Here is a 144179-nt window from a genome sequence, read left to right on the forward strand (position 1 = left end):
CACACACACACACACACACCACATACAGACACACAGACAGACAGTATTTTTCTTTACTTTTATGGGAAAGTACTTCTCAGACCCAAAGTGTGTCTTCCACACAAACATACACAAAACGATTACAGTCACTCACATCTTAATTCCACTGGATGCCGCAGAAGGGAGCAGCGGAGAGTATCCCTTGTGCCATAACCGCACACATTACAGAAAAGTGAACCAGAAACCTCAGGTTGCCATTTATGTGTGGCAGAAATCAGACACAGAATCATGTTTAGTGGACTGCCCCGGTCTTTTATTACGTTTGGGAGCGGTGTCTTATTGGAACAAGCTGAAACTCTCCAATAATAAACTTGATCAAAGCCTTGATTAGCCCCGCTTAGATCAATAGTACCATTTTTAGGACATGATTTATTTTGTGTTTACCATACAAATTTTGTTGCAAATCTGGATGAATGTTAGCTGTCTATAAGTGGCTTTCTAGCTAGCTGTTACTGCTGATCAAGAGTACACATTTATTAACATTAAAAGACAATTGTGTTATTCTGATATATGTGTAACAGGGTTGTATGAGGTTGAGTGAGACAGTGCAGCGTATCAGGTAATTCACTGCTTTCCTCTTCTCCTAACATGCTAAAAATGGTACGATAACAGAGTTGCATGCATGTTGCACACAGAAAAATACAAAATTAATGTAAAAATAATTATGATTTAAAGTATATGAATAAAAACAAATGTTCCCATGGTTACAGGAGGCAGCAAAGAACATGCTCTACACACACACACACACACACACACACACACACACACATATATATAATAATAATAAGACATATTATTTATAAGCGCCTTTCAAGCGCTATATATATACATACATATATATATATATAGACAAGAGGAAAATGGCGTTTTTGTCAGGGGCACCCCAGACTCTTTATTTTCAAAGCTATTTTCAAGCATTCTTTTCTCAAACATTGTATTTATTTATTTGTTTATTTATTTATTTATTTATTTAGTATTTTGTTTGTGAAATGTGAATTTTGAAATGGGCATTCAATTCTTCTAGTCGCAGCGTATGAATCCCCGCAGGGGCCTGGCCACAGTATGCCTGTATTGTGTGTCTTCTGAAGAAAAAAAAATAATTCTCAAATGTGCACAGTATCTTGTTTGTAATAATATAAAGGATCGTCTTGTGACCAGATCAGCATTATTCGTTTGGAAGGACCAGAGCGTCACCATGTGGTGAGGGGCTTTCACTACACATTTGTATTTGTTAACAGTAACCAATTTGATTTAGACCGCTCATCCTTTGCAGTGTCACGGTCCGGTCTGGAGCCTAACAAAATTTGAATCGGTGCGAACGGCAAACTACACTCTTGACTATTGTGAACCACAAAAATGCTCTGATATCTGTCGTTCCTGAGCATCCACCCAGTGTGATCACAAATAAATGAAGACGACAGTTTCAAATGGTACCTCTAGATGTCTCTCTTCGCCCTTGTTTAACTCAGAAGCTGATTTTTATAAGCCTTTCCATGTGATAAATTGCACCATAACTGTAAGAATCTGTCCGTGTTAATTGTGCTGATTATATGATAAGAAAGTGGAGAGATAAACATTGGGGTCATCGTATACAAAGCTCTCTGTGCAGAAACTGCATATATGCAAATTTGAGCTGCAGTTACTTCTTTTTCGCAAAAAATTCTACCTCAAAGGATAGTATGAAGACATTCATTCATTCAATCCTTTTCCGAACCCTTTATCCTCACTAGGGTCGCGGGGGTTGCTGGAGCCTATCCCAGCTGTCTTCGCAAAATCGCACCTTTCTCGTTTCTCTTCCCTGAAAAAAATTAATAAATAAAGCTAGAGGATCAACCTTAACTTGCAGAATAACAAAAAGTATACCCCTTTCGGCTTCTGCGCTTCCATTTGTGATAAAATCATGTAAGAAACAAATGGGATTTCTCATTGCTCTATATCTCTCTAACCGTAGAACTACATTCCTCAGATTGTGACATGGTAAAAAGAACCTTGCACAGGACAGGAATCGGAATCACATCTCATTGTAGCCTCATATGCCAGTGATGCAATAATGTTCCTTTACCAACTGAACTAGAAACAGCACAGAATGATCCTGAAGTGAGTGGTCAGCATTCATCACAGACATCTCCAAGCAAACATTCCAACAAACAATCACTGACGAGACTGCCAGTGTTCTATGAAGCACGCACTAATTATGTCCGAAGTGGCCTCCCAACATCTGACTACTTAACAGCATACATCGTGTTGCAACATTTAGAAAAGATCCCTGAATCATTTGCTGGATGATTTTGTTCTTTGTCTTCTGGGGTTCAGTGACAAGCTCTGCTCGCCAAAGTGCATGGATGCATTCAAGAGGCCGGAAACATTTTTTGTGTGCCAGGCTGCCTTCCTCTCTTTGCTGCTGACCCACAAACAAAGCCAAGTCCAGCTCAGCCGAAGGCTTGCGCAGGAAGATAACACACCAGATCAACAATAAACAGGTTAGGGTTTATCATTTCATTCAACTTCTCATGTGCAAGTCAAAAACCACCCAAAGTCAACAAAAACCCAACCATAAAAACAGACAAAGTGACTATAAGGCAAAAAAAAGAAACCAAGTATGACTCATGAAAGCTAATTACTGACAAGAGTACATTTTAAGTGAGGACCACAGAGTTCAAATTTGAATTCCTAAAAAATCTGCTGTTTCCTTTCAGGCTCTGAAACAGGAAGTAGAACTGTGGTTGTCTTCCATTCCCTTGTTTATTGGAACCCGGCCTTCCTGTTTTTAGATTCTCAGTGATAAAGGCTGAAAGTCCCCAGCTGAAGCTCCCTTGCAATCATACTCATTTTTTTTTTACCTGTGGTTGCCATTGGGATGTTATTTTGTTTTGTTTGACTTTCAAAACTTTGATATTTTCCACACTCATGTTACTTGGTACATCTTATATACATACGGAATACGTGTGTGTGCGTGTGTGTGTGTGTGTGTGTGTGTCTGTGTGTGTGTGTGTGTGTGCGTGTCTGTGTGTGTGTGTGTGTGTGTGTCTGTGTGTGTGTGCGTGTGTGTGTGTGTGTGTGTGTGTGTGTGTGTGTGTGTGTGTGTGTGTGTCTGTGTGTGTGTGTGTGTGTGTGTGTGTGTGTGTGTGTGTGTGTGTGTGTGTGTGTGTGTGTGTGTGTGTGTGTGTGTGTGTGTGTGAGTGTCAATAATAGTGCCATGCGCAGGCTGGCCAGGGTAGAATGCAGGTCAGCACAGAGGGAATGTCTGGAATGTCAGGATTCAAACTCTTTTTGTTGACCATGAGAGAAAACTGCTACCTGAGCCGGCTTAATGTAAAAAGTCCAGGGCAAAAAAAAGACCATTAGTGCTTCATCATTTGACACAAAAATTCCAAACACATTGGAGGTGCATTGAATTCACACACACAGGAGTTGTCAGGCACAGCTTTAACCCTTTCAGGGACAGCGTTTACTACAGTGGACAGCTTCTCGTGTTATTAGGTTACAGGGTGCATGAAAGGGTTATAGTGGGTTCCCCAACACCTGTCCTGAAAATTATTAGGAATACCCAGCCGTTTTCAAAAAAGACACACATCTCTTAAATCCGGTTCCCATGCTTTGATATCACAACATATCTACTGCCATACACCCACCCCCACTGACCCAGTCTAGCGAACGGCTTTAAAGGCAGCCTGTTATCACTCAACAGCTTTGACAAAGACTGGTGAAATAATTACAGCTGGGCTGAAACTCAGTGAGTGTTTGTGTATCGTAATCTCCACCAGTGAGGACTGTGTCATAGGAAGGGGAGGAAGAGGTTGATTGTTCTGACAATGAGAAATCAATGACATCATTTCAAAAAGCTCTGTTGAGAGTGTTCAACACTTGAGATAAATAGGCAATTGGCGATAATGTACACAGCTCAAACATCAACAAAAGTTATCATGTTAGACACAGGACACATCTCTAATCTTTCTCTCCGTTTGTCACCCGCATTCACTTTGCCTCAAAATACATTCACACTCAATAAAACGTCTCACTTCATTTTATATTATGTCTACATATGAAAGGAATTTCAGAACTGTTTCATGTGTGCCTGAGCCAGAGTATCGCCGCACAGTTTGGGGCGGAATGTCTTGTGATGGGAGGGAGCAACAGGAAGATGGCTTGGGGTCCTGAGGAAGTGACTGAGTATGTGGAGGGAGGGAACTGGGGGAATGGACGAGAGTCATGAGGGAAATCTGACAGCAGAAAGACAAAAAAACACCAAACATGAAGACAGTGTGCAGGTACTGCATGAGAAGTGAAGGCTTAGCTGAAATATGTGGACATAAATGTTGCTAGGATTCCTTGCGACTTTTGTTGGGTGACTTATGGCCGGGTATAAAATGTAAATCATCACGTAGCAAAGTGCCTAAAGCAGTTCCAAGACCAGGGAGCAAAATGTGGCTCCATGCGCAACAAGGGAAGCATGGACACATCGAGATATTTACATACAGTCAGACAGACTTCCTGGCATTGTCAGCCTGAGAGCATTGATGTCAGATCCACTCCTTCCTGTGCAGAAGGGAGAACGCCATGCAATGACAATGGGCCCAAAACAGGACAGAGAGGAAATGTTTAAATTTAGGTCCCTTCTTCCACCATCTCCTCTTTCTATCGGCTGTGGGGCTCCGGAGCTGTTTAGGTTTTGTGAATTCCTTCAGTTCCCCGACCCCCCGAACTCCCTCTCCCCATTGTGTCCTTTCAATGGGAGGATTTTCACATTCAAGGCAAATCCCAAAGGAGGATCAGCCAGTGAGACCAGAGTGCAGTCAATTAGTTGTTTTCACTGACGAATGCGCTTGAGCGTAAATCTGTCTCACAAATAGGCACACAGACAATCTTGGTTTCGGAGTTGATTGACTTTTGTTTTTCAGATGAAAGTAATACATAAAGTGCTTTAAACTGAGATATAGTTTGTTTGTAGCTGAAACCATTTATTGTACAAACATTTGGTCTAACATATAGTACAGTACATACTTGCAAAATGTTCAATAGCTTACCAAAACGTCTACTTTATTGAAGTTAATGCATTTCTTTTGAAAGGTAATAATATAGTGTGTTTAACATTGAGACTCTCCTTGTTGTAGTTTTAGTTTAGTATTCTTATGCGATTGTCCATAGCGAACACCTTGTTCAAACATAAGGGTGTCCACATGTGCACTTGGCACCAGGACACCCTAGGCCGTAGTTCGATGATCGACTTTGTAGTTGTATCATCGGATTTGCGGCCGCATGTTCTGGACACTCGGGTGAAGAGAGGGGCGGAGCTGTCAACTGATCCCCATCTGGTGGTAAGTAGGCTCCGATGGTGGGGGAAGATGCCGGTCCGTCCTGGCAGACCCAAACGTATTGTGAGGGTTTGTTGGGAGCGTCTGGCAGAATCCCCTGTCAGAAGGAGTTTCAACTCCCACCTCCGACAGAGCTTTTCCCATGTTCCGGGGGAGACGGGGGACATTGAGTCCGAGTGGACCATGTTCCGTGCCTCTATTGTTGAGGCGGCCAATCTGAGTTGTGGCCGTAAGGTGGTTGGTGCCTGTCGTGGCGGCAACCCTCGTACTCGCTGGTGGACACCAGCAGTAAGGGATGCCGTCAAGCTGAAGAAGGAGTCATATCAAGCCTTTATGGCCTGTGGGACCCCAGAGGCAGTTGACGGGTACCGACTGGCCAAGCGGAACGCAGCTTCGGTGGTCGCCGAGGCAAAAACCCGAGCATGGGAAGAGTTCGGTGAGGCCATGGAAGCCGACTTCCGGACGGCTTCGAGGAAATTCTTGTCCACCATCCGACGTCTCAGGAGGGGGAAGCAGTGCACCACGAACACTGTGTAAAGTGGGGATGGGGCGCTGCTGACTTCGACTCGGGACGTTGTGAACCGGTGGGCAGAGTACTTCGAAGACCTCCTCAACTCCACCAACATGCCTTCCTTGGAGGAAGCAGAGCCTGGGGACTCTGAGGTGGGCTCTCCTATCTCTGTGGTTGAAGTCACCGATGTGGTTAAAAAGCTCCTCGGTGGCAAGGCCCCAGGGTTGGATGAGATCCGCCCAGAGTTCCTCAAGGTTTTGGATGTTGTGGGGCTGTCCTGGTTGACACGCCTCTGCAACATCGTGTGGTCAACGGGGAGAGTGCCTCTGGATTGGCAGACCGGGGTGGTAGTCCCTCTTTTTAAAAAGGGGGACCGGAGGGTGTGTTCCAACTACAGAGGGATCACACTCCTCAGCCTCCCTGGTAAGGTCTAATCAGGGGTGCTGGAGAGGAGGGTCCGTCAGGAAGTCGAGCCTCAGATTGAGGAGGAGCAGTGTGGTTTTCGTCCCGGCCGTGGAACAGTGGACCAGCTCTACACCCTTAGCAGGGTTCTCGAGGGTATGTGGGAATTCGCCCAACCAGTCTACATGTGTTTTGTGGACTTGGAGAAGGCGTTTGACCGTGTCCCTCGGGGAGTTCTGTGGGGGGTGCTTCGTGGGTATGGAGTACCGAACCCCCTGATACGGGCTGTTCGGTCACTATACCACCGATGTCAGAGTTTGGTCCGCATTGCCGGCAGTAAGTCGGAATCGTTTCCAGTGAGGGTAGGACTCCGCCAAGGCTGCCCTTTGTCACCGATTCTGTTCATAACCTTCATGGACAGAATCTCTAGGCACAGCCGAAGCGTTGAGGGGGTCCGTTTTGGTGGCCTCAGTATTGCATCCCTGCTTTTTGCAGATGATGTGGTGCTGTTGGCTCCTTCAAACGGGGCTCTCCAACTCTCACTGGAGCGTTTCGCAGCCGAGTGTGAAGCGGTTGGGATGAAAATCAGCACCTCCAAATCTGAAACCATGGTCCTCAGTCGGAAAAGGGTGGAGTGCCCCCTCCAGGTCGGGGGGGAGATCTTGCCCCAAGTGGAGGAGTTTAAGTATCTTGGGGTCTTGTTCACGAGTGAGGGCAGGAGGGAGCGAGAGATCGACAGGCGGATCGGTGCAGCGTCTGCTGTGATGCGGACGTTGTATCGGTCTGTCGTAGTGAAGAAGGAGCTGAGCCAAAGGGCGAAGCTCTCAATTTACCGGTCGATCTACGTTCCAACCCTCATCTATGGTCACGAGCTATGGGTCGTGACCGAAAGAACGAGATCCCGGATACAAGCGGCCGAAATGAGTTTTCTCCGCAGGGTGTCCGGGCTCTCCCTTAGAGATAAGGTGAGAAGCTCGGTCATCCGGGAGGGGCTCCGAGTCGAGCCGCTTCTCCTCCACATCAAGAGGAGCCAGATGAGGTGGCTTGTGCATCTGATTCGGATGCCTCCTGAACGCCTCCCTGGTGAGGTGTTCCGGGCATGTCCCACCGGGAGGAGACCCCGAGGAAGACCCAGGACACGCTGGAGAGACTATGTCACCCAGCTGGCCTGGGAACGCCTCGGGATCCCCCGGGGAGAGCTGGAAGAAGTAGCTAGGGAGAGGGAAGTCTGGGCTTCCCTGCTAAAGCTGTTGCCCCCGCGACCCGGCCCCGGATAAGCAGTAGAAGATGGATGGATGGATGGATAGTTTAGTATTCTTGTTTTTACATCATTTTTGTATGCTATACATAGAGGATAATAGTATTGTCTTCTTGGTGTATTTGCATTATATACTTCAGAGACATTACAACCACGCATGCCCATATTGTGTTATGGTAATGCGTCAATGTTACACGTATTACAATTCGTAGCAGTCAGAGTACTTCATTTTCTCAGTCCTCTGTATGTATCACATTTAGATAAAACATAATTGTATTTGACTGACGTAATATTATAGTAATTATTTGACTAAAATAAGTCTATGATAATGAAAATGTAGTTTTGCGGTGGTGTATAACAGCAACTGTTGCTACTGCTGAAGCAATCAACTGCATTACATTGGCGTGCACTACCAAGAAGTCAATCTATTGCATAGGTATCAAACTCAAGCCCGAGCGGCCAGATCCGGCCCGCCAGGTCATTTTATGTGGCACGCGAAAGCAAATCACGTATGTCAACTTGCTAAAATCTGTACCAAAATATCAACTTGTCATGTATGATACATATCGTTGAGATTTTGCAATAATTTTGTGACCCTGTTGGTACTCACTTGAACAATAATTGAACACACTATTATAATTGACTTGACATATTTCAAAACTAGTAATCTATTAATTTGTTGTGTACGAGTGATAATTTTGTGGTTTCACTGTCATAACGGCCCTCCGGGGGAAGGTGTAACTCCAAATTGGTGACTAAAATGAGTTTGACACCCCTGATCTATAGAGTGAATTGTTCCATCCGCCCTAGCCCCAATCTGTATATGAGACAACTGCAGTATTTAACAGGTTTATCAGACCAGCAAGATTTGTACCAGAGTCCACAAATGACCAGAATTAACAGCGCTGGTTACGCTTGTGTTTCTTTCTATTAATTTTTCACACACTAGTACTGGTATGTAAATATCGAATTAATATGAAGATATGTCTGTAGTATGGGTGAATTTTCAAATTTACTGCCCCCCCCCCCACTCTCCAGCCGCCGATAATTGAGAACAATAAAGCACATAATTAACTTCTCAATTATATAGGGTTTATAGTCGCATTCTTGACAGAAAGGGAATGCTGTATTTACATTGTTGAAAATTATGTTTGATGACTTTAGAACTTTTCGTAGGAAAACATGAACTCAATTTGACGTTCCTTGTTTTTTTCAAAATGTTGAGGCGAACACACTGAACGCTGGCTTTCTAATACGCTTGTTTCGGGTTAGTTTGTTTACAATCACTTCATACTTCTATATTCCCCACAGGCATGAACTAAAACGAATTTCTCTTCACGAATAACTAAGTCACTTATATCACTATTTCTGTAGTTTTCAAACTATTTTCTTTAGACAGTGTTGAAACTATGCAAGTTGTCGAGTGGCGGCCGGGTTTTATTTACCGGTACAGCGTGCGTATGCGCTCTCGTGTGCGCGTGCACAAATCTGAAATCACCGCGCAGACCGGTGCGCGCGCTCGCAGGCCAAAAGTTCACCGGTGTGTGGCTTAACTCACACTGTTGCTTCGGTCAGCCTGACGCGGGCGAGGTTTTGTTGTGTAAACCGAGGAGGAGAGGATCTTGTCGTCGCTGTCTGCTCTGGAACTGCTGCTTCGCTCATGGATGTCAGCTCAATTGCTCTCAGACAGCCGTATAAAGTTTAGCGTTTGTATGAAGCTCGGAGATTTGAATGGATTTAAGGACTCGAGCGACAATGCCATCTTCACCAACGACTGGGAAGTAAGGAAACCATTTTATCTGGTACTCGCAAACCTCAATGTGGTTCGTGTTATGTTTAAAGTGACTGTGTTGAAGAACCTGCGTTTTTTGAAGTGGCCTCGCAGTGTCACTCTACATCTGGGGAGTGTTGCAAAGTGTGCGACAAGTCGCTGGTCTTTCATAAACGGCTTCATATTTTGAATGTTGGGTAGTGTACATACGTTGAGTAATAATTGTTTTCAAGAACTGACAACTCGCCAGAAATTATTCATAATTCTAAATATCATTTTTTATGTACTAAATGCTATTTTTACGCTTGGGATTCTAATGTACATTAGTAACCACGTTCATTCAAACAGTCATTAAAAACCATTTCGAAACATTCACAGGCTTGTTTTGCACATGATGGTGCCATCCGTTAAATACAGTACATTATTAGTGGAATTATAATACATATACATTAACTATTGCAGTTTAGTTTCTTAGCATCCGTTTTCTGAAGTAAGTGATTTGATGTCACCTCCTGCGTCGAATAACAAAACAGCTGACGTGTGGGTTTACCTGGCAACAGTACGTCCTGGTTTAAATGAACGAGATGGTCCACGATGAGCGGATGCAAGAGGTAGATGATTATGGTTGTAGACAAAAAGTATTTTTTTCTTTTATTTTTGTCAATTCTTTTAGGTGTTGGTGAGAGGGAGAAAACGAAGACATGATGGTCATTGGAGTTAATAGCTGACGTTGTGGAAGGAGAGATGATGGAGCAACTAGACAATCCTACCCCTGAGAGTAACAACCCAAATGGTTTTGTGAATCGAGTATTTAACGTTTCTCTGGATGTGGAAAATGAGACTGGCAGTGTTTATATTAAAGAGACTGGGTCAGGGTCTGAAGAGATGCAGGGTGAGGCCCAGGCCCCTGTCAAGGACAGACAGGAGGTCAACCGGCGACCCCGTGCCACTGGGGGCATTTGGAAGATCTTGAATCGGAAGAGAGGTGTCTCAGAGCTGGAGCGAAGACCCCACTCTATGATCCTCCTTGGGGAATCTTCTATCCCTAAACTCTCATTTGCTGATAAAGTTCGCTCCTTCAAGAAACTAAAATCCCCTTCTGTTTTCCGGGGGAAGTCTGGGAAATTGTCTAGTGCCAAGCTTAGCAGCTCATTGGTGGATGAGGACTCTTTCTGCAAAGACATTGGCACTCCGCAGCAATCCAGCAGGGGCACCCTGAGGCACCGCGGAAAGAGGCATTCGTATGCTGGCTACACAGCAGAATTTGACTGCTCTTTTGAAGACATTGACCTCCCAGCTCCGATCGATGACCATCAGCCCACTACGGTGCCAGAAACAACAGTTCAGAACGGTTGTAAACCATCGGAACGAGTTTCCTACTCTAAAAGAAATCACACCAATTCAACTAACTGTAACAAAGCTACATGCTGTGAGGATGAGCTAGCAAAAGCTAGCAAAAGTACTACGCAAGGTGCAGGGAGGCGACACAAAGATGTGTGGAGTTACCTGAGGAGGATCTCTCTTTTGGGAAAGACAAATCCAGTCTATTCAGAGAGGAGCTTTGATTCTGAGCTTCACTCTCTCGACAAGACTATTGACTCTGACTATGGTTCTGTTGACCTTGAGAATGCCAAAGACTTCCAAGCATTGCCTCCAAAAAATCCAGATGTGAAAGGACACTTTGGTGGACTGTTTAAATTTTTCAATAATGTAGCAGAAACAGCCAGAAAATGGCGGACAACGTCCCGCTCCTTCTCCCCTCCTGAGGAAGAGAAGACCCCAATCCGCTTGCCTCATGCTCCTCGGTGCACAAAAGACAAAGTTCATGGTGTGCCCCATAAACTCCGCGGTGAAGGACTTCTGCAGTGTCAGAATTCCCAATCCTCACCATTGACCACTAAATCCTCAAAATCCAGTAGCCTTACCTGTGAGGTCCCAGCACCTGTGACAGGTGAGGGATCTCCTAATGTTGTTTTCAAAGCTTTTCGGCCATCAGTGTCTGGAAGTGTGAATGGCCTTCAAAGCTCGAAGAGTACAGACAATAATACAGACATGGCAACAAACCACAGGTCCACCATTGTAGAGAATCATATTCCTCACTCAGTTACAAACACTGAGACTCTTGCTGAGCATGAAATGAATCCATTAAACTGTCTGCACCTAGGAGAAACGGTAAAGGAAGACACAGGAAATGATGAGGATTCCAAGGATGCTCCACCTGACTCACAACAGATACAGGAATTGAATATTCCATTACAGATATGTGCTAAAGAGAGCACGACCAATAGCATACCCTCATCTGATTCCACAGAGGAGATATTTAAGGTAATGTACGTTATTTATTTAAATGCAGCTGTCGTATAAATAGTCGTACAGCATTGGAGTAGACTATGTTTTCACTGAAGTCAGTATTATTGTGTTTAACAGTGATGCCATAACCACATTCCAACGCAGACTTTTCCTAATCATTAACATTGCCGGAGGCATGCAATTACTGTCCATGTTCAAAATGTGGTTCATGTAACAATTTTAACCAGATACATTCATTTTCCTGTCATAGCAAGAGAGTTGGGAAAAAAACTTTGCCATTGCCCCATGATTTCAGTCCTCCGATGTGTGGTACAAATATCGGGCAGAATAAAAGCTTTCCATTCAACACCCTGGAGCTGACATAAATATGGCTCCTATTGTAGTGTTATCATGTAGCACCATCTGTTGGCAAAAGGCGGTAGTAATTGTGATGTCTTTTGCCGTTCGAACCAGTGGTGTTTGCTCTTCCTGGCCCTGTCCGCCTCTTGTGGCATTTTTCCCCAAGACGCTTGCTGTGAAACTCCCCTAGAGCGCGGTTATGTCTATGCTTCATGATGGCAATCCTTCATTTTGATGTCCTCTCGTGAAGGTATTCGTCATGTCTCTGCCAGTTACACTGAGTCAGGACATGCTAGCCCGAATCCAGTGAGAAATGTCATCACAATACTCAGCACAAAATCTTAAAGGTTTGTTTCACAAGAGCACATGCTGCGAATTTTGTTGTTCTTGTCCCGCCAAAATAGTCACGTTGCTATCTTGTCAAATCTGCGCATGTGTTTTCGCTTGTCTGATTTGTTTTAAGGGCCATTTCAAAAATTGTGTTCGCTATTCTCCATTCTTTGGTAAAACTGGAGCTTGTGCAAAATATAAACATTTTAATTTATTGGGAATTTTCCCACATCCTCAAAAGGTAACACAGAATTGTCCATTCATCAGTCACAACATGAGGTACAGCTGTGATTCTTTTCAAAATAAAATAAAGATAAATCACTTTTATCGCAATCAATGTTTTCCAACCTTTTACACCAAATATCACCTAAAATACATTTAGTTCTTCAATTACCACCAAGATGACCTAAAATACAGTACCGTAGTATATTTAATATTATAAGCCTCTCCAACATTAGGCACAGTTTGACAACACATTAACACTATGAGAGAAAAAAAGACTACTCAAATAACAGTTAAAACATATTGCACATTGCACATTAAGTATCATTAAAATGATATACCGGAATAAAATTTAAAACCAGACTGTTATTAAAGATTAAATGCAAATATGTTGTGGGGAAGAATTAAATGTAACTGAACTGTGATAGTGAGTTCTTTGGCATCTCACTGAAAGGTGCGCTCGTTGAGTGATTAGTACAACCCTTTGGGAATCACAGATCAAGATCAGCACCAGAATTTAATCAGTTCTTTGTTGGTCCAAGCACCACCCATCCTCAGAGTTTCGTTGAATACTTTTTGCGTAATCCTGAAACTTCAATTAGTGCTATTTACTCTGACTATTGTTCTGTATTAAGTTAGTTGTGGTCTACTCTGCGAAGGATAAATAATGAGGCTATTGATCATAGCACAGTTTTGATTGCCATGCATTCAAGGGCCATCCATTTTCGAGCGCCTCGCCGGTTTAATGTTGCAGATGAGCCTGAGTCTATCCCAGCTGCGTGTGAGCATTCGACAAACCCCCTGAATCGTTGCCCGTTGAAGGCACACGGGGAAAGAGAACAACATATACTCAAATTTATACCTCTAGTCACCTAGTGGGAATCAATCCCACGCTGACTGCACAAAAGTCACTCGTGTGTGCCTCTACGCCGCCAGTGCAGTCACCAGAAATAAATAGATCTATATTTGGTAAAACACACTTTCCGCAGTGGTTTCTGGCATTAATATACATATGACAGCTGCTAAGGTGCAGACCCTCAAAACATGATTCAAATCAAAGGTGTCTGACTTTCAATCAAAGGGGCTCGTTTGATTTCAGCGGTACACCCAATGTCGTGTCCTGTAAGCGTTTATTGTTGCACCTTGTGTCTGGGCCAATCCTCTGAGAATCTTTGCCAATCCCAGCTGTGTGAGCAGATTGCAAGCCAGACAGGCTGCAGTGTAAGACTGCCAGTCCCAGCCTTGTGCCACTCTAACACAGAGAAGACCTCTGTACCTCAGAAGCCGCTGCGCCCTCGTCCTCGCCCGGCATCAGCTGTATTGGATCTGTGGAGGCCTAACCCAGACCGAGATCTCTACAACAATGATAGTGAGTTTGGCTCACTATGCCGACGGAGGCACAGATCTAATCCCAACATGCAACACTCACTGGGGCTTAGATGGATGGCTGCTCGTCCCAGGCCCTGCTCTGTCATTGACGCCAGTGTTACTAGCACGATGCAGTCCACGGAGTTGCACGACAGAGTAAGATATTAAATTACCACACAGGCATTTGTGCACCTTTTAACTAAATGTGGCAACAATATGCAAAAGTATTATAGATGATTCTCCCCTAAGCACAGCATAAATGAAATGCATCCCCCTTCCTTTAGTTTGAAAAGATGCAAAAAGAGGTCTGAGTCCTACTTATTGTCTCTCCCACCTCCCTGATAAATAGAGCACAAGGCCATAATGAATGAACACACGACAGATGCAGAAGGTCAGCCTGTTCCTAACCCAGTATTTACAGTATACACTCCTTCCTCACTTTTAGCTGCAACATGCAAGCATGGTCTGTCCCATTTATAAAGGAAAGCCTTTATTTCTGGATGCTGCTTTTCCACCAGCTCACATGCCACTCTCACTCTTCTGTCTTCCCCTTTGTTGCCTCTCTCATTTTTCCTCTACGTCCAATTTTCTGCCTCATTGCTCCCATAAGTTCTCCTTCTCGTTAACCTAACTCAAAGTCCGTTCGTTTGAACCTTACAGGCTCCCTGGCTTGATGGACTGTGTAGTCTGACAGTTTGCAGCCAGCACCACTAACACACATGGCATGCTGGATGTGAAATACTTTGAATTCACTGAACACAAGCAGAGAGGCAGGATTTTTGGGAGCGATGTTGAGTATGTTCAGCTTGAGTATATATCAAAGCACACCTGCGGGGAATATAGGAATTGTCCTAACTCCTGAGTACCCTTTAGGCCTTGTCTCGCCCTCCTGGGGTGTCTCCATTAGAACCGCCCCTGAAGGCTTCTCTGCAGCGCTGCCGCTCCCTACCTCTGCCCCCCGGTACTTTAACGACCTTGGCGCTTCTCCTGCCTCATTCAGGTACTGCACTACGCCTTGATTTGCTTTTCCATATACGAAGATGTTTGTTTCATGAAATGGGATCTTCTTTTGCCCAAGTTTCACTTCTCACTTATGTCTGTCCAACAGATGTGGGTCAGTCATCAGCATCATCATCAGTACGTCTTCGGTCTGAAGGCAATAGCTGCAGGAGGAAGAGGCTGCTCCGACCTGGGTCTGAACCACTGCAAGTCAACGTAGTAAGTCGAGCACAACCAGCAATAACACTGAGGATTTGAAGCGCAGTCGATAGATGCAACAGTCTACAATGAAACCCCAAAAGCATAGACACCTTCCAGTTTGTTTCAAATTGTGCACATTTCTTTCCATAAAATATTTGAAATGAATTGAAAACTGATAGTTTTGCTGTTCCATCCCCGTGGTTACCTGTGGCTTACTGCTGGATCAACAACACATAATCTCCAATTCACACTCCATTAGGACACGCTTCTAATGTGCATCGTGTAGATTCCGTTGTATAGCCTGGTCCATATTTTGGATTAATTAGCAAAATAATAATTATGATTTATACAAAACTGTTATTATTATTAATAAAGAAAAAGATACGCACACTCCTATGATGCTGGTTGACTGACCTCGAGCTTTCACGGGTGATACGTTCCAAACAGTCCCGCCACCCCACCCACAATAGGTGAATTTCTGAAAAGTAAGAGTTTGACTTCTTTATAGCGCAGGGAGTAACACCTCTATTAAGCCATTCCGAAGGCACTCACGATGAGAGGAATGGAATGTTGGGGGTGACGGGATTTAGGGAGCATTCGAAAATACGCTTTGAGTAGGCACTGCTTCACTTCAACCGTTCGGAAACCGTTCGGAAACATTTGAACGTTCGAACGGAAACGTTCAAATGTGCCATTCAGTTATCCATAGAGCACCAGAAACGGAGTGCCGGTACCGGCGTGTTCTAGGCACTCCAATAAGAAACATGGTGCGCTTGTGCGGCAGGCAGTACAGATGGGAAACAGTTCAAGCACCAGATGCTGATTGGATTAGAATGTAGGCTGCGTTCAAAAAAGAATGAGAAGGAAGCGCGCTCTGCCGCTCCGAACACGTGCAGTCTCAGAGCAGTACATAGGCATCAGAGTGAATTTCCGAATGTGTCCCTAATTTCATGGTCTCTGTTTTTGTGAAACAAAAACATTCACATTTCTTGACTGGTCTGACTGAGAAGGAAGAAACACAGTCATCAACCCACAAAAATAGTGAAGTAAAACTACAATAGATGAAGTCAGCGTCATAGAATGAAGCCCCAATAATTGAATTGCAAAGTTGCGAGGGAACAATGTTGCGTATACTGAGAGGAGAGATCTTGTGTAATGTAGTGACATGCCACATGACATCATGCATAATGACTGTGCGTGGCTTTGATGCATATTGTTTTCCCTCTAATTCTTTGTTTTAAGTAGAAACATGATCACTTTTGGAGCATTTTGACTGACCACCGTACTGTACATCTCCAGGAGATATAGGAACCAACTGTGAGTGTGCATTGCAGTCATTTTGATAAATGATCCCTTCTCTACATGTTGTAATATGGGCATCACACAGGTCAAGCCACTTGCTTCATCAACAATGTGGGAAATGATGCATGAATGTGATGAGCGTGCAAATTGATTTTATCCAATCTTCTCAAGCCATTACGCATCTTAAACTAGGCAAGTCGGGTGAAAGCACGGCCTAACACAAATGCACAGGCACAGGTTATTCTCATCATAATCTTTTCTTTTTTCTTTCAATAATCTGATTAAGATATCCTTTATTTGTCCCACACTGGGGAAATTTACAGTCTACAGCAGCAAGATTGTGGGTAGAAAGAAGAAAGAAGGGGAAAAAAAACAACATTCAATTAAGTGCAATATGAATACAAATATGGATAAGATCGCAGTGCTATTTACAATTGTTTTTCACATCATTCATTCATTCATTCATTCATTTATTTATTTATTTATTTATTTATTTATTTATTTATTTATTTATTTATTTTTCCCAGCAGTCTGACAGCAGTCGGTAGGAACGAGCGTCGGTAGCTCTCCTTCTTGCAGCGGGGGTGGAACAGTCTTTTTATATACAATACTATACAATACTACACATTACATTTATTTATTTATTTTCTTATTTTAGATACTTGATTGATCCTGAAGGAAATTCACGAACAATGGTAACTTTACTTATTACTGACATGAAGTGTGTAAGACTTAATATCGGTTTTATTATTGACTTGAAATGAACGTCATCTCATGTTGAAGATAGTTTCCATCTTTCTGTTACTCTGCTCAAGTCTTTGATATTTAAATAGAATTCGCTTCTGGGAAATTAAAAAAATATTTAAAAAAAATATCAGGCAGCAGAATAGGTGCTTTGATGTCTGAGTGGCCCTGGGGGAATTCTTGGTTAGTGGATACAAAGTGGGTATACAAGTAGGTGTGTGGCTGTATGGTGGTGGATGAAGGTGATGGGTGCGAAGAGGCAAGCACAATGTGATCGAAAAAAAAATTGGATTTAAATTGGAAAGAAGTGCAATGTAATCTAAATTATCCCCATCCTAAAATGGGTAATGAATATTTATTTGTTAATTACCATTGATATTGCTATTTCGTGACCTCAATCTAGAATTGGATTTCTCAAATCTCAAAAACGAATTAAGGATTAGGAGGACTTGATGTGAAATGGTGTTTGCAAACCTCTGCACAACGTTGCCATGACACTAGCTGTCTCGAGCTCATCTACTTGCTTCTATCTTTAGGGAGCCTTTTTCAGAAAGGCCTAAAAGAGGACCGTGTGTGGGTGAGAGAGAGAGAGAGAGAGAGAGAAATGGGGACGGGAGAGAAAAAGAGAGGGAGAGGGAATGAGAGATAGTTCCTTTATTGTGTGTATGTTTGTGTCGTAGCATGCCCGAGGGTAGGGGCATGCACCACTGGAAAGGTCGTTGAATGGTGAGAGACATTAACGTGAAGCATCCGCATATGTTACATGTTTTCCAAGTCTTCTATCAGCATACATGGATTTAGGCTTTGGTGAAAATCTTTTAGGTACAAGACGGTGTGTCTTACTGTTCCTGTAAGGATGGCTACTTGCGCCTGGAGGCCGCAGGCAGAAGGAACGCATTATCACTGCAGTGGATTAACTGCTAATGCTGACGCCTCTCTTCTTCATTTCATTTAAATGGATTTCTCCCCACTGCCCCCTGTCCTTCTTCTTCTTTCTCCTGTCCTCGCCTGCTCTAATTCAGATTGAGGGGAGGTTTGCTGTGGTTTGGTACTGACGCTGTGATAGCATCCATACTGACGAGTTGTGAGAGAGGCAAATTTATTAAAGGCTTCACGCTGATTAAAACTTAAAGCCAAAATTTTACATGATTAAGTGTAAGACCAAGTCGGGTATGTTGGGTCATAATCATATTATGCAACGCTGTCTATTAATTATGAACGCATGAGTCAGCAGGCAGTGGTGAGTTGGGCAAAGAGGAGGCCAGTGATGGAAGGCGCTACTTGCGCACGCAACGGTAGGCACATGCTGGGTAACCAGTTCTCATTTATTGACTTTGCTCTTTCAGTATACAATATTTTAATTGCTGTGGGTACAAGAAACAATGACATCCTTAGCACAACACCCTCCGATTTTTTTATCCTGATGTACCATATTCCAAATGCATTCTTTAGGATGGATAATGCATGACACCATCAATGTTTTAAGAAGAATACATAGCACCAGGTTATGATGTCTTTGTCAAAACACGGTGGTTCTTAACCTTCTTAGAGGTACCGAACCCAGCCAGTTTTTATATATATATATATATATATATATATATATATGCGAATGGTTGTTCGTCTCTGTGTGCCCTGCGATTGGCTGGCAACCGATTCAGGGTGTCCCCCGCCTACTGCCCGGAGACAGCTGGATAGGCTCCAGCACCCGCCACGACCCTAGTGAGGATCAAGCGGTTAGGAAGATGAATGAATGAATGAATGAATATATATATATATATATATATATATATATATATATATATACACACAGTACATGTATACAAATTCAAGATATTTTTAAAAATACATTTATTAAAAATGAAATAGAATTTCAAGAGATAATTATACTTTTTTAAAAATTGCATGACGTACTATCACGACAGTCACACGTTGACTACTAAGCGAACTAAATTTCCCACAGCACTGATTGGTCAAGAAATGTTATGTGATCATCTGCAGCCAGCTATGACCAAGCATAACTAATTGACATGTTGAGTCGCGTGTGTCTCACCCTCCGTAGCAGAGGTTCCGTCAAACCCCTGAGACCGATTCACCGAATCCCAGGGGTTCGATCGAACCCAGGTTAAGAACCACTGGTCTAACACTATGAAAGTATATCGATGGAGAACTGCAAACATCTGCACCCCAAGCCACATGCGCTCTCGAACCTGTCACTGGTGTTTATTCAGCACCACTGCTCTACCAAGGTGCAAACCCATATGCACTGTGACTTCCTGCAGCCACCAGCTGTAACACTTCTGATAACGTGCTACTGATAGAATCTAACCAGGTAGTTGTGTCACTGCCTCCCGAGGTTGTTTCTCCTTCTGACTGGGTTCATGCCTGTCAGGGGTGTTCATGTGTGTTACTGTTGGTGCATGCACAAAATGTGTTTATGTTGTATATTCATGGGTGCGTGTCTGTGTGTTTGGCAGACGCAGAAGCTCAGGGCCTTATTCTTATATAATTAATAAAAGCCATTCCCACATTTATTTAATACAGCTGCATGTTCCCAGAGACTATGTGGTAACTCTTTGATCTGACTCACGGGAGTAGACTGCTTAACTGTAACTGTATTTTAATAATTCTCAATTTTTTTCCACATCTTTTCCTTGTAGCGCAAATTAGTCTTTGTGCTTTGTTGTTGCACATCGTATCATATACTTCCAGAGGGCTATTTGTTTGGTTTTATTCAGCATCATCTCTGAAGCGATCATATGTTGATGTCATATTAGGACAGTGAGGACATTCGGTTGATGGTGTGACAAATGTGTTATGTAATCTTTCTTTTGGGACAGCTTTAGACCATGCAGTACTTCTTATCCAACATCAACTGCATCTCCGTCCTCATTTTTCCCGTTTGATTAGGTAACCCTGATCAAAATTGACGCTGATAAGCTACGTAATGACTGACTTATTTGCTATTGTGCTCCCCCCGTACTCCTTCATCTGATTCAGACTGTGTGAGAACAGATTTAAGAGGACCCTTTTCTGGAGCAGCATGATTATGCCTCGGAGCACAAGGCAACATTCATAAAGCCATGGAGGGATGTATTTCATGTGAAATTGTGGGATTAGATGACAGAGTCTTGACCTTCACCTCATCCATCCTTTAGGAGGGAGCGCAAAATCGATTGCGTGAAATGGAGATTCATATTGACCCATTCCAAAATATTATACAATACAATACAATACATGCTGATTTATATAGCGCTTTCACAACAGCGGCAGCTGTAACAAAGCGCTTTACAAAACAGTTAACATAAGGTAAAATAATAAACACAACACATAACATAAAACACAGACAGTCGTGCAGTCCTAACCACTTTTCCGTCACACGCTTTGTTGTTTGAAGCGGTTTGAGATGAAAGAGGAGAGAATCAAAGTGTCCTTTAACCAGTGGATCAGAGACGTCATGCTCAAAATGTGCACACGTCGGCTACAAGCTAAGTTTCAAGGTCAACAAGAAGCTGTAGCATCCATTGACGAAAAAAGAGATTGGTTCACTTCTCCTGTCCCATGGAAATCCATTTCAATTCCAAGCGGCAACTCACGGTTCCAAATACGCATCGGCGCTCTTCGCCAACGCTCCTCGCTCCTCATCCTCAACTTCAGCGGCCATCCATCCAGCCGCACCAACGCCAACTGTCCAACAGCGCTGACATAGCCACTGAACAAATCGGGGTTGTGAAAAATGCTGCCCATTACTGGCGCAAAAAACACAAGCGCCCCAGGTCTGTCCAGCACCGACAGTCAATGGCGACGACATTCCTCCCAATCAAAATCTGTGCTGGTACAGGCGTGCTGCCGAGAAGGCGCAACCACCAAGCACAGATACTTCTCCTTTGACGAATGTCGTGGCCAAAAAGCGCTGAAAACAGTCCATATCAGGTCCACACAATGAAACAACAAACAACATGTGACAAAACAAAAGACAAAAACAGCAAAAAAGAACAAAAAAGCAAGGCTCTTGAAGAGCACTTGCCGAAGGCTGCCTACTCGGGCGCCATCTTGGAAAAAAAAAAAATATATATTGTTGCAAACCTTCTCAGAAGACTGAGATAATAGTTCCTGAGTACCCATATTTTTTTCCGTGTACAGGTAGTACATTTTCCAAGGTAATTAAAGAGTAATTGTTGAGGGGGTATTGTAGCACAGGGGTTGCCAATGATAGATACGCAAACGGCATCAATAATGTTGTCTTCAGCTGAAAAGTTGTCATTTTATTGACGGTGCACAAAGTACTTGGTACTTGACATTTAGCATGCTCCCTCAGCTTTCTCTCTGGTCACCCTTAGGCCAAAATCCTCCACACTGGAATTTTATGTTATTGGCAGAATGCCATGTGAGCTTAAAATGTGCAGTAAGCTAATTGCGGGACATAATTAGCAATTAATAAAATGTACAAGTGGCTGATTTTTAAAAAAATATTCTAGGAACTAAGACTGGAAGCATATTTAGTCTTTGTTTTGCGCGTCATTTACAATTAGTTGAAATGATCAGCAAACGACAGTGACCCAGCTTTTTAGATTAGATTAGTTTTAATCACTTCTAGGACCCCCGTTGTTTCCAGATATGTTCATCTGCTTGATTATGGTATACACAAATATACACTGCAAGTGCATTTCATTCTTGCAGTGATCTCATTAAGGCATGGCAGTTTATGCTTATTTATTTTTTCAACCACCCACACTCAAGATTGCTTAAGTAGGGTAGATAAATATGACAAACTCTTGTGTAACAGACAAGGTGCTTGGACCTATCAGAAGCAGTTGGTTCACCTTGTCACTGATCAGCTGCTCCAGTGATGTTTGTTCTGAGGGGTCTGTGCTCTAGGTTTCTGAAAATGGCTTAAATTTACTTATGCAGATCGTGTTCGACAAACATACATGGAAAAAAATCTTTACAGAGTAGAAGCTCACATGGTTGGAAGTTTGGCACTGACCCTTCAATGGATTGGTGCACATGCGATAGTGGCGACCCTCTTCTAAAAGAATAAAACAAATATAGTTGGCGGTAAGGTGTTCTAGTTGTAGTTGTGTCCGGTAGGCCCGTGTGAAAAGTGTGATGGATTTTCCTGGCAGCTGACACTTCCTGTGTATATTATTTTGATGTCCTTTCTGCCTCTGACCTCTCAGGCTGCCTGCTACACCAGTGGGGCATCAAAGAAAGTGCTCCATCACACACACGTACCGTATTATGCAACCACTTCAGTCCTAGTATTTCTTCTTCACCCTGCCACCCCCTTTAAGTTCTGAGTTGAGAGCTAGAGCTCACCACAGGCATCTCTTCTTTCTCCCCCTCCTCACATGAATTTGTTTTTAACTTCCCAAAGTTTATTTTTCACCAGCTCACCTCACTTGCATTCTCCACAAGTGGTCATAATTTACTTTGCTTTTTATGATTTTGGAACCTCAAGTTATGAACGTCCCTTTTTAACAAACAATTTGGGTTATGCACTTTATTTTCATTTTTTAAAATCCTCTATTTACCTACTAATTCTGGTCAGCGAACAGTCTTGTAATGGACAGTTTCTTTTCGCTCTGCGTAACTAACCATCATCGGCAACGTGCACAACACACCGCTGACTGTTTGGGTCAAGTGTGTAAGAAGACTGTTTATTATTGACTGTAACAAACAAATAACTTCAAATGGAATAAACATGGGGGATGTAACTATACTGCTATGAAGAAGACATTTTTCAAAATTCTAACAGACGTTGCATGCAAAAAGGAAACCAGAAAACACAGCCAGGATTCCAACGTTTAAGGCCTCAGGTGGCTGCCAGTGCTCTGATGAGTTGTGACACTAGTAAACACACTCATAACTGGCACAATGTAAGTGCAGTAGTGCAGCGCTCGCCCGCCACAAATCAACGCTGAAACAGGTCATGTCATTTTCCTCCTTTTCCCTCATAAATGTCTATTTTTGCAGTTATTGTACAACCAAACAAATACACACGCTAACCAGTCGACTACTGTACTGCACTAATGGAAACATAACATACTCTATTTGGACGTTTGTCCAAAAAGTTAACTTTGTGAAATTGTTGAGAGGGTCTAAATTGGAATGCTGATTAGATTAAACATAGGATTTGGCAGTCCAAAGGGAGGTAAAGTCCCCATTGGAGAAAAAACAAAAAAACTAAATACATCTTGATTAACAACTGAACGTTTTTCAACCTTGTTGCAAGCAAAATATGGAACAAAAAAAAAAAAAGAATCCCACACAGATGCATACTTTCATACCTTTAGTTTAATGTGTGGACAATAATGAAAGAGGTGCATATTTGAGGCATTCTGGGGCACAGAGGCCCTGGGAGAAAGCAGGAAATCAGTGTGGTTGCCAGGGGCATAGGAGAGGAACAAAAGAACAGGATCAGACTGGAGTGGAAATGGGTGTGGTGGCCATTGCCTCAATAAACCAAATGCCCTGCGGCCACAAACAAATTTGATCACACAGAAATCCTTATTCAGGGAGGAACTTTCTAAAAGTGTTTGTGGTCTCACACAGACTGACTTCAGAACAAAACTCTCGGGTTACAAATATGCATTAACTCTTAATCCATTCTGGGCCACCTCTTGAAGTACTACAAAAGGCACCCCAAGATAAAGTCTTTTTTCCTTTTTTTTCTTCTTTTTGGCTTCTTAATTTTATTGAGTCCGGTCTGAACCAAAGTATAAGTTGTAATGCTATCCACATATTAGGTACTGCGGTGTCGGACTGTTCAAATAAATAACAGAGCAATGAATATATAATGACCTGACATGGCTGTCTGCCTTAACAAAGGTCTGCGCTTTATGGATGCGGTTGTTGAAATGAAATGCCTCTTCGTGAGGCGTGTGGCATCATTTTGGCCATCCACTTTAGCCTCCAAGTATGGTTTGATTCCTAATAGAGGGCTTCAGACCTCACTCCACAAGATGAACGATATATACGTGCATCTGTCCTTGTATTGCTCCCAGAGTAGGTCATGGAGGTGGTGATGGGTAATATCAATATCATTTATGAATATGCAGAATATTTATCTATGTTTCTCTGAGAAATATAGTGTGAGCTGGTGCTTGTCAGCACTCAGCAGCAATATAATTAAACGAGTGAATCTGCATCATAGTGACAGTCCGTGTAAAGATGTTGAGTCTAATTTGATGTCAACTCGTTAGCTTCTTTTTTCTTCTTTTCTTTTTTATTCCCGTTCCAAAATCACGTTGACACTGTTTTTGAACAGTGCCGACCTTTGTGCCCTGAAGATAAGCCATAATGAATGAATTTGGTCAATTCCAGTGTTGTCTGATCAGATACGTAGTACTTGGAAAAAGGGTTCAGGGTAATTTTAACAAAAGTAGACAGTAAAGAGGATCAGCTTACCAAACAGAAGTCAACATATTTGGTATAATTCTTTTGGTTCCTGGTTACAAACTCATTGATTGCATATGCTTTTTAAATGCAATGTAATGTTGATGGACCTCACAGTTTCCATTGATTGCTGCTTAAAAAGGTGAGAACAATGAATGCACCATGCTAGACACATCATGTACAAACAAATCGTGTTTGCTGCAAGGGCCCTTTTCATGAAGCTATTCATTTTCACAACAAATTTGTGGATATAAAGTACCATACTGATGGCGATTCAATTTAGTTTACAGCCCAGCACCAGCACCCACAGCTTGGAAAATAGCTAAGCAATAAATACTCTTTTGCAAGTTTTCCGATCAACTAAAGTATATTAAATAAATGATAAACCGGTCTATCCAGTTTTATGTGGGATGAAAATGTGTCTAAACAAGATGAGGGCTCGGTCAGTCAACGAGAAGAACATGTAGGGTCAGGTTTCAATGCTTGTTGTTTACGTAAAATAAGTTAAAGCATTTTATCGGATCTAATACCGTGGGTAATTATATTGTTTTAACAAATGAACGCTTCTGTATATGCATGAGTACATTAGCATTGGTGTCTGTGCAGATTTAGACTTTTAGATGTGACCTTTGTTGTCTAAATGTCAGAGAGATTGGAGAGTGAGCCCACAGTGGAAAGGCAGGCTTATGTAATATGCTCCCTCTGCCTTTCACACACATGCACACACATACATATGCAAGCACAGAGCAGGATCTTGTTTGAGAAGGGTTGTCATATCTTAGCTGTGATGCTCCGGACAGCCCTGTACAATTCGCTGAAAGCCTCACTTTCACGAGCCTTTGCTTTTATCTGAATGTATGTGCAGAAAGTGCCCTGGAAATTATTTATGGCTTTAAAAATATTGATGCACTCCTTCTGGTGTTATTTTTTTTCAAAACATATTCTGAGGTATTTGATCCAAATCTGAAGTACTTTGTGAAGATCTGTTGAGTGGTTGACTTGATAACTGGTTTGGGAATGAAAGCCTATGAAATTATTTATCACAGGCTGCACACGTCGTAATCTTCGCAACAATGAGGGCACAAATATTCAGACAATACCTACTCTCGCTATTGAGTATCGTAAGTTACAGTAGATTCTAAACTTCTGTTATGTCTCTGTATAACTATGTACGTGTTCTGTTACTCAATTGCCCATGGCTTCAGTTTTTGTTTGTGGTTTATGAATGCTATGTGGGACTATTTGGAACACCTGTGTAACTTATGTAATGGAAGGTAATGTGTGACTTCAACTGTCAAATGGAAAAAAAAACCACTCGCCAATTTTTTTGTTAATTTATCTTTTTCTGACCAATGTGTTTAATGTTGTGTCGCCCGTGGAGATTTTCCTTCAAATGTTATTTATAGAGGTGAGTATAGTTGTCAAAACTGTACTCACGTAACAGTACTACTTTCGCAGAACATTACTCACTCAATTTTTTAAAATTGAAATACAATTTAATTTGGTAGGTTCGTTTATCGCGGATTCGGTGCATCGCAGATTTTTTCAAACATATTCATAAAAAATATATAAAAAATTAATCGTATACATGGGGTACAGTACTGTATATGTTGCTCTATGTGACTCGTTGTTGTTTTGCAGCTTCTCGCGGACTGTTTGCGGACTTAATTTTATTTTTTTAATCTGTATATGTTAATTGGTCGCTACTTGGCGAATTTTCGTTTATCGCGGGTGGTTTTGGTCCCCATTAACCGCGATAAACGAGGGATTACTGTAGGTCCAAAGTATTTAGTCATATCTATTGAAACGAAATAAGTATGTCCGCGAGTGTGAGGATTTGATTGCTGTACAAAAACGATTTCACATCGAAATACGGCTTTGAATTATTGTTGTTGTCTCCCCTATATGGGATCGATTAGCCAGACTAGCTTCAGACGGAAGGGTAGAAAATGCTGACATCATGTCAAATTAGAAAGTGTTCAACGCTTTAAAGAAAATGCCTCGGTTGTCATGAACCCCCCTCCCCCCCGACCCCCCTTATGGTGTGACTGATAAATGTTACAATCGCTTTGCATAGCACGTACGGTGGTATTGTTCGAAGGGGTGACGGTTGTGAATTTAGCTTTGGTGGTCAATGAAATCAGCGAGGGGGCTGGCCGTGCCCCTCCCCGCCTGGTGTGATGTCTGATGCCGGTAGTCTCGCAGTGGAGGCTGATGAGTATTAATTCAAGACCGCCTCTCCAACGCTGAGCCCTTCTCTCCCTGGTCCCCGCTCACCGGAAGGCAGCCCCGCAGCTGCGAACAGCCTGCACACCGTCTCTCCTCCCGCCTGCTTTTAATCTGCAGCCCGGAGAGTCGCTCGTTTGTCGGCAAGAGCAAAACACCGTCAAGGTGTTGACCAGCAGCGAGAAATCGCGGTGCAGACTGATGACGATGATGATGGTGAGGATGATGCATCCCTTCCTCTGCCACTATGAAATACAAGACGCAGTGTGAGGAGGCGTATCGGCATTTTTTCGTCACGTTTTGCCCAACCGTAAAGGTGGATTACAGGCTTGCCTTGGGTCTTCACAGCTGAATACCGCCGAACTGAGAACGCCTCTCACGGCCCGCATTGCTGCGCCATGGCCTTGGATGTCCAGACTTGCGTGGTGTTTACGGTGATCGCGTTGCTGGTGCTTGTGAACGTGCTGTTGATGTTCATCCTCGGTACTCGTTAATGGATCTGCGGTCGGGGCCCGGTTTGCAGCGCACTTCACTGTCACGCAGGAGAGGAGAGACAGGCGGTGCGCGGTGGTTGAGAGTGGGGACACCCGGCGCTCCATCACGGCTACGCGTTGAAATGAATGACGTTGGTACAACATAATGTATTTGTGTTATCCACCCTCCCCGCGATCCTTCGTTGTGTAGTGTGTCCTCTCACCGTTCGTTTGTGATAGATTGTTTGGTGGTGGTGCGGACACACGAGACCTGTGATGCTGTAACCTCTTTCTGTGGTCACTCGAGTTCCTCCCGCATATAAACACGTCCCTTTCGCCGACATCCTCTCTTTTTCTTTCCTCCATGTTGTATTCCATGGCTTATGAGTATCAGAGTAATTGGATTCTCTTGGTATGTTAGGAGGCTGGGTGATAGATATTCTTTCATGCTTCTGTATGATTTTTATTGTTTATTATTGACAACATGGCAGCAAATATGTGATCTCCTTACTGAAGGCAACGTGTTATTCTGAGCAAAGATGCCTGCAAGTGAGATGTGTGCTGCAGATGCTGCAGGATCGTGGTACTTGAACAGTAATCGGTTGTGTGGACAAGGCTAGGCCTAATAAAGGAGGGCCTCCACATTAGGTTTTCCCCATCTTAGATGCAGTTAAACTCTGCTCCCATTTCCAGTCCTGGAATATTCACACTTCAACGATGCACTGGTTTCTGAGGCTCACGGCCCTTTTTTTATATTTTTATTTTTTATTTTTATCCGCCAAGTGAAAAGGCATGTTGGAGGGAAAATGCTTGTTTCATTTCTTCCGCATGCAGTAGCATGAGCAAATAAAGGATGGGAGGCAGGTGTCATAAATGTTTCATGAATTTTATAAATAGATATGCTAAAAGCCCATCTCAGAATTGTTCATGACATTCCTATTATTAGTGATGGCGGGTAGGCAAGTTTGCTTTCAGTTTTTTGTTTTTGTTTTTTATAATAGATATAAGTGCCCCCTCACCTTGTAGCCTCAGTCATATGTGTTTGTTCAGTGAAGCTGGAAAGGTTTCACTGCATGTGTAGACAAATTCTTGGCAGCCATTTGTAATACAAGGGAAGGGAGCTCTTTCACTTGTCATGGCATGTGGGCTGATGTTCTTTTCACTGTAGAACAAAGCTTGAGTTTCCTTCCATGTATGGGCCCACACAGGACTGTAAGCAGAGCAAGCATGATGTCGTGTACTCCTGCTTCATGACACCATTTTAAACTAAGTGGCACATTAGCAAGTCCGTGTCTGCGGTGGTTTATTTTTGTGCAACTTATATGTATCGACGCTGTCGTGTTTTATTCAATCGGAAGGCATTCATATATTTCCAGTCCCTCCCGTTCAGGTGCCTTCTTAGAGAGTTCTCTAAAGGAGGTATAAATGTGTGTATAGTGTGCGTGAGTGACAAAACCATGTGTATGAGAGAGGTGCTGCTATTTCTCACTGATTTTAGGAAGAGCTCTTTCTGATTGGCTCCCAGACTCAGGGTATATGTGTATTACATAACAAGTTTGGCAGACGCAGGGAGGACGGACCACGAGACTCACTCTGTGCGTCAGAAAGAGAAACCTCTTTCTGGAATATAGCACCCTGTTAAACGAGACACCTTGGGATTTGCTTTCGCGAACAACTATAATTTTTAGCTCTATTGAAAGGGATTTGTGATCCTATGATCCGGACTTCTCCATGCAGGCGCTCTCCTTACAGTTACATGCTACGAACATGGTAAGGCTTGTTGAAACATATGTATTTGCTTAGGAATGCTGCCGGTGCTTCAGTGCAACTATGCAACAACTTCAAAGAGAGGAAGAATGCAGTGGGGCTATCAGTCCAGCAAATGCTCATGCTTTGTGATGCAAACACAGAAGGGCTCAAGCCATTATATATATATATATTTTTTTACTTGGTGTTAATTTATATCGCTTCTACATGGCACACAAGTCCACTCTACAACATTCCTCTGCATTGATTTGCTTTGACCTAAATACAGATCTTGCAATTTGAGTGGGGTCCTGATTTATATTGGTGCAACTTGACATAATGTGTCGGTCATTACAGCTGTCAGATCACAGGTCGGGAGTGTTTGTGTGGAAGAGCTTTCCGATGTTATTTGCTTAAGCTACGGTATGGCTGAATTTAGCTAAGGCAGGGGCAATTGTTGCACTTGACTATATGGTGATTTTAATTTGTTCAGAAATGTCTGGAAACAAATGCACTATATTGGAGAGTGCTGATCTCATTAAGGAGATGGAAAGAGGCAGAGGAGAGAACTGAATAGGAAGGAACATTGCTATAGTGCAGGGGTGCCCATTACGTCGATCCTGATCTCCCGGTAGATCTAAGACAGGTCCGAAGTAGATCCGAGGAGTGTCGAGGAGAAAAAAAACAAACAACCATTTGTTTGTCTTTGTACATGTTAGTAATATATTTTTTGTGTTAATTTATGCTGGACCCTAATCATCCTATCAGTCTCATTTTCACAAAATAAATGTTTAAAAAATACAGTAAATCAGGTAAATCTTGAATTTATGGTGGCGTGTGATGACGTCACAGGAAGTTGTTTGCGCTCAGCAGTCTGCAATTGCAGCTTGTAATCAGAGCTGTTGCGCTCTATCTTTTATCGTCATTATTCTCATTCAGAGTTTGCTTCGTGTACAATTCACAGAGGGCACGGGAAAAGAATAGGAACCTAGGAGGGCCCAGGGAAGCATTTTAAAACGGTACATGTGAGCTACGCTAGTTAACAGGCTGCAAAAGTGCATCGCATGCCTCAGTTTCAGGCTGTTTCTCATCATAGCGTGTGTGCGTGTGTGTGTGTGTGTGTGTGTGTGTGTGTGCGAGCGTGCATGCGCGCGCATGCCGGTAAGGGTAGATCCCGGGAGGTTAGTTGATCGAAAAGTAGATCTTCGGTCCAAAAAATTTGGCCACCCCTGCTATAGTGACTTACTGGATTGCTATCTTCCCCTTTTCCTGATGTCTGTTGCCTGTATTACAGCATATTATTAGAAACTGCACTATGGTGAAATGGGCAGAATATGATGTCGTGCAGTTATGTGAACCTGATAAGTTTTAATCGGGGAGCATCGAGGCTGACCTGCGTTCTGTATGAGCTGACCCAGTCAGGTCGATCACGCCATGATGTATTACTGCATTGTAATCATTTCAGTTTGAATGATATAAATCCAATTTCTCTTCCTGAATGAATAAAGATTTTTAATCTTTTTGAGCAACCTCCATCCATGCTGTTTCCATGGCAGCGTGACACATGTTTTTGCAGTAATCCTCCTTTCTTCCTGAAGTGAAGAGCTTTGAGATATAGGCCGGAGCTATTGTTGCAGCAGCTCACAGCCCTGTGTAATTGCCGATGTAATCAATCTACTCAGTGACATCTTTGAGCCAAACCCGCATGCAGAAATGGGTGCTTTTGAATGACATGCAGGGAATAATTTTGCAGATTCTCCAGATATGTTAGTTAGTTTATTGTATATGTGATAAACTTTGTTCACTGGACACTTCATTGACTTTGAAGTCAAGATAGCGGCCGAGTAGGCAGCCGCCGGCAAGTGCTCTCATGAGCCTTGCTTTTTTTGTTGTTTTTGTGTTTGTTCAGTGGAGAGATCGGTGCTGTTGAACGCTCTGCGGCTGGATGGATGTTAAGTCTTGAGGAGCCGACGATGAGAAGAAGGGAGCGTTAGCGCGGAGCGCCGATGCGGATTTGGAACTGGGAGTCGCGGCTTGGAGTTTGAAGCGGATTACGTGGGACAGGAGAAGTGAAGTCATCTCTTTTCGTCAATGGACGCTACAGCTTTGTGTAGCGTCCATTGACGAAACAAAGCGGGGCTGTGAAAAATGCTGCCCATTACAGGCGCAAGACACAAGCGCCCCGGGACTGTCCAGCAACGACAGTCAAATGGCGCCGACATTCCTCCAGTCAAAAACAGTGCTGGTATACCCATGCTGCCGAGAAGGCGCAACCACCAAGCACAGAGTCTCCTCCTTGATGAATGTCGTGGCCAAAAAATGCTGAAAAAGGTCCACATCAAGTCCACACGACGTAACAACAAACACAAAGTGACAAAAGAAACACAAGAACAACAAAAAAAAGCAAGGCTCATGAGAGCACTTGCTGACGACTGCCTACTCGGGCGCCATCTTGACTTCAATGATGCAGTGCTTGGTCATGTATCCTGAAAACGAAAGTTGAACTTTTTGTACAGTATATGCTCTTGTGCGTGACTTCCAGCAACAAACTGATATTATCATACATTGTTTATTTAACCGTTTGCTAAATGCAAAGTTTTAAAAATTAGGGCTGTCACCAACAAATCTTTTGAGAACCGGTTATTCCTTTGATGACTCGGCTGATAACCCTGTAAAAATCTATCTAGACCCCCTTGCAGTCAATCTCTGCACTGGATCGCTTTGTAATAAAACAAACAAACAAAAACATTTCCCCCCAAAACTGTCATAGACTCCCAAGGGGTTTAAAAAAGAAGAGAGCAACTGGAAGAAATGAGTCTGGTCCAACTCCTGAAGGAGCCCATGCTGCAGCTCGTAAGTGCAGAGGCTTCAAAATAGTGTGCTACAAACATTCCCAGGGGAACACAGTGAGGTGATGCGTGCAAACAATTTGGGGATTTCTGTCACATTTAAAAGTACGCATGGAAGGGAATATAAATATGTTATCAATTACCGCAACTGGACCACAGGGTCCAAATCGGGGAAATTCATAACTCAAATTGAATACACGTCTCTACCGCTCACCAGTATGCATAATGCAGAACACTGTTTGGCTGCGAGCGAGCAAAATGCAAATCAGTTTTCTTCTGGTCGAAAGACCTCTGCTTACCGATATCAGGCTACGACAACCCCAATCGGACAAACTGCATTATGCCCCAAGTAAGAGTCTGATGTGCTTGTTCATTATTTCGATTTGTTTGTTTAATTCACCTCGAAACTTTGTTTCCATCTAGTAAAAAGATCAACAATTATCTGAACTCTGAATTTTTTTGTTTTGTTTTTGTTGTTTTTTTAATGGATTTTTAATGAAAATGGAAAAAAATGTACTCAATTCGGATCACTCTTTATCAATAGATGTTTTTATCTATCTATCTATCTATCGATCTATCGATCTATCGATCTAGCTATGTTTGACCGATGATCAAGTTTACTTCAACCCCCCCCCCCCCCATCCCCGCCAGTGTTATTGATTAAAGGAACATATATTGGCCATATAAACATATGTTCCCCATGTGCGTAAATTAATTTCAGTAAATTAATAATTTCATTTTTAGTATACAGTCCACGATTATATATTTACTGGACCAAATATAAGTTCCAGTGTTTAGATAAAAATAATAAATATTGTCACAAATCCAAATATTAATCAAATAATCTCCCTCTCGAGTCAAAACATTTAACATTATACTCCACATCATAAAGTTTAAAATACTCATTACAAATTAAAATGATCAAGATATGGTTGCAAATTTTGCATTTTCTTTGGAAATGTCAAAAACATTCTTAAATAAATGATTTACCCCCCCCCCCCCTCAGCCTTCGTAAAATTATTCATGCTTTATGACGTGTAACATTGAACCAACACGAAAGATGAGATTGCTCAAGGAAAACTTGTCTTGTCTTGCATGTTTTAACACTTGGTCTGTTTTCAATTGTTAGGATATCCTTTATTTGTCACACACTGGGGAAATTTACAGCCTCCACCAACAAGAATGTGGGTAGAAAGAAGAAAGAAGAAAAAAACAAACAAACACCGTTCAATTAAGTGCAATATAACTACAAAATGGATAAATCGCAGTGCTATTTACAATTGTTTTTTAACATCACACACATCACATCATTGAATTATTATTATTATTATTGTTGTTATTTTTATTCAGCAGCCTGACAGCAGTCGGTAGGAACGAGCGTCAGTATCTCTCTTTCTTACAGCGCGGGTGTAACAGTCTCTGGCTGAAGGAGCTACCTAGTGCTGTCAGGGTGGGCTGGAGAGGGTTGGAGGGACTGTCCATCATAGCTTTTAGCTTAGTTAGCATCCTTCTGTTGCCAACCTCCTCCAGAGTGTCAAGGGAGCAGCCCAGGACAGAACTGCCCTTCCTGACCAGTCGCTCCAGTCTCTTTCTGTCCCGGGCTGAGATGCTGCCTGACCAGCAGACAATGCCATAATGGATGGCCGAGGCCACCACCGAGTTATAGAAAGTCTTAAGGAGCGACCCCTGAACCCCAAAAGACCTCAGTTTCCTGAGTAGGAAAAGTCGGCTCTGTCCTATCCTAATCAGGGTGTCCGTGTTTGTAGACCAGTCCAGTTTGTTGTTCAGAAGAACGCCTAGGTACTTGTAGGAGGTCTATGTCCATACCCTGCCTGGATGTTCATCTGTGCTGGTGAGGACTGTTTCCTGCAGAAATCCACAACCGACTCCTTAGTTTTCCTAGGGTTGATCTGGAGGAGATTCTGCTGGCACCAGTCCACAAAGTTTTTCGTCAGTCCCCTGTACTCCCGATCGTACCCCTCTGTAATGAGGCCAACAATCGCAGAGTCATCGGAGAACTTCTGAAGGTGGCAGTTTGGAGTGGCGTGTCTGAAGTCCGAGGTGTAGAGGATGAACAGGAATGGAGCCAGAACAGTCCCCTGCGGCACTCCAGTGCTGCAGAGAAGCCTGTCCGACTCACAGCTCTGCAACCTTGTATACAGTCGTCCATCTATTCACACTTAAACATTCATTCATTCATTCATCTTCCGTACCGCTTGATCCTCACTAGGGTCGCGGGGGGTGCTGGAGCCCATCCCAGCCGTCTCCGGGCAGTAGGCGGGGGACACCCTGAATCGGTTGCCAGCCAATCGCAGGGCACACAGAAACAAACAACCATTCGCACTCACACTCACACCTAGGGACAATTTAGAGTGTTCAATCAGCCTGCCACGCATGTTTTTGGAATGTGGGAGGAAACCGGAGCACCCGGAGAAAACCCACACAGGCCCGGGGAGAACATGCAAACTCCACACAGGGAGGCCGGAGCTGGAATCGAACCCGGTACCTCTGCACTGTGAAGCCGACGTGCTAACCACTGGACTACCAGGCCGCCCTCACACTTAAACATTTCTCCCCTTTTGTATTAAATGTGTTTATTTAAAATTTTGGGGGCTATTAAAACAATGCAATGCAATAATGAAAACATTTTTACATTCCAAACAAATTTTTATTTTATTGTATTGAGCCAAATTCTAAATCCCAGACAAAACGTAGTTTAGATTTCATCTTAAAAGTTCATATAGTTTTGCGACTAGCTTCTGTAAACTAATTACCTCGTGCCAAAGCAGATCTTGACTGGCTTGGGTAGAACTGGCTGCCCACAACTGGATACCTAGTTAATGTTTGGGCTGGAGCATTCTGGTGAAGTCGACCCAAAATTGGAAGAGAAAGTTTTGCCGAACAATTACGTATATGGAGCTTTATCAAAGATTCATACGTAATGTGGACACGAAGTTGGTCTCTGGGAAGCAAAGCACCGTGATGATAGCATTTCTGTACACTAAATGGATGATTTCACTTTTCTGGGTCCATTTAAGCAATGCTGCGGTCTCTTGTCCTTTCATGAAAACGACTTTTAGTTGCCTGTATCTGTGAAAGAATGGCAATCTGCTCACAGGCCATGATCTCCCCCCCCTTCCACCCGTTGACTGATGCATGTCTGAACGCTGTGTTGTTTCTCCTGTCATAGCCCTTTAATTGTGTTGTTGCACTTTGTTATATTGTGCTGTGGTTTGTGTTAGCAACCATGTTGTTTGCAGTCCTTCACGCTATCAGTGGGCTTTGAGGGGTTCTATTTGCACCCATTAGTTATCTGAGTGGTTTCAACACAAAAGATAAGTATTGTAATTGCTGTCACATTTATTTGATGAGTTCATTCAAATTGAAACACAAATCATCAAGCAATTGTTCTTTATAAGAATTATAAGAATTTACATATAACTTCAACCTATACACCAAATGAAAGTTGTTGTTGTTTTTAAAGATACATAAGACAGCAGATAAGTGAACCACAGAGTGTGGTATAATTTATCGATTGCAGATTCACATCTGTCATTTCAGATGAAATTTGGTATATGGTTATTTCTACAATGTTGTGTCTTTGGTGTCAACCCAGTTGGAGGCAAATCTTAATGAGCTCTGATTGAGTTATATTCTCTATTCTCGCCTATTCTTTAGTTGATAAGTGGAGGGTCAATCGTCAACGCTGAGGCGGTATGGGACCATGTGACCATGGCGGACCGAGAGTTGGCGTTTAAAGCCGGTGACGTCATAAAGGTGCTGGATGCATCCAACAAGGACTGGTGGTGGGGCCAGATTGATGAGGAGGAGGGATGGTTTCCTGCCAGCTTTGTACGGGTGAGTCTGTTGCAGCCGCAGCCGGCCCACAATTACAGATGCAACATACACCCACACACATAGGTAACTGGAGGCACATGAACATATGCAAATAAACAAACATTGGTATGCTGGCTCTTCACACATATTGCATACACAATGGTGAACGGTTATTTATTGGACTAATTAATATTGCCCCACTAAAAATAAATGCAGGGGAATGTCCCCTTTATTTGGCATTATGTTTATTTTTACCTCTCCCAAAAAAAAATAATAATAATAATAATAGACCAGCATGGTTTTGTTGTGTTTTCAAGCTTAGTGTCATCAGCTACGAGCAGGGCCACAGCAGCATGCTTGTCTTGCTGGCGTCATGAGCAAGACCAGCAGCAAAGGCACAACAAAAGCAGCCATGATTCATCTGAACTTTCGGTCCCTGTGCAATCCACTCTACCGACTGAGCTACAGCCACCCAGCTGGGTGCTGTCGTTGCTCTACGGTTAGCAGGTGACACCAGCAAAACATCAGCTGGTCACCAGTTATCACCAATTCCTGGCAGGGCCCCAGCAACATGCGGGTTCTGCTCGGAGTCTCTCGCTCACTTCATAGAGCAAGTTGTCCAGTGACTGAAAGATGGGCTGTTTGAATCTTTGCTGTTTTGTTTTGCTTTTGCTGCGGATCTTAGCACAAAAACACAATAAAACACATTGCTGGTCTATGCTGTTTTTTGTTTTATTTTTATCTATGTTGTGATTATTTATCTGAACACAACCAACCCAACTCTGTTTGAACTGATGTCTGATGAAGCCACCGTGTGTTATTTCTTTGTGGGCTCACTAAAAGAAGATATACAGTAGGATCCTTGTAGGTGGAGCCTCACAGCAGAATGCCTTGCCCACCTCCAGTCACTCCTCATTGCCATTCCCACCTGTCCACCCTTCCATTGTCACTCCCAAGAGGGCAGGACTGTCAACCAAAAAGTATCTTTCTGTTGTGTCATTCTTTCTCTCCAAGGTGGAACCCCACCCTCCTCAGCCCCAAACAAAACAGGTTTTCTATATCAACCCCATAGCAACTCCACGGTTCCAAAACACCACGTCAAAGGTGCGTTTTTTTCCCCAGCCTCATCCAACCATCTAGCCTGTCCAACCCACCACGCAACACACCCTCAATATTACCAAACATTAACTTCATCCAATCGCTCTTGACAGGTGTCATAGATACTAGGTCGTCGTGATGAGTCAAAAGTAAAGTTCTTCATTTTCTTGTTCAAGATTTGGAACCAAAATATTTAAGATATTACTACTCCTATTAATATGAAATGTACCTTAATATTAATGCCTACTGCAATTAAAAATATACTTTTTTTTCAGAACAGTTCATTTACTGTTGACTCTGACTATTTTTTGGTTGTAAGGCTGCGCTACTGATTCTCGTCTCTGCAGTTCAGTGCTCTCCCACCAGTCACTCTGCTTGTCTGTGGCGCTGCATTTCTCATCTTGTGTTTGGCATTCTACCTGTCAGTTTTTCTTCACTGTTATATTGGAAAAGTTTGTTTCGTCAGGTGTTGGCTGCTGGGCATTTAAAGTCACGCTCACTGTGCCCTTTCTATTAGCAGGATTGGATACAGTATTATGTGTGTGACATTGTGGGTATGAATGTTGGCGGGGCTAATGTGCATGTGAGTACATTTTCAAAGATCTGCACGAGGTATAGAAAGTGAACGCATCACTGTTAAAAAAATAAAATGAAACAACAATAATAGGTGAAGTGACAATCTGTGTTAACTGGGACTGGTTTTCCGCACTGATCCTGTGGCCATGTGGCCGTATCCGTTACTAAATTGCGCTTGTTTTTAATGCAGAACCTCCTGAGGGATTGAAGCGTTCGAGCGTTCAATGTTGGATTTCGGCCTTGCCTCTTTTATATATATATATATATATATATATATATATATATATATATATATATATATATATATATATATATATATATATATATATATATATATATATATATATATATATATATATAAATATATATATAATATATATATATATAAAAATGATGAAATTCCTGAAATTCCTTTCCATTCTACGTTGAGAAATGTTCTTAAACGTATGGACAATTTGCTCACGGAGTGGTTCACAAAAAGTTGAACCTTTCCCCATCCTTGCTTGTGAACAACTGTGCCTTTCGGGATGCTCCTTTTATACCCAATCAAGACCAGATGATTTTATTTTGTGCAACCACGTGACAAAATAAAATGGAGTAAATTCCCTTTGTTCCAGATACATTTTTAAGTAGAAAAAAATGATCAGGATCCAGATTATTTATTTATATGTATGAAAAGAAAAAAACAAAGTTGTGGTCACTTCTTATCTTTAATACCTGTACATGCATGCCAAAGTGAAAAGGGGTGTCACACGCAAGGTAACTAATCTTTGAAATGCTATCACATGTGCCGTAGTATCTGTCTGATGTCGGAGTGTGTTTGTGGGATTAAGTCACTTTCAAATTTGAATGAAAGGTTTGTATTTTTTGTTTGTTTATTTTCTTAAAAGCGTTTCATCAAATGTAGTTAACACACATCTGACCGAGTCATCGCGTGTCCATGTTTGTGCGTGTAAATATATTTGTCCTCAGCTGTGGGTGAATCAAGAGGACGGCGCAGGGGAACCAGCCGAAGGGACGAGCGAGGTTCAAAATGGTCACCTGGACCCAGCCAACGATTGTTTGTGTCTTGGCTCGCCTCTCCAGAACCGTGACCAGATGAGAGCTAACGTCATCAATGAGATCATGAGCACGGAGAGACACTACATCAAACACCTCAAGGACATTTGTGAGGTACAAAATGCAAACAGACTAGCGAAAAGGTACAAACTAATTATTGGGTGGCATTCATGCAAGTATGTGAGCAAAATACACATGTAACAACACAAACAATGAAATGCAAAAATATCTGCTCCAAACACTATTTATAACACAAAAGCTGCAGTATACAGTACATGTATATGAACAAAATACAGTATAACAAATTTAGGACTACAGTAAATATTCCCATCGCCGGAATTCTATGGAAAGGAATATCCTTCATCCGGAATAAAAACCTATGCATTAACATTTTGACTACGATATTACGTGTTACCGGAACTTGCGTAAGCGGAAATTCCACTACCCGTAACCCGGATGGAGGTGTAATGCCGCGGGAGCTTAAATACACGCAACGCCCACCTGATGCGACGGAAAAGACACAACACTGAAACAAGTTTTCACTTCGCGTTTTTCGATCATCAGATTCTAAATGACGACGTGTAAGTGAGTTTTTATTGCCGTGCATTTTACTGTAATTGTGAATTATTTTAACTTTATTCACTCAAGTAGATCATTGCATCGAAACGTAGAAGAACTGTAACGACTGGAGCGGAGCGAGTGAAATGCATCCGTTTGAGTGAGGCTGGACACAAAGCTAAAAATATCCAGCAGAAACTTGGAGTCGGAAAGACGCAAATCTACGAAACTTTAAAATACAAGGCATCGATTCAACTCCTGATGAGAAGCCACCATTCAGCAAGGAAGCAATGCAAATGGCAACAAAAATCCTTCAGTATGCATGAATTACCAGACATCGGTGATCAACGGGACAGTTACTTGCAACTAGCAAGAAAACTTATGACACGCAGGCAAACATTGTCATAAACCAAAGAATGCATCCAACAATCAAAATACACATCTTTGTCCCAAAAAAGAAAAAAATAAACATTAAAATACTGTACGTATTTTACTGTTGTGATTTATTGGGATACACCTGTATTGCAGTTTTTGTTATATCAACTGTTTTTGGACTGTATATTTTTGTATTTTATTGATTGTGTTGTTACACGTGCATTTTGTCAACTTGCAGGTTCAGAAAGGACATGAACCATGCTCATTTCCCAAATGAGGAATTTCTGTTATCAAGAGAAATTGGACAGCGCAAACACGAGTCCGTAATAGAAAATATTTACTGTATTTGCTACAAAATGAGATGAGTAACAGACCTAGTGGCTTTTCTTTCCACTCACTCACTGTCTCTAACTTAACCTCCCCTCAATCGTCACCCAAGACGACGTGGCTCAGCTGACGTCGTGCAATAAACTTTTAAAGCCAGCTACGGGACGCTTCGAAGTCCTCGATGCCCTTAGCGTGATGGAACTCGCCTTCTCTCCAATTAGCGGTCCAATTCGCGCAAGGTTTTTAACATGATAACAGGAAAAGCATTACAGGAGACGTTCGTTTACTCGACTGTATGTCGAGCCACAAGCAATTTACTCTCAGCAGCTAATCGGATGCATTCCATAGTATCGAACGAGACTTGCTTGTGTTTGCACCACTGCAGGCTTCCGTCTTGCTTCCGAGTTCCGGGTACTGCAACTTCCGTAATTATGAATCGATCATTAATGAAATATCGTAGTTATAATTTTAATGCATCGGTTTTTATTCCGGGTGAGGGAATTTCCGTTTGAAAGAAGTCTATAGATGGGAATACTTACTGTATAGAAGATCAACATTTTAATGTCAGTTTCCTCAGGTGCCGGCCCACCCATCAAGTTTAAAGCCAATCAATCAATGAAATCTTGAATGACCTACATTTTTCTGAAAATGTGTCTGTGAGGAAGGCAATCTCCCCCACTATTACAGTGGCTTTTGCCTGGGAATCTCGCGTGGCTGCATTTTTGGCCAGTGTCTTTATGATGGTCAAAAAAAAAATCCTCATCTCACCCCTCGGGTGGTGTCCGTCCCTCATTGACCTCGACCAGAGGCCAGGAAGCTTGAGGGTTCTGCGCAGTATCCTTGCTGTTCCCAAAACTGCACATTTCTGGACTGAGATGTCCGATGTTGTTCCCGGGATCTGTTGCAACCACTCATCGAGTTTGGGGGTCAATGCACCGAGTGCTCCGACCACCACAGGCACGACTGTCACCTTTACCTTCCAGGCCATTACCATCTTGTCAGTCTGTATCTGGAAGTCCCACAGGATCTTCGCTCAGTCATTCTCCACCACCTTCGGAGGTGTTTCCCATTTTGACCTTGGGGTTTCCAGTCCATACTCCGCACAGATGTTTCGGTAGACTCTGCCAGCCACCTGGTTATGACGTTCCATGTAGGCTTTCCCTGCCAGCATCTTACATCCGGCAGTTATGTGTTGAATCGTCCCAGGTGCCTCTTTGCACAACCTACACCTTGGGTCTTGTCTGGTGTGGTATATCCGGGCCTCAATGTCTCTGGTGCTCAGGGCCTGCTCCTGAGCAGCCAGGATGAGTGCCTCTGTGCTGTCCTTCAGGCCAGCCCTCTCTATCCACTGATAGGACTTCTTGAGATCAGCCACTTCAGTTATGGTCCGGTGGTACATCCCGTGTAGGGGCTTGTCCTCCCATGATGGTCCCTCTTCCAGCGCCTCATCCGCTGTTCCCCATTGTCTGAGACATTCTCTGACTACGTCATCCGTTGGAGCCTTCTCCTTGATGTATTCATGGAGCTTGGATGTTTCATCCTGGACAGTGGCTCTTACACTCACTAGTCCCCGGGGTCCTTCCTTTCGGCTTGCGTACAGTCTCAGGGTGCTGGATTTGGGATGGAACCCTCCATGCATGGTTAGGAGCTTTCGGGTCTTAACGTCCGTGGTCTGAGGATCTTCCTTTGGCCACCTTATTATTCCTGCAGGGTATCTGATCAGTGGCAGGGCATAGCTGTTTATTGCCCGGGTCTTATTCTTGTCATTGAGCTGGCTTCTTAGGACTTTCCTCACTCGCTGGAGGTATTTGGCCGTAGCCGCTTTCCTTGTTGCCAGTTCGAGGTTGCCATTGGCTTGTGGTATACCGAGGTACTTGTAGCTCTCCTCAATGTCTGCTATTGTTCCTTCAGGGAGTGAGACACCTTCAGTGCGGACTACCTTCCCTCTTTTAGTCACCATCCGACTACATTTCTCAAGCCCGAATGACATCCCGATGTCTCTGCTGTAGATCCTGGTTGTGTGGATCAGTGAATCTATGTCCCTTTCGCTCTTAGCATACAGCTTAATGTCATCCACGTAGAGGAGGTGACTGATCGCAGCTCGATTTCGGAGGCGATATCCGTAGCCTGTCCTGGTGATTACTTGGCTTAGGGGGTTCCGTCCTATGCAGAACAGCAGTGGGGAGAGTGCATCACCTTGGTATATGCCACAAAGTGTGGTTTTCCACATCCTCATCGAGTTTGCAATGAAGGCCGTTAGGGTCCTGTTCACCTTATACAACTCCAAGCATTCAGTGATCCATGTATGTGGCATTGTCATAAGCTTTCTTGTAATCAATCCAGGCTGTGCACAGGTTGGTATGTTGGGACCTACAGTCTTGTGCGACTTTTCTGTCAACCAGGAGCAGATGTTTGGCTCCTCTGGTATCCCTACCAATGCCCTTCTGTGCTTCGCTGATGTATTGATCCATGTGTCCACTTATCTTAGCCGCAATGATGCCTGCCATGAGCTTCCATGTTGTGGAGAGACAGGTTATTGGCCGATAGTTGGATGGGGCTGCACCCTTCGAGGGATCCTTCATGATTAGGATCGTTCACCCTTCAGTTAGCCATCCTGGGTGAGTCCCATCCCTCAGCAGGTGGTTCATTCGTGCTGCTAGGCGCTCATGGAGTGCTGTGAGTTTCTTTAGCCAGTAGGTGTGGACCATGTCCGGGCCTGGTGCTGTCCAGTTCTTCATATCTGAGACTCTTTTCTGTATGTCTGCCACTATTATGGTAACTGGGTTCTGTTCAGGGAGGTTGCTGTGCTCTTCTCTCAGGGTCACCAGCCATTGTGCACTGCTGTTATGTGCAACCTCCTTCTCCCATATGCCTCCCATATGCCAACCTCCTTCTCCCATATGCCTTTCCAGTGCCTTTCAGTTTCCAGTCTCTGAAACTGATATATATTATATATATATATATATATATATATATTATATATATATATATATATATATATATATATATATATATATATATATATATATATAGACTATATTGTTTATATACACATGTGTATATACACACACACACATATGTATATGTATATATGTGTGTATATACTGTATTTGTTAGTCTATATATACATAGTATATAATATATATATATATATATTTAATATATAATATATATATATATATATATATATATATATTTTTTTTTTTAAATATATAAAATATATACCTGTATATAGACTGGAAGTATAGATTTCCAGTCTATATAAAAAAAATTTTAAAAATCCCCGTCTCACCCCCCCTCGGGTGGTGTCCATCCCTCATTCAGCTCATTCTGCGCAGTATCCTTGCTGTTCCCAGCACTGCACATTTCTGGACTGAGATGTCCGATGTTGTTCCCGGGATCTGTTGCAACCACTCATCTAGTTTGGTGGTCACTGCCCCGAGTGCTCCGACCACCACAGGCACGACTGTCACCTTTACCTTCCAGGCTCTCTCCAGCTCCTCTCTGAGCCCTTGGTATTTCTCGAGTTTCTCGTGTTCCTTTTTTCTGATGTTTCCATCACTTGGAACAGCTACATCCACTACAACGGCTTTCCTCTATCCTTTATCTATGATCACGATATCTGGTTGGTTCGCCATTACCATCTTGTCAGTCTGGATCTGGAAGTCCCACAGGTGTTCCCATTTTGACCTTGGGTTTTCCAGTCCATACTCCGCACAGATGTTTCGGTAGACTATGCCAGTGTGTGTGTGTGTGTGTGTGTGTGTGTGTGTGTGTGTGTGTGTGTGTGTGTGTGTGTGTGTGTGTGTGTGTGTGTGTGTGTGTATATTAGAGCTGTCAGTTTAGCGTGTTTTTATTGGCATTAATTTAAATGAATTTTAACGGGATAAAATTTTTTCTCGCGAGATTAACGCGGCACACGTCACAAGCGGATGTTACGTTGCTATATAAATACACGCAGTTTCGAATACAGCGGAACATAATGAGCACTGGTGTCCGGTGTCTGGTTATTCTTCAACAAACATACAGAAACAGACTGCTGTGTTGAAAGCAAACTTGAGAAAAACGAAGTATGCAACCATGGTTTAAATCCACTATCGGCTGAGTACTAGTGTACCTTAGATGTGCACTTTATAATGTTATATTGCTCTGTTTTGATTTCATAAAAAAAGCTGTTAAAGCAGCTGTTGTGTGACAAAATATTTTTTTCACCGTTATTGATGCACAGTAATATTGTGTGAGAGATTATGTGTGAATAACTGCACCAAGTGAAAGATGTTCATGTAAAATTGAAAATCAAAATTGTTATTTCAGTAAATATTTGCATTTGGCACATAGAAAACTGATTCATGATTCCATGTTGATGAGAGCATTAAAATGGGGAATGAATAGGACAAAAAATGTCAAAGGAAATTCAGAAACGATAAAAAATGTGAGTAATCACGATTAATTTTTTAGTTCATTTGAGTTAATTATGACAGTTGCATTTTTAATTCGATTAAATATTTTAATCGTTTGACAGCTCTAATATATATACATATATATATAATATATATTTATACATACATACACACACACACAGATAGATAGATATAGATACAATGGACAGTAGTCCACTGTACACACTACATTTAATCGTTTTAGTAGTAGTCCTCTACATTGTGGAAAAACTAAATATGTATCTTATAATAGAAAAATAAGTTCCTTTATATTAGTCCTTGGATTGGGCAATATATATCTTTGAATCATAATTTGAAATTACTGTTATTTCCATTCATTCATTCAATTGCAGGCTCCCAACCTCCTCATCTTTGAAAACATGATTGAACTTAAACCCTTTCTTTTGCAGGGTTACCTTCGCCAGTGCAGGAAGCGTGTGGACATGTTTAATGATGACCAACTGAAGGTCATCTTTGGAAACATTGAGGACATCTATCGCTTCCAGATGGGATTTGTTCGAGACTTGGAGAAACAGTACAACACAGAAGAGCCCCACCTCTCTGAAATTGGACCATGCTTTTTAGAACATGTGAGTTCATTGTGCACAATCAAAGATGTATTTAAATATAAATGCAAATTAATAGACGTAAGCATGCACCACCAGAATGCACCAATCCTATAAACAATTTAACATGGACATGTGCTCACATCCCATTCTGCTGCGCCTGTCCTGTTCTTATAGGTCCTGTCCTCCTTAAGGGTTGGACTTTACAGAATTCTGTGTTTTGCTTGATTCTTTCAGCATATTTCAGACATGTTAGAACAAAGATGTTTTTTTCCAGTTTAGATTTTCTTGCCCATGCTCTTATTATTTTTGGGGGGTTTTTTCAAAAAGAATGTGTGTTTTCATGTTGTCTTTGATGCATGAGAATTATACATAAATGTTCTGTTTTCACTTTTATATGACTCCTTCAGCAACAACGATGTTTGGCTGAAGAGTTTATAACCTAATTAAGCAAACAATGACTGAACTTGACCTTGGTCAATGCCAGGCAATCTTGATCATCTTGTATGAATGAAAAATCATTGCACTGGGCAATAGTATTCCGCTTCAGTCTCATAGGTCGCAGGAATGTACATGACTAACCTCATTTTAAGCATACCTAAGTCAATCAGGAATGTTTAAAAAATATTCTTGAATGCGTGTTCACGCTTGGGAGATTTAATTCATTTTATTTTGTGTCTGATATTGGTGTTCTTCTTTATTACAGCAAGATGGTTTCTGGATATATTCAGAATATTGTAATAACCACTTGGACGCTTGCATGGAGCTGAGCAAGTTGATGAGGGATGGCAGGTACCAGCATTTCTTTGAGGCCTGTCGACTCCTTCAGCAAATGATTGACATTGCCATAGACGGCTTCTTGCTCACCCCTGTCCAGAAGATCTGCAAATACCCCCTCCAGTTAGCTGAGCTTCTCAAATACACTGCACAAGAGCACAGGTATGACACATCGTACATATAACCGCGCTGTATTAGAAGGCCTTAGTCCTTCGAAAATAATCTATTGCGAATGAATCTTGTTTCGTTGCATATTCAAGTTTAGGATTGTATCAGATTAGCATTTTGCTACATGAGTGCAGAATCAGAGCTTTATAGCTCTCTTCGCAGGTATTTGAAGAAAAGTTCTCTTATGCCCAAACTCATACTGTACATGACATTTCAGACATGCAGACTTGTACGTGCAAGTCATGCACAGAAACGTTGTGTAAGAAATTTAGCATAACGCAGCCAGCTCCACGTCATTCACAAACCAGGCGCTCTCAGCCAGATAGGGACAGGTGCCAGCTCTGCCGGCCAATTCACAGCGTTTGACTGCAGAGAATCTGCCAAGGACTGTCAAAAACATACACACTATATTTGGATCGATTGCAGTCAGAGGAAAAGAGGGAGAAATCATCATCAGATGTAGTCGTTTTTACAGTCGCTAGACCAAGTGGCTAATTAGAATTCAGCAGTGTCTTGACTTGTTCTTGGACCTTGTTCCAGCAGCCTTATCTCTATTACTTCAGTGTACAGATCATGCCTAGTAAGGTAGACTGTGACTATCATGACTAAAACATTTTAAATTCTTTTAGAGTGGCCAGTTTTTAAAGAGCTTAGCTTGACCTTTTAATTTCCCAAGAGTTATTATATGCTTCCACTGTGTTTGTGTCTCTAGCGACTATCGATACGTGGCAGCCGCCTTGGCAGTGATGCGAAACGTCACCCAGCAGATCAATGAGAGGAAGAGGAGGCTGGAAAACATTGACAAAATTGCCCAATGGCAAGCATCTGTTTTGGACTGGGAGGTACGTGCGCATGCGTGCATGTGTTCAAATGACAATGTCTTCAGACTGGGTCTCTATACTCAAAACTACAGCTTGAGGGACAAAATGGGGCTCAACAATGCACCCAATACGGTGCTCCCATTTTTTTTTTCAGTGTGTGCTGGTAAACATTTAAATCCGGTCAAACAGAGCGGTGGTGCATTTTTCAATGCTCCTATCGGTTCATACAGCAAAGTCACTCCAACTCTGTGTCTTTCTGTCAGACTGCACACAGAAGGTTGAACATGAGTCAGGTTAAATTATTCTTGTATGAATTAGATAAATTTAATAAATAGCCATGTCTGATTGCGTACTTGGCAATGTTTTTTTATATATATATATATATCTCGGTATGTATTGAAAGTTCGTCTCACTCCCATTCACTTAATTGGACCCGCAAGGTGCGGGCTGCTCATACAGTACATTTTTACAAACTGCACCATTTTGTCCACAATTATTGGTCAAATAATAAATATTTTCACGTAATGTTCTAAAAGTGGATTTCCAATATGTGTGTGCTGTCTCGCTGCGGGTGCGTGTGTGTGTGTCTCTCTCTATGTCTCTCTCTTTACATTTCTTATGTTGTATTTAGTTGTGGGATCTGATCTTAAAATGTGACACATGACTAACATGTTTTCAAGGCCCAAGCCAACCAAATGAATAGGAGTAAGATTAGACAAAAGGAGATTCTAAATTCCTTGAAATAAATACATTGGATTTACCTTCCAAGGGGGCTTACCATTTTTCTAAACATCTCTGTTAAAGATTCTTTTAATCCTCTCCTTGCAAGTACAATGTCTTTTCGCTCTATCTACTCTTATGCTCTATTTGTAAAGGACGTTATTATGCATCCTGGATTAAAAAGACGAAGCCAAAAATAATTATATTATTTCATAATTCTTTCAACAAGGAAACCTTTGATTTATTGATTTTTGTATCTGTTTTCATGTGCCTAGGGGGATGATATCTTGGACAGAAGCTCCGAGCTCATCTACACTGGGGAGCTGTCATGGATCTATCAGCCTTATGGGCGCAGCCAGCAGCGAGTCTTCTTCCTCTTTGATCACCAGCTGGTTCTCTGTAAGAAGGTAAAATGTCTTTCTTTTTGTTCACTTTCTCCTTTCATTTTGATTCCCGTATGCTTGAAACAAGATGATGAGGGAGAACACAAAGTCCATCATCCCATGTTGACCAAAGTGTTGCTTGAAACCCATGTGAATTCTTGCTTAGGCTTCAAATATACTGGATGATCCGTTGCAAGACGCATGAGCCCTCAGTTATGTCCAAATACTCAACACATTTCTCAAATTGTAACCGCGGTGGTTTGGGCTTCGATGCACCGAGGCTGTGCTCTCCTGTCAGACGAATGTTCATGCTCGACTACACTCAACTATACAAGTACACGGAGGCACAGGAACTAAGGCAGAGAGACACTTAGGCACACTGTCTCACCCAGGCGGAGGGAACGCATCCTCACGTGCATCCAAATGTGAACCCAAGACCGTTATCTCATCATTTACACAAAGACACACAGTTCATGTATGGCTTACATACTGTTTGTGAGTGCTGTCTTCATTAATCATTTATTGGCTTCATCCACCCTCTATCTCTCGCCACCGATCATTTCTAGCGCCACAACTCAATTCCAATATGTCGGCAGATCTCAGTTTCTGCAGTGCCACTTACAAAAAAAAGCTCCAAGGATAGGCTGAATTATATCTATAGCCATTTTTTCTTTCCAATGTTTTTTCTATACTTCCTTCTCATGCATTCTAAATCCAGTGACAGGCCTTCGGGGTTGTTCGCCCGCCAGCTTTTCCTCTTCTATTGTTCTTATCAGTATTGTACGAAGATGCAGCTTTATCGCTGCATGCTCATTAGCTGTTCTGTTTCTCACTTTACCCCTGCTGACCTCGTCATGCAACTGGCTTCCTAAGGCAATCGTGCTGTGGCGATGAGTTTATTGGTACACAGAAGTAAATAAAGTTACATTGATCCAGGTAATTTGTGCTTGATGCACTGTTGTCATGATCAAATTTGGGCGTCTGCCTTTTCTGAGATTGTGAATGTGTGTGTTATATAATTTTCTGCTACGTTAATTGATTGTAAAAGGCAATCTGCAGATAAATGTAACCATTGTGTTGTAGTGTAGTTGAAATACAATTAAACATCCTTTGAAATATTGGCGTGACCTAAACATTCAAGCCTTGTTCTTTTGGGTGAGCCAAGAATCTGGTGGCTGAATTCACCTTTCAACTAACATGAAAAACTATGATTTCACCGTAAAATGTAAAGCGCGTATTCCACTGAGGAGCAGGACATTCTCCACAGGCTCGCCAGCAGTTTTAATGGTCGTCTGGCGAACAATTTGGCAACCTTGAACAAATCGTTATGCAAAATCGTAAGGCTGATATATGCCTGATACCTGGTGTCGATACTCGCCCATCCCTAATCAAATTATTCTTGAAGTTTTACTTCAAGAATAATTGTAAGGTCACAGAGTTGCAACTATGCGACTACTTTACCTTGTACAAGTGCTGCTACAGTACAGTTATCAATGCCAGTGTTAAAACAGTGTTGGTGAGTGTATTTTCTGGAAAACTGGCATCCCTCGATGTGCAAAGTGGGTGTTACAGTAGTCTATTTGGGCAGCAGATGGAAAGGGTTTCATAAGACAGACGGTTGGATATGAATCGAAGGTAGCTTGTTGGCACCTCAGGAGATTTAAGCGTGCACATGCTTGTGTGCGCGTGCACAGACACACACACACACATACACACACACACACACACCACATACTTGCACTACACACAACTCACTTTCTGTGTACCTCACCAGGATCTGATACGACGGGACATTTTGTACTATAAGGGTCGCATCGACATGGATCGCTACGAGGTGCGGGACGCCATTGATGGGAGAGACGATGACTTCAATGTAAGTGTGAAGAATGCCTTCAAATTGTGCAACAAAGACAGCGACGAGATCCACATCTTCCTGGCCAAGAAACCGGAGGAGAAGATCCGCTGGCTCAGAGCTTTCCATGAGGAGAGGAAGATGGTGCAGGAGGATGAGAAAATCGGTTAGTCACATCTTTGCGCATTTGCTTCATTCACAATGAGTAGGGTAGCTTCAGTCATTGTTCTTATGTCAAACAACTTATCTGCATTACAAAAGTTTTTACGATGTACTGTATAATACTACAGGTTGCTGTGGGTTACAGCTTCTTTCGGAAATGACAAATACAAATATATGTGATCTTTCTGAGCCGAAATATGTATCCATTCCAAAACATTGTTTTCCAGGTGACGTGACAATGATGCCACTGCATGACTTAACACACTTGTGCATCCAATCAGATTGTTCAATTGTTCAAAATTGTGTCATCTCTGTAGCCCAAGACTGGCACATTTATATGGAATCGTGACATGTTGCCAATGATATGATATGATATGATATGATATGATATGATATGATATGATATGATATGATATGATATGATATGATATGATATGATATGATATGATATGATATGATATGATATGATATGATATGATATGATATGGAACTCATCAAATCTGCGTGGCAATCTTTATTGTCGCAGCTCATTTATCGGAACATACTTTGTTGTTTGCTGTTTAGGTTTTGAGATCTCAGAGTACCAGAAACGGCAGGCGGCCATGACAGTGAGAAAGGTGACCAAACAGAAAGGTGAGGCAACAAGAAGATATCAGGTGATTTCCATTTTCTTTTCCTCGCTGGTGTGCTCTGTCTTCTCATCGTTGTTTACTATTCATTCAACCTGCTTTTTCTTATCTACTTTCATTTGCTTTCCTTAAACATACAAACATGCATTTTATTGAAGGGTGCACTGAGTAAACTGAAAAAGTACAGTACGTTACTTTTGGTCTTTCATTTGAGTTAAATGTCTGTCTGCTTACATGCAAATGACTTGCCACATGTCGTAAAGCAGCTGTTAAGCATCAATGAAAAGACAGAGGGACTGTTTGCATGAAGTATTGAGTTTTAAAGATGACATCTGTCTTCATGGCATCTGGATCCAGTGTCGTAGTTTTCTTGATTCAATTTCCTACCTCTATCGGCGGTTTGGGTGAGGTTGAGCAACATTCTTTTTTTTTTTTTCAACCGAGCTAAGGCAACTGTTTGTTGGTTTTAACTTGAATTTAATAGCCATCTACTTCACACGCGTCAAAGTTGACATTTGCAAACCTTGGCAAAAAGAGCAGAGAAGCAAAATTTTCCTTCAAACGCTTCATCCTTGTAAACTGCATGACCGATGCATCAGTCCTTCTCACAGGCTGCTCTTGAATGACAGTCGCAGCAGATACACTCGTACAGTACATCGGCATATGCAAGTGAGAGCAAACGTTAGAAACGTCAATTTCATGTTCATTTCGGACAATAATCGACTCAACTACAAATTATTGATGTAAGCTATTTTTGTTAATATTAGTTACTGTAGTTTCAATGTGTTGTGCATCTTGGGTAAGATGTGTTTTTTGACATTTGTTTCTCAGAATACACACATATCCAAATACAAACATAATTTGGTGAATCACAGATTTGGCCCAATGACCCTTAAGACAAAGCCAGACCACCTTCATTTCATCCATTATTCAATGGATTGGTTTCGATCACAGTTGTCAGTGTCGTTATTAGGATCCTGCAGAGCTTGCCGATGAGCTATTCATTTGAGTCAGGTGTGGTGCAGTCGAGAGAAATGGAAAGCGTGCAGGAAAGCAGCCCTCGAGGAGCAGAGTTTGACACCTATCCTTTACATTACAGAATGTTCATTTGTTAAAATGAGAGTCCAGACCTACATCCCAATGAGCGTTTGTGGCAAGACTGAAAAATTGCTGTTCTGGGCAAAAATGTCAGTGTCAAGATTCGCAAATCCAGTCAAGGCCTACCCCAAAAGATCTGTCGCTGTAATTGCAGAGAAAAGTGGCGCTACAAAGTAGGACACCTGATGACAAATGCACATCCCATTTTACAGATTTGAATTTCCCTAAAATTTTGACAAAGATATATAATGTCCAGTCCACTTGACTAATATGTGCTACCTTGTGTTGGTCGATCATATTCAGTAAAACCGCCCAAAAAAATGTAATCTGTGGTTGTAAGATGACAAAATGTGAAAAAGTTCAATGGGTATGAACACTTTTTCAAGGCACTGTATAGCCTTCATGTAAGCCGGACCCATTTTGTCTTTTTGTCAGAACTTAAGTCTTTTTGAAGCAATAGAGGCAAGTAACCGTTTTCTGCTTTACTTTGTGTAACTCAGACTGATGGAAAGCCAACAGTGTTACAACTCAGTGAAGAAGAAAGACATGCCAAACGTGTTTTTGCTCGAAGCTCGCACCTGTCAACACAAACGCTGGGCCCACATGTCACAATTGCTGGTGTCATCCTTTGCATTTTAGCCATATTAGTATTAGGCTAGATGCTGTATTTGTTTTGTTTTGTTGTTTTTTTCCATGACTGATGTTTTTTGCCCTGGTCAGTGGCACAATAAGCATGATCATCCATTCAAGTATGAATTAACCAGTGACCACTTCTGAATGTTCTCTCTGGCGTCAACCCTCGTAGATGTCGTTTCCCGGTAAATGTTTGCGTATGTGCTGTATGTGTACACGGCCGGCACGAGGTGAAGTACTCTCTTGAATTTCAGATTCATTGATAGATTTCATCTTGAGAAAGAGGGCCATGTTGTATGGACATGGTTTGAAAATGATAAAGGTATCTGCATAAAAGTTCTCTTCAGAGCTTAGCACAATAAGATGCCATGGCAACCGCAAAAACAGCATTGGGAAGTGTTGTCATTACCGTTGGCACTGGAGCATGCAGTCACTGTCCAATGCGCCGATAAGCATTATCACATGCAGTGTCTCGGAGAAACGGCTTCCGCTGTCACAAATAGATCAAACTTCAAACCCTTCTCACTGCTGCTCAAGCAACGTTTGGCAAAATACCTGGAACGAAGCACACCGTTTCTCATCATTGTTGATTTCTGAGATGCCATGGCAACTTTCGACTCTTTCATCTCCAAATATCGTAGCTGGTAACTACGCCAGCATACTTGTGATGCTTGTAGACTAGCTAAGAGGACATGGTAGAATCTAGTTAAATGCACATGAAAAAGCTTTCTGTTGGGCTCTGTTTTCACCACCCCTGTGTTCCTCAAGTGTTACGGGTGCTATTCAAACAACGATGCGGTCAACAAAAAACTGGAGGAACATCGTCTCTTGTCCAAAAGCCTCCGGCAGCATTGCATAGGATGTGATCTCAGTTCTCTTGTTGGCACGCCACCGATTTTGCTTGAATAGCATCGTTAGTCGCCCTCGCGTCATCACCGATGCTGACTTCCACTTCTCATACTCTTCAACAGTCATCATTTGATCACATTTCAGGTTGACCGCGCAGGAATGTTACAAATGGAATCTCATTTTTATGCGTGCGCCTGTGTGCTGTCGTCGCATGAATAGATGTTGTGTTGTCAGGCAATTCAGTGACAATGCTGACGATTGTTTTCTCTTTGCTTTGTGCCTATGCCGCCTCCTTGTCCCCCTCCCCTTGTACCCCTTTCTTGCTTTTCTGCACCTGCTCCTCTTCTAGGTGTAAACAGGTGCACGCCCCCCTCATACCCGCCCCCCCAGGAACCCCTCAGTGCCGGGCAGTATGAGGTAACGGAGGACATGGCACAAGGAGAGGTTTTTGAATTCAGTCAATCCAAAAGAGGCCAGGCTCCTTTCTGGCAAAATTTTAGTAGATTAGCTCCATTTAAGAAATAGAGACTCTTCTGAAGGACCTGCTATTTTTTTTTTCTTCGAAGCACTAAACACTGGATGATCGTGTCACACAATGAAGAAAATACAAAAACACACTGACCTGAGACTTTCACAGTTAAGGACCAACGTTGATATTGGGCATGGCTGAAAGCAGCAAGAGGACTGAAGACTTTCACAGAAAGGGATGGAGGTGGGGCGCTGGGGATCAAACTTAACAATTCATACATGTTGCCAACATTCTTAGTTAGCATGCTTCTCCAGCTGAGTCAGCCGTCACTTGCGCTCTCCCTCAGATTCTGCAACGCTTACCTGTATCAACACATCATCTGAATGTCCTGGAATTCGTAGAGATTGTTGTCTTAATCCTCTTTTAATCCATTGTCTGAGGACACAAACCGGGTAGTGTCAGGTCGATGTACGATTGTGTCCAAGATCTCTCTCAGATTGCGTGTTGCATTCTTCTGTATGTGTGTCCAAGCAACGACAGAACCATGGCCACTCGCCAATGCATCTGACGTACCCGGAAGCTCGACTATGTTGGGCATCCCTCTCCCACCGCCAGCGCCAGACCACTTAACGCACATTTGAATCTGCTCTCGACTTGTTCTCGTCGTCATCCCGCCATCTTTATCTCTCTGCTCGCCTGCTCGGCCTAGTTGAGTCAGAGAGAGCTTTTCGATCCTTCAGAAGCCTGCCACCAACCACATGACGGCTCCAGGAACAAGTCAATAGAGGCAATGTCAAAAGTATAGCGTACGAACATTCATTCAGCGAGCAGTTTTGACAGGGTATTTCATATCACATCGCACCGAAGGTTAAGGGCCTTGGGTTGCGGGGAACTTGTTGCTCAGATGAACCTGCTGGGAGCAGGAGATAGGCAGGCTACGCTCCAGCCGCCAACTGCCAGAGCCTCTCTCCTCTCTCCCCACCAGAGACCACCCCTGGCAACTCACTGACTGTTTGGAAAGAGCAGGGCCCACCGCCGGAAATACAACGACAGCAAGCAATGAGGTTGATCTTTAAAATTTCTTTTTTTGTTTGTTTGTTTTGCAGCGCTCTAAAAGTTATTTTCACTTATTTTGTATTGCTCATACAGGAAAAGGGTACAGCAGGGGGCTCAGTACGGATTTTGTGGAAACTTGCTGTGCGCAGGTGGCTGTGGTAAAATAAGGTAGACTCACTGACCACCACAAGGAGGTCGAAACAGCCTGACATTATAAAAGAAGTGGAAAAGTAGTGTGACACGAGTTTGGAGGCGCAAACATGGATATAATGTGTAGCATGCAGGCATTTTCTGATTCATGCATCCCCACAGACTGCCACTTAAATTCTTGCCATCCCCCACCCATCATGATTATTCCGATCTGATCCCTGTTCTGGCTCGGACCGACACACAAGCGTATTAACAGAAATTCTGAAGACTGTGGCCTGATCAGATGGATTTGTTTACACACAATGGACGAGATGCTTCTTCGGCAGAGCAGTTAGAGAAACAGATCTCTAAGAGAGAAGGCTGGTTTTCGTTGCTTCAGTTGAAATGTACGCAAACCATCTGGCCGCAGTTTGTGACCTTATGTTGACCTCAGACACATTTCATGTTGGATTCAGTGGACAGCACTTATCTGAGGAATGTGCCATCAATATGAAAGTGTTCTTCAATATATTGTTCTGTGTCTTTTTTTGTTTGTTTTGCCTTCAAATTGGCCTTCCTGGGAAAACACCACCCACCCAATCTATTTGTATGTTGTTGAATGTGTGTTTTGTTGCAGTAAAGTTGCGACATGGATGAGTGGCGTCTCTCCCAGTCAGATTTTTCCGGGAGATAAGTCCCTTCACCAACAACAGACGATTCCCAGAGCATGATAACCTCAGGTCCAGTGCTGCGCCCAACCCACCTCCGTACCCCCGCAGATGCAAATGCACACAGAGACACACAATCATGCGCACTTACTGGCCCATTGTGCTGCGGAGAAGAGAGATCCTATCTAACAGTGCCTTCCAGCATTCCACTAGTGATTATCTATTCAGTTTCACGGGCAGATTTGAATTTGTCATGTAGTTTCCCTTCGGCGCGGGACTTGCAACGGTCTCTCCGTTTCTCTCGCACGAGATCCGCTCTGGCAGATCTCTTGCACGCGATTCGTTTCTGTGCGCGCGGCACACACGCTCAAAACACTCATTTTGTTACTGTGTCACCCTCTCATAGCTGCATTTATCTTGCACAAATGTAAGTTATTCTGATTTCAGATACAGTATGTAGAAATGACATAGAATTCCTTTATTGTTGAGAGAGGATTTGTTTCGAATATAAATATCTATATATATATATATATATATATATATATATATATATATATATATATATTAGAAATCATTAGTTTTGCTTCGTCGAGTTAGAGTATACAGTTCAAAGAATATTATAAGCAATGAGTTATGGATTAAATAAGAAAAAGTCATCTATTTTAACTTTATCAGCCACAAACTGTAAATACTGTAAAAAGAACAGATCATATATTTGGATATTGGTATTTTGCGTTGGAGACGAATGTTGTTCCAGTTCTCACGTACGGTAGAGCTCAGTACCAGGTAAATGCATGCTTGTGGCATCCAAATACTTTGCATGAGACTTAAAACAACTCTTTATGGTTTGTTTTGATTCATTTCAACTGCGATGGGATTTTTTTCCGCCATGAAGCACTCAGTTGTGAACCCTGCTGCCATCACACTAGAGGAACATCTGGTCTTTGGCCACCTGTCTACTGCTTGTGTCACGTTTATGCTTGTAGCCTTTTTGTTCTTATTCCATGTCAGGAAGCGGAGAGGAACTTGTCCTCACACAAGGTCAGAGAGAGCTCTTAATCGATCACGGCACTTTGCCAAATATTAGATGTTTTCTCTCATTTTTTTTTTTAATTCCAGTCTACACTGGCATAGCTCTAATCGCTAGTTATTTATGGATGTACACCAGTAACGGATGAGCTTCATATCTGAGACAAAACGGGTATCATTTTTCTATGACATCGTTACTGAAGGTAGCACTGATCACAGGTGTGGTGTGTAGATTTTTAGTCTGGCAGAAGAGGGATGTGCTAAAAAATAACCCTAATTCTGAAGCCACACACAGAGTACATCATAAGAATGCATAATATACACTTGTTTGCAAATAATGCTCTCAAGTATAACATCTTGACAGTAACGATTAATTTCTCAATTTTACTTTTTCACTATTTATTTGATTAGTAGCCAGTGTTATAATTTTGGCGCTAAGTTTTTCAAACAATGTATATCTTGGTCTTATGCTGTTCACATTACCTTTTATTGAAGGCCGAGACTGCTGATGATGATCGTTTTTATCCTATTTGTTAGACAGTCATGAACTGAGACAGCCAAGTTAGCCAACAGAATGCTTAGAAGGCATTTTTATTCCAAAGCGTGTACAAAGCACTGACGAGTGTGGCGACACACAGCTCGCCGAGGTCATTTGGTTGCATCCGAACAGTCAGGGTACCACAGGGTCCAATGAGCCATATAAGGTGTGGTTTTCAATGACAGCAATGTGAGCTGAAGACTGACGTCCCACTTTTAGAAACACACAATTCATTGTATAATACCATATCGTCCAAGGTCTAATTTTTCATCCCACAGAAAATGAACTCACAACCCCAATTCTTCGTCTCCATATGCAAACATTTGCCATTTTTGTTCTTGCTGACATTTTGAGTTTGATTATTTGATGTAGAAATTAAAAAATAATGCCTATTCAATCCAGAAACTGTGAATGGGAGAGTGGAGATGTCAACTGTATGTACATTATATGTTTTGGTGTATTCAGAAGCACTGGGAATATGTTGTACTTCGCTGTATAAATAAATGAATAATAAACAAATCAAAATGAATCTATATCTGGTATAGCTGTACTTTTGTTGACAATAAAACCGCTACAGAATGATGTCGGCCATTTGTGTGTGACTGAGTGCTTTGTGTTACATTTACTGTCCTTTGACATGATTACATGACATTTAGAACTGCGTGTGCGTGTGTGTGTGAAAGGAATCAAAACCTTTTACTTCCCTTTACATTTTGTGTGCAATAAGTTTGCTGGCAATGTTTTGCTGATATTGTTTTGTTGTTGACTGTTGCCATTGGACTTTTAATTTTCTCACAACATTTTTTTTCCCAGTATTTTTTTCGGTTTGATTTTCTTTGGATAGGATGAATGCTAGAAGGTTGTCTCAAAAATGGTGGCGTACTCCAGAACAATTGTTGCCCTCGTCCCACACGCTACACATTTCTGAACTAGTCGCTATGCCCCTGTTGGCAAGTATTCGCTGACCTCATCAGGGTGATGCTGCTGACAAGTGTGGGGGCAGGTGGTTGGGGGGAGGGGCGCCAAAAATGAGTGCAGATTGCAACTATGCAGCCATCAATAAGTAATGACACTTATGCAACTGTATCTCTTAGCCGACTGCTTATCTTTTTCTCCTTTTCAAGTCCGCATGCAAGACTGTTTTTCAGGCGACATATAAAGACATCCTAGTGTGATGTGACGTGGGTGTCTGTTTTCGGGAGGTTTGCTCTATTTGTGACTCGTTATAAGAAGGGATGTCATTGTTTATGAATGAGAACAGACTTGCAAAATATAAAGACATGGCAAAGGGTGACAGAAGACGAACCGAAAATAGATCAGCTTCACTGCCTTTGGCCAGTCCCAAAAGTGATCCTTGAGTAGCGCAACTGCGACCTCTAACGCTCATCACTGGTGTTACACTTCCCAACGACGTGGGAGTCAAGTCAAATCAAGTACTTTATTGTAAAATGTGCTGTATGTGCAACATACTGCACAGATGAAAAGCGTTTGTCTTTTTAAAGTGTAGGGATATCTTTAAATCAAAACGGAAAACGTGGGATCTGCGTTTGCACTAATCCAAGCCTAATGGCATTGTGTGTGGCCAATTTATCCATAAGAGTGTTGTGTTGAACAAGAATATCTGCCTCACAGTCCGTGAAATGGGTTTGTGGCCCAGCAACTCTTGGGTTCCCCCATACCGAATAATAATAATAATAACAATAATAATCCAGGGGCGGCCCGGTAGTCCAGTGGTTAACACGTCGGCTTCACAGTGCAGAGGTACCGGGTTCGATTCCAGCTCCGGCCTCCCTGTGTGGAGTTTGCATGTTCTCCCCGGGCCTGCGTGGGTTTTCTCCGGGTGCTCCGGTTTCCTCCCACATTCCAAAAATATGCATGGCAGGCTGATTGAACACTCTAAATTGTCCCTAGGTGTGAGTGTGAGCGTGGATGGTTGTTCGTCTCTGTGTGCCCTGCGATTGGCTGGCAACCGATTCAGGGTGTCCCCCGCCTACTGCCCGGAGACAGCTGGGATAGGCTCCAGCACCCCCCGCCACCCTAGTGAGGATCAAGCGGTTAGGAAGATGAATGAATGAATAATAATCCATTTAATTTATAAGCACCTTTCAAAACACTTAGAAGACACTTTACAATCAAAACAAGAATAATAAAAACACAGATAAAATTATAAATAATAAAAGGAGAGATGAATTTAAACTGAATATGCGATTTTAAATAGTTGACGCCGGCAACTTTGTCGTTGCGAGGAGCACCAGCCGACCCAGCCAACATGCCGTTGGGACAGAAAAGGTCCTCTTCAAAATTTTCCAACATAGAATTCTCCAAAACGTCTGAGACTGTTGATATTAGTATACTGTACGAAAAACTGCATGAAAAAACATTAGTGAAACAGCAAAGCCATGAAAGATGGACCGTGTTATAGCGAGGGATTACTGTACTTTAATTCAATGTCCTAACTGTGCGTTAATGACGGTAAATCCACTACAGTGCATTTAAGTACAATTAAGTAGTACTTAGCTTTTAAGGATACATTTTAATTTGCACAATTGCCCCAGCCCCACTCACACATTATATAAAATGTAATTTGGATTAATATTAACTGTGCAGATGGTTACAGAGGGTTACAATGCTATTACAGTAATTCTATTTCGGATGGAAGCCTTAGCCTGGTTTTTCATTGACACTTGGGCCTACAGTACTACGGTTCTGTAATCAAGATGGTGATATTTGGAGAGCTAAAAAATATTTTAGGAGGTACTTGGTGTAAAAAGTTGTGAAGCACTTGTTAAGTTACTATGTCTGCCTCACGATTGTGATTTTTGCTGTTTGACTGCGGATCTTTCTTTAAGGAGGTTGCGTGTTCTCCTCGTTCTTGCATGTGTGTGCTTTTTCCAGATACTGTGGTTTCCTCACGCATTTGTTAAAGTGGTGGGCGGTGCTTTTGTTACCTGGTCCGTCAAAAACTCTGCTTTCAATTGAAAGAATACAGTCTCATGAACTGGCCAAAGTACGCGAGAAAATTCTGACAATGCGAGTCTCTTTGTAAGTTGAATGGCTGTGCACTTCCCCGCCGACCCTGACCCCGAGTAAAAAAATGTGCAGGCCGTGTTTGTACATGACTGCGCGCTAGCCTAGGTTTGGCTGCACACGTAAGTAGAGGTTGCCACAGGAAGTAAAATGTGATAACGGAGTTCATTTTTAAAAAATGATTTGAAGTTAACGCTTCCACTTTGACAGCCCTATTTGTTACATAAGCGACGGGACATGACAATACGCTCCTTGAACTTAAAGGTGGACTTTCTAAACAAGACTGACATGAGAACGATTGCTGGTGTTGTTCTGGTGCTAGCTGGAGCATCCCGTGAGTTCAGAAGTGTTGTGCTTGAGGTAGTTCCTCAGGATGAGAGGAATCTCCAAACTGTCAATGGCAGGCTCTTTGTTTGCAAAAGGAAGGGATCTGCGGATTGCCAGGCGAGTCTGTGACATCAGAGGTTTGGGGCAAACTGGTGCGGAAAGACGCTACAGTTAGAGAGACAGCTGAAATTGTGTGTGACAAAATGAATGGATGATCATTTGGGTCTTACCCCTTTCCTTGAGCAGCAGAGCCAAGGCTTCATTCTGCTTTGTTGTCTTGTCAGTGATGACTATAGGCAGATACACATCTGCTCCAAAATCTATAAGTAGTTGGATGTACTCCACGCCGCAACCGTAATGCAAACACACGTCCAGCACAGTCTTCGGCTGCTTTATTCGTGCCAGCATCTTCTCATCTGTGCAGTTATAGTTGGGGTTAGTTCCATGGAGGAGGAGGAGTTTAAAGCAGTCCAGATGTCCATACACTGCCGAGATATAAAGTGGCCCTCTGCATGCTGTCGCATTAGACGCCCACTCTGGTACTTTTGGTCGAACGTCCACCTCTGCTCCGAAGCGGAGCAGCTCCTGGAGAATGTCCGCATCCCCTTCCCGAGCAGCGGTCAGCACCGGTGAGCAGTTGTTGTGCTGGCTGCCGTTTGGGTCGGCTCCAGCCTTCAGCAGAGCCACTACGCAGTTCAGATGCTTGCCACTCACAGCTGTGAACAACGGCGTCTGGGCCTTCACGTCCAGGCTGTCTACCTGGACGTGAACACATCAGAAAATATAGCTTGACAGAGACCTGATGATTCATTCCATGCAATGCTTATTTCAAACATCCATTGTTAAAAACAGAACAAAAAAATGTATGAGTCGCTATCAATAGATGAATACGATTCAGTCGATTCAGATACTCATTCATGGCTATGTTCAGTTTGAATTGACAATATGAGAGCGATATTGAACCCCGTGTATAAAATATCAACTTCGCTGGTCAACAAATTTTTACCATTTTTTAAAATCTGAATTGATTTTTTTTTCTTTATCAGGAAGTAAAATTTCCCCTCAAAGTAGTAGAGCAAGCTCTAGCACACTAACTCTATTCATCCATTTTCCATCCCATTACCCTTACAAGGGTCATTGGTAGGCATGGCTCGATATTAGATTCTGATAGCATGTTAACCAAGAGCAAAAATGTTGCGGTAGCACTGCATTCAAATGATATAAAATGAGCTTTTTGGGTGAGCTATTCTAAGAACAGGCCTGTGGGCCACTAGTACCAGCTGCCCACTGCCCCCCACCCCTTTTTATTTTTGATAGGACAATTCACACTAATCCGAGCATGTGTGTTTGCAGTCTCTCATCTGGTTCCCTCCCTCCCCCTGCTCCTCCTTCTCATTACCACGACAGCCACTGTTAGCGGTTATTGAAACCTTGACTTTTTAAAAACCACGATAAACAGGTAATCGGCCCATGCCGAGGACTTGCGACTCAGATGTAACCTATCCGGTGAGGGTCAAAGCACAAAGCACATCTAGGAGCACATCGATAAGTGTCGCTCACTTCACTCAGGGCAAACAAACAAACAAGCTGTCAAACTCACATTTACACCCAAAGACAACATTTATTTTTCAGTTAACCTAGAATAGTTTTTTGTCGCATTGTTACAAGATTAAGCATTATTTTTTCAACGACAATATTCCAACTCTAAAATAAAGTAGCTGCTGAACATTTCTGTTCCAAGATCTATGTGCACAATTTAAGTGTTGCTTTGGTGTAGAGTAGTCTGCATCTATCACAAATCGATGACAATAAAATTCGATCAGTGAGGATCGTTCCGAGCTCAGTGCTACACATCACAAAGAGTTCCTTCGTATCTCACCTCTGCTCCATGCTCAAGTAGGAGCTCCAGGCACCTCAGGTGTCCCAGAGTAGCAGCAGTCCGCAAGGGGGTGACGGGGACCCCCCACCCGCTTCGAATGTTAATAGACCTCCTGTAACTCTCATGAGAAAGAAGTTTCGACAGAACAATGACATTGTCACTGCTCACGGCATTGATCAAGGCTTGGCTCAGCTCGTTGCCTTCATTGTCTTCCTTGGGCTGCAGCAATGAGAAGATCTTGGAGATGTCCATCAAACTCATGTCGACAGCTTGACCCACAGCCATATTTACCCCTAGGCTGGCACAATTCAAAGCTCTTCCAACTGCAAAGGCAGACAATGTGTGTAGTAATAATAGCCCAAATCTATTTGTCAGGTTAGCTTGTGGCTATTTAATGTGACTCCATGTGATGTATTTACTCACGGAACTATCAATACCTCAATAAATGAGTGCAGAGCTTACAATTAATTAATTTAATTATGATATACGATGTATACTACCAAGAGCCACAAACAGTTTGACATAATATGCTGCATGATTTAAAAAATTAATACATTTTTTTAAATTCATAAGACACTCACCTTATTTGATTGAGGTTATTTCCAAGCAATGTCATCACCTTCAAGTTACATTCAGGAAAGGAAATACAGCAAGTACTGCACATAAGAAAAATCCTGTGCGTGTTTACGTTGTGTGACGCATGCAAAGACTTGTGAGTTGTGAAAAGTGCCTGACAGAGTGTTTGTGTGCATGCATTTGTGTGTGTGTGAGCGTGTGTGTGTATACGTGTGTAAAACTTCTGGGTTGGCGGAGGCTAAATTTAGGCAACAGATGGGCCTGGCTGGACTTCCATTCTTGGAGAGTCAAAGCTCAGGCTTAAAATTAGAAAGTTGCTAGACCAATGACACTTGATGATTGGTGTGTGCATGTGTGTGTGTGTGTATGTGTGTGTGTCCAGGACAAAAGCAAATATAAACCCCAAGTGTTTATGTCCATATGCCAGAATTAAATTAGTGAAGAATGTTATAGTGCATGACTTTGTCCTTGAAGATAAAACTTTCCAAATACAACTGCATGGATGTATTTTCTACAGTTAGGCAATATGTGAAGAAAATCTGAAATCATTACTGAAAATCCTGGCGTGGATGCCATAATACTCTTTCTATCGACCCCCAGTTTGCCAGCAGAAGCCGTTTTCATAAGTGTCAGCTGCATGACTGAGACGTTTCCACAGAGGAGCCATCCGTCAGCTTTTCTTTTACCATGCCCGACCATGTCTTCATAGAATGTAACAACACATTCTTTATGCAGATGGCAAATAGTTGATTGCTAGCATTCACTGAATATACAGTAGAGACATATTCAGTTATTTTCGAACACATAAACATTATACATTGTGTTACAAAAGTGATTACTGTATTCACTTCACATTTTATAAATGTAGTCTTTCAATGGGACAACACTAAAGAAATGGTCGTGCTCCAATGTAAACCAGTCAGTGTACAGCTTTCATAACAGTGTAAATTTACTGTCCCCTCATAATAAAGTAGTGCACAGCCTTTAATGTATGTCAATTGGCAACAAAAGTGAGTACACCATCATGTGAAAATATCCAAACTCTGTGTCAATATTTTGTGTGGCGATCATTATCTTCTAGCAGTGCATTAACCCACCTGTGTACTTAATAATGGCATGAAAACATGAGTATTTGCGATTCATCGTTTCCATATTAGCTTTATATAACAATAAATAATAATGTCATTGTTGTCAGAAATATCCAGACCTAAGAAAGTCACTAGTAAACTGGTCAAATTTGCATCTTCGTTTTTTTCCCACTTGATGGCGATAGTGACACGTTGATTTCAAGGAGTGTCCCTGTTGTAAGCACAAAAAGAAGACTTTGCTCTTACATTTCTAGTTTGTAGAGCATAGTATACATAGTTCACAATTCATTTCATTTCGTCAGTCGGTACATCCGTGTTTCTTCAGTTTATTGTTTGATGTGAATGCCAAGTACAACCAGAGGTATGTTTGTTTGGACGACGATATGATGACAAAATCACTGATACGTGTTGAATAAAAAACTGGAGTTCTCGCCATTTGTCATGATTTTCGTGAAAATGACTAAAATCCCAAGTTTTTACATCAGTATCTGTGGCATTGCGCTGCCCCCCCCCAAAAAAACTCGTTTCACGCACGTCATTTTGTCTATATCCTTGAGTCACACCTGGTGGTATCAGGCATTAAAGTGAGCAAGAAATTGAAGAAAACAATGTGGTCTAATATATTTTTCCCCTAACTGTAGGCATTCCTCGCTACCGCAGGGCAAACATGAAAGTAAGGACTGTTGATATTTTTGTTTCTGTTACAAATTTTAATTGGATTATTTATTTATTTCAGTGCTTGACCATTTTAAAAGCGTAGGATAGTGATCGAGAAAACGATCTTATTCCTGAGCCGGGAAATCGGGTTACATCTGTGTTTTAGGTACGAAGCCCCATCGTCAACCAATGACCTACTGGCGTCAAGTAATATATAATAATATTCTTGAGTTTGTTTATTTTAATAAGATTTCAGAAAACCCTCCCTGATAGCACAGCGTGGAGGCTCATGTGGTCCAGAGAAATCACTGTCATAGGAAGGCCTTCTCTGCTGGCCGTAACACGATCAGAAGCACTGACCCTCATTTATAACCGAAATCCAAATAAATAATCCTTGACACTGTATTAATGTATTCCAGGTAGTCTATTCTCATTTTGCACAGTTTCTCTTGGCTGCACTAATTTAAATCTTTCAATATATGTATGGGATGTGGATGTTGGATATATATACTGTATATATCGGGGGTATGGGATCAGATTTCAAGCCTCTTTGTGCTGCCATGTCAATCTACTGTAATCTGTTGAGAGCCTTCAGAATCAGAAGCGCTGGTGCGTTATGAATGGCACTGGAATTCAAGGCAGGGCACGTCCTGCTGCAATTTGCCTGCTGCTTTGTGGCAAGGGCAGGCTGTGTCCATGTAACCACATGCCCAAATATGTATCTCGTGTACAAAATAAAAACAATCACGTTTATTATGGTTAGAGTCAGGGTGGGTTGGGTTAGTGGAATTCGTAATAACGCTGCCACACTGAAGTCAGATACAGTACTTCTTTTGCTGCCCGAAAAAATATTACGGTACTGTAGGACGTGTCCTGCCTCAAACAGTGCAATTCTTAATAATGCAATGCTGACCATTGTACAGTGACTTTAACTATTACCACTGTTTCTTTAAACAATCAGGTTTCAAATTCACCTCACATACAAAATAACAACATTATTTCCATCCTCAGATAGGTTGGTCTCAGCAAAACTTGTTCAAGCCGAGTTTGGCCCACAAAATACGTCTGTAGCGACCTATAAGTAAATGTATTTCATAATCAACATCTTTGGTGATTATGATGAATGTTTCATGACATTTGTTCTGCTTTTGGTACGTTATTAAATAAATATTGGTTTTGAAACTCTCCAGTTGATGCACATAGCACAATTGTGTGCTGGTATTTAGCATTTTTGCCTAGTATTGATGGTTCTTGTATTAACAGATGGATTAAGTCAGTGAAGTCCCCAGTGAAAACCCAGCTACCAAACTAATCCAATGGTAGGATTATTTCGTGCTGTTAACCAATCCCACCAGTATTCGTGTGAGGCCTTCAAGGAGCTTAAGAATTGGCAACCTCCTTCTCAAGGTCCTGAAATTAAGTCCATCATGCTTTGAATCATTCCATTGCTAAGGGTCAAAACTCTCATACTGGATGAGAAGGTGAAGAGTTGCACATAACCCAAGAAAAAGTCCAGTCTGGCCTTTTCTTGTAGTTCTGCCTGCTCTGGTTCATGTTAAAGCCGTGTGTGTGTATGCTTTTTGTTTCCCACTGTGGTCAATGTGAGGAGTAACAGGTTTCTGTGGCCTTGGAAACTTTTATCAGAGCGAAGACACAATTGTGGTACCAGACACTGTAAGGCAGACTAAATACACCCAAGAGCTACATGGCCTAGGTCCAAACATCTCTGATATTGATGTCTCTCGGAGACACCGATGCATTTAATCTGATGGACCTTTTGAACAATTCTTTCTTTTAGGAGTGTGCATGTTAGGAGAGTTTGTGGAAAACGCTTCGTCGCCCTCCAATGCCCCTCTCTGAATTTGGGAGGAACTATTTTGTGGAAATATGCGGGTCACAGCAACCTGTGGTCGCCTTAGCAACTACGAAGGAACGTGGAGTTGCCCTGGCAACAGATGAAATGAGGGGTTACTGTGACAAAAACACTACAGGAACTCATTTAGTAGGACCTCTGTGTCCTTTTTCAGACAGATAGCAGCAGGCATGACAGGCGCAGGATCTGTACAGTGTAAGGGACAATGTTGAGGTGGAGTCAAATATATCCATATGACTTCATTTTTAATATGCTGGATACACTAACCTGATTGTCACATGGAAACCCAACTATTTGCTCCATACACCAAATACTGGATGTTTCATTAGTAAAATGTGGCATCCTCCATAAAAATAATACAGTGGTTGACGGCACCATATTATTGTGGTTATGTCGACTTAGTTGAGGACTGTATCAAAGATTACTTTTCGAAATTTGAATCAGCTTTACAATATCTATTTATTCAATGTACTGTCTTTCAGTGTTGAGTCAGATCTACTCTGTATTTTTTTTTTCCCAAATCAGTTGAAGTGTTTGTTGTACCAGTTTTGGTGCAGTCGCATGCTCTGCAGTGCCACTTTAGTTGTCTCGTTCGGGGCAGCATGCTGAACTAGTAAATAGCACATCTGCTGTGGGTCTAAAGTTGGAGGCTCAAAACTCAACTCCAGCCTTCCTGTGTGGAGCATGATGAACCCATTGTTTCTTGTTTTTTTTCCAGCCACAGTGGTCCCGCATTTGTCACGGGGTTATGTTCCAAAAAAATAAGGCGCGATAGGTGAAGTCCCTGAAGAAGGAAACTTTTTTTAAAAACAATTATGTTTTAAGGCTGTCTCACATTTAACATTCTCTCACGTTTATTTTTCTCTTGTTTAAATACAAAGTTGAAACCTTTGCAAGAAAAACAAGTGTACCGCGACCCTCGTGAGGACAAGAGGTTCAGATAATGGATGGATATTATTACTCTTGTTTTCATACAGGAACCATGGCACAGAGGAGATGGATTCAAATTTGTCTACGATACCTTAGTCAATTAGGATGGAGAATACAATGCGTGATTGTACGCTGTAAAAAAAAACATAATTCAGAATTAGGCTGTAACAAGTACTGGAATTCAATTAAGACACAATAGAGGATGTAAGATATTAAAAAAAGAGCATACAAAATTGCCCTTAAAAAAAATCTGCAATAGAGCAAGTCCACGAAAGGTGAAGCGTAGTATAGCAAGGGGTCACTGTATACCAAAGTACCTCCTGCCTGCCAGAGACATGCGTGATAGTTTTTTTGAAGACTGAATTGTTCATAGTTGTGTGACTGCGAGTTGTGGTTGCTGGCGATCAGTTCTGGGGGTACCCCGGCTCCTCTAAAAATTCAGCTTGAGAAAGGCTGAGTCAGCCGCGATCCTAATGAGAACAACCTCTATAGAAATGGATTGATAGAAGCCTTTGGACGTTCAGTAAACCAGTAGAATCTTCCTGGAGGTCGAGGGCAAATACATTATTAATTCAAAGATGTTACATGGATGTTTTCTCCAGTTTGTTAGCAAGATAATCATAAGATGAAAAGATCATTGGCTTTGGTGGAGGTTCACTTTCTGCAAGTGTACCATTGTAGTTAATTTTCACAGAGCCTTGTTCTTTCCCCATCCACATTTGACCATCCTGTTTAACTTGGCTTTGTCGCCTGCTCACTGCCGGTGAAACGAGCATACGTGGGCCTGTGAAGGCACTCTGCCTTTGATTTACACCACACACACTGTGTGTGTCTTGGAGGATTGCTACTAGAAGAACAACTTTGGTCAGGTGGTACAGCCACACAGATAACAAAAAGAATACATTATGTACCTGAGTCCAAAATGTTTGGGTTGAATTCTGATATTCTGAGGATGACAACGTTTTCCTAATATGAACAACACAAAATGTGTACATTTTTGTACAAAAGAGACATTTATTTTCATATCACCGTATTAAAACTTAAAGCAAATACGTCTGGCTGATGTTCCCCATTTGGGGCGGTGGTCACTTTTACATTCTAAACATAAAACAACAATTTTAAATTCAATGTAGCAATTAAACCTATTGGATTTCATTTTTGGCACAAAACACAACTGACAACAACCACAGAGGCATGCATGCAATGAATTAAAGAACAAACGGTATATTATCTGAGGCAATAAACATGACAAATACCAATGGCTGACTGTTTTGTTCTATTATTGGAGGAACACGATTGAGGGATAATAAACATAGTCAGGAAGTCATACAGTTACATATTAACACAGGAAAAGCACAGATAGAAACACAATGTAGATATGACCCAATCCTGGGTCAGTGGTAGACTGATATCGAATAAGGAACAGTACCAATAATACATTTAGCCAAACTGTGTAGGAATCTTCCTTATTTGTAGCTCCATCACTTATGTGTGCACGATCAGCACACTGGGCCAGTTTGTCATAAATTTAGTAATTGAGGTTCTACTCATCCGGCTTCCTCTTCGGCTTCTTTGGGTTGCGTGAGCGGCTCTTGGCCTTGCACAGGGGACAGATGGGAGCATTGCGGTGAATCTGCTGGTGGCACGACAGGCAAGCCTGGAGTGAGGATAAAGGAGACTGTTTTTAGTCTGAAAACACAGACATTTGAAAATGGGTCTTAAAAGTGCGAAAAAACACCGTTACTCTCCGTTTACATGCAGAAGCTGAAGAGACATGTTTAACGTTCAATACAGGGATGCGCTAGTATATATTTAGAGTGATAGCACTTCTCTAGCAAAGTACAGTAAACCCCCACTGACATCAGTTACAGTGAGCGATCAACTTAAGCAGGGGTGGCCAACCCGCGGGTCACGAGCCGTATGCGGCTCTTTGGCTGGTTCATCCATCCATCCATTTTCTGGACCGCTTAATCCTCATTAGGGTCGCGGGGGGTTGCTGGAGCCTATCCCAGCCGTCTTCGGGCAGTAGGCGGGGGACACCCTGGATCAGTTGCCAGCCAATCGCAGGGCACACAGAGACGAACAACCATCCACGCTCACATTCACACCCAGGGACAATTTAGAGCGTCCAATCAGCCTACCATGCATGTTTTTTGGAATGTGGGAGGAAACCGGAGCACCCGGAGAAAACCCACGCAGGCCCGGGGAGAACATGCAAACTCCACACAGGGAGGCCGGAGCTGGAATCGAACCCGGTACCTCTGCACTGTGAAGCCGACGTGCTAACCACTGGACTACCGGGCCGCCCTGGCTGGTTCAATGCGGTTCAATTAAACAAGGCACCAACTTCACAGAACGTACTTCGTCAGCATATCATCAATCCCGTTACTTGATTGACATAGAGAGCAATCAATCAGATGACTGTATCACCGCTCACGCGAAAACTACGGCGCTAAGTGCTCAGCAGGTCAGCGAATTACCTCTGATTTTAAGGCAGCGGTGCCCAATGCGTCGTCGATCAGAATCGCCCGGGAGCCAGCAAACTGCTCCCAGGTCGACCGCAAGGGTTGGGAGGAGGAAATGCGTGGGGAAAAAATATTTGTTTGTTTGTATCTTGAGTTTTCATTCAGTTTCGCCCCATTCCGACTGTTGCTCATCGTAGTGTGCGTGCATGTGTGCACGAGTACACTGGTGGGCACCCGCCTGAGTGCGTAGCGCTGCGTGTGTATGTATGCTTGCACGTGCGTGATCGGGTAATTCGTGAGAAGTTTGTCCCTTCAAAAGTTGATCTTTGGCCAAAAAAGTGTGTGTGTATGCATGTGTGTGTGTGTGTGTGCGCGTGTGTATGTGCATGCGCGTGCACGAGGAAGGTTATGATGTGGCTCTTAGCAGTAACTAATTTTAAAAATTGGCTCTGTCTCTGAATGGTTGGCCACCTCTGAACTAAAGAGTCATCTGTGATCTGTACGAGGAAAAAAAAGTGAGTCAAGCGAAACCCACGTCTTCATTGTTCAACTTCGGCAGAATTTTTTGGATACCTTATCCTTTATATTTCACTGGGAAAAAACTCACCTATTTGCTGTTCAGGCCAAAGCAAAAAACCACTTTGCCAGTATCTACAGGCAATTACAAATGTTTTTGGGCCATCAATTACTTTACAAATTTTACAATTCCTATCCCCATGAACAGCGGTACACCAACAAATGGAATCCAAAGGACATTTTTCTGATTTAGATTCCTGGTGGAACAAGCAACTGTTACCCACATACTAATTAAGACGCTTGCATTAATGATTCATTTTTTAAAGTAAGTTTTGTTATGACTCATTTTCGCAGGTCAGTTTGATTATAGATTGACTGATTATATTAATTAATAGAGAGGTGGGTGAATGCAAAATAATGAATACGAGTACTTTGGGAAGCAATAGACTAACTACAACAAACCCATAATTATTAATAAGTAGAAAAAAAACCCTCACGACATGCTTAGTAGTGGATACTCCTTCAAACTACACAAACAGAGCAATTTCCATTTTGAACCTTATCAAAACATAAAGAAACAAAATTGAGAACAATAAAATTGTTACGTTTTTCCAATAATTGAACGGCGTCCCAAAAAGCTTCTTTGGGCTACCTATGTTAGCAGGTCGAGGAGAGCCACCACAGGCTCGGTAGCGATCGCAAGTGACGAACTTCAGCTGGCTACTTTTGCCTGCTAAACACATTACTGTTTTGCTCCTAATTCAGTAATTACAGCCACCATGTCGGCGAATACGATACTCTTCCCTTAAGTATCACACTCTCGAAGGGATTAAGAGAAGTAATTAACAGAGGGAAAGACCGAGAAGCCATGCTAAATGCTTAGCTAACCTAATTTAAAAAAAACTTTAAACAAAATAACCATAAAACATAAAACAAGAAGACATTGAACCCGCCGCAACGCACCGCACCGCGGCCGGCGCCACCGCCACCCATTTAGTTTTCTCCCTGCTCCGGACTGGGGGGGGGGGGGGGGGGGGGGCGCGCCTCCTCCTCCGCCGACGTCCTCCTCCGCCCCCGGTGTTTACTAGGCCCGTGGTGTTCATCAAATAGTTCGCAAATTTTTTTAGATACATCAATGGATGCTATTTTCTTAACATTACGGTACGAGCATGCAACTCTAACACAGAAAACGCAGATCGCGGCCGCCGCCATGTTTGAATGTTGTTGACAGACAACAGGGAAAACGACGCACGCACTCAACCTGAATATGGCGAAAATGTAGAGGGTTGTTCGAAAAAAATGCCGACAGTAAAGTTTTTTTTCGACGTAGAAATTCTCGGTCAGTCGGGTTACCGGAAACACACTACCGGTACTTTTTTTCCCTACGCCTTATATAAATATTGTGACAAAGTATTTTTTTTCCATAGAACCCAGCACGAGCAGGTTCTATGGACAACGCAAATATCAGTCAGGTTGTTTACTTTATGCCTGCATTATACTGTATATCCAGTATTGGAACCAGTCAAATTTGGTGACTGATTTTAAAAGGGAAAAAATATTGACTCTCAAAGTGGGTCACCATCTGCAGCCTGGGGCAGACCGCCATTTCTGAGAACAACCCATTTGTTTCGTTCTTCTTCATGATGCATTTTTTTGATTGGTGTGTCATACTCTGGGCCGATTTAGAATCCAAAAAAACCTGGAATGTTTTAAGATGTCTTTTGCCTTTTTGTTTCCTAAAACATGCTTTGTGGGGTTGGAACAGATTGTCATTTCAAATCATTTTAGTGGCGATAACCAATTTAATATTACAAGTTTGGTCACAAAACAATGTAAACTTGTTAAGTGCCACTGTATTTGAGGTTTAAAAGAACAGCGGAATATACAGTATTACAAGATCAAAGGGTCAAGTCATAAATTCGTCATAATAATATATCCTAAGTGCCAGACCAGTCTAAACATAGCATTCTGATAAATATTGCGTTTGTGGAATATGAATCTAGCAGTAAAATCAACCAGTTTTTATCCATCTCACAGGGCAGCCATTTTGCCACACCTGTTTTGGTCATGTAACATTTGCAAGCTAGTCGTGATTTGTTGTTACCTGAGTGCTGAGCAATTGTAATTGGGTTTCCCTGACAGTTTCCACCGGATCCCGGTGGCGTTGTTAAATAACTTGTGGAAATGCGAGAAATGGACTTCCATTCCACTTTTGCGACATACTTCTATATCGCCATGTCTCGTGTCATTTTCTTGAGACAGCACGTGGCCACTCCCTGGGATGGCGTAAAAACAGGAGGATTTTGCTGCTCATTTCATATTACACAAATGCAATATGAATCAGAATACTGTGTTTAGACTGGTATGGCCCCATAAAATGTATAATAAAGTTTTGACTTGACTTCCCCTTTAAAGTCCAATTAATTATTTACAAACGCTCTAATTAATTTGACTTCTTTCAAATACAATACCACCCAGAGACGTGTTCCCCTCTTGAGTGCTTTCGGGCTGGCAGATACCTTCATGGGTGGTGGTTGCTGTCTGAAGGTAGCAGTCTGACGGGCATCTTGTTTCCGGGATACCTGAAGCTGCTGTGCCGCTGCAGCAGCGGCAGCAAGAGATTCTGGGATGGCTGGCTCATGTGGCTCCTTTTGCCACTCTGCTTTTTGCTTCTCAAAGTAACTGTCGAAGACAAAGACAAGACAGACAGCGCTGGCTGTGAGTCTCATTTGCAGGATCTTACAAACCCTATCCCATCACACATCAGGAGCATTAACACAAAAGAAAACATACTCACACTTTTTTTTCCCTTTTTTGAATATACAATTCTGAGCCAAAGTACAGTCATATTGAGAGTGTTTGTCTGAGTTAATGTGAGTGTCTTTGTGCATGGGTGGGAGGGCATGGGGAAGAAAAATTTCCACCTTGGTTTTTATGCCAGACTGGCGAAATCGCCCCCCCAAAAAAGGTGATATCCTATTTCATTATGCTCTGGTTTCTCTCAGAATGGGTTTGTGATGGAGTACAATTCACTGAAGAACAAATCTAATAGGCTGGCTTTCCTTTAACCATATCCATCAACGTACCACGTATTCACGCATTTCATGAACACGACGCACCTCAATATTTCATGTTCAATGAATGTTCATTTAATATGTATTCTAAATTTCAAACTGCTCTTCTTTGCGTTAGAACTCATTTCATGCAAATGTGTCACTTTCTCTCAGAGTATTTGAAAATCCTAACACCCAACAGGCGTATGAGATGTGATTTCATTTGCTCGAAAGTTGCTCGATCACGACTTCAGTAGGACAATTTCAATAGGCACTAAAAAGGTATCAAATCATTGCAGAATTACTTTTCGCATAGTGAGATGTACCACTGAGGAGTCTGAGAGCATCGTGGCACTAAGAACAGAATAGAAGTGATGGCCAGCAGCCTTGCGGTTAGAAACACACTGAGCTGATCAACAACCGATCGATGATCACAGTTTCAGCCAGCAGCGTACCAATTAGAATTTGCAGGAGATGTTTTGTTAAAATGTTCCCAATTAATCCAACCACTAAACAAACTCTTTAGATAAACAGTCTGCAGCTGAACTGCTCCACCCGACATCCACCAGACTCCCATATGGCACACCTTCTTCCTCCTTCAAGCAGCATTGATCTGCTCAACACAACTCTGTCACAGAAACAGGAGCTAAGAACACTCACAGAGAAAATCTTTCACCGCTTGATTGCAACCCTCCACAGAGTGGTGAATATAATAAGGGCAGGCTTTGGAAATTAGTGCAATAGAATTAGGGATGCACGATAACTATAGCACCACTTGTTATTGAAGTGATATTGGGGGGAAAATGACAGCATGAACAGGTCAGATTAAAAAAAAACTACCAGGCTGGGCGCTCCAGAGATCGGACGATGGAAAGTGATGATGACTGAGACGACGTACCTTTTCATTTTTAACTGTACTTTTACCTTAGTTGCCGGTTCCTAAAATCGTGCAGACTTACAGCAATCACCATTGGATTACAGTGTTCACTGACATGTTCCAGGGACTTTTCACACCACTTTCAACATCCTGGATGAGACAGCGCAACCGCCGTGCACCGTTTTCAGGTCTGACAGGTGCTCTCGGCAGCAGAATGAATGTAAACAACAGCAAAACACTTGAGCTGAGCTTTAGCTAAGCTAAGCCCTAGCCACTCAAACCTCCACTGAAAAGCCTCTCCGCAGTGTGGCCTATAATCATGATTTTAAAAAAGAAAGGGGGGTGGGGAACCTTAGTTGACTTCAGGCATGCAGCTGGACAGTCAAATGATCCTTTTATTTTTATGAGTCATAAGAGTGATGATTTCATGGCTTTTTTTGGACAAAATGATCACTCTGAGAGCCAAAATTAAGTACCTTCTGCCATCGATTTTCTCAAGTACAGTGTCCTTGGAGTACATAATGAGTACGCCAAACCAACATGGGTTTTGCCTGATCAATCCTTCAGCGCTGGATTTTCACACCTCAACTCAAATTGCTGGTTAGATCGAATCATTACTCATCTATTAAAGGATGCTCTACCATTAGTTGGCACTGTTGTACTTAACGCGCTAAATTAGTCTGTTGGCAGGCTGTATAGCACAGTAATTTCAAGTGATTGTAATCAAACCTTCACTGACAAAGCTACTTTTGACTAAGCTTTTGATAGACCCATACACAATCTTCCTTTGAAAAACAAAAGCAATTGCCAAACAGTCACTTCCTACAAAACAGTGGCTTACGAGAACACATCATTGTGCTGGGACACCACTCGTGACTTCCTTGTTATGTGAAATAAGCTCTAGTCGCTATGATGCTCTTGTTATATCTTGATACACGATCACACAATATACTATCTTGTTCTTTTACTAGTGGACAGAAGGACCTACTTTGAATTGGTTTCTCTTTTCCCGGAAGAACATGCTTGGAACACCTCACGAAGGAGGCGTCCAGGAGGTATCCTAACCAAATGGTTGAGCCACCTCATCTGACTCCTCGCCGTGGAAAAGCAATTGTTCAACATTGAGTCCCTCCCGAACTTCTCACCCTCTCCGGGATAGACTGAGCACCATGCGGAGAAAATTAATTTCATCTGCTTGTATCCAGGTTTTTGTTCTTTTGACTCCAACTCACCACTCTTTTCATCACAACAGACTGATAAGAGTCGGCATCACTGCAAACGCTGCACCGATCTCCTTGTCGATCTTCGGCTCCATTCTGCCCTCATTCGTGAACAAGACCTTAATATCCTAAGATACTTGAACTCCTCCATTTGAAGCAGGATGTTAGCCTACTTGGAGAGAGAACTCCACCCATTTCTGACTGAGGTCCATGGTCTCAGATTTGAAGGTGCTGCTCACTTTCCTTCACACTTCACACTTGGCTGCGAACCGCTCCAAAGAGCTTTGGAGATTGCGGCTTGATGAAGCAATACCAATACGACATCTTCTGCAAAAAAAAGCAGAGATGCAAACGGCCACCATCCAACACCCTTGTCCCCCTTCAGGTGATGAAGGGGGACTCACGTGACCTCTTCAGGCTGTGCCCGGCTGGCCGGGCCTCCAGGTGCTTGCAATCAATTCCCACCTCCAAGTCTGGCTCCAGTTTTTATATGAATGTATGTGTGTGTGTGTGTGTGTGTGTGTGTGTGTGCGCGCGCGCGTGCGTTACACTGACTCCAGTGAGAGCTTTTCCTCTTCTTCATTGAGGTGAGGGAGTCTGTGCAGTCCTAAAGTCATCCTCAGCGCATCAACATGCTCCTTCAGAGGTTTGTACTCATCATGCAGACGGCGAGTTGTTTCTAGCAGCTTGTTGAGGTCATTTTCAGACTGCTTGATTGTGCTTTCCATCTTTGGAAAAACAAAAATACACCAAAAATTCTGAACTGGACAAATGCAATGCTGTATGTTTGGAAATGTTCATGTTTATTCATCCGCAATACACCCATGCTTCTCAATTGTTGTTTTCACAAAGCAATTTGTCTTCTTTTATACCTATGTAAAAATTAACTGAAGACGGGCTATCAGTGTTATACCTGACTGAGGTGAATGAAGTTACATTCAGTAGAATAAAAAAGGTTGAAGTTTGTGAACTTGTTCATATTTTGGGCAAATTGAATGGGATGTATCATGTATTTTTGCTGAATAAGTTCATTTTAAGATTTGAGCTGAACTTTGAATTAGATTGCATAGAAAATTAACTGCAAAACTGCATGCTGTAATGATAATGGTACCACTCTGTAATTGTGGCACATACTCACCACATTGATATCTGCATGGATGAGCCGGAGCTCCTCCACGTGTGCCATCTTCTCCTGAAGGAGGAGATCCATCTCTTGCTTGTACTCTTTTAGATGCTTCTCTTCAGACTCCAGAGCCTCAAACTCAATCTTCAGGCGAGACTTGATCTTCTGCATTTGGACTGTTTTGTTCCTGTTGGCACAAGAAGACAACACCTAGCTCATCTTGTTCACAAGCAGAAAACCAATACCAGTAAATGCCACCAACAAGGAAAGTGATGCACAACAAATGCATTGGGATTGGCAATTAATAGAGTAATCAATTGAATAATCAACAAGATAATCGATTCTAAAAAGACTACGGTAATTTGTCACAGCCCTAGACTACAGTTATGTTGGAGATCTCAATCTTAGACGCAAGCCCCTCGTCAACTGGAAAGTTTTGATTTCAATTTTTTTTTAACTGAGAAAAAAGGGATTTCCATGTTGGGGAAAAAACTGAATGGTTTTGTTGTGTTCTGGTCTTGCTCATGTCACCAGCAAGAGCAAAACAGCAGCAAAAGCCAACTAAAGACACACAACCAATACACACACTGTGTATCGAGCCTACAGTGCTGTAAATAAAGTACCACGTTCTCTGGTTGCTATTGGCACCTTCCTCTCCTGGCCCACATTACTCGTCCACCTGGCCATCGATGCATTGCTCTTGATTGGCCATCGATTTTAGTCGACATTGCAGCGGATATTTTCCGTTGCTATACAGAGAGAAAAGAAACTGCAAATGTCTCCACCATTCCACTACACTGATCCCTTGTGATGTCCTCGCACACTGTGTCCATTGTATGCAGCAGGGACCTGTGGTTCTGAACCCAATGTTCATAAACTGTCCACTTCCAAGTGGGAAAAAAAAATCCTCAATTGAATTGAGCACCAAATAGTACGTGGTAGTCGCTCCATTCTTTGAACATTTATCTAATGCCCCAAGACTTCTTATATGGCGATCATGGTATTCTGTTCTTGACTAATTTTGACAAGTGGCCAAACAGTTAATATGGCGACTTACACAATAAAATCAAGCTGTCATGTTTTGGAAAATGTGCTAAATGTGGGCTCATTATGTTAACTGGAGGCTCCTTGTACATACCCATTTGCAAAGATGAACTTGGACGCTTGAGACGTACACTACTAAGACATTGGAAATTTGATGAAATCTGTGAGAAATGACATTCTGTTGTGAACAATTGCAAGGTGGCTTGGGAATTTGTCCACATTATTTTGAGAAAGTAATTTCTGTTTCAAGCAAAACCAATTGCCAAAAACCGAATACAAACACTCAATGGCTACATTAGTCTGTATTTTGGTCCATCATTGCATTTTACTTTATTACACAGGAGTAAAATAGGTAAAAGGGAATTCTCAAAAGTATTAGCGTTCTACCTTTGTCATGTGTAATATGTCTTACTTGAATTTCAATGAAAAGAAGACAGGCGTGATACTGTTTGGTCCCAGAGGCCCTTGTACATCCCATCCTGTAGACTTAGGTCCTCTGTCTCCTTATCTTAAATCAACAGTCTCAAACTTGGGTCTTAAACTGGACAGTGATTTTAAAATTGACTGGCTAATTGGTGCCGTTGTTAATCCAGCTTCTTTCATTTTAGGCAGCTGGCTAAAGTAAAACCTCTCCTTCCTCATGAGCACCGTCAGACCGTAATTCATGCCTTAGTCACATCCCGGCTCGATTACTGTAATGCACTTTACTTTGGAGTCAGGCAATCCTCCATTAAGCGTCTCCAGTTGGTCCAGAATGCTGCTGCTCGCCTCTTGACTGTTACTTGTAAGAGGGAGCACACAACTCCTTCTCTGGCATACCTTCACTAGCTCCCTATACATTTTAGAGTTCTTTTCAAGATCGTATTATTTGTTTTCAAATCTTTAAATGACCGCGTGCCACCTTACCTCTCTGAGCTCATCCGCTCCTACACACCGGCCCGGCACCTCAGGTCTGCGGACCAGACATTATTCGAAGTACCAAGAACAAACAGAGGCTCAGATGGGATTGTGCCTTTTCTGTTGCTGGTCCCTCTCTCTGGAATGACCTCCCACTGAACATTCGGCAAGCCCTCTTGCTGCCCATCTTTAAAACCCGCCTCACAACTCACTTGTATTCTTTGGCATTTGACTTGGCATGACTCAGACTTGATCTTAGTTTTACTGTTTGGTGCTTTCTACTGTCCTTGTTACTGATTTATTGCTTTATTGTTGTATAGATGATAGTTGCTCCATGTACAGCACTTTGTATGCAACGATGGCTCTTTGAAAGTGCTCCATAAATACAGTTGAGTTCATCATATCGCTCTTTGAAAGTGCTCCATAAATACAGTTGAGTTCATCATATCACGCAGTTATTACAAAATGAACTGTGTTTTTGTATGAATGAAGTGTTTTTGTAGAGTGCCCTGTATGTACTGTATTAGCGTTGCCTGCAAATAATCCAAAATATTTATATTACTGCATACAAAAATATTGTGGACCAGTCAGCCAGCGAGCAGTGAATGGACAGTGAGTTCCTGACAGACTGCTGTTGGCTAATTACTGTAGCTAGCTCGACCGCAGCACTGCTTAGCAACGCACACCTGGTATCTTCCTACACACGTGGAATGCTTACGAACGTACAATTGTGTCAGCTGCAGCCTTTGTGCATCCATGCAATGACGCCAAGACGTGTTGAAAATAAACAAAGGCTAGCTTTGTCCGTTTAACGGAGAATCAGCACACCACTGCTAACCAACTGCTAGCCCCCGCTAGCTAATAGGGTAACAAAGCAGCCAGGGGGACTGAGGGGGCTCTTGCTGTTGTTGCAGGAGGTGTTGCATTCGCTGACCTTTCGCAAACGTCATGCTTTTTGTCGTTTTATGTGTTATCCAGCCTTACCGTACTTCCAGGATGTTTTCTAACTTGCACATGATTTCTTGTTCGTCCGTCATGATGAAGAAACCCCTTTGCTCGTCGCCCAGCTGGTGTCGCCGTGTTGCCCGGTGGTCTCTCGCTAGATTTAAATAAATAAATACAAAACAATGGCCGACGTGACGGCGCACCGGAGCGCGCTCGCTCAAGGTAAAGCCGTGCCTGAACCGGGCAAGGAAGTAGTCTTCCCCCATGTCAAAGCGGTTGCTCATACCACAAAAGTTGTTTATGGTACTGTACAACACAAGTCAGGTAAAATATTAAAAGAGGGCAAAAGTACTCACATTCTAGATCTAGAGGGACAGAAAAGAGACGTCAAAGTAAAAAGTAGAAGTAGGCTTACGAATTCTACTCTAGTAAATAAATCAAATTGTAAACCTCTGATATAACAACACAAAAAAATCTTTTTTTTCAGAATAGGTAGCGAGTTTTTTAACTCAAGAAGAAAATAAAAATATTACAGAGGTAGTTCTGTTGAGTAGGAAGATTGCTCCAGCACGGTGATCCAGCACGGTGATGTTGTTCTTTGCCAGGAACTGCCAGATGCTCACGGCATTGTATTGTTGTGGTGAAGCAGATAAACCAGGGGTCTCCAACGTGGTGCCCGCGAGCACCAGGTAGCCCGTGAGGACCACACCAGTAGCCCGCCAGTGCTAGGATTGTGATTTGCTCGTAGAAATTATGATTTAAAAATGCAAACATGGGCAGTATTATAGATTCTATAGCTACCTATTTAGCTATCTAACTAGCTAGCTACAGTATACGTCTAGCTAGCTAATGTTCTAATATTATTAAATTTAATTTGTACAAATGTTATTTCAGACGCGTATCAATTTGGTAGCCCTTCACACAATCAGGACACATGAAGTAGCTCTCACTCTCAAAAAGTTTGGTGACCCCTGAGATAAACTATCACAAATGTAATAGTGGCCTAAGACTTTTGCACATGCTGTATATCTTTTGTTACACCAGCCCTGAAACGTTTCTGATCCACTTTGTGTTCCAGCCACGGGTGTGTGATGTAGCATCATCTCAGATTTCGGAATCCTTCACGAACTGGTTTGGCAAAGCCTGTTAGAGGCAAGTGCTGTTGCTTTCGCTCAACGTGTCTCCAATATAAGTTTTTATAGCCTGGATAATAAATTGAAAACACACCAACTTGTATACAGTGAATTACATGCAGCGAAAAAATACATTTAATATCATATAGCAATATGCTGCTACTGTCTAAAAATAAATTGTCTGTTCAAAATCTTCTTAAATTTTGGCCAAAAAATATAATATCACAATAGTTTTGTGACGAAGTCTATCAAGCAGTAAATCTTCAATTGATATAGCACTTTTCCTACAAACATTCTGCCTTCCAGGGTCGGTTGACCAAGGACACACACATGCAAACACAAACAAAGAAGTACACTGATGATCATAAGACTCAGGAATATTATTGAGGAAGAAAGATGGGGGCACAGAGAATTCCCAGAATTCAGTCATAAAATACCGACATATTTTTGTCATTTCGTAGGCTTGTGATTGAAAGTTTTACCGCTGCAATAAAATGTGGTAGATTTGTAACTTGGTGATTTATATGGGAATGATAATATTCTGGTTACTTGTTTACACAGATATTGTGGAGGGGTTTTTTCAGATTTTTGTTTATTCCAGATGCCCTGCAAATCTATTGAGAGTTAGGGCAAGAAAGTCAGCTAATACCCAAGCCCAGGCATAAATCCAACACGTTATTCCAACTTCTCCCCCAACATTGCCAGCTGCCTCACCGTGTCCACTTAAGACCACCCCTGGGCCCTGGCTGGGGGCCCCAAAACTTTATGATGGGCTTCCAAAACCTGTGGTCCTGTTTGAAATCCTGCAATCACCTTCCATCCTTTTGATCCAGGGGTCCTTATTGATCTTTAGTATTACAACCCAATAAATTGACTTAATGACTGGTGCCATATTTGGTTGGAGCTCTTTCTGTCAGTCGGTCTTTCACAGCCAAGCTGCTCCGCCTCGGCACTACCGTAACCCCAGTTCTTTTTTCTATGTGTCAGGGGTCCCTATTGAATACCAAGATTTCAGGGAGTTCTTGGCCACGCCGCTGCTGGCTCAGTTCCCCCCTGAGAGAATGGCCATGGAGAACTTTGCGGGGAAGAAATGTAAGATTCTGAGGCTCCCCCATTGCATCCCCTAGTCTCAAAATTACTATAAAGACCTACCATCCACTTCCTCTCATCTCCTCTCATTACTAAAGGCTAAACAACACTTTTCTGAAATCATTAGTTTATGTGTGAATTTTGCTGTTGTGACAACTTAGTCTACCACACGGGATGAATAAAGTATATCCAGCCATCAACCCTTCCATTGCGATCCATCTATGTATAGGTCTATCTGTTTTTAAAAAAAACTGAAAATTGGAATCAAAACAATTGTAGAAGACAAAGATTACGGTGTCTGTTCAAGGTAAGTGACACATGATCAAAATGTAATGAGAAGTGTTCTCAGATGAAGTCTGCCTTTGAGCAATGCTTGGGCCTCAGGCTGCCTTTGGATTAAATGAGAGGTAGGTACTTGGGAACAATGCTATGTTCTTTTCTCACTCCGTCTAATCCTTGTTGGTATTGCAAGCAGTTTCATATGACTCCACAGAGAAAAAGAGACAAGCGTCGCTAAGAATTGTTTTACGACAGACCAGAAAAATGTCAACTGTGAGTATCAATTTTTCATTGTTTGTGTCAACATTGTGAATGTAGGCTATATGTTTCAGGATGTTTATGTATTTAGTAGTGGTTTGGAATTAACCCCATAACCTGTTGGGTTGAAAAATGAGGCACTGTAATCGACAACAGAGCAAGGTAAAATGCATTTTAAAGCACGCTCATTTGAGCTAACAAATTGCAGGGTGGCAGTAGGTTTTGATGGTTATACTGTTGTTGTTGACAGAAGTATCTTGCTTTAGGCATTATATTTTCTTTTATTCCGTCCTCTCTTGTTAGGATAGAAGTATAAATGCAGAGTTGAATGGGAAACATTGTTTTAACTAGGGGTGGGAAATGCAGATGATAATGTCATGCTATTTTGCCGATGATAGCGATAGTGTCACAATATGGCAGTTGTTTTGATCATTTATTGCCTGGAAGAAAATAATCGGTTCTGCATCATGATGTCTGTTGAATTGAAGACAAGGAAACTCATGGAACACAATGAACTCAAATACGTTTTTATTGCTAACCAACTTTAGATTTTGATAAGTGCAGTGTAGTACATGGAGGAGAATCACATCACATTTAAAACTCAAATTTGTCATTAGAGCGCACAATTATATTTAGTTTCATCGAACAATATCAAAATGTGTTGTATGGTGGTGCATCAACATTGTATCGTAAGATGTGGTAATAAAACATCGTCACACACTGACATTTTTCCCCCGCCCCTAATTCTGACCCATTCATTACACAATTCTTATCATTGAATGAACCCCGTCTAAAAACCTATTGTGGGCTTCATTTTTTGATTGTAGCCTCCACCAACGTCTTGTGAGTGGATGCTCCTGGTTGAACAGAAGAATGTAAGGAATTCTCTTTTGCTGTCCAAGAACCAACACATTGACCCCTAGTTTCAATGAGCGTACAAAGAACGCACAAAATAAGTACCGGTAGTGTTCATTTCTACTCATTTGTTGCTCGTCATCTCCCTTGCAAAACCTCTCCAGTGACGATTGCGCAACGGGGGATATTTTCCTCCTGTATCTTGTGTGTTCCGGTAGATAAATGTTCGGGTTACGAGCATGGACGCCGAGCTGGAATTTGCCATCCTGCCCAGCACGACTGGCAAACAACTTTTTGATCAGGTACATTGTTTACCACCTGCCAATTGGCCCTCGTTCAACAGCAATCTTATGCCATTGTTATTGCCACTGTCTAGATAGTGAAAACAATCGGACTGAGGGAAACCTGGTTCTTTGGTCTGCAGTACCAAGATAGCAAAGGTTTCTCCACTTGGCTAAAGCTCAACAAAAGGGTAAGAAGAAAGTTTAGGTGTTGGCTTGTTGGCATTTCTCTCACATGACCCGCTCAATTAAAGCCTTGACAGATGCTCACAAATGTGACTTTCTTGATCCGTTGAGGTTAATTAGCCGCTTGCTGTGTTGATCCCTTTGTTGGGGCGTGCCGATCCCAGGTGACCGCTCAAGATGTGAAGAGGGACAACCCTCTGTTGATAAAGTTCAGAGCAAAGTTTTACCCAGAGGATGTTGCAGAAGAACTCATCCAGGAGGCAACACAACATCTCTTCTTTCTGCAGGTTAGTGAGTACACAACCTGTGGAGGTGATCGTAAAGCAAACAAAATAAACCAGCATCTCAAATTATTTATCTCAAAAAATTGTAACAATTTCGTAAAATATTCATACCTCAATCCAAATGACTAGTATGGCTAAAAAAATTTGCATCCATGTTAAAGGTGTAAGTTCAATATTTAAAAAAAAAACACTTTCAACCGGTTGGTTTTAGTTTTATGGTGGTACATTGTAGAGGCGCAGACCAACGAGCAATCTCAACTGAAATAGATATCACAAAAATCTCTGGGGGTTCCCCAATGACTCAGGCATAAGGTTATTATTATCTTGGTTTTTTTCACAAGGGAGTTCATGTGCATCAGATAAACCTCTGAAGTGATGCGGGTTCTTCTGTGAGTGAATTAGAATAATATCAAGACTAACAATGCAACAAAGCAAGTGCAACAACATTTTATTTTTTTTGCTTTAGGTAAAAGAGAGCATCCTAAATGACGACATTTACTGTCCACCGGAGACTGCAGTGCTTTTGGCCTCATACACGGTTCAGGTCAAACATGGAGACTTCAAGAAAGATTATCACGTACCAGGCTACCTAACAAGAGAGAAGCTGCTTCCCCAAAGGTAGCCGGTCCGTCCCACGGATACAAACTTGAACTTTATTGAATCATCTGGATTCTAACCGTGTGTCACCTTCAATGATAAACCCAGGGTTTTAGAGCAGCACAAACTGAATGAAAATCAGTGGGAGGAAAGAATTCAAGTGTGGCATCAAGAGCACAAGGGAATGCTAAGGTAACCCAGCAACAACGCACCCCTCCCTGCAAGTAAGTCATTCAGTCTTCATGACATGACTCCTTGTCACAGGGAGGACGCCTTATTGGAGTACTTGAAGATAGCTCAGGATCTAGAAATGTATGGGGTCAACTACTTCAGCATCAAGAACAAGAAAGGAACTGAGCTCTGGTTGGGAGTGGACGCTCTGGGCCTCAACATATATGACAAAAAGGACAAGTAGGTCTTTAACTCCCAGCTGGGACGATTGTTCATTTAAAACACTCTTCAAATGCTCAAAACTCTGCTAAATTCTTTCTGCTAATCAGTCACTAAATGATGTCAGATTCAAAACCAAATCTAATTTCAACTCTTTTGAACACATCTGGAGCTCAATTCATTACATTTCTTATTGGCCCAGCAAGGCTTGAAATAAAGAAGCACATTCGCATTACAGTTTGCAAGGCAAAATTCACAATTTGCACCTCAATCACACAATTAAACGTAACACCGTGAATGGGAAATTGCCGTGGCAAAATGCACAAATGTTATGAAAATCACTGAATGGCTAACTTGTGTTGCCTATAACATGTCGTGACTGTATTGTGCAGTTCACATTAGTTCTTCTTGCGGCTACAAGCTGTCTCCTTCATCAAACCACGTGGCAGTCATTACACATTCAGTACTTTGGATATCAGCCCACTTGCGACATCACCGGCTCTGGGCAGCATTGTTGCTAGTATTTTGGCAGCCAAAATAAACACAATCACCATTTACTGAACATGTTTTCAGACCATATGTGAAGGGTCGCGCCGTGCCTTCGGAATGACAACAATGTACGAGTCCATCAGTGGCGTTGCGAAGCAACGGACGGGACTTCAACGCTGTACTTTTAGTTCATAAGCAAGTTTGCGGTGGCAGTTTGCTTGCCACGGTTCTTTGTAACAAAGGCATTTTTACTATGTTGTGGGACAAATCTGGTCGTTATACTGAAGTTTATGTTATAAAGGTTTTCATTGTAAGCAGAATCAGCAGATGGAAAATCAATGATGAGAAATCGGGACTTTGAAATGTGAACGTTATAGGGGTGTGAGAATGTAAACGGAGTACGTTGAAAAGTGGTTTGACTGTATTTGTCAAGCTTTACATTGTATCTTGTTTTCCCCATCAATAACTCGAAATGGGCCTCCACAGGTACACTCTAAGGCACAGTGTAGTGCTGACCTGGCTAGCAAAAAACCCCTCATAGTTCTGAGGTTGAGAGTTCAAATCTGGGCCCTGGCCTTCCTATGCGGAGTTGGGTCCCAGTGTTTGGTCCCAGTGTTTGTGTGGGTTTTCTCCGGGTACTCCGCTTTCCTCTCATATTCCAAAAACATGCACGGTCAATTAATTGAAATGTATCTCGGTGTGAATGGTTATTTGTCTATTACGCACATGTGCGCACACACACACACACACACACACACACGCACACACACACACACACTCGCGCGCACGATTTATTAAGCGCAGCGACACACCACGATGCTCAGTTAGTCGATTTCAGTTTGACACTGTACAACGGCATTATGGCAGAGCGCGAACGAAGTCATCTGTGGAGCTATTTCAACTCCAAACAGCCAAAATGTGGTTTTTGATAGAACCTTGTGAAACGCCTCAGGTTAAACCACAACACAAAATGCAAAGCATTTATGAAGAAGAGGGTCCATTGTCATTCCTTGGATGCTGCAGGCTGATCACAATTTACTCACAAATTGACTTACTCAGTGTGAAATGTGGGCCTGTTTATTTGAACCTCAGGCAGATATACTCGCTGGAAACCATGACTTATTCTGTTGTGTGCATGACATCAGGCGGATGTATAAATTTATTGTGCTTCTGGCCATCCAATTGTCAATGTAATTGTTCTGCCGGTCACTATACATCGCTGGCATAGATACAATAGATAAACAAGGATGCATTACTACGATTAAATAAATCATATTTTTTGGACAAATGTGGTGAAATTGGCATGGCAAACAAGACTGTGTTCTTAGTTGCCTTTACTTGTTAAATAAATGAATAAAAATACTTTCAAGTGGGGCTGCTACTAATGATTATTTTAATAATAAATTAATCTGGTGATTATTTGGCAATTAATTGATGATTTGGATTTAAACGCATTTAAATGTCCATCCCTTTATTCAAAGTGACAGTGCAGAAAATGCATAAACAAAAATTATTTATGATCCAGTTATTTTAGTTTGGTTCGCAAGATGTTGATCATTGCTTTCCAAAGTAAAAGCGCATTTTGAATCAGTCCACTGTCATGGAGGACAATGGAAATTGGGAAATGTGTTGTGTTGGGAAGCTGAAATTCGCATGAGCATTTGGCCAACCGTAAGGGAAATAAGGTACCTAAATGAGTGATTGATAACACAAAGGAATTATCTGTTCAGTTGGTAAGCAATTAGTCGTTGCACCACTACTGACAAGTTCAAAATAAAGACGTAAATAATTCTGCTGCCTTGTATTCTTATTAAGCTGTGATTTGAAATACACTCCCGTACTTTTTTTACATGCACCTCGTAGATGGGTTCATTTACACAAAGTATTGGTATCAGATCGATATTGCCAACACTGACTTTTTGAATTTTACTCAGTATCTGATTGCAAGGGAAATCTGTGCTGTCCAACATAACTACCTACTGTGCTAAGCCTTTTACGAGTCAAAATGAAATTATCCTATGAATGTTCACGTGTGTGTATTGTTTTACGTGATGTTTGAGTGTCTGGACTGTTTCATCAAGTATTCCAATATTCTGCAGGCTGACCCCAAAGATTGGCTTCCCCTGGAGCGAAATCAGAAATATTTCCTTCAATGACAAGAAGTTTGTCATCAAACCCATTGACAAGAAATCTCCGGTATGGAAAAACTGATACGCGAACATTATGTACACGTTGACAGGCCAGCTCTTAAAGTAGTCCCCACGGGAATCTGCAGAGGAAAAGTGTTGATTCCACAGCTTGAAACTTGATTTTTCGCGAGCAATAAAAAAAAAAAAGTCATGAAATGACCAGTAATAAAGCAATTTAATGCACTCGTGAATTTGAATTGTTTCAAGAAATGATCTGCATAACCAAAACACCGTTGAACTTTGTGGTTGTAAAATAATCAACATCAGTATTCTCAACATCACTTTAAGGCAGATTTATTTCATAGTAATTATTATTATAGATTTTATTTTAGTGATTAATAATGTGCTAAACATTTTACCAAACAATCAGAACAAGTGATATTCAAGAAAGATGTCAGCATACCGCATACAGTTTAATATATGTAATTTCCTCAGAATAATTTCTTCACCTCCTTCGTTGATATCAGATTATTATAAACTGAGCCCCTACGGGTTGGATCACATTTAGTTCCGTTAATACTGCCGCTTGTCATCATCTTTTGCATCTGTCAATAAACGGCAGGCTTTGTGCGGATGTGTTGAGCTAACGTTTGAGGACACAATTTTTTGGGTCGTGTGAAACAAAATACAATTAGCCCTCACGTCCTGCAGTGTGAACGTAGCCTCTCTGAGCGCAACATCTTTCTTATTTCCGCGGACTGATTTCAATTTGGCAAAGAGGTTTGAAATCCACGGCAAATTTTTCGATCGTGGAGTCACGGATTCCTGCAGGGGACTAATTAAGAATTCTTATTTAAGAGAAATGTATTTGGTCTTTTGCAGACAAACCAAATGTCACGATGTTAGCCGTTTTAGCTTGAGTGAATGACCTGCATAGAATGTTTAATCTTCGTTTTATGAGCTCGCAAATGTTTTAGCCTTGAAAGCCTCTCACAACTGCTACCGAATGACTACTAAACGGACATCCTGCTTCGAATCTTTTCACTGTGCCTGTCAACAGGTGTAGCACATGCCCAGGGGAAATTCTAATGTTACCACGCGCGTATATTCCAGTTTGTACTGAAATAATGATCACAAATGGCACATGTCCAGGAAGTCCACAATATCAAAACTGTCCAATGAATAAGAATCTAAGGAATTGTGTCATCAATCAAAACATAAATGCTTGATGCTTTTTGTGTGAAAGGACTTTGTTTTCTATGTACCCCGTCTTCGCATCAACAAACGCATACTGGCACTGTGTATGGGAAACCACGACTTGTACATGCGCAGACGTAAACCTGACACCATTGAGGTGCAGCAAATGAAGGCCCAGGCAAGACAGGAGAAGAACAAGAGGCAGATGGAGAGGTACAAAGTAAAAGGCAATGATTAGTACTTCTCTTTTTTTTAACAGTTTACAGTGTGTTCTCTGTACTTCAGGAAGAACTGTCAGGGGATGGAGTTGTTTCAGATGTGTATTTATGCACAATTCTCCTGTCAGGGCTCTGCTTGAGAGCGAGAAAAAAAAGCGTGAAAATGCTGAGAAAGAAACCGAGAAGATTGCTCGTGAGACCATGGAGCTCGTGGAGAGATTGCGACAGATTGAGCAGCAGACAAAGAGAGCTCAAGATGGTCTGACAACTTTTTGAATATAACAATTGATTGTTTGCGAACATTTAAAAAACAAAAGTGGCTTGGCAAATTGAAATATTTATGATTTGAGAAATTTGTCCTAGAGACCATGTACAGTAACAGTGGTGTGTATGCTGCATTGTGAATTATGTTTGCTGGATGTTGAATTTCAGAGTTGGAGGAACAGACTCGCAGGGCACTTGAGTTAGAGAAGGGGAGGACGCTCGCACAGGAGGAAGCCGAGAGCCTGGACAACGACCACAGGGCTGCCATGCAGGCTAAAGAAGCCCTGCTCCAACTTCCGCAGTCAGAGATGAAGAGTCAGGAAGAGCTGGTACATGTCCCCAATTTACCGTTAGACGAACCTACTTTTATGGAATTGTATGATTTGAAGTACGTCTGCTTTATTACTGTACGAACGTGCTGACGCTAGTTCATGTATGTCATTCCCACATGCGCATGTCCACCGGCTTTCATTTGGTTGCTTCTGAAGGGGGCGAAAGTATGACTGTCTGTCAGAGAGAAGGCGCTCCTCTGCACTTTGAAGAATCTCTTGAAAACTCATCTCTTTTGAGAGCATCTCCTCGCCTCTCTTAACACCTTAACATGTGTAACTAGTCTCCACCTTGCAATGCTTCACTATTGTGACTAGTTTCAAGTAAAAACAGAGCTACCGTGCTTCTACTATTGTGTGAGACAGCAAGAAGTAGGTATTATAGATTTGGTTATTCACATGAATCCAGGTGTGCCCCACAGAACCCAAGAGATTGCGTCCACACAGGCACACGCACATGCACACGCATTCAAACCTATTGTCACAACAGAGAGAGCACAGTGACCTTAGATTAGGAGCGCTCTTAACTCTTTCCCCATTTGTGTGCACCTGTGGATAGGCCACTGAGCTGGCAGAGCTTACCTTGAAAATCTCCCAGCTGGAAGATGCCAAGAAGAAAAAGGAGGAGGAAGCACTGGGATGGCAGAAAAGGGTGAGAATTAACGGAAGAGGAAAGAGCCAGATAAAGGAGGAATCAAAATGAGCTAAGAGGGATGTCAGAAACTACTAAGGGAACAGGGTATAAGCGAAGATATATAGAAGAAAGGATTCCAACAGTGGCAAGAATATGACAAGATTGTGAAGTTATTGGCTTTTTTTTTTTATGAACCACAGTCTGGTAAATCTATGTAGGACCCAACATGAAACCCTGGATTTAGATGCTCACATTGAAATGGGTCATTGTTAAAATACAGTAGCCGCATATTCATTTTCCGACCCTTTAATCGGTAACAGTGTCCCCAATTTTTTTTATAAAAAGCATCCTGCATTTTGTCATGAGGTACACTTTCACATCCAATTGACATAATAATTTGCAAAACCTAAATCGACTCCCAAACCATGCAAACTCAAATGATAAATATACATGTTTTGAATGCATAAAACATTAAATGGAGTGTACTTATATTACACTTTATCTACTGCCCAAACTTGGCATTCACTCATTGACACACACACACACACACACACACACACACACACATTCATACACCATTGGGAGGTTGCCGCCATGCACAACGCCACCCAATCCACTGGGAGCAAATAGGGCTTAGTATCTTGCGCAACAAGGACACTTAGACATGATTTCACGTGTTGAGGATCAAACAACCTTCGAGGACGACCACTCAACTGCCTGAGTTGTGCGAAGAAAGAAGCCATGAGAAATCAAGCAATCACCTGCCCCGTTCAGGAGTGAAGTTTAAATGTTAACTTTTTTTTCCCCCACTGGCCAGCGACAAGTCAGCTGGTACAAGCTCCTGTTCTTGCTCACTCAGTCCGTGACCCTTAATTAAGAGTGGTAATTTAAAAAAATGGATGGATAATCAATTCATTTATTTTATTACTCCCCATTCCAGCTTCTTTTGACTCTCTTCATTTTGGGAATGTGTACCTAATGTTTTTTCCAGTGAGTAATAGTCAGGAGAAATGTTCTGTTCAGCATAGGGAATGGATGAGCTTACACTGACAAAAGGCGGACATGGCCCTCAAATAAATCAACATTGTCTCATTGTGGATGTAAATACTGTAACTACTGTGTATGTTATGGCTGGCGAGGATGTAAACATTTGTAAAATACCTCCACTTCCTGAAATATGTAAATGTGTATGTTGACAGGCAATGATGGCAGAAGCCGATTTAGAGAAAACCAAAGAGGAGCTAAAGTCTAAAATGGGAATCCACATCCAGGATTCTGCCCACCCTCACATGCATGATCACGATGAGACAGATGAGAGCAGCGCGGAGGCGAGCGCTGAGTTAATGTCTCCTGGCACCGTACGTGACCGCAGTGAAGAGGAAAGAGTCACGGAGGCACAGAAGAACCAGAGACTGCAGAAAAACTTGAAGGTATGGATCAAGAAATATAGACCTGGCTGCAGTAGTTTGACGCCGTATTCCTAATAGTTAGATTTTGATTTGAGATTTAGATGTCTCTCCGTCGCTGAAATGTGTCCCAAAAAGATGTTCGTCAAAGAATGAATCCTTTCACTCAAAAGCTTCCCCCATTCAAAGTAACTGTTGGATATCCAGACTGACTTGGAGATGATTCGTTTTTTTGTTAATGGTTTCCAACTAACCTGTGCATTACCCAGAACACTCGGTAACCTATTTGACAGCACATATATTTCTGAGACATTAACTGATTATATATATATATATATTTTTTTTACACCATTACTAAACGATAGACGACGGTGACTTTGATGTGTTTAAAAAAAATGTTAATCCTACAATTGCAATCAAATGATAATGTGTGCAACTGACTATGGTTTATGACTAAACAGCTGCTGCAGTCCTTTCAAATAGCTTGGCCGCACCGATGCCACCTCTTCTGCTGTTCATGGTGTCCGTTATGTTTGCTAAATTTGTTGGGGTTTCCGTTCATACTTGTTTGTGTATGTTTTTGATTGCGTTGTTAATTGACATCTTAATTGGCCCCCAAAAAAGCATCTCTTGCGAGGAACTAAGTGCACTCGACATAATTAAACGTGTTGCAGGTAGCTTGTCATTCAAGTGGTTTCATTCACGCCGAATATGTCATCCACAAAGTCTATTACTCCTGGAATAAAATTGGACTCCAAGCAAAACAGGATACCGTACGATGTTGCATAGAATCTCCAACACGGAAATGGATTTAATAACTACGGACAAAAGAATGTTGTCAGATTGGGATTGAGGGGAGGGAGGTGGGGGTGGGGAGCCTTTTGAATAGTCTGAGCGATGAGGATTTCATTCTGTGTGTTTGTGTTCTCTTTCAGTTCCTGAGTACTGAGCTTGCTCAAGCTGTAGACGAGAGCAAAATGACCGCAAATGACCTGATCCATGCTGAGAACGTAAAGGCCGGCCGTGACAAATACAAGACCCTACGTCAGATTCGTCAGGGCAACACCAAACAGCGCATTGATGAATTTGAGTCCATGTGAGAAATGTCCACTGATGGACTGGATTGGATCAAATACAGAAACAGACGTAGAGTAGTACTGAATTGATAAGATGATTGCATCTAAGAACGAATGAATAGACTTCATGAAAAAACAATATACTGTGACTGAATGCTCTTGATTTAAATTTTACGTCTGAGACTTAGTCTGTGAGAAAATTACATGAGTCACTGGAAATGTACACTCACCAGAATAGACCTGCAAAATCTAACAAGAGCCTATACAAAATATTTCTCACATTTCTGCTACATTTCCAAGGATAAAAATTCCTGGTTTGATTGACACCGACGGGGGTAGTCCAACTACAATGTAAGGCTTTCAAATACGTTTTTTCCCCCCATTTTTAGCCAAGGAGTGGAAAATAAAAAGTGTATAATTTTCATGATGAACTCATTGTTCAATTCATTTTTAATACACAGCTCTAGTGTTGAATGTCAGTGTGCAGGTATGTGGTGTGTAATGTATCAGAGCAGTCTTTTCTGCTTTATTGACTTGGTATTTTTAGGTCGCTATGAACTATTTCAGGGACAGCAGTTACTACAGTGGACAGCTTATATGTTATCATGTTACAAGGTGCATGGAAGGGTTAATGATACAACTGAATCACCGTTTTTCATTTTGCTCTCACCAAATGCGAATGCTGTTGTTCTGATACCATTTTTGGGACCCGACATGGTTGTGCAGTGTCAGCCAATGTTGATACCGTACTGATATCACGCTGTGTGTATATATTCTTGATTTGTAAAGGATTGCATTCTCACTGGGATGTAAAATCATTCATAGTTCATAGTTAAATCATCACTTGTGAAGTATCTGCAGCAACATAGTAAACGGGTTCCAGCTCCAAGCAATTCTCAATTCTGATTCTTTTTGAAAATGTGCATTGGAGGGCAAGACACGAGAATGTTTATTCTTATCTCTCACTTACCTGTTTTTAACAACTTAAACATCACTCGGAAGGGTCGCTGGCCATCCCAAAATCCTGAAAAATCATTGATGGTAAAAGTATTTTTACCTATACAGTAAAAATAAATACAGCTTCACAAACCTTTACCTAGACACTCAAATGTTAGAGATGCCGATGTGGCTCTTTGCCTCCTTTGATTTTTCCATATGCAGACCTTGGTTAAAAAAAAGGGTTGGACACCTCCAATTTAAATGAAAAAGCCAAACAGATCATTTTCAATTAACTCGTGTTCATTAAAAATGTCAAATGTTAATTCTACTTAATCATATCTTTTTTTAACAAGTAATAATATCAAACATATAAAATGTATAAGTTATTCAGAAAATGTTTTCTCTTTCGTTGGAGAGCTTTTAAATGTTTCTAAACTTCATGAAAATAGATTTACAAATGAGTGTGCCTATGTTACAGAGGTCACACTATTAGGCTTGAAAGAGTTGAAGTTTTGAAATTAAAAAAAAAACATGCTTTTTTAATACTTTGACTACAGACCATGTTGGGTCCATCGGAGCTTAAATGTTCACGAAAAATTCTGCCTCAAATATTTATTAACGAAAGAAAGAAGGATGTCTGTCTTCTCTTGACGATGCACTTTTTGTGTGCTATCAGACTAAATATTTACCCATCCAAGATGTTAATGTAACAGCGCATGTGAAGTTTTGTGTTTAGTTAATGTGTCCATCAAGTAAGTTTCATCCATCCAAAATGTTTGTAACAATTGATTTTAATTCTTTGTCAAGTGAAAGCAAACATGTCTTGTAAATGTGACACACCACAGAGAAGAATGTTCTAATATATCCGGCCAAATGTTAATGATTAAAAAAGAAAAAAAAACAAGTATATAAAATAAGGCTTCAAAGTTATGATCATTCGGGGCTTTTTGCTGCGCTCAAACACAGTGTCTATGCTCAATGGGCAGAAAACACGGCTCGCTTGGCTTTCTCCTGTCACTCAAATATCTATCAGGTGTCTTTCACCTCCTTACATGTTCGACCTGCAAAACATAGCCACTTAAAGCCAAGGGAACTTTCAACAGGTAATCAAAAATGCACCCACAGAAAAATAGGATCCGGGTCCGGGGTTTAAACGAGACCCAGACACGCTAGCAAAAACAGAAAAGAAAACGTGCATTGTCTCAAAGCAGTATGCTATTATAGCTATTAATGGAAGTCATTTTGGGTCTTATTTTTTTCTTGGCATTTTTACATTTGACCAAGCAAATACATCAAAAAAAGAACCACGTGTGTGCCTTTGGCAAATGATGGCATGAGTCTATTGTCAGTGAATTTGGAAAAGGAGTTATTGTACCCCATCCGGTGGTGGGGGTTACATAAGATTCAACGCCACCCCCCGACCCCTCCGCCCCTCCCCCCAACCAATTCTTTGAGCACAAGACCCTGTTGTTAAAGCAATTCTGCTCGGATGATGAAATCGTTTTCATCAATTTTAATCATCTACCTAAACTGGAAGTGCTTTCACAAATGAGATGGGGTTGGGGGCAGGGGCAGGGGTAGGGGGTTGTGTCAGGGAATGGTTGTCAGAGTCTTCAGTCAGGTGAGAGACATTCGTTTTTGTCGCTTTGTGAAGTACTTAGTCTTGCTTTTGAAGTCTGAAAGTTGCCACCCAAATCAAGGATTGATTCATTGATTGAGTGATGAATCAACGGCACAGCTAAGAGGACCGAGGAAATCAGAGAAAAATGTTACGTGATCAAGTAAATGCCACGGGAAAGGGATGTGCATGGTGAAGAGAAAATTGTCGGTTCCTCTCTTTTTTTCTTTTAACTGTGTCAAAATAACATAATACTAAAGATGTAATGAGGGTTATTCCAGACCTACCAACATTACGGCGATTGTCCATATTTTTAGTCAAAAACAAGAGTCGCACAATCCCACACCGCCTTAAGACAAATGAACAAACACCAGCACTTTATGTTCTAAAGTCTCATTACATTTTTGGCAAACCAGCAAAAAGAACTTCTGTACAATGTTCTTTTTTGAAGCGAGCATTCTTTGAAGGGCTGTAATGAATCAAAGTGAGGAGAATAAAGATTTTTATCTGAAACCATTCGAAAACCGCACACATCTTGGAACGTGCCTCAAGCACGGCCATGTGGGCATGCGAGAAACGAGGCCTGCGTGCTACACAGGGTGTGCACTGCACTTCTACTGGATCAGTTCATCAGGAATAAGCCATGCGACAATCAGTTGGCTTCAAGGAAAATACGTTTTCATTTTTGTTAGTTTATTAACAGGGTTAGGCAGAATCAGTAAGCGGGGGTGCGGGGGGGGGGGTTAGAATTTTGCAGAAGAATGCATGACAAAGTGCATATCACTGGCAACTCTTCTCAGGATGGAGCCTCATCTAACCACTGGCGCAGGGAACTAGATTTGGGTGAATTTGATTGTGGTGATTCTGAGCTCTGCGGACACGTGGTGGTGGATGTCGGCGCGTTTCATTCATGAAGATGGCAACCGCATGCATCGTACCCTCCAAATCATTGCAGACACTCACAATCCAGGTGAAAGCCTCGGAGATCGCTCCAAGTGCCCACTTCACACATCTACGGCCATCAATTCACACATGGAGGTCTGCTTGCATTTCCTTGTAAACATACCTTGCACCATTTGACCTCCTGCATGGATTCTAACAGATCAGTTTTTTATTCCTCCATGTTAAGGACTATCAGCGCAGCTCTTGCACTTGGAGAGAATGGCAGAAGCCACTTGGGTTGGCTGAGAATCAAGTTTACACTAACAACGGTGTAAAAAGCCTAATGCGCCAAGCTGCTTATTCTAGCCCCCTCCCCCCCCCCCCCCTGTGCAAATTTAGACCATGCCTCATGCCAGATTTTTACTGGGCATGAAAGTTGAGCCCTTCCAGTAAGTGGTGGCATGTACGAAATGTGCACTCGCATTAGGTGGCATAGCTGGTGAGGTGGCAATGAAAATTATGCACTTGAAAATGCCATTAATGAGAGCCTTACGAATATGCTGCAGTAGTGAGGAGGGACCAAATGGGAGTCAGATAGTTTGGGTTTTTTTTTTGTGGTCATTTTTGGATTTAGCGTTACAGTTGAATATTCAGCTAAAACATAGAAGAACCCTGGAAAAGCATCACCAAGGGTAACTGAAAAGGGAAGCTGCCTTTCAAGATTCCTTTGACGGAATACAAAGTCATCATGTTTGAATTGCTTGTTGTCACTGTGTAGCATACAAAGGCGATACTGTATATGCCGAACTGGGGGTTGCCATCAAGGGGTCTCGCACGGGCTGGGATTCACAGAATCGGCTGATTTGGCGCGGTGATGACAATGAAGCCCACCACGATTCCGCACTCGGCCACCATTGCAGATCCCGAGTGACAAGGTTCGTCAAGGAGTTTTCAGTCAGTTACCATACAATACATTGGTTCTTGAAGCGCTTCTATTTAGAACATTCACACAAACGAATTGTTCATTCGAATGAACCGTTCTAGCCGCGACTACCGTTCCGCTCCAAAATAGAAAACACGAATGCACGGTGACAAACCGAGCTGAGCTGCACCCCTGATAATATACAACCTGTATATCGACCCAAAACCTTTAACATATGCAGAGGCATCTCAGACAGCAAAAACAGCAGCACTTAGTTTTTGGGCTTTTTTTGTTTGTTTTTTTTACATAAGAAAAGTGCATTTTCTTATGTAAAGATATGGTATGAACATTAAGGTATTAAATAGTGTGTGTGTATAAAGTATATTAATGACACTGCTGTAACCACAACTCTCAACATCTGAGCAGCTTTCCGTATACATATTCTATTTCAAGGTTTTTCTTCAAGAATATGACATGATCCAGATGATCAGCAAGAAGCAAACAGCACTGCGCTTTAACGACATCAGCAGCTCTACCAAAAGTTCATTCAGCGGGAACGCACGCTGGAATGAATAGATAGGTAGCTCTTGGAAGAGGTACTGGCTTTTTCCACCATGCAAGTCTCAAAGAATGTGAAAGCAATAATGTTCTCGCAGAGTTGCTCACTCGTGTTGTGTGAAAAAAGGCTCACAGGGTTTCACATAACAGGTACGAGAGTCACCTTTTCTTGCATTCTTGTGTGTTCGCATTTGGCTGTATGGATGCGGTGTCTCGTTTATTAGCGTGACCTTTTGTCATTGTTATGTTGTTTCTAGTATTTAGTACTTGTTTCCCCAATATGTACCCTTGTTTAATCTATTGTTTGATTTTTGTTGAGTCTGCTTTGCGCTCCACATGTGCCCGGAAATTGACTGGCGACCAGTCCAGGGTACAGCAGAGCTCTTGCAGCAACGTCAGGATAGGATCCGGCTCGCCCAAGGCCCTCGTGAGTACAGGCAGTATATATATAAAAATGGATGTATACGCTGAAACTTGACTGGCAATGGAACAGATGACTTAACAAGTATAGTCGGTATAAGACCATCGCAACTGCGCTGTAAAAAGTTTGATAAGTTAGGTTTTGATTCAACTTTCACACTCAAATGTCTGCCACTGAGGTACACAAAATAAGCCAAGGCGGGGGACACAGCACACTGGCCCCCTCTGTAGCAGGAGTTTAGGGTGAAATTAGATTCCTGCTCTGAGGACAATCTGGGGCACAAAGGAGGAACGGGAGATCCATTTAACAACGTGAACTTGTGTTATTCATCCAATCGTTCAAACATCCACATTGCCATGACAGTGAATTTAAAGCCGGGGTGCCTACACTTTTTCAGCATGCAAGCTACTCATAAAATGACCAAGTCCAAGCGATCAACCTACTTTATTTATTTATTTAATAACAACTATACTAAGAATGATTTGTAGGTTCAATATGTATCGCGGTGTACCTTGCATAACTGCACGAAACCATGTTGCACAATACACCTAGTGTATATTTTCTGTCCCAACGAATGATGACTTGCGTTGGGTGGAGTCAGAGAGGGGATGGGATGACAACCTCCCAATAAACAAAAGTCACGTTGGAATGCTTCAAGGACTTCCTTTTTTTGTCAATGGCCCGCACGGAAGTAGAAAGAGCTCCAGCTGGGAAGGCCTCGGCCGCTCAGAGCACCGCTTTCATGGAAACGCTTGTCGGGTCTTCCGCTGGCTGCTCAAGAAAGTGGCTGTGTGTGTCGTCTGTAGGTGGTGGTACGGGGGCTGGCTCCTCAATCTAATACATCTCAAATTTAGGACCCAATCGTTTTCTTGGGTTGGGTGGAGCGAGCTACTGAGCGAACAGGAATGAGCAGGGGTGCTCCGAGGTGGGTGAATGGAGGAATTTTTTTTGGGGGGGGGATTTTAGCAGTTTAACATGGTTTACAGTTCAAATCATGTACCGTAACTTTTCTATTTTACTTTATGGCATTCTTTTTTTTTTGTCATTTCTATTCTTCCTTTTGCCTGTTAGCAGTCTCCCCCTTTGATGTGTGCAGTGTTTGACTTGATAGCTCTTTTTACTTCCAAAGAATTGGACGACTTATTTGTGCTCACATTTAACAGGCATATAAACACTTCGCTATGAATATGATGAGTGCCCCTAAATCTTTTTTTTTCGTCATCCAGTGCGCCGCCTCAGCTGTGTAGCCTTGAATGAATCCGCGGTAAATGAAATTTAGAGTGGCATCCTGTATACAAAGGTATGAATACTAAGTTTGCTCGCACAGAGAAACCGAAGGTGATTTCAACTACTTTACTCAAGTACAACTGCGGTGAAGCGATTACAATTTTAAACAAATTAATCGCACTGTTGTTATAATAATTAATAGCTAACAAACGCATTTTGATCAAAACGGCAAATGATAGCAAAAGAGCCTCTTGTCTTTTCAAACATCCTTTAATGGCGATAGCAACCCAACATACACACAAGAGTCTGCGACTCCGCGACATGAGCAGCACTGAATTATTGTGTCGCTCCAGTATATGCACAAACACAAATTTGGTATGATGTGACACCTGTGTCTCTTTTGTGTTATTTTCAATAGCCTCAAATTAAAGTACAATAATACCAAAGTCACTTAGCAAACTCAAGTCAACCTTTAAAGTTTCTTTATCGACATGTATTTCAACTGCATATGAACACAATGACATCAGTGTCAAAACATTTCCAAAATCGTCACATCCATCCATTCTCTGAACCGTGTATCCTCATGAGGGTCTCAGGGTGTGCTGGAGCCTATCCCAGCTGTCTTCGGGCAGTAGGAAGGGGACACCCTGAACTGCTTACCAGACAATCGCAGAGCGTACAGAGACAAACAACTATGCCCACTCAGACCTCGGGACAATTTAGAGTGTTCATTTAACCTACTGAGCATGTTTGTGGAATGTGGGAGGAAACCAGAGTACCTGGAGAAAACCCCCGCAGGCACGGGGACAACATGCAAACTCCACACAAACGCGCCAGAGCCAGAATCGAACCCATGACCTCTGCATTGTGAGGCAGATGTCCTAACCAGTTGCCCACCATGTCAACCGAAGTCTTGACATTTTCAACATTTTCTGTCGCTCTTCTTTTACTTTCATTCAAACCTCAAGTTTATTCATTTTATTTATTTCTTGTTTTTTCTTCTCATCTCCTCTGTTTTTTCTTTTCTTTTAAATACCAACAGCTCAGCTGGGCCGTTGCTTATGGGGGAACAGTGAGTCGCTAACACGAGTGCCATGGCAGGGTCCTCCTGCTTGAGCATCCATCTGCCAGGTTCTCTCTGTGTGCCCATTACCTTGGACGTGATGAGGGACTGACGTGTAGCGTTGGAAGTCCAGTTGTTTGGCAAACTCCTGGGACTCGGCCCTTGAAAACTGGGAACCATTTGTCTCATGCGACCTCATTCGCATTGGAATGCGAAATCTAGCAAAAAGTGTGTTCAGCTTTTTCATCGTTTGTGTTCTCATTGTAGATGGCAGGTCCAGTATTTCAACGAAACTTGGAGTTATCTGAAATCACAAGGTAGTTTGTGTTGTTTTAATTCACAAAGGTCCGTAGCTACTCACTTCCAAGTTTGCTCCGGAAACGGTGTGGATGGGAGTGGCTCTTTTTGTTGAGTTCTTTTCATTTCATAGAGGACCTGTCATGATGTCACGAGGTCCAGGCCACCACACGGATGAACCTGCTCTCAGTCTGCATTTGATAAGGCCTTGATGTCGTTCATGGATTTTCTGAAGTACTTCACCTTTCCTTGATCTTGGTACAACGATTCTATATACTGTCAGAACAAGGCCATTGTGTCCTGCCAGCTCTAATTTGACTTGAACATATGCTCTACCATCCACTGGCACCTTTTTGATGCCACGAGTGTTGTTACATGAAGCAGTTCGGAGTCAGCAGCTGTCGCTATTCTGATTTTTTTCTAAACCGCTTCTAGTTGTGCGCCACACTAGCCACACAGCGGACCGCGTCACTGTGCACTGTGTTAACCGTGTTAATGTTGGTCAGTGGACTCCTTGACAGCAACAATCAGGATCAGCCTATTCAGCTAGGGGGTTGAACTTCATGACCCGCATGAGAAGAGGCTGGCATTGTACCCTACTTTGTTCCAGCTACAGTTATTGGTGAGGGGCATAAGCGGCATTGTGAGCAGTTACAAGCTTAAACTGTTTCAATCCATTGAAATATCTGTGAAACTTCTCGCATGCCCACATATCAGCCACTGCTTCCTCCAGCTGTGTTTCAAGGATGAGTGAGTGATCGGTCTGTTCACAGATGATGTTCACGTCAGCCTCTGTATCAATCTTAACCGCTACTGATTTTAGTTTTACTAGAACCCAGTAACAACTTGAAGGCCCGTTGCTCTCAAGACCCATCTATCTCGTTTTGGTGCTGCCTCAAGGAGCTCACTCGCTGCTTTCTAATTCTTGTTCCAATGTCCCACTTTGCTGCATGAGTTGCATATGGATTTCTTAGCAAGGCCATTTTCATTCTTCTTATGCTTTGCATTCCCAAATTTTCCACATTGTCCATTGTATCCCTGCCTTTGCTTACCCTGGTATTTGGTGGGCCCGTTGTACTTGTTTGTGACTTCACATACGATCCTAGCTGTTTGTCCTTGCATGGTAATTTGAGAAGCCACCTATTCACACTGCCTAACCATCTCTACGGTCATTCGTCATCTGCAGCGTTTATAAAAGACCTTTTTTCCAATCGTCCGTCGACGAATATACTTTTCTTGGCTCATGCTGAAGTCACAACGTTCCGAGAGTTTGGATAAAGCCCTAATGAACGTCTCCACCTTTTCTCGCACTGGTGGAAACAAGTCAAGTCAACAGTATTTATAGAGCACTTTCAAACAGCCATCGCTGCATACAAAGTGCTGTACATGGAGCAATTTAACATGCACAATAAACAGTAAGACAAATCGGTAATAAAGGCGGTAGAAAGCACCAAACAGTAAAACCAAGAACAAAACTAAGTCATGCTGAGTTGAATGCCAAAGAATACAAGTGAGTTTTGAGGAGGGTTTTTGGCAACATGTGTATTCAAGTATCAAATTCCTTTTGTGGCACAAAATATTCATCGAAATTAACGAGCACTTGCTCAAAGTCATTTCTGTGTCTGTCCTGAAGGCAAACGTTTCAGACTCGTTAGCCGTGGCGTATATCAGGCTGCTCACCTGCACTGCACCGTCTTCTCTTGTTTTATGTGTAGTTTTGTACCGGTCCTCAATCTCACAAAATGCTGCTTCCAGTCTATCCACTCATCACGCTTTTCAAAAGGGAGCTAGTCAGGGGACTTCACTTCGCCGTTGCTTCTTGTTTACTTCTGACACCATGTCAACGATGGCACTGGAGCCTCTCGTATTTTTGCATGTCCTTTGATGGCTGTAGTAGCAGAACAAATGCGCACTCCCTTGAACAATCCACGAGACATGAGAAAAACGCAATGACCATGGAGCTCTAGTATATGCACCGACACAAATTTGGCATTATTAAAATCATTCTATGACAAAAACAGACTTTTACTGGCATCCTTCTAATAACGTCTTCATGTTTATCTTGTAAAAATAGCTTGCAAAACCTCACACTTCCAGATTTAGTTCTGCACATGAGCACCACTCTGCAACAGCGTTGATTTGGTAGGCCCCATGGAGGTAACTTGAGGAGGTCGTTTTGCGCTGACATTATATGCCAAAAATGGTATTAAAGTTTGGCTTTGCAAAGTGAGCGATTTACTTTGAATTTCTCCAACAAGCAAGTGAAACTTAAAGTAAAACTACTTGGAATACGTGTCCGTGTTTGTCAGTCTTGACGCCTGTGACTCTAAGTTTGGCTGCACAGATGTTATCGGTTGCCACAGGAGGTAAATAAAACTGCACTTACAGAGTTAATTATTTTTTAACGCATTAAATAAGGATGGTCTGCATAAAAGAAAAAAAATAACAAGAATGAAATATTTCCTCAACCATTTTTTTGCACTGCAAGCTATGCAGGGGTGTGGTGGTCAATGGGAATTTCTGAAAAATATATGAACGTTCCCAAATGGCCGGTATATTTCTGGGCCGGTCCTGGCCATCACGGCCGCAAGCAGCTGTCCACCCGTTTCAACGATTACCACATCCCATCGCCGACTATGACTCGGCAGATGACAGCACATTGACAACTACCTTTCAATGCATGATGGCCAAAAATCGGATTCCCTCTCTCTCTCTCTCTCTCTCTCACACACACACACACACACACACATACACACACACACACACACACACACACACACACACACACACACACAGACCACGCGTCAACCGTCAACGATTATTTTTCGGGGAGTGACAGCCGCTGTTGACAAATATTACTGGATGATATTTTGGTTCCAGTTCTAGGTAGCGCACTGGCCCAGCCACACGGCTTAAAGGGAGCACTGGGCAACACTAACTATGTTCCAAGAACAATACCTGAACTGCCAAGATATTCATAGACATACTGTCTATTAGACCATTTTAAGAGGAGATTTCAACTCACTTAGCTGCAAGGATATTTATATATATATTTTTTTTCAAGAATCACTTTCCCCATAGCCACAGTGGCTTTGAAACAGGTTATTGGGATCTTCCAAGAACCAACGAGGCCCAGTGTACAATCTGTTGTATGAATCCTAGACTTTCTGAGATGTATTCGGTAGTTTAAGGTGTATTTTAGTCTTCTTAGTTGTGGTTACTGGCATGTGAACACTTTTTTTCAGCTTTGTTTTGACAAAATTACAATCCGGGATTTGCTTTTGCAGATGTACCTAAAGTCTGACAAAGTCTTGCAAAAATCAACCTGATTGCTTTTGCTATACAGTATATGTGGAAAGTATACACCGCCTAAACAAAGACGTAAAATGACCTTGAGTGGAAAACAACCAGATAAAGCCTATTTAGAAATCAACCAAGATAAACCATGGGCCCCACACAAGGTATGACAGTGTCTGTGAGACAGTGTCTGGATACAAAAAAAAAACTAAACTAAACAAAAAACAGGTGCACATAAAGTAAAACTCTTGCGATATTTGCATTCTATATCTGAAACTTTCTTCGAAAATCTTGGCTACTTTGTTCATGCATTTTTTATGCAGACCAGTGTAATTGAAATTAATCTACAAATTTAACAGTGCTACGATTTATATACCTGCATATACTGTGTGTGTGTATATATATATATATATATATATATATATATATATATATATGTATTTTTTTTTGTGGCCTAAATGTTCCTAGTGGAGAGAAAAGCTATGGGGTTCTTTTGGTGATAAGCAGTGTTGTGTTTGCAGCGACAAAGTGTTGCTCAACTGGTCAGCATGTCTGCCAAACAATGCAAAGGTACTCCGGTTTCCTCCCACATTCGAGAACATGCACAGTAGGTCCTGACAAATTGCCCCTTGGTGTGTCAGCACATCTTCTTCTTCGTCTCTTTTCTTCTCCGTATCACAACTACACCTCCACATTGATATTATCCTCTCCGTAGTGCCCCTAGTGGTTGGAGTGAGACACCACCGTGCTTTTTTTTTTTTAGCACTTACAGTACGTTGGAAGAGTCATGGGCATGTCTTGGTGGATACCTGATGAAGAGATGAGAAGCTATCAATATATATGCATGTGTGTGACTTGCCTCGGTACAAGTTGAAGCCACTCAAGCAAGCTTAGCTCAGCTCGCTAGCTGCGAGACTAAGAGAGACGGGTTTGTGATCAACACATCCCTCAGCAGGGATCAAGTGTGATATGAACGTAGCTGAACGCGTGACTAAATCTGGCCATTGAAGAAATATTTGTGGCTTTTGAAAGAATGATAGCAGAGTAGGAAAGGGAACTTTTTCAGAAAAAAAGAAGACGAGAGGCAACATCCACTCAGTGGACTTTTTCAAGTTTGCAAGTTTGCTCATTTGTCGCGGCCATGAGAATGACATAAATTGTGCATGTTGGACTGTTCACGCATGACGTGCGCACCCAGTAAAGTTGCAATGCACCCCCTCACACAAATCGTGGCCCCCAACACACTCTGGTGTCTCCACGGATGATGGTGCCGTACGCTTTGCATTAGCAGTGTCTGCGGTGCAGCAGCCCTGCCTGTCCCATATCACATGTTCACAATTACGCTGGTTTTCAGCAACATTTTTAATTTTCATCTAAACATGTTATCGAATCGGTTTCAAACTGCTGAATTATTTTCGATCGTATCATTCTAAACAATATTCTATTGTATACAATATTGTCCTTGAATCAAATCACCAACCTGAATTCGTGATACAAATGAATCTGTTGATAAAATATATACACAGCAGATATAAACCATAACACTTAACTAAAATGAATGTCAGGCATATGAACAAGTTAAGCAGAATCAGTTATACGCTAAGCTAAACAGATATATCATGAGCCTCCTCCGGCGCCCACCTCCTACAAATATCCGTGTTCTCTGTGGCGCAAAGCTCCTCGGAAAGACAATGTCAGTGAAGAGGGGCCATAGATCTGCAATGACCCCTCCCTGTAAAACATGTATCCTGTATCTGACATCATTTCAAGTACAAGTATCAAGTACAACTTTATTGTCAAATGTATACAGCACAGATGAAATTTCCTCCCTCTTAAACAGACAACAACAGGAGCCGCTGCGGGTACCCGCGCCGCCATCAAAAGAACGCTTAACATAAAATGACAAAATAATACAACACAACACATAAAACAGACAGTCGTCGTTTTCCTCTATTCACTTTGTTGTTTGAAGCAGTAATAGATGAAAAAGGAGCGAATCAAAGTGTCCTTTTCACCAGTGGATCAAAGACATCATGCTGGAATGTGCACACATCTGCGACAAGCTACGCTTGAAAGCAACAAGAAGCTGTAACATCCATTAAGGAAAAAGAGATATTGGCTCTCTTCCCCTGTCCCATACAAATCCGCTTCAAGTCCAAGCCGCGACTCCCAGTTCCACATACGCATCTCTGTGGTGGCGCTTCTTTCTTCTCATCTATGGCTCCTCAAGCCATGCATCCATCCAGCTGCAGACTGTTCACCTTTTCACTGAACAAAGCACGGCTGTGAAAATGCTGCATATTTCACACGCAAGACCCAAGCACCCCGGAGCTGTCCAGCAACGACAGTCAAATGGCGCCGACATTCCTCCCTATCGAAATCAGTGGTGGTACACGCATGCCGCCGAGAAGGCGCAACCACCAAGCACAGATTCTTCTTCTTTGATGAATGCCGTGGCCAAAAATGCTGAAAACAGTCCACTTCAGGTCCACACGACGTAACAACAAACACAAAGTGGCAAAACAAACCACAAAAACAACAAAAAAACGCAAGGCTCTTGAAGACCACGTGCCGACGGCTGCCTACTCCGGCGCCATATTAGAAAAAAAAAATTGAAAAAGCTTCTTCTTTAGATATACAATAGGAAAGTCATCAACATCTTCAACCCCAGTGGTGAAACAACTTCACATACGAAGTCCTCTGTCTGTACTTCAGACATGTCTCTGAAGCCATGATTTTTTTTTCTTCATTTGATGAATGTATAAAATTTGATGGATGCACTCAAACCAAAGTATGTTTTTTTTAAATCACTGGAACATTGTGTGCAACAAAAGTTGGAAGATATTTACACTTGGAAAGTGGATTCCTACTTTCATGGTAAATTTAATGAGTAACATGCCGTTGGTCCTGCTTTTCAATGCAGACGAAGAGAAGAATGGATTACATTTGTATTTGAAAGACTGCATCATGGTGTTTTTACACAAAATCCATGCCACTCAAGGTCATTTCATTTTCACGGCAATCAATTGATCACAAACTGGACTGTTCTGAATGTCTTGGAAGACTCTCGTTCGAGCAGTCTTCATCAGTTCATGCGCATGGCTAGTCAGAACAGCACCAGCCTCACATGAGAGCCAAAGTGTCTTAAATAACCGCAAGAGTGCAGTCGTTGCGATCTATTCAATGCCCTGAGGAGGTATTTACTGATTTATTAAAAGTTAATCTTGTATGACATCAAAAACATGTGATCTTGGGGCACTCAACACACAATAGTGATCTTGTCTATTGAGCAATGCTGGTCCAATTGATATTGTCCTCATGTCAAATTTTACAATCGAGAATAACTTGAAGTGGAAACACCGACTTGCTAATGAGGCCTGAGAGGGAGCCGTGCCTACACGGTCACTGAAGCAGCACTCCATTCATGACAGCAGGTGTTCCTCCACAAAGATTCCATGTAAATCAAATTTTATGGCACCCTGGATTTTTGTCGTTCTTTTCGCCATGAATTGCATTTCCAGTAATAGTTTTCCAGTCAATCAGGTTTCTAAAAGGTCAAGCAGACAGCTTGCATCAGAACAGCTTGCATCAGAACAGTGTCAAGTCCAAGCATGGGGAAAAAAGCGAAGGCTGCAGGCCCAACATCAACGCTGTGCGGGCGTTACGATACACTGGAGCAGATACTTTACTCTCTGCCGTAGGGCACTGGAATTGCTGAGCGGACAAAAAAAAAAAAACATCTTTATGTTTTGTCTGTTTTGGTGGAATGTGTGCAATATTTTCACAAATGTTATTGGTTGAAGCTTAGATTCTGAGTCAAGGTGAAGCTTCCAACATATGAATAAAAATGATGGATGGTTGAAGCATTCCTGTGTCATCCAAAGCTGAAATTGTTAATGTTTTTTTTATGTTTTATTATAGAACTAAATCTTGTCTTTCCATCAAGACAAACAGGCCCTTTGTTGCAGCGACTTTTTTTGTGTGTGCCGGATTTTATTGGTGAGCTGATATATCTTTTAGTTGCTTTCATGATCTGGGCTCTTCAACTATGTATTACAGTGCTCTTAAAAATGAAGTCATAACTTGCCAACGTAAAGGTAATGCTATACCTCATTGACTTAACTGTTGCTATGAACTTTCATGCACATCTGTCGATATTCCATTATATTAATGAGTAGGCTGTCTGTCACAAAATAGGTATCAGATAACAATGTCCACACCACAGGCAATGATACGTTGGGTATCGGAAAGCCTACGCCACCGGGCGAGCTTTGTGTCAAGCAACACCCATGCTCCACACTAATCTGGGCAAAGATGCACCCTGTAACATTTCTAGAAATTTGAGTCATTCTGTCATTTAATATTTTCAAAGGTTTTTAAATTATGTGGGCTGTGGTATAATTGATTGGCTTTAACCACCCTAAAGTTTATCTTTGTGCAATCCTGTACTGATTGATTTTATTTATTTACTTTGCGTATTTGTTAGGGATCATGAACACATGACATTCGTCAGAAAGATAAGACGCTTTGCACCAGTTGTGATTCTTTGAGCTAATTTCCTTCAATGCATCCTCATTCACATCCCAGAAATGACAGCAAACCAGACGACACATGATGCAATACAAGGCGAAAGATACATAAAACAAACACAACTAAAAGTAGGTTATTCCACCCACTGTGTTTTTTTTTTCAAACCCTTAGATGCACAAATGGGTCGAAAATGACCCGCAGACGTCGTTCTCTTGCAATAGCTTTGGAATTACAGTAGAAATTGTCATAATCTAATATTCCTGGCAGTCCTCATAAAACATATTTTTGACATTGTGCCATTCAAATTTTTAATTTACCATTTACGCCAAAAGCGGGGCCTTACAATCCTTCTGACTTCTTGAGTTTCATGCAGGAGGTGCCAGAAAAGTTACATTTTACATTTGAGTTTATTGTTTTTTAACTACCTTTGTCTTCCATAAGTGGATCAACTAAAAAGTATTTCCTTTAATGGGATTTGATGGGAATCTTCTATTTTTTATCAACTGTAAGTGTCTTTAATTTGTACTTTGTCAAACAGACAGATTGTCTCAGCGTCACCTCTAAACTACGATAACATACGTGTGTGTGTGTGTGTGTGTGTGTGTGTGTGTGTGTGTGTGTGTGTGTGTCATTCATTGCTCCCGTGTGGCAAAGTATATGTTAACAAATATAGTATAAAAGTATATGTCAACAAATCAACTTTATTGTGTCTATGTCTACATCATTTATGAACATTGTGTGAATGCTTGTGTGGACTCTACAACGGAACAAGGCAGAGATCCTCCTCCGATGCAGGGAGATTCAAAGTACAAAGTGGATTTAGTAACAACCGATCCATGGTCATTTATGTCAGAAAGAATGGAAAGGCCATTGTGTCCTTGAGCACGATGCAGCACAGCAAAGTGGTGGATAAAGATACTGCAAACAAAAAAATCTTCGCTCAACCACACCAAAGAAGATGGATACACCGTGGCACATGCCACCATCCTGCTGAAATGCCTCTACTTATTTCACAACGCAACACCCTGAATTCAAGAGTTGTGATCCCAATGCATGCATGGCTGTTTTGCAATCAGTTGAGAGAAGCCTCTCACACTGCATATGAGAAAGCAGGTGGAGGGCTGCCCCCAAATGCAAATGCCACTCACCATTGAGGCAATGAGAAGGAGTGGAGTGACAAAATCCCTAACTCAGCCACAAAAAAAAAGAGTAGGACAAAGACCCAAGAACAGAGAAAGATGTGTTTGATCTGTCCCAGCAGCAGAGACCACAAAATGAGCAGTCGTCAAGTGTAATCTACCTGTCTGAAACGATCATAGCCAGCATTATTACCCAGGTTCCCTGGGGTGGCATGGCTCAGTCAATTGAGTGGTTGTCTATTGGAAAGTTTTGTGGGTCCAATCCTAAGTGATGATCAGTCCATGAGAACCATGCCTTGCTCATGGACAAAGAAAGTGAGGCCCCAGTTGCTCCTGAAGGCGCAGCATCAGGTGAATGAAAAGTGCGCAAACACCTTGCAAGGGAAGGCCCATTTCCTCTATTTATTTTGCCACCACTGCAGAATCTTCGGTGAAGAGCAACACTTCCACACACATTGGACTGTTTGCTGACATTGTTCTGTTGGACTTCTCTTTTTTTTAGTTTTCATAATGTTGAGAGGGGCGGACGGGTAGTCCAGTGGTTAGCACGTCGGCTTCACAGTGCAGAGGTACCGGGTTCGATTCCAGCTCCGGCCTCCCTGTGTGGAGTTTGCATGTTCTCCCCGGGTGCTCCGGTTTCCTCCCACATTCCAAAAACATGCATGACAGGCTGATTGGCCGCTCTAAATTGTCCCTAGGTGTGAGTGTGGGTGTGGTGTTTGTTCATCACCGTGTGCCCTGCGATTGGCTGGCAACCGATTCAGGGTGTCCCCCGCCTACTGCCCGAAGACGGCTGGGATGGGCTCCAGCACCCCCCGCGACCCTAGTGAGGATCAAGCGGTACGGAAGATGAATGAATGATTCAAGGTGTCCCCCGCCTACTGCCCGAAGACGGCTGGGATAGGCTCCAGCACCCTCCGCCACCCTAGTGAGGATCAAGCGGTTCGGAAAATGGATGGATGGATAATGTTGAGATGTTGCAAATGTTTTGAAAAGCTTAAAGTAAAATTTTCTGAGAAAGTCTCAGGCGCACAAAGTAAATTTCGTAGAATACATTAATTCTAATCGAGGAAACTGAAAGTACTGAATTAATTGTACTCCAAACGATTAAGAACAAGTTAGGGTTATGAGAACATAAGTTACTCACCTTCATTTCACTTAGAGTAGCGGGCGGGGCCTCGTGTACTCGGGATGAAGAGATTTTGAGCCACTCTTAAAATTTACTCCCGCTCTAGTGGCGGCGGGATGCAATTGTATTCCAAAACGTATAAACACAGCTGAATTAGATGGGGGAAATGTGATTCTGTCAAAAACACTCCATTAATTTGACGGCGTAGTCAGTCGTAGATCTACAGGTGAAATTGCTCAATAAAATGAAAAGAATTATGAACACAAAAGAGACTTTTAAATGCTGGCTGAGGCGGTTATGGTGACTTTCCTTTCCAAGCAGGGGTTTACTCTCGCGAGATTTGGGTACGTCACTGTCTGCTAAATAACGGAATTGTTATTTTGTTTTGTTTTGTTTGTCTTGTTTTGTTTAATTAAGCGTTATTTCTCGCTGTCGAACGTGAATGCCAGCAAACATATGCTGGGCGAGTTTTGAAGTCGTCTACATTTGACATGTTGTGTGCAGGGCACGTTGTGTGCACTAGGATTTGCTGGAGCGAAAAACGAGGAGGAGAAAAGAGAGGAAAAAAGTTGTCCAACCCGCGGATTCGATGGTCAGGACGTCCCTTCTTTCCTATCGAGAGCAGAGCAACGTCGGCGACTCATCTGTACTTCCTTCCCCCTGACACGACCGCAAACTCATTGGGGGGCGTTTTCTTGCTAAATTCGTTGAGAGCCGCTGGAGCGCTGCTGAATCGAGTGCGACCGACGCTTGTGGTCGGGATGGATTTTCGCTCCACTCTGTCCGACTTGGAAGAGCCAGGCACCTCGACAAGAAACACCTGCGCGTGTCCGACCACAGCCGAACTCAGCAGGGCCGTGTCGGTGTCCCTGGGCTTGGACGCCTTGTCTTCGCCGCCGAACGGCAACGCGACCCACGGAGCCGGTGACACATTTGCTGACTGCGAGTCGGATGTGGGTCAAGGTTCCCGGCCAGTGGTAGAGTTCGCCGGGGCTCGGAATATGCACTTACGGCACAGCGCCGACCCGAGGGAGGACGAGTTCGGAGACGTGTGCCACCGAATCCAGACGGTGAGCTGCATGGACCTGCTGAGGTCAGGCGAAGCTGGCGGCAGGAGCGCCGTGACGCGCGGTTCGGTGATATCTACGTTCGTCGGCAAGGAGTCCAGCTTGTTCGCAAATTCGGCCACGCAACCACCCTACCAGATGGACCCTCTCGTCGCATCCAAACTCTATTCTGCATGCGCCGTGAACCCGAACTTGTACCGAGACACTCCGGGAGCATTGCTCGCAAATGAGCGCGCATACGTCGGTCGAGTTGACCCGAGTTTGGAGTGTAAATATTCTAATTGTGGACACGGTGGTGTCGGATCCATGCACGAATGCCGATCTGTCTGGCACAGCAAGGGCGAGCAGAGTAAAGGGGGCATGCGAGCCGCGGCAACTACGGCTCAAGGGTACGGCCAAGCGGAAAGTTACCAAAGTGAAGCCTTTAACGAGCAGCCCACTTACCCATCCATCAAGATGGAGCCACAAGCGTGGATGGAGTGCACAGAGAGGGGATTCAGGTAAATACACCGACACGCTCTCGACAACAATTTGTTTGAAAGTCTTTTGTTTGGTCTCACACCAGGGAGACGCAATCCTGCAGGAGTTCTTTCCCTCATTCATCTGACCCAACTTTGTTCTGATCAGAAACAAAAGGGAAAATGTAGCGTGAACGGCTCATCTGCTGACTGTATTAACCCGTCAAGCTTCACAGTTGGTCTTAATGAGATTTCATTTGTTTGATGTTGCCCTTCAGAACTTTTAGTTGATGTTATGTTCAGTCATTGCTGTAATGCTGCGAGGTCGTTCTGGAAAACAATACAATACATGCTGATTTATATAGCGCTTTCACAACAGCGGCAGCTGTAACAAAGCGCTTTACAAAACAGTTAACATAAAGTAAAATAATAAACACAACACATAACATAAATCACGGACAGCCGTGCAGTCCTAACCACTTTTCCGTCACACGCTTTGTTGTTTGAAGCAGTTTGAGATGAAAGAGGAGAGAATCAAAGTGTCCTTTAACCAGTGGATCAGAGACGTCATGCTCAAAATGTGCACACGTCGGCTACAAGCTAAGTTTCAAAGTCAACAAGAAGCTGTAGCATCCATTGACGAAAAAAGAGATTGGTTCACTTCTCCTGTCCCATGGAAATCCATTTCAATTCCAAGCGGCGACTCACGGTTCCAAATACGCATCGGCGCTCTTCGCCAATACTGTTTTCCTGAATACTATTCGTTTCAGGAGGGCTTCACAGAACCACATGGCGGGCACGCCTCACGCACACAAACGAATATCTAGGAAATCTGTTTGGCTTAGTTCAGCTGCCTATCAGTATTACACAATTTGTGTCACAACACCATGTGCAGCTCTCAGCCTTGGCCTTGTTTGCCTGCTCAAAGCTCACCCCTTCCTAAACTTGCACTGCTCTTTGTGCAAAACAGGTTTATATATCAGTGTCCGTGTAAACATGAGATACAACACCTGCTGCTGATCCTGTGGTGTGGGTGTATGTGTGTGTGTGTGTGTGTGTGTGTGTGTGTGTGTGTACACATATACACACATATATATATATATATATATATATATATATATATATATATATATATATATATATATATATATATATAATTGTGTGTGTGATATAAATTTTGGTAATGGTCAAAGCACTCTGATCAAATTAAAACGGCATTTTAATGTGTGTGTTCAGGCCTGAAGAACTGTTTCCAGCTGTGTTCCTGTCAGATCGGCGGGTGTGTCAGGTGTGTGGGGATGATGCCTCAGGCTGTCACTATGGAGCAGTCACCTGTGGCAGCTGCAAAGTATTCTTCAAGAGGGCTGCGGCTGGTGGGTATGATGCCCCCCCCCCCACACACACACACATACACACACAATTACTCATCCACTTCTTCAATTTCTTACACCCACTCACTCTCATAGCCAACCAGGGCATAATGACCTGACATTACATGTGCCAGTTATTACTTATCAGCTAACAAAACAATACAATACAATACGTGCTGATTTATAAAGCGCTTTCACAATAGCGGCAGCTGTAAAAAAGCGCTTTGTTAACAAAACAGTTAACATAAAGTAAAATAATAAATACATTCATTCATTCATTCATCTTCCGAGCCGCTTGATCCTCACTAGGGTCGCGGGGGGTGCTGGAACCTATCCCAGCTGTCTTCGGGCAGTAGGCGGGGGACACCCTGAATCAGTTGCCAGCCAATCGCAGGGCACACAAAAACGAACAACCATTCGCACTCACACTCACACCTAGGGACAATTTAGAGTGTTCAATCAGCCTGCCATGCATATTTTTGGAATGTGGGAGGAAACCGGAGCACCCGGAGAAAATAAACACAACACATAACATAAAACACGGACAGTCATGCAGTTCTAACCACTTTTCCATCACACGCTTTGTTATTTGAAGCGGTTTGAGATGAAAGAGGAGAGAATCAAAGTGTCCTTTAACCAGTGGATCAGAGACGTCATGCTCAAAATGTGCACACGTCGGCTACAAGCTAAGTTTCAAAGTCAACAAGAAGCTGTAGCATCCATTGAGGAAAAAAGAGATTGGTTCACTTCTCCTGTCCCATGGAAATCCATTTCAATTCCAAGCGGCGACTCACGGTTCCAAATGCACATCGGCGCTCTTCGCCAACGCTCCTCTCTCCTCATCCTCAACTTCAGCGGCCATCCATCCAGCCGCACCAACGCCAACTGTCCAACAGCGCTGACATAGCCACTGAACAAATCAGGGTTGTGAAAAATGCTGCCCATTACTGGTGAAAAAAAACACAAGCGCCACAGGTCCGTCCAGCACCGACAGTCAATGGCGCCGACATTCCTCCCAATCAAAATCTGTGCTGGTACAGGCGTGCTGCCGAGAAGGCGCAACCACCAAGCACAGATACTGCTCCTTTGACGAATGTCGTGGCCAAAAATCGCTGAAAACAGTCCATATCAGGTCCACACAATGAAACAACAAACAACATGTGACAAAACAAAAGACAAAAACGGCAAAAAAGAACAAAAAAGCAAGGCTCTTGAAGAGCACTTGCCGAAGGCTGCCTACTCAGGCGCCATCTTGGGAAAAAAAAACAAAAAAAAAACATCCATATATTGTTGCTTGTTGTAAGGCAAAAATAAAGCAAGTTCAGCTGGGTGCTTTATCGCCCAAATCTGCCCCTCCCCACCCCACATTCACCTTCTTTTCAGGTAAACAGAACCACCTGTGTGCCAGCCGGAACGACTGCACTATCGATAAGCTGAGGCGGAAAAACTGCGCCTCGTGTCGCTTAAAGCGGTGCTACATGTCAGGAATGAGTCTCAAAGGTGAGGAACTGGCAATCAGAATAGAGCAAGAAAAGAGGAAGTGTGTGTGCCATGTAGTTTGACACCGGGGATAGCGTAGATAGAATAATTTACATGCATTGGATCAGAAATTAATAAAATGTTTGAGTTAGAATACGGGGGAACAAATGTGTTTCAGCATAGTCCAAAAGTGTATGTGTGTGTGTTTTTTGTTTTGTTTTGTTTCCCAGCAGACAATGACCGAGAACTTTCCCACATGGTTATAATAACGTACGGGTCTGTGTCTGAAAGTCTGCCACGCACAAACTATTTATTGTGCAGCCAGATCAAAACAACTGAACCCAATACCTCTTTTTATTGTCATGTTTCTTCTACTGCTTGTCTCATTTGTGTGTGGTGGGATGTTAGGTCGGCGTCTGAAAGGAGTTGGCCAGGCGAGGAGCGGGGAAGAGGAACAAACTCCAGCTGCTTCATGGGGACGTGGAGAAGGTGGAGAGAGGCCAGAGATGAGAGACGCCGTTTCCGGGGCTGGAGGTTCTTATGACTAGAGCCCATGTCATTCTCTTTTTTTTCTCTCTCTCTTTTTATGGCTGCCTGATTGGCTGCTATCGTTGTATGTTTTCCTCTTTTCAGCCTCCCAGGAAGTGGTTCTAAGCATCCCTCCCAGTCTACGTTCCCGCGTATCACTCCTCAACGTCCTTCAAGCCATTGAGCCTGCCGTCGTCAATGCAGGGCATGACCCTGCCCTTCCAGACAGTGCCGCTTCCCTGCTAACCAGTCTTAATGAGCTCGGGGAGAGACAACTTGTCACAGTTGTCCGCTGGGCCAAGGCGATGCCAGGTAATTCACTGCAATTCAAAACAACTGTAAAACTAACCTCTAAAAAATACGGTGATATTTTGGCCATTGCGTGCCAAAATATTCATCAGGTGAAGTTAGTGACAGTCATTTGATCAACCCATCCAACACTTCAAATAGTCACCACTAGAGGGTGATGTGTTCATATCTAAACCAATAATGGCACTTTGTGGGTTGCACTGGATTAAAAATAACCGTACTGCAGAAAAGTGCATTCATTTTGACATATTCAAGTGTAGGACAGATACTTTTTCAAAACCGGCTTAGCAGAACAGTGATGTAATGGTTTCACACGTCTGCCTCACATTCGATTGGTTCTGTGTTTGAATAAAAGCCTCTCTGGAGTTTGCATGTTCTTCCCACGCTTTCATGGCTTTTGTCCTCCCACATTTGAAAAAAAAGCCTAATAGGTTCACTGAGGACTCTAAATGGTCCATAAGTGAATATTTTTGTTGTTGTTAATCTAATTGTCGAAACGTCCTCACAACCTCGCAATGATAATTGCACAGTTATAAACGGGCAAATAAGCTGCTGACTAAGAACTAGATTCTCCACACAATTCTTTACTCAACACTGGCATACTTACTGACATTCTGCTGCATCCAATATACAGTAAATGTCCATGTTAAAACAACAAACATACTGAAATTAAGTTTTGTTGACAGGCTTCTGCAATTTGCACATGGATGACCAGATGACAGTCATTCAGTTGTCCTGGATGGGAGTGATGGTGTTCGCTCTGGGTTGGAGATCCTACACCCTAACCAACAGCTCCATGCTCTACTTTGCTCCAGATCTTGTTTTCAATGAGTAGGTCACCCTTAGACATTGTCCAGTTCTTTTGCGGAGTGATTGTTTGGAATTTTGTGAAACCAGTTTCACCCTTAAACACAAAAGATTTTCTTGGTGCAAAGTGCAAAGCAGACGTAATCAGCCTTGTGGCGCCTCATTTGTTTTGGGCGGTGTTATCAAACATGTGGTCCATGAGCCAGAATCGGCCACTTTGGGGGTTCAGTCCTGCATTTTGAAAGTCAAGAAATACTTGGAAAACCTGAATTAGCCACAAGGGGCACACTGTTTTAGTCAGCGTAGAGGGCCGCCGTATTAAAAGAGTAGAAGATTGTTGGATCTGAACAGCAAATGAAAACAGGTGATAGCAGTGCGACTTCTGCTAATTACAGTTTGGGCTATCCTCATTATCCAACGTGTTTTTGTGAAAGAAGAGAAAAGTGGAAGCTGAGTACAGAGTTTTCCAAGAAAAATTGAGTGCTTCCGACCTATTCAAAGAGGTTAAATCGGAAATCTGTAATCTCCTCTTGTATTCATAAATGATCATCAAAATCAATTTGCACGTTTGTCCAAAGAAATCTGAGGTTGTTTTTTGGAATAGGATATTTCATGAAATATGAAGATTTTCCTCGTGTACTTCTTTGCACGAAAACAAAGGGGCTGTTTGTTGTCTTGTGCAATGCTAACTTGAATTTCTATCCAAATGTTTCCACCAGTCATACTTTTGTTGTGTTTTAATTTGTGAACACCATCTATACATGCAAGGAACAACCCGTGTAAGTTTTAATTCCACACAGAATAAATGTAAAGTGTTGAAGGTGCATTTGGCTCAGAGGCCCTAAGCCCGCCACAAGCAGCGTTCGCTTAGCAAGGACGCGGTGAGTGTGCTGGTGCCACTCTTTTGGGCTTCCTCAGACCTGCATGGTAATGGATACGCCTGCCCCCGTTTCTGACCTCTATTTTTCCTCTCCCTGCCTGTCGTTCTCTTTTTCCATTATCCATCTCGCTCATCTTTCTCACCTCTTTTTATCTGCCCTTCTCTTAAGTCTCCTAATTTTTTTTCTAGTTCTCTCTACCTGACTCCCCATGCAGCTTCATTTCTCACATCTTGTGCTCTTTGTTCTGATCTTGCGTTATTCTTCTTCTTCTTCCATGCAGTCAGAGGATGCAGATATCCAGTATGTATGAGCACTGCGTACGAATGAAGATTCTGTCCCAAAGGTTCTGCATGCTGAAGGTCACCAAAGAGGAGTTCTTGTGCATGAAGGCATTGGTCCTCTTCAGCATCAGTGAGTCCAGTAATGTGTAAAATAAAATAAATTTAAAAAATAATAAAATGTCAAGTATCTGAAATGATGCCAGAGAGGATTGATTGAATGCCCAAAGACTCTGAGATTGATTGACTTGTTGTTTTGTGGCTCAGTTCCATTGGAGGGCCTAAAGAACCAGCATTGCTTTGATGATCTGCGGACCTCCTATATCAAGGAACTGGACCGCTTGGCCAGCCACCGCGGGGAGGCCACCCGGACACAAAGGCTGTTTCACCTCACGCAGCTGCTGGACTACCTCCAATCGGTAATACGCACAACTCCACTTTACACACCAAAACACACGATACTATGACTTTGAACTGGTGCATAAATGTCATTGCAATTAGTGTTACAGAATGGCTTTAGTGGAAAGTGTTTAGATCGAAACTTTACATCATTACCTTTCCCGTCGTTCAGTTACATCCCGACACAAGAGCTCACTGGGGGGTGGCCATACGTGTGCGCATATCATTCCCATTCTTGTCAGCCCCTCTGTAACCAAGAAGTCATTGTTCATCATACCATCCACAGTCAGGGCTTTCTGAAATAAAATGCACACATACAGTCAACAGAATCTTGCACAACACATTCACTCGTATTGCAAGCAGGAGCAAGTCGAAGTCAAAGGCAACATTTTGTTGAGCGTAATTTATCCGAGAATGCCATTTTTCTTTGCTTTTGTATATTACCACAAAGTCTACTTCTATTTCATCTGTGTTTTTGGAATGTGGGAGAAAACCGGAGTACCCTGAGAAAACCCATGCAGGCACGGGGAGAACATGTAAACCCCACACAGGAAGGCCAGAGCCCAGAATCGAACCCTGGACCTCTGTACTGTGAGGCAAACGTACTAAACAGTCATCTACCGTGCCACCCAGTAGATAACCCAGTTCAGTAATTTAGTCAGATAATTATGACTTTGTAAACCAAGTATCATACTTGTGTGTTTAGGAACTTTTAGCATTGATTAAAAGTAGATTTTAAATTGAAAAAGAATTGTCATTGCACAGTATGCAACAAAATTGAAAGCTCAAAAAGAAAAATACACACAGTAAGACATCAAAGAATTACTCAGAAAAATACCAATAATACATTGTAGACAAACATACTGTACATTGGTGTCATCTTTACCTTGAAAAAACAGAAAGAGACATCTGCTGTATTAGATTTTTTTTTTTTTTTTTTTGACAGTGTGTGATGAATAAGTTTGGTCTGTACTTGCAGATGTCCTCCTATCCTAACAGTGTGCTCAATGGCCTTCATTCTTAACCCTTTCTTGTGTAGATTGTGAGGAAGTTGCATCAATTCACTTATGAGCTTTTCATTGAAGCTCAGTCCCTGCAGACCCGCGTCAACTTCCCGGAGATGATCTCGGAGATTGTCAGCGTCCATGTGCCCAGGATCCTCTCAGGCATGGTCACACCCATCTTGTTCCATAATTCCAACTAGAGAGGAGACTCTTTGAATGTGCTTTGCTCTCTGTCCCTTGAGAACTGCCACGCCCTCCTTTGAACAGTTGTGGTAAAAATATCATGAGTGATGGGCCCAGTGGATGATGGATTGGCACAGAGGTACCATATCTGGATAAAAGAGCCAACTGAGCTCCTCTTTTCTGTCTAATATAATCTAATCATATCTGCTCTGTTCTTAGTGCCTGTCTTGTGTCAAGTGCATCATTTTTTAAGGGGGGAGGTGCTACCATGGCAACACAATCGTTCATTTTGAGTGGTAAATTGTTACTGGCAAGATACTGTTTGCAGGGGTGGCTCATCTGTGTGCACTGCTTTATGCACTAGATTTTTCCCGAAGTTTGTCTTGTTCGTTTTTTGTTTACTGTGTGCACCTTATCGAACTTAAGTTTATGACTGACGGTTATGGCTTGGCAGTCATGCGTTACGGCTAAAAGCTTTCTAATCCATTTCTGAAAACAATGTTCTGTCCATATATTTGTACTATTTTGATGGCCACAAGAAAAAAAAACAAAAGCGGCCTTCACTGACTAGTTGGCTCCGTATACTTTACAATTCGCTTTTTATTTTTTTTATTTTTTTTTAAATGGCAATTGAACTTTTCCACTGCTGGGATTTTTCTACAAGTGTGCTTTTTTAAACTGCTCTTTGCAAGTGCTTTGTTGTGAATCTCCACGTATTCATTGTAGCTTCTGTTTGTGAGGTAGGTGCTGAGACATAAAAGTCCAGTCGAGAATCCATTCTGTAACATGTAATAAAAACAGGATACCAAGAGTGTTCATGTTGGGTGGCACAGAGATCTACAAGCTGTGCACAAGTACAGTATGACAGCATGCATCCATCCATCCATTTTCTGAACCGCTTGATCCTCACAAGGGTCACGGGGGGTGCTGGAGCCTATCCCAGCCATCTTCGGGCAGTAGGCGGGGGACACCCTGAATCAGTTGCCAGCCAATCTGACAGCATGCAATACTTTGCAAAAGTCCGCGGCAACTATTACACTGCAAATCTGCTGCTGTTAATTCAACACCATAGGATGTTAATTTAACACCGGCAAAGTTGCCCTATGCATCCAAGCTAAAATAAAATTTAAATGTGTTAAATGTTCAACACCCAATAGTGTGTTACAGCAACAAAGTGAAGCGTTTACAGTGTTCAGAGTTCAGAGGTTCAGAGTCACGAATGAGTGTGGGGGAAAAAGGCGCGCCTTCCAAAATTTCAAACCGCGTTTCTTTTATTAAATCAATTTCAGACAGCTCAAAGAAAACACCAATGTATGTTCTTTCGCCATTTTCACATTAAAACTGCCCATCAACCCAAAAGTCAAATCACTTGAGACACACCAATAACAGTGAGCAATCCCTTTCAGGTCATCATCAAAACTCATAGTAATAGCATTAGTGGTTAAAAGAAATGCCTTATTATCATTAAGATGTTACCAATTTTCCTGACATTTCATTCTGATCTTCATTTCGATCGTTTTTCATGCAGAAGGAAGTGGCAACACGAGATGTTACATATTTGACAACATCCTTACGCCTGATATGGATAGTATCGCATCTCTCTGCGCGTGAACGTTGCCTTCATTTTGACACTGACATCTGACTGGTTTGCCAAACGTTTCATCGCGGACAAGATTTAATCAGCTGGCGGCTGGTCAGATGTTGAATTGTCTTGCATACTCTTTGGGCCATCTCGAAATTATATGGGAGCAAAACAGGGAGTCGAATACAGACATGAAACAATTAACATGTTAACATTCAAGTCCATTTCCTCTTGGTCTCCATGGCCAAATGAGATAACCCTCAAGTTTTGTTGGTTTTTTTTTTTTGCAACTCAATATAGTGCTCACAGACGTTGGTGAGGTCTTGTCTTCCAGATTGGGAAATGGTGTGACAATTCCATGGATATTGATCATGCAGTCATGAACTTTTCACACTATCACTTCAATGCAGTCAAACTCTTTCAAAGACACTTGGCTTTTCATATCATCTCATTTACATGTTACATTTTCGAAAATAGGCATATTTGTCAAGCAGATGGCATATGACACTCATTTAACCGAATGGACTCAGCTTAGCTTCACTACTCAATACGTAGTTTCGTTCCACTTTGCATTCTAGAGACACTTTGTTGCCACTTGACATTGTTAGCCGAATTGGGAGTATTTTGTCATGAACAGTGTCCCTGAGACACATTTCTCTGTATGCTGCACAACTTTGTATGTGGCAAATGTGTAGTGCCAGAGGAAGTCAGTAGAGTTCACCCAATCCTTTCATTTTATTCCCCATTAGCTGACTGTGTTCTAATAGATAAGTAATAATGAGATGAGCTAATAGTATGGTTTAAGCGTTGCTTTAACAACGAACCTTATAGTGACCTTTACTGTACTGTACTGTATGTCGAAATCTATGCAGGCCAGCTGTGTCAGTGAGTATGGTTCATTTTCTGTATGTCTGCAATTTTACTTCCATCTAGTGGCGGCTTCTGGAGGTGCCTGAGCCGAAAAGCTTTTATGTCTGTTTGGTCGCCATCTGTGGGAGCCTTTGACACGCTTTGAAATGCAACTGGACACGGATTCACTGAACGTTTACAGAAAGCTCCGTTGCATAGCCACAGCAGCAGAAGTGTCAATGACGTTGTAGGGCGACAGCAAATAGAAAACATAGCTAGTCGAAATCTATCAAATGTGTTGCAAATTCATTATCAAATGTACGTCCTAGCCCTGCCCCCACCCCCCACAAAAAGACAAAGTACAAAACGATTTCCTCTCAACTAGCCACCAATGTAAGTGAGTTTCTCGTACAACTTCTCCACGATTGCTCGCATTCATTGGAAAGTCATGTGATGGACATTGCTTGTTTGTGAATGTATTCCTTGCTACTCTTGCCCCTGTGGCTTTCTCTCAAAGCAATGGCGTCTTGTCGGTTTGCACTAATCAAAAATGTATGTGTTGATGTCCACATTTGAACTCGGTTTAGATTCCGTTACATTTGAGTGTTCTGGAGAGTCTGCTCTGCATCAATATTACATGCCTACTCTAGCAGAAGAGAATTTTTTCCTGTTGGCTAACGTCAACCGCAGAGAGCACAAACACAATAGCCGCAAACAAAAGTTCAAACTACTTCCTCATGTTGGAAAATTATCAGAAGGGAATGAGTTTCCTAAGAAAAAGACTGAAAAGTATGAAAATAGAGCAGTTCAGGGTTTGGATCCGGCTGTCATGCAGAGGTAACAGAATATTGAACTCATCTACTGTGTGGTTCAACACATCAAGCTCCTAGGAACTTGGAGGAAACGAATGATTATATTTAATGGCAAGCTGCTGCAATGAACGGACAACAATTGCAATGTGAAGTTGGTAAGACGAAACTGTCGAACGGCTCGTTTGGTTGGCCTCTCTAATGGAAGGTGAGTCCTACTCAAGTAGCAGTCCATTAACAACCAATTAAGTTCCTATTAATATTTTACCAGACAGGGCCTCTCATCCTGACGTGTTTTAAGAAGCTTTTTCCCAGGAGTGCTTGAACATGAGCAGCTTTTAGCGCAGCATAAAGAGGCCTATGTAATGGGGGGTGGAGGAGGAGGAGTGGCAACCTGATAGCACTGAGAGGAGAGGACACAGGCCCCTGCAGCTGGCCCGGCCCGCTCCGAGCCAAACCTGCAGAGCGGGGCCAAAGCCGCGTTAGGAAATCCTTGACTTTTAGGACTTGGTCACAAGGATCAGGCATGAATAATGACCCCGCGTCACGTGTGTTGAACATAAATATGTTCCGATAATGGAAAGATGTGATGAATGGGGTTCGTTGCGTTTACTTGGAGCGGAACAGTAGTTTTGCCCTTTGGGCTTTCCGCCACCCTCTCCGAAGTAACCCTCCGAAGCAAACTATCCACTATCCCCCGGTGCTCCGTAGTAAACCGACTGTGTGCTTTAGGCTTGTATGGCTGGATGTCCGGGGAAAGTCCCTCCCTGCCTTGAGTGAAAAAGTGAAAGCGAGAGGAGAGGAAGAGAGGCCATTATGTGCCTGCAGCCTGGGACTACTCCCAGCGGATAAGGCATTTGTCTTCGCTTGAAAGTATGATTTATTTTTCCACCAGTCAGAAGGGTTATGTTTGTCACCGCACACTGAAAGGACTTTTGGAAATAGCAGCAGAAGCAAAAAAGGAGAGACAAGAATGTCGACTGCTTTTCGAATGCCAGCTTTATGTCAAAGAGTTCTATGGTTTCCTTGTTCGGGATCTCTCTTAGTCTTCATTAACTCCAGTTAATCATATGTTGCCTGAACCTTGCTTGTAATTTATCAGCATCTGTGTGTGGATGATTAAGGGGAAAGGGAAGAATGTAGGAATGGGGGGAGATGTGGTTGTATCGGGTTCCTTCCACTGGGTGTAGATGTAGTCTTAGATTTTTCTCTGGCTGATTAAGCGTGTGTGTGTGTGCGTGTGCGTGTGTGTTTGTGTGCGTGCGTGTGTGTTTGTGTGCGTGCGTGCGTGTGTGTTTGTGTGCGTGTGTGTGTGTATGTTTGTGTGCGCGTGTGTTTGTGTGCGTGCGTGTGTGTGTGTGTGTATGTTTGTGTGCGTGCGTGCGTGTGTGTGTGTGTGTGCGTGTGTGCGCGCGTGTGTGTGTGTGTGTGTGTGTGTGTTCGTGTGCGCTCGCGCACAGAACTAGTACGCTGATGAGGAGAGGAACTTCAGCTTTAATTTCCCCCAGCTCCAGATATTACACCCCCGCGTTCCCTGTTTTTATTGGACCAGAGACCAAAAACACCAAAGTGTTTATGATGCATTAAAACATGGTTGGGAAATTGAGAGTGCAATTGTAAATCCATACATTTGGCTCTGTCTGAGAAGCAATGCGTCTTTTTTTTACAGCATTGTGTGTTTTTTATCAAGTGATGATTGTGAAATGACATTCATCAAATTGATATGCTGGGCAGTGTGGAGGCGAGTGTTTTTGTCGAGGGGAATAAGACGGCCATGGAGGCAGAACCTTCGGCGAGAACAACTGAAGGTTAGCGCGTGGGAAATTGGAGGACTTGTTGAATTTTGGGTGAAAGCAAAGACGGAATGAACGTTCTGCTTTTACCCTCATGAGCATTTGAAAAACAGGACGTGCGATGAGAACGCATCATATTCTTTTCCTTTGTTTTCGTTGTCAGTGAAGTGTTTCGAACGTAGCCTGGAAAGGCAGCTCTGCGGCGCTCCAACGGACAATGCGTGCTCTGTGCTTTATCTGACCGTCAAGAATCAGCCGTCATACCTGGAGACGCATTAGCGGCTTCTAAGTTGTGCAAATATTTCTCTCCGGTGTTTCCCCGCTCAGCCAGCAGTATTTTGCCATGTGTGTTTTTCCACAGACTTTGCATCCATTTTCAGCTGACCCTCTCCTTTTCTGTCATGCTTGTGCACTTAATATACCCCCCGTCTCTACCTGTTCCCTTCCTCCCTTTTCAGGTGGGCGTTCATGCTGCTCCAGCCACCTTCAACTTCATTATTTCCGTACACGGTGCCTATACTCCACCCCTCGTCGCTCCCGTGTCCCGGCCAAACACAATGTGACAGCAGCGCCGCAGCATCCATTTACAGCCATCACAGGACAAATTTCCCCTTCCAAGGCTCCTGTGCGTGGCTTGATAGATGGCGCCCGTGCTTTTTCTGTCGACGTGCAGCTGGCCATGTCTTTTTCTCTTTCCCAATACATCCGTGTGTGTGTGTGTGTTTAAAGTTTCCTATGTCAGTAACGTTCCTTAAAGCAACAAATTATAATATTACCGAGTAGTGCTTCCATCCCCTTGCACTGGTTTTACGTTTAACTCACTCTTCGCACGTCCCTTGCTTTTTCTTGCAGTCACTGCTGCTTAGATTGCACGGCGTGGGCTTGTGGCCTTCCCATTCCTGTGGTATGCCAACTGCAGCGACACATCTTGACTTCGACACACTAGCTTCAGTGGCAGGACACACTTTCTCACATGTCATGGACGTAGAATTAATCTGTTCCAGTGTTATACTGCCACCGTCATAAAGGTTTACGTCTGTCCAGGCAATTTTTGAAAAATGTTTGAACATTCTTCACCCTGGCACTCACGGCCATTGAAGTTAGAGGATTTGGCGTTTCCAGTAAAAGTTCTGGCCCTGAAACGGCGACCACCGAGGAGTAACGCATAAGTGCTGCATGCTTTTTGAACTCATCTACACTTACAATCATTTCGATACCCAGAACGTAATTACCGGACTGTCAAAAATTGGACATAAGTCACAACACGCAGAACTTTGACACCTAACGTGTTAGCGACATAAACACTCCCTCCTATTACAACTAACAAGCTACAGATTGCATTGGCAACAGCATTAAATGTTTGCAACAAATATAAATCAAACCAGCTGCTGAAACGCCCAATGACATTGCAGCTATAATAACATTGAGTGCTACCGCTGAAGTCTTTGCAAGAAATATAATTCTGTGTCAGGAAATACGTATATGTGGATTGCAAAGAGTTAGCCCGGAAAATGTCTCAGTGTACTTCTGGGTCAATCAATGCTCTGTTTCTACTTAGCTTTTTTTTTCTTTTTAATTTTTTAAGAGTCAGAGATTGATTCCGCAGCATTGTCAATGAGCATAATTTGAACCTCTGCGCTTAAAGAGATTGTTCAAAATCATAGCCTTCATTCACACTGACTAAATTATTTTGGAAGCTAGAGGAATGCCAAGATCTCATTCGATCAAGACCAATCTCTCTGCATTCTGCCTTGATTCACTTTATTCGCGTCAAACTTGGTACTGGGTGAACCGTTTCTCAATTTCTGGACCTTGGCCCGTTTTATTCCAAAAGGATCATCACTCCAAATTGAGGAGTTGATCCATGTTGACGTTTTCCTTTCTACAGATGCAGTAACATTGACACTGAATTAATCTCACAGAGCAGGAGTGCAAAAATTAAATCTTGTGCTTTGATGGACTCAGGCGCAATTTGTGTACAAAATAAGAATGACTGACAAGAATAAGGGCCGTATGAGCGTTGGGGGGCGGGGGACAATAAACCATGTTCTTGGAGTGACACGTATGGCCAAGTTCAGCTTGACTATACGGAATATCTTCCTCTCTTTTCCTCTCCTGCCATCTCCTAAATCTTGTAATTGTAGCTGTTGCCTGAGGCATGGGATATGTGTCATGCAAGGAAGGTCAAAAGAAATGCACACACACTTAAAGATTTCAAATATTTCTGCCTAGCCCTCAGAGGATCGGATTGTTTTGCGGGAAATCGTGTCATGGGTCAAATGATTGAATTATTAATGGAAGGGCTCTGCAATAACAATCAGCCGTGTCTATTGTGATTCGAACATGATATTCTCTCAGCCCAACTGGATTCTACCATGTTACAGTCCAAATCCAATAACGCCGACTGTGCAAAAAGATCCCCCTCAGCACACATAACGCACCCTCTTCTATTGTTTCACCAGTAGAAGCGACTTCAGTCGGTTTCGCCTCTCCGCGGAGAGGATTATTGAATCTGCAGAATGATATTGACTGCCGTGCATCGTTTCCAAGGACAAAGCAATGCATTTTCATCAGAGGGGCTCGTCTACGAGAGCGATTTGTAATCATGGGATTCTTTCACAACACGCCGGACCAGCGAAGATGTGTTTGTGCGTGCGCGCTTTGCGTGCGCGTGCATTCTCGTATGTAGTTTTGGCATCCGTCACAAAAATCGCGGTTCTTTTTGCCGGTGCCAAATATGGATTTTGCTTCTGAGCATAGTTGGAAATCAACCAAGCAACTCTAATTCACATTCATGACTCACATTATGGAAATGTGGGCAGACAATGCACCATTAGCATTTGTAAGGAAGAACTACACTGCGAGAGGTGCAAGCGTTTTAACCTTCGTTAGCACACTTGAGATTAAGACTGAAAGTAATATGTATAAGTTGCATTTTGATGTTTGGAAAAGAAGTTCACTGGCTCCCATCTGTTCCCGCAGGCCCTTTCTCACAGGGCCTGTATGGAAATGTGTGTTATTGCAAAAGCCCGGTGATGGATTCTTGACCTCGGCTCAGGAGGATTTCTCAGTCTGTTTTGAGAATGGAGGTAGAGCAACATCGAGGAGAGAGACGTAAGGTCGCCGCTTTAGCATTTATCCTGTGTCACTGCCAGAAAACACAACTCTTTTAGCTCTTCTAAACATAGCAGGCTGGACACACGGGCTGACAACTTTACTGAGGAGACGGAACCCAAACAGATTTGTTAATGCAGCTGCTGAAAACTGTCCCATTTACGGCCGTCCCTCTGCGTCACTGCTTTTTTTTTTTCTTTCTTTCTTTTTCGCCATTTGTGCTTGCCTGTTCTTCTCCTTAAAAGAAGGAAAATGGAACCCTGAACGGCATATCAGAAATACACCTTGCTCCCAGCGACACTTTGAAATGGATTATTATTGAGAGAGACTATAGCAAGAATGAGTCATTTTGCATAATGTTTACAGGGCTTATATTCTAAACGGGAGCATTTGTCAAGGATGCTTGCATCATTCCGTCATGTTTACAGTCCTCTCTTCCTCTCAAAGCCATGAGACGTCCTCTGAGGCCTAAATGAGCTTGAAAAACAAAGAAAACGTATTTCGTTGCAAGTCCCCCTCTCCCCCTTCAGGTTCCCAACTTTTCGGGGAAATAGAAAACAAGAGACAACATATGTAATTATAGCGTGACTGAAGAGTAAACAAGTCTCGTGCGAATGGGGCTTTGCTCTGGGCAGCAGGCTAATTGCAATGTTCCCCTTCCACTGCAGCGACTGGGTTATTTGATAGCTGGCAGTCTGAGAAATGAACATGCATGAGTCCTTCCATGCACGCCGATGCACTCATGCTGTGTCCGCACTCTTCTTTCACTCCTTCTTAAAAAGGATGTTGCTCTTCATTGCTTTTATAGATGGAGCGTTTATGAGTGATAGTGCTGCCATCCTCCCGAGCACATGACATCATTCAAATACGGGACTTTATTTCTCTGCACTGTGTTTAGAATCCAAAACAACAACAACAACATAAGACACAGAAGGAAAGGAAATTACTCAGACTACACAAACAACATAGCATATTGCACCGAAAGTGAAAAAGTGTAAAAAAAAAAGTACAACTACCGTATTGGTTATAAGACGACCCCCCTTTTTTCAAAACTCAAGTTTTAAAAAATACTTTTTGAACACCAAATTGATTTTTATACAGAAAATAATTACAGTCCATCTGAAATAAATGATTTTAACGATATATTTGAGAAAAAAGCATATTATTTTGCCTCATTCAAATCTTAATAGCTGAACATTTAATTATGTAAACTAAAGTGCAATCACATTCGTAAATGAATGGTCTGGTTTTTTGAAATATACAGTAAATTACATCATAACTTCTCCTCAGCTGCCGGTTAACCTGGCCTATCTTCGACCCACTTTTCTACAGATTGTCGCTACGTTTCTCCATTTTCTGTTATCTCTTCTATTATTTTGTTCTCTTCTTTCTTACCACTATTTTCTATTTTTCTTCTTCGTGCTGCTGCTATTTTTATTTTTATTCTTCTTGACAGGAGTTCACTTTGGCCTGGGGAGTCAAGTTCAGCATTCGCTTCAATGATATCTGGCGCCATCTAGCGTCGTGAATGGGTATAATGTCTCGACCCCGAATATAAGACGACCCCCACTTCTTCAGTCTTATTTCAATGCAAAAAACATCGTCTTATATTCGGGCCAATGCGGTATTACGCCTTGAATAGCGTCCCACTTTTGGTCTTTACATGCTCATCATTCCACACTTAACTCCCCTCACCTCACTTTTGATGTGATTCAACACGTTGCTTTTTGTTGACTGCGCACACAGCCAACATGTCTGCATTAATATTCAGTGCATTTGTGGGGGGATGTTTGCTCTTCAAATAGCTGCGTAGCGGCTGCACTACCTCCTATAAGTCCCATCAAAACTGCGGCTCTGTTCATTGTAGCCAGCAGAGAGCGAATGCTGAGGCAGCCAAAAAAAGGGGCGAGTGTACCTTTTGAACTGGAATTATGTGGTAGCTCGCTTCATCACAAAGCGCTGCAGAACTAGAAACAATGTTTTGGTGAGTCCCACGATATGTTTTTGCTGCCACGGAGCAACTAACAGTCTTTTCGGGCTTTGCTCTGGTGGTGTGATATTACAAGCCCGCAGTACATTATCCAACACACTGCGAGTTATTAAAATATGACCGTAGCAGCTCCCAGGGGCGATATAATTCTCATATACACTGTCTCACACACACTGTGTTTCGCATTCCTGCGGCACATATGCGAGCGGATTGTCCAGAGTCAGGCCCCTTAGTGCATACGCTTCAACTTAAACACAGTTACTGGGTCACTGAAGCAAAATATTTTGAAACAAAAATTACAAAAACAACAGTATTGTTTTTGGTATGACTTTAAGTAGCAAGCACATTTTTGAAAATAGAAAATGTATATGTGTTTTGGGGATTTGGGAAATTGACTGGAATTGTGCTGTGTAAATACTGAACAATGCAACTTTTTGAAAATGGAGGACATGAGAACGTCATGTGGAAAGCACAGAGCAAAGTGTACATTTACTGTGGCCAGGGGACACACATGACTTCCATAACTCAAATTCTCATCTCAAATAAATGCAGCAGCATTTTTTTTGTTTGTTTTTTGTGGCTCCATGCGAACAGGGCTCATGTTGACATTAATGTTGTTGCGCTGGAACTTTTTATTTAAAGACAAAAAACAAAACCTGTTTTTCACAAAAACCTTCTCTAAATCTATAGCGCAAACACAGAAAGAGGAAGGAGTAACCATTACACATGAGTCAATGGTACTTTCAAACCCTCAATCGACCCCATCTACTGCCTCCATTTGTCCAACGGCGTGCCACTGCATGTGAAAAAGATGAGCGCCCTATATTTAATCAAGCACAGATGATAAGAGTTCTCTCCGGAATGAGGAAGGAAGGAAGGAAGGAAAGAAGGGAGTGATATGCACTAAATCAGATCAATGCCACGCACTCAATTACAGTTTACAGACTGAGAATCTGAAGATAAATTATCATAACCTGCAGGGTAGTTTGTGCAAAGCAGAGTGTGTCTAGATTGATTTGCAAACTGGTTCCAAAATAAAACGAGGCAACCGAGAGCAAGTCCTGTGGTAATGATATATGCGCCAGTGTTGGATTCATGTGGAGCACGAGAGGGGCACGATTGTTGGATCATAATTCATGCAACCTGCTCCTCTCAACGGAGGTGGATGAGAGCCGCAGAAAGAAGGTATGCATTTGCATGCTCCCCTGCGCACACGCGCACGTTTTTCACATTCAGGACACCTATAGCACGGTTTTTGTGTTGGTGCAGTCCCCAGGGTGCAGAGCAGGACAGGAGATTTATGTTCTCCCCTGTCCGCTCATTAGTGCTCTTTCATGGTCCTTCGTGTTACTCTAACAAGCTGTTGGGAGCCATCCTCCATCCAACGACAGAGGTGCGCTCGCTCCCTCCCTCAATATCAGAGGAGGCGTCGCAATGCATAATGGTGGTCGCGACCAAGTTCAGGAGGGGAATATAGGTAGCTATTCAACAGCCATTTGCAAACATGAAGACGGACTGAAATTAAAATGTTTGCCTTGTGTGTGCATTTGTGTCCGTGTGTGTGTGTGTGTGTCCCTGAGGCTTTTTTTTTTAAATCAGTGCTGCATTGGCAGAACTATAATCTCTATAGTTACCTGATATGAAATGAGTGCTATTGCTGCTTTTTGTGTTGCCCACATTGACTTGACAAACAGGAAAGGCCAAATGAACAAACAGTGTGCTGCTCTACAAACACACTTTATCAGTCGTGCTCCTAATCCGCTCAGTGATGCACCAGCCGTCTATTTTGTAAATGCGTGCCTGACTGATTACGGCCTGTGCACGTGTTTTAGTGCGGGTGTCTTGAACTGCACGTTTCTAGCAGCAATGCTGATGCTGACAGCTTAATGCAACATCCACGCCCGTAATGGAAATGTACTTTGAGGGAGAAAGACGCTTTGAACTGATAAAATAGGGTTTCATGTGGGCGCAGGCAGCAAATAGTAAGATCATGGCTAATGATCCTATTCTCGTTGAAGGTTGCACCTTGGGATTTATTCAGAAATCCTCTCTGCTTCTTAGGGATGCATTGTAATGATTTTAGTCATGAAGATGCATTGCACACTCATAGACTAGACAACAAGCGCCTGACGTAGTATATAAGAAAAATGACTGTGTTAACCATAGATAATAGTGTCCCATTGGCCTTATTTGCTCATTTTATGGCTGAAGAAACACGATTGAAGGTAGTCACAGGTAAACTCTGGAGTGATTTAGCCAAATGAAGTGGATCTGTCAAACAAGATATTGGTCCACTTCTGTTATGTTTGAAAGAAATGTTTATATACAGTATGTCTCCTATTCTAAATAATTTGAACAGGATTAATCTATTCCAGGATCAAACTGTTAGCACCATACAATTTTTTAAGTCTTTTGAAAGTCAAATCATAGGTTTGCGTCTAAATGCATGATACATGATTGAATATAATTGCTAAACTCAATATTAGTATGTAATTGGGTTTGCGACAACGTCCGCTATTGCATTGAACATTTTTCGAAGGATATTTTTGTAAACTTTAGCCATAGACAACAAGGCTTCAAGGATAAGTTGTTGCTCATGCGCGGGTCAGAGCCAGTCATCTCATCGCAACTGTACTGACCTCCAATCCTTCAAATCATCCCTTAAAACTCACCTGTCCCGCTATGCTTTTAATACATTTTAATCTCTTTTACCCATTTTTCTTTTGTTCATCTAAATGTGCTTTTGTAAATTATGTATGCTTGTTTTAAATGCACATTTTTATCCTGTGTTTTAAGCTCTTGTAAAGTGTCTTTGAGAGTGTGATGAAAAGCGCTTTCAAATAAAATTATTATTATTATTATTATTATTATCTCCCTCCCTGGGCTTCATCTTCCCAATTGCTGTCATCAGTTGCCATGGTTGGCAGTACATTATGTCCCCACGTTCAGTATATCATGATCACAGGATGTGATATCGTTGTGCTGTAACTTATATTTAAAGCGAAGTCGATGGGGATTTGTAGATGGAGGAGGTGAGATCAGAGATTCTTACTCTTAGGTAGAGTGCCGTGTTCAGATGAGGCTACTGAGGTGGCATTGTTGGGGAGGCAGGTGCTAACAATGACATTGCAGAGGAGTCGGTGGCCTGAGTTTTCTGTATTACTCTTCTTTGTGGTGTATAAAGGTGGCTGGAAAGCTAGCGGAGTAGTCTTCCTCTTTCCATCATACACGAGTATTGGAAATGCACGTATGCTCGGAATGAGTTGCTGCTCGGAATGAGTTGTGATAGAGAAGGGAACTGGGGGATGTGCAGGACTCTTGGATTCAAAACATTGACGTATTTATCGCATATCCACCTACGTACCAAACCTTATTTTCAGTAAAGCCGTGATTGGCTGTTGCAGATTGATTGATTATTTGATTGATTGACTGGCCATCAATCAAATAAAAATGACATCAATGTCTGTGATCAGCAACTAAACATTAGTATTTCACAACATAAAATTAGCTTCCATGACAAAATAAAATAATATTAATCATAATAATTACAACTTACTTTTAGAAATCTGTGCCTGAAATGGGGGGTGGGGGTGGGGGGCGCATAAGCATCTTGGTGGGTGGGCACCGAGAGACATACAACACAGCCAGCTTTCTTCACCGGCTGGATTTATCGTTAGTGAAATGGGGGGTCCGTAGGCACTTTGTTATGTTGTCTGCATGTAAACAAGGTGGCAGTGTTGCTATAAAAATACCGTTGAGATGGAAAAGGAAGGAGAGGAGTTCTGTAATTGCGACTAAGTGAATTGCACAAACTAGTGTCGTGCTGTTAGTAGGCTGTTAAGAAAATCGTGTTTGGTTATACAATGTCCTTGTCATTTTCCATCCTGACACCACTTACTTAACCTGGCTACGGACGATTAAAGGGAAGGACGAAAACCCACTTCCGTCCTTGCTTAATCCATTCTTTTTAAAAAAACATCTTGTCTCCCATCCCCAAAATGGGCGTCCGTCCAGTACGAACGGATGGACCATTCTGTCCCTAGGACGGAATGCCCATCTCTGGTAATTGATTGATAGTTACCGGCTGAGTAAGGTGCGGTTTCAGCATATTCAGTGGATATGCGCACTGTTTTGGAGAGTGGAGAAAAGGGCTTGGTTTTTCATGAATTTAAAACCAATTTTTCTAGACTTGGCAATTGTTTTAGCCATTGAAATGAGACAGGGTGAACCTCTCTGTGCTGTGTCAAATTTAAAAGACATTCTTTTGCTATGCAGGATCTTTATTTAAATGTACAGTGCATGTTTTCAGTTCTATTTTTGCTTGGTGATGGCAATTTCATGTGGGTTAAGAGACTTTCTTCAGTGTTTAGATTTTTGCCGAGCTCCAAGTTGTATGACCCCAGGGGTATTTGAGGTTTCACCATATCAGATAAAGAGATGGGACACCTGAATTATTTACCAGCCAGAGGGGAAGATAAGCTTCGAGTGAGCAGCAAGATGGACATCCCCGGATGATCCAAGCAGACCATATTTCAAACACAGCTGTCAAGAAGTGACAAATAAAATGCCTGCAGTCAAAGTTTACAGAGCACTAAAGTGTAACTTAATAAAGGCTCTGGAATGACCGCTGCATTGACTGCATTAATGCAGCAACGTTTTGATCCCGCCTTGATGAAAGATGCCATTAAAAGCATTATTGATGACCTGAAGCAGTTCCTGTAATCACATTTTGGTGTTCATCTATGTCCTGACTAATGGTGGGGAGTCCAAATTGTGTTTACTGTGTAGGTAGACATCCAGCAGCATGCACCTCCCTAAGGCTTTTTTTCTGGGTAATCACACTGCAATTTCTTTCGTTCTAGGTCATTCACCCCAGCAGATCTGGCAACAGCATGGAGTTTGATGATTCTCGGAAAGTGGCGTTTTATCATCCCAGCAAGTGCAGGCTTTATAGGACAGGTCAATTCATCCAGTCAAAAGTTGTTTGAGTTGGCAGGCTGTTGAGCTTTTTAAAAAGATATTTGGGCGGTGGGGAGAAAGGTTCACTTTACCGTGAGTGTTAGTAGCATCCAAAGTCAACCTTTTCATTTCAAATGATACAGAACCAGTGAGGTGCGCACACAGAGGGGGAGGGAGCGGGTCAGAGCAGACTAGTGCCATTGTAAATTAATCAGCCTTTTGGAGGAGAAACAGGAAACAGCACTCCTCGAATTGTACAAACCTCAGCCCCAGCGTGATGCAGGCGAGCCCTGGCTGTGATATGGCTGCCATCCACGTCTCATATTGAGCCAAGGAAAATTCTGGCTGAAATGGGCCAGGTCTGCTACAGGTTAACCTCCCTTGGCCAAATTGCTTCTCAGATACCTCCATGAGTACATTGTGTGTCAGTGCAATACACACATGCTGAAGGGCAGCCGAAAGTGTTGTTCTTTTCAGAATGCCACAACAAAGTCTGACTGTTTCTTTTGGGTTGGTTTCCAGAATTATTCTGATCGCTGAATTGCTGTCGGACTCATGGCCTTCCTGTGATCTGGGAACACAGTGGAGAGGAGCAAAGGGGTGGTGGGAGTAGCACATCCAAGCTGCTCCGTCTGAACGGTTCAGCCTGTCCTGCCTGTCCAGTTCCTTCACAGAGACAGTGCTGGCTTTAATTATCCCCAGCTGTGCTTCATCCCTCCCCAGCTGGGCTCGGTGTCCCAGTGTCCTCTGCCAGCATGCTACATTCGCACTCAAGTCAAGGTGAGACACACACACACGCACACACACGCACACACACAATCAGTATATGCATGGGCAAATTAATATGGACGGACACAAAAACATGGCCAGATGTAGAAAAACTTAATTCAATCATCCTTCACCACCTATTAACATGATTGTAGTTGTAATACGCTGATACTCAGAGCCCTCGATTCAATTCACAGTGTGAGGATGCCTGTAACTTTTGGGACCTGCTTGTGTCATGTTGTGTCATTTTCCTTGACTTTATTTTACCCTACTGTATTCTTAAAGTTCACACCTCACAGTTCTGAGATTGGGGGTAGGAATCTGTGTGTGGCTAGTATGTTCTCTCATTGCTTCTGTGAGTTTTCTCTGGAGGGTGTGGCTTCCTCCATGTCCCCAAAACATGTTTGTCTCGTGAAGTGAAGAATCCAAAATGTCCATTGACATTGTCCGTCTGCGATTGGCTGGCAACCAGTCCATGGTGTTCCCCGCCTACGACCCGTAGACGACTAGGATAGGCTGCAGCACACCCCGCGACCCTTGTGAGGATAAAGCGGATCGGAAAATGGATGGATGTTAAATCTGATCTTTTTACGGAGTCACCAAACAAAAAGAAATGCAATTTCCAATGCAATGCATCTGTGAAGTGACTCACATGCGCACAAAACACGCCATCACATGGCACAATATTCACACAGGTAAACATAGTCCAGCGTGAGGGGCATCATCTCATTTCTCTTTTTCCAACTTCCTCATTCGTCATTCCTATGTTTATATGCTGGCGTCGCACACCAGATGTTCTATTGAGGACAACAAATTTGTGTATTAATGGACTCACAATGCCACTTACCGTAATTGCTGCAGGAAAAAGTGAAGCCAGCGGTGCCCATCTTATGTTGCCACTACCCCCGCAAAATCTAACTTGAATACATAGAATATTTTACTGCGCCGCTTTCCTGTTATTTTCTGTCTCTACGTCAAAAATGACACAGTGTCTGACATACTGTTGTACCAAGAAGTCTGGGAGAAATCATCCATCCACATTTCATCGGCAAGAATGTGATTTTAAATGTTCTCTTATAAAGAATACCTATGAGTGGTTTTGAAAGATTTGCCTGCATCCTGTGAGAACCATTCACAATGAAATGAAGGCAAAGCACATCTGGATCAAATTTGCTGCTAAATGTAAACCTAACCTCTGTCAGTCACAATTCACGATAGTGAGATAATACCTTCTGAATGGTCGATGGAAACAGCGAAGTTGGAACCCATACACTCTCACATGTCCGTTAGACCATCAAATTGAATTTACGCATGCACCTTAATTAATAAATCACAATGCAATGCAATGCATGTATGTGTTCATTCCATTTATATTGGCAGATCTTACGACATACAGTACCCTCTGTATGTCAAATGTGAAGAAGCTGCTGTTCTTAAATACCAATCTTTATTTTTAAAAATAAAAATATATCTGAAAATGATGTTGTTATTATTACCTTTTAAAGTGCATCTTAATTTTTATAATGTAATTCTGATTTATTTGCTTTACTGTCTAGGCACTTGTTTTAATGAATACTCCAGGTCACCACAAGTATATCACAAGTATAGTTCATTTGGCAAATTGACATTTCATTTGGTCTCATTCATTCTTATGTACTATTAATTTATACGATGTTCATTTTTCACTTGTGTATTCATTATCGTGCTTTTGTCGTTGCATTGTTTTGAAATTAATGGCGGTGAGTATGAAGTGTCCCAGCGGAGGTTTATTCATCAATTTTAGAAAAATTATGTAACAGCATTGTTAATGAACAATGTGTCATGAACAAATCAGATTAAAACTGTTCAATGGTCGCTTATTGTGATATGTTTTATTAGGATGACCCCCCCCCCCAAAAAAAAACAAAAAAGGAATTGCATTGTACTAAATACAAAGTATCTGCGTGGCACAAAAAAAGGTCTTTCAAAAATAAAAGGCACACCAAACTGAAATTTTGGATCATCAAATGAGAAAGGATGAAATGGCAAGTCATGTACTGTAGTTCAATCAAGTCAAGTCAAAGTAAGGTTGCGTCTTTCCTACGTTTTTGCCCAAAAAGTCCAGAGTCCTCAATTGGTGACTCGGGACTGATCATGTGACTGGAGTCCCTCTCGATTGACTTGGACTGAACTCAAAGCTGATACTCTCATAGGGAGCCGCGACTTTCTGTGGATACACATTAATTGAACCTGCTACCATTTAAAAAAGAGCATTTAATTGTTTTGCCTGTCAATACATGTTACTTGCAAAGAAAGATGAACACCCAAAAAAAGTGTTCTTGAGGAATAAAAATATTTGGACAAATGATGCGGGATTGGATACTTTCCCTTGAAAACACTTGTTGGGAATAACTTCACGCGAAATGTGACGGTAGTTGTAGGACCCCAAAAAGCAGGGAGGAGCAGGGTGGATTGACCAAAATGTATGAAACAAAAAATACACACAGGAGTACAATGGAAAAAACACTAACTTGAAGTACTCAAAAAAATGCCTGGAAATCATGAGGAACAAACAAAACTAAGACAGGAAACAAAACATGACATGAGCACTCGTATGCTCACATACAGCTCACAATGACCCAACAAAGACTGGCGGGAACTCAGGGAACTAAATACAAGCTAAATGACGAGACAACGAGAAACACCTGGACAACACACAAAGGGTTGAGGGAGCTAATTGGTTACACAGAAGGAACACTGATAACGAGAACAGGTGGCGAAAAAAGGGCACATGAGGAATCAAAACCGAACATAACCAGATCGAAACATAACATAACTCAACTCTCCACTCAACTGTATTCATAGAGCACACATATCACTTCCTCAACCTTGTGGCCATCCACAAAATAAGCACTGGAGTTATTTAGATCAGGGGTCACCAACGTGGGCACCAGGAGCCTTGAAAGGACTACATGAGAAGTCCGCGGGCCTATTCCAAAATCGCTCACCAGAGAGTGATTAGACACCATGACTCACCAGGAATATTGTCGAAGCGATCCTTTTAAAATATGAACAGATATTTATAATAAAGTATCGTCAATTGATATTCATCTGTTTCATGATTATGGTGAGATATCGCTAATGTGATCAGTGTCTTCTCAGAAATGCATATCATTAGTCATGAATGATCACATATGAAGGTAGAGCAAATATTTCAAAAGTATATATTATCATTACCGGTAGCCCTCCGCATTAATCAGTAGCCAAGAAGGAGCTCATAGTTTCAAAAAGGTTGGTGACCCCTGATTTAGATTGTTTGAGTAATTGTGTTCTTCGGGGTCAGGGAGGGTAACACATGCAGGCATCTATTATAAAAAATGCAATACAACACTTCATCAATATTGACTTCCGTATTAGTGATAGTGCTGACTCCGAACATGTACAAAAATAAAAGCACATGATAGGTAGAGGCATGCAGAACTCATTAGAGTGTCCTACAAAGGTAATGCATTTTAACATTTGTACCTAATGAAGCAGTGAGAAGGTTTATTTCAACATGAATTGGTTCATTGTCTCTATGAATGCAAAGTCACACGCATAACACAGCTGTGACAGCCAACATTTGCCCCATGCGGTGCTGAGAATGAAACAAATGCTTCTGGAAGGTGTCCCTGCACGGGGCGTCGCATGTCCACAGGGCAAGCAGGTTTGATTGAGCCCCAGTCTGAGTGGGTCTGACTTGGTCCATCTGCGCGACTGTCCTTGGCCTCGCTTCCAGTTTGAAGCTATAAGGGACTGCGGTGTTATCACACTGAGAAGCTGTTAAGGTCATTAGGACCCTGCGCCTCAATATTTCCACTTTGTTTGGAAGGAGCTGCACTGGAATCCCATCGTCTGTTTCTGTGTCTGTCTGTTTGTCTGTCTGTCTTTGTTGCCAACTCTCGCCATCCTGTCCGGGTCTACGCCAGGCACAGCTGCGAGCAGCAGCGTGTAGTAAAAGTCTAATGCGAGCAGCTGCTGGGGGTTTAAACTGTAATGAGATGGTGTGCGAGATTACAACACTTCGCTCGTCGCTAAAAGAAAACTTGGCACCCGCCAATGCCATCCCCCCCAACGGTACAATTACTCTTCAGATATGGCTAATAGAATATCCACACAACGCCTGTAAGCAAGAGGCATAATGAGCTGCTTCTTCTCTGTCTCACCATGCCTCTCCCTCATGCCCGCAGCTGTGTGAAGCGTTCCTCCTCAGGAGCCCCTGCAAACGTCTGAGGCTTGATGCAAGAAACAGACATTTCTGCAATCAAAGTCCTGCCTAGTCAGAGGATTCCCACAGAGGAAATCGGCTTCTTCTTCTTCGTTTTGTTTTGTTTTTTCCTTCAGGGCTTGATGGCCTAAAATACTATTTGCCTGGTTCCATCAAGGCAACAAATAATTGGGGCCCTGAGTCACAACTGGTTGAAAGCTCCGTGTTAACTTCATTAGTCACTAAAGGGCGGGTTGTGGAACAGGAAATATGCATGTCCACATGGTGCCCATCCATTCAATAGGGGGTTACAAAGGATAGTGGACTCCAGTGAAGTTGCTTTAGGCCTGCTGTGGAGCTTTTGTGAAGTGCCATTTTATCATGCAAAACCTCCTCTTCTTTCTGTTGTCACTCATTATGTTGCCGACCCCCCACCCATTTCCACTTAAGTCATTTACGGCATCATTTCTTTAACTTCTGTTTGTTTTCCTTTCTTTCTAATCAGAACTGGCACTGGAGCTGTATCCCGTGCCTGATAGGATGTCGGAGCATAAAATTCCTTGTTACGATTCTGGATCTTCCTCAAAGGTTCTCTGTAATGAAAGTTCAGGGTGTCTTGGTGTGGAGCGTCTGTATCTGTCGTAGCAGCGCCACGATAATGGGCCCAAAGGTGCCACCGGCTCGTCAGTGTGGAGGAGGAGCTCTGCTGAATGCATAAGGCCCTTCATTACCTCCTGCAGAAGTCTGAAGTCAAGATTCAGAGCCTTGTGGAGTTGGATATTGTAAATGTGACCCCGGGGGAGCAGAGCGTTGGAATTTCAATACGCCACCCGGTCAGTATTATTCCACACCTGAATGCAGAGCCTTCCAGACAATTAGTGGAGAATTATGGAAGGCGAGGTGTTGGGTAATTTACAGAGTTCGTCTGGCGTCAGCCTTGGCCTCGCTTGGCAGCAGAGACATTCAAATTCTCACAGCAGGTGAGGAGGCCCGCGATGCCGCCTGCAGGCAGACTGCTTTCAAAGCATTGAAATAGGCGCTAACTCAATTTCTACAGATCTTTAAAGAACGTCCGCCGAGACAGCGCTGGCTATTACATTATAAAACGTGGTTAGGTCAAACCTAATATCTGCCTCTGACATTGCAGCCACAGCAGCCCCTAGACAGCGCTGATGAGCTCTCTGTCCAAAATTGGCCTGCCACTTTCATACACCTGACTTTTCATTCAACCAGCAAATACATTCAGAATTCAAAGGACGAACAAAGTCATTTGAGAAATTCTGCAGTTTGCAACTCAGGCTTGGCAGCTTGATCAGTGCATCGCCGTCCTCCACTGCCACTTTCTCACCGCTTCATCTTGTTGGGATCATCAGCAGCCGATAGAGGCATGATGGAGGCACAGTCAGTGCCATATCGAGACACCACAAACCCTTGATTAAAGTGTTCTATTCGGTGACACACTGATGTTGTTTGGCCATGAATCATTCAAGCATTCTTCACAGAATTTGCTTGATTATGGGTTTTCGTGCAAGTAATCAAAAGGTGAGCAGAATTTATGGCAAGCAATCTGATGAGAACCGCAATAACTAGAATAGCATCTCGAAGAGCGCAGACCTCCACTAAGGTTGAACTGCCCTGCTTGTGTTCCTCGACACTACTGTGGCAAGTGTCACTTTCTGCAATCAGCAGCATGCGTTCGAACAAGAACAAAGCAGCATATTTTTGGGTAAAAGCCAAACAGTGGATATAAAGTCTACACACCCCTGTTCAAATGCCAGCCAGGTTTATGTGATATTAAAACGAGACCAACCGAACGTTCTCCACCGATGATGTGAGCTGTAACATGTACAACACAATTGAAAACATAAAATACTTTCAAGCGGGGAAATAAAAATAACAAAAATCAGAAGCAACTACTCACATTGAAATTCATATTAAATGCGAGTCAGCACCCACCTGCCACTCTATAAATATATTTGACTTGACTGATTCAAAAACAAAAGGAAGACTATGATATTTTTTCCAAATGCAAACAGAATAACGTTCGCCAATGTCAAGTCGAATCTCATAAAGTCAAAGTCAAGTTGAGCCTTCCATACGTTTTTCTTAAGCAAGTTCCAAGTCATAAAATCAGCGACTCGAGTCAACTCAAGTTCAAGTCGAATGACAGAAGTCCCACAACTATGGTGCAGGGTTGCTGAAAGTTAAAAATAGATCAGTACTCCACTGTCGTAAGAGGTGCAGGTGCGTGGGTTAGCCAGCGCGGATATTGTGACTCGCCCCATTGACTCGACCATTTTTTAAATTTGGGTGCTGCTGTTCTCAGCAGTTCCATTGCATCCTAAAAATAAAAGATTTTATCTCACAAAAGTTTGAAAAAAGTGCCAACTGGGTAATGTTTGGGGTGGGGGGTTTCTGGTTCATAGACAATGACGTAAGGCGCCGTAACTGTACTTCATTCCCACATGCTTTTGTGCTTGCAGGGTTTTTTTTTCAAAACTCAAATCAAAGAAATGATTCTAAGCATAAATCAGTTTGCCCAAATTCCGCCTGTCATCTGCCGGAGCTCACAGCGGAATGTTTATTCCCACATGAAAACTTCGTCAAATTCAGCTCTCTCATTCCAAAACGTGTACTCCAGCTGTTCGTCCTCTCTGGAGTTGTGAGGTTATAATGAGCATGGAAGCAGCTGCTTCCTCCTACAGTAGAGGCCCCATCCTCTCTAATCCTGATCATTAAGAGAGGCAAGGGTGTGGGAGAACCAGAGTGCACAAGCAGGGCGGGACACGCTGCGGACGCTTGGGTCAGCAGACCGTTTTACGCCAAGTTGTACAGGGGTCCCATTGATCTGCTTGACGTGTTAAAAAGTTCTTAATAAATTCAAGGCATCTGGACTCGAGTCTTGTACAGCCTTCAGGAGCCAAACATTTGTATAAATTGATGTAGAACATTCGTCAGCGTGACGGCTCCCAACGGTGATAAAAACACGGTAGCATGATATATTTCTATTCACACGCCCTTAACATCACCAAGCATAAACTCAATTTTATCTTGAAAATATCAGATGATGAAATATTTATGTTCTGACCTTTCTCCGTAATGATTTCATGATTTAATTTTTTTTTTCTGCTGTACCCTCAATGTGCTCGAAGAATACAAAACACACCCAAGCAGCAGGCGCGGCGGGGACCAAAGATGATCTATCGAGACAATGCCATCCGCGCTCCGCTTGTAAATATCAACAACAGTCAAGCAGATTATTCATTGGTCTGGCCTTTTCCTTTCCATCACTTTGTCTCTTTTAGCCCTCCGACATTGGCAGAGATGTCTCTCTCTCTGCCTTTCAATTTCACCTTAATGGCCGACTTGAATGACAGATATTAATATTTAAAAAAAAAAGTAAAGAAAAAGACTGATATCCGATGAGAGTTGTAAATCCAAATCTGCGAGCACATCACCTTTTAGGCAAAATATAGGGAGTCATAAAGATGAAATGTAGCGTTGTAAAATTAATAGTGTTACATTTATAACAACAGGCCCACTCAACCTTGTCACTGCCGAGTGGACTCTAACGAGACTGCAGTGAGTCTTTGGAGCGATTTTATGTAGATTAGTAATATGCTAATTTGAAGCGTGACCTCGCTGTTTGCCATAGAAAATCACTTTCTTTTTGATCTGCATATTAATACCAAAGGAACAGATAGAAAGTCGGGACATGAAAGCTTTAATAAAATCAGCAGGTAAAAGGCAGTCGCATAATTAATCCTGTAAAGAGGAAGTCTTGCACAGACAATGGTGGGCGCTCCAATTCATAATTGGTCCTGTTATTGACATTCTCAGTGCGGCTCCTGAAACACTGATGAATCTTCCACACGGTGGGAAAAAAAGAACCGGCGAGACGTGCCGAACTGCCTCCTTTACCTCACTGAACTGCGAATTATCTCAACCGGAACCATAAAACCGCTGTCGATAAATAGACAAACTTGCAAAATGACTAACCAAACTCATTTCTCAACCAGGAACGTGAATGTGCTTGCACTTGAGGGGACAGGCGGTGGCTGCAATGTGTGATCGTCTGTCATTGCGTTTGCTCTACCTAACCTTTGCTGACACCTGGAGTCAGGGACCCCCCCTCTAAATGTGTAATATTCAATCTTCCTGACAGCTCTACTAATGACCAGGAGGAACCAAAACAGAGGTAATAGGTGAGCCTCAAAATTGTGTTCAAATTATCCCTGATAATGATTCCCTTCCATGTACAAAAAAGAAATATGTGGCGTGTGTGTGTGTGCGTGTGTGTGTGTGTGAGTGGCAGTGTGTTTACATCAGGAGAATGTCGAATGGCGGAGCTAATTATCAGCTCCATTAAAGGTAAGTAGAGCCATCTGCATCCCGGACAGGTTTTAATGAAGGACAGCAGACAGCAGGCTGGGCTCTTTCATGTGTCATACGTTGTTGGTCAATATCCACGCCTCCATGGTGCCACAGTGCCCACTCCACTTAATGTTTCCAACATTTTACTGGATTGGTATTCTTCCTCACTTTGCTTCAGTCCCAATGCAGTCAGGCATCATCGAAGGCGAGCCTCAACGATTCTCCCCTCTGTCTGTTGTAATCAAAGGGAGGTGCATTATTCGTCAGGGTGTCTTTTTTCCCCCTTATTTAAGATAAGATAAGATAAGATAAGATAAGAAAAACTATATTAGTCTCGCAATGGAGAAATTCTCAATTCAGAGCAGCAAAGTTATGAAAGGAAGAAGTAGAACAACAAAATATAGGAGTTGCTGGAAAGGCAGCCACTGATGTGGCGCCATTTTGAAGTCAGAAATAACACAGCACATAGGACACAGACAGTCGTGCAATCTTCACCACTTCTTCTGCATACACTTTGTTGTCTGAAGCAGTTCTAGATGAAAGAGGAGAGGATCAAAGTGTCCTTTCACCAGTGGATCAGAGACGTCATGCTGAAAATGTGCACACGTCTGCTACAAGCTAAGTTTTGAAAGCGTCCATTGACAAAAAGAGATGAGTTCACTTCTCCTGTCCCACGAAATCCGCTTCAAACTCCAAGCTGCAACTCTGAGTTCCAAATCCGCATCGG

At 42.4% G+C, this 144179-nt stretch overlaps 5 protein-coding genes across 18 annotated transcripts; 3 read left to right on the forward strand and 2 right to left on the reverse strand.

Annotated features, from left to right (window-relative positions):
• The first annotated feature begins 9056 nt into the window (after window positions 1–9056).
• On the forward strand, window positions 9057–57144 carry LOC127595765 (rho guanine nucleotide exchange factor 9). 11 transcript variants are annotated; one of them, XM_052057546.1, is made up of 15 exons: window positions 9057–9303; window positions 9967–11618; window positions 14736–14862; window positions 14971–15080; window positions 35476–35655; window positions 36649–36738; window positions 38281–38481; window positions 44477–44656; window positions 45339–45571; window positions 46290–46419; window positions 47394–47525; window positions 49276–49519; window positions 50080–50148; window positions 52130–52197; window positions 53074–53216. In XM_052057546.1, the coding sequence occupies exons 2-15, from the start codon at window positions 10038–10040 to the stop codon at window positions 53077–53079; spliced, it is 3351 nt and encodes a 1116-aa protein (XP_051913506.1). In that variant the 5' UTR covers window positions 9057–9303; window positions 9967–10037; the 3' UTR covers window positions 53080–53216. The 11 variants fall into 11 exon arrangements, with proteins under 11 accessions (XP_051913506.1, XP_051913533.1, XP_051913486.1 ...); XM_052057573.1 differs by lacking the exon at window positions 52130–52197 and having other exon boundaries at window positions 9058–9303; window positions 9967–11244; window positions 11458–11618; window positions 53074–57144; XM_052057526.1 differs by lacking the exon at window positions 52130–52197 and having other exon boundaries at window positions 9058–9303; window positions 53074–57144.
• A 1753-nt stretch (window positions 57145–58897) lies between these two features.
• asb12b (ankyrin repeat and SOCS box-containing 12b) lies at window positions 58898–62643 on the reverse strand. The gene is made up of 4 exons (XM_052058200.1): window positions 62428–62643; window positions 61847–62169; window positions 60198–60726; window positions 58898–60116 (listed from the first exon to the last, which is right to left on the reverse strand). The coding sequence occupies exons 2-4, from the start codon at window positions 62129–62131 to the stop codon at window positions 59959–59961; spliced, it is 972 nt and encodes a 323-aa protein (XP_051914160.1). The 5' UTR covers window positions 62132–62169; window positions 62428–62643; the 3' UTR covers window positions 58898–59958.
• Window positions 62644–63689: 1046 nt separating this feature from the next.
• LOC127595906 (moesin-like) lies at window positions 63690–92968 on the forward strand. Of its 4 annotated transcripts, XM_052057898.1 has the most exons (18): window positions 63690–63871; window positions 64152–64183; window positions 80189–81884; window positions 81964–82031; window positions 82697–82744; window positions 82943–83026; window positions 83101–83196; window positions 83356–83478; window positions 83942–84093; window positions 84181–84264; window positions 84337–84483; window positions 87051–87147; window positions 88327–88490; window positions 88624–88754; window positions 88928–89088; window positions 89648–89740; window positions 90922–91152; window positions 92064–92968. In XM_052057898.1, the coding sequence occupies exons 4-18, from the start codon at window positions 82002–82004 to the stop codon at window positions 92226–92228; spliced, it is 1806 nt and encodes a 601-aa protein (XP_051913858.1). In that variant the 5' UTR covers window positions 63690–63871; window positions 64152–64183; window positions 80189–81884; window positions 81964–82001; the 3' UTR covers window positions 92229–92968. The 4 variants fall into 4 exon arrangements, with proteins under 4 accessions (XP_051913858.1, XP_051913866.1, XP_051913872.1 ...); XM_052057906.1 differs by lacking the exon at window positions 81964–82031; XM_052057912.1 differs by lacking the exons at window positions 81964–82031; window positions 82697–82744.
• zc4h2 (zinc finger, C4H2 domain containing) lies at window positions 67961–79366 on the reverse strand. The gene is made up of 5 exons (XM_052058261.1): window positions 79150–79366; window positions 76240–76411; window positions 75657–75829; window positions 72471–72633; window positions 67961–68627 (listed from the first exon to the last, which is right to left on the reverse strand). The coding sequence occupies exons 1-5, from the start codon at window positions 79200–79202 to the stop codon at window positions 68514–68516; spliced, it is 675 nt and encodes a 224-aa protein (XP_051914221.1). The 5' UTR covers window positions 79203–79366; the 3' UTR covers window positions 67961–68513.
• A 17645-nt stretch (window positions 92969–110613) lies between the features above and the next one.
• LOC127595861 (androgen receptor-like) lies at window positions 110614–119804 on the forward strand. The gene is made up of 9 exons (XM_052057781.1): window positions 110614–111793; window positions 112988–113124; window positions 114505–114621; window positions 115009–115134; window positions 115234–115440; window positions 116124–116268; window positions 117406–117536; window positions 117671–117822; window positions 118842–119804. The coding sequence occupies exons 1-9, from the start codon at window positions 110718–110720 to the stop codon at window positions 119004–119006; spliced, it is 2256 nt and encodes a 751-aa protein (XP_051913741.1). The 5' UTR covers window positions 110614–110717; the 3' UTR covers window positions 119007–119804.
• The last annotated feature ends 24375 nt before the right edge of the window (window positions 119805–144179 follow it).

This window comes from Hippocampus zosterae, chromosome 1, assembly GCF_025434085.1.
Source record: "Hippocampus zosterae strain Florida chromosome 1, ASM2543408v3, whole genome shotgun sequence".
Lineage (NCBI taxonomy): Eukaryota > Metazoa > Chordata > Actinopteri > Syngnathiformes > Syngnathidae > Hippocampus > Hippocampus zosterae.

What these genes read in the sequence shown, in the direction of transcription:
- zc4h2 (XM_052058261.1), bottom strand. Translation starts at nt 79,202, where the DNA reads ATGACGGACGAACAAGAAATCATGTGCAAGTTAGAAAACATCCTGGAA. An exon ending in GAGGAAAAGCTCTCACTGGA is followed by an intron (nt 72,634 to 75,656) that starts GTCAGTGTAACG and finishes TGTCTTCGACAG; the next exon opens with TTACTTTGAGAAGCAAAAAG. An exon ending in AGCAACCACCACCCATGAAG is followed by an intron (nt 68,628 to 72,470) that starts GTATCTGCCAGC and finishes TCCTCACTCCAG; the next exon opens with GCTTGCCTGTCGTGCCACCA.
- LOC127595765 (XM_052057526.1), top strand. Translation starts at nt 10,038, where the DNA reads ATGATGGAGCAACTAGACAATCCTACCCCTGAGAGTAACAACCCAAAT. An exon ending in GACCATGCTTTTTAGAACAT is followed by an intron (nt 44,657 to 45,338) that starts GTGAGTTCATTG and finishes TCTTTATTACAG; the next exon opens with CAAGATGGTTTCTGGATATA. An exon ending in CATCTGTTTTGGACTGGGAG is followed by an intron (nt 46,420 to 47,393) that starts GTACGTGCGCAT and finishes TCATGTGCCTAG; the next exon opens with GGGGATGATATCTTGGACAG.
- LOC127595861 (XM_052057781.1), top strand. Translation starts at nt 110,718, where the DNA reads ATGTTGTGTGCAGGGCACGTTGTGTGCACTAGGATTTGCTGGAGCGAA. An exon ending in CTGGGCCAAGGCGATGCCAG is followed by an intron (nt 115,441 to 116,123) that starts GTAATTCACTGC and finishes TTTTGTTGACAG; the next exon opens with GCTTCTGCAATTTGCACATG. An exon ending in TGCTGGACTACCTCCAATCG is followed by an intron (nt 117,823 to 118,841) that starts GTAATACGCACA and finishes TTTCTTGTGTAG; the next exon opens with ATTGTGAGGAAGTTGCATCA.
- asb12b (XM_052058200.1), bottom strand. Translation starts at nt 62,131, where the DNA reads ATGGCTGTGGGTCAAGCTGTCGACATGAGTTTGATGGACATCTCCAAG. An exon ending in TACTTGAGCATGGAGCAGAG is followed by an intron (nt 60,727 to 61,846) that starts GTGAGATACGAA and finishes GTTCACGTCCAG; the next exon opens with GTAGACAGCCTGGACGTGAA. An exon ending in TCTGCTGCTCAAGGAAAGGG is followed by an intron (nt 60,117 to 60,197) that starts GTAAGACCCAAA and finishes TTTCCGCACCAG; the next exon opens with TTTGCCCCAAACCTCTGATG.
- LOC127595906 (XM_052057898.1), top strand. Translation starts at nt 82,002, where the DNA reads ATGAGGCACTGTAATCGACAACAGAGCAAG. An exon ending in TCCTGGTTGAACAGAAGAAT is followed by an intron (nt 82,745 to 82,942) that starts GTAAGGAATTCT and finishes GTGTTCCGGTAG; the next exon opens with ATAAATGTTCGGGTTACGAG. An exon ending in GCAAACAACTTTTTGATCAG is followed by an intron (nt 83,027 to 83,100) that starts GTACATTGTTTA and finishes GCCACTGTCTAG; the next exon opens with ATAGTGAAAACAATCGGACT.